We start from the raw sequence: 112,875 nt of genomic DNA, 5'->3' as shown, positions 1-112,875 counted from the left end.
ATAAGTCACAGCAATGATGAAATAGCCAGTATTTCTAGAGAACCTGCCCTTAGCACTGCCCCAGGGTGTCCCCATGTCAAGGGCTTGGTCAGTAGGAGTAGGATGTTATGCAGAGGTGCAGAAGAAGGAGCCCTAAAGAGATTCTTATTAAGCCACTGCATTTTGGAAATTGGCCGCTGCTCTGGGCTAAGGCTGAAGCTCGACCTTCGACTGACTATTTCTCTGCAACATTTTGTTTCCGCCATGTCACAGAGGTCTGCAAGTTCTTTGTTCACAGGAATGACCTAGAGGGGGAAATCACTACAGGTAAGCAAGTATATGGTATGATTTACCTTCCTTCAGACAAAATTTATCGCAACATATTCTAGGCTCTCCCAACCCACACGCAAAATTCTGACACAAGCTTGTGAAATCTGGGGCTATTAGCAAACAGTGCCACATTACCAGTAGGAACAAGGTTCAATAAAGAGCAACGTCCTACTCCCAGGGCAAGGAGTAGAAGAGACAAGATGATGAAGTGCAGTTTAAAAGTAACACATGAATCAAAGCAAGACATAGGTTTTCATGCAAACGCCTCACAGCACTACCGAAAGATAGAGTGAGCTGTAGTGGATAAAGGTGGGAAATACCCTGTCCCAAGACAACCCCCACAGAGAAAGTCAGGACAATACCAGAATGGACAGTAAGCTCAGAAGAATGGTCTACAGGAAGAGAAGTTATAACAGCTGGAAAGAAGGAGGTAAAAGGACAGATGCTGAATTACGAGGGAAGCCTCAACACTCTAGGGATTATCTAGTCTCTTTAAGGCTGACATTTGGATTGGTCCTAGCAAAGGGTCAGGAAGGCCAAGATTCATCTGATTAAATGCAGGTGACTGAAGGGAAACTGTCTCCTCTGAGCTCATCATCACAGACTCCCTGTGTAGTCTGTGGTGATATATAGTAGTCAATATAGTCAGCAGAGTTGAGGTGCAATTCTCCCTGTCCTAAAGCTGATCTCTACCCTTAGTTGCGTTAGTTATGCCTTATATATCATTGATTAAATCTCCATCTTCTATGAATAGATCTCATGTAATTACCTCAGATGTAGTTGCTTACATTGTAGATGAGTTAGGCAAATCCCTCCTCAAAAAACAACTAAGTAACTGTCTTCTTTTATTAAGAATTAAAAGTAGTTGCTAACTAGCTGATCACACGGGCATTTACTGGCTACTGGTCTGAGACATAGCCTCTACTTGGCTCAAATTTCAGAATTGATTCTCTTTGGCAGGGCACATGAGATACCTTGTGTTGATGCCTACTTGGTGGCAAAGGGCTGCCTTCTCAGACCTGGCACTGTTCACAAAGGGGGGAGATTTTCTAGTGGAAGTTCTTGCGCCACACAAAGGGTATTTACCTCCATTAGAAACAGGACAGAAATCTTTCTAGAACTATTTGCATCTTCAAAGCAGATAGCCCAAGCTTCTCAGGGAACATTTGAATCCACAGTAGGCCAGATTTCTTCCAGTTCCCAACATCACTGCGCTGTGAGCTGAGCCCTGCCTCCTCCATATTTGGCACACCTTATGGCTGGCCAAAGCCTAAACAATGCTCAGTTTGGGGCGTTCATGCATCTTGGTGTTGCTGCAAACACACAAAGTGGAGCCCGGCCATGTACTGATGTTCCTGTGTTTCCAAGTTGGGGGCCATTCCATCCATATACAGTCCTCACTGGCCTGCAACAATGCCACAGCCAGAATCCCTCTAGCAGCAGTTTGTTATTCGTATACCACCCATTCAACCTCTTCCCTTCCTTCCGGTTTAACACTTACTGGCAAGTCCAGGATCTCTACACTGGTGCCAGAATTTGCCTGTAGAGCTTTGAGGTTTCCAAAGCAGCCTTCACTCTGCATGGAATTTCTGGTCATCTGAAGTCAGGAAAGAAACAACAGGAGAATATGTGACATGTCTTCCTCTTCCTAACATTTCTTCTTTGGCATCATGAAAGTCTGTTCTTGTCTCTTCACACTGGGGACTGTTTAGCAGAAAACCGTTATCCTCCTAAAGCGGCAGTCAACCATCAGCCACACATTAAAACCTCCTAATGACCAAGGGCCAAAAGACATGAACTACCTATCTCGGAGAAGGTAGGCTGTAGGAGTGGTTCATGGCTGGGAGACATGGATATCCTCAGGAGTCTTCACTCAAGCAGTGGGACTAGGCTGTGTGAAGCGGTGTCCCAACGCCCACAGCAATGGTAGCCACAGCTTGCTCACTGACACAGCCAAGGATACGGATTATCCAGGAGTCCCTGCATCAGCACAGCACTGTTGCTGGTCCTGAGACGCAGCCCAACAGAGAAGCCAGGCTTCCACAGATTGCAGGATGCACATGGCCCAAAAGCCACAGTTTGGCCATCCTGAATTAGGAAGATCTCTGGGCTGTGAGACATGCAAGAAGTCTGGTTGACCTGTACTGCATAATAGCACGTTATTATCAGAACTATCTTGTCCACCTTCAGTTCAGCAACTCAGGCCTTTAAGTTTTCTCACACATCCTCTTTCAAGGGAGTTCCTCAGACCCTTTCACCTGCTCCTCCTTTTGTCCTTTCATACATCATCCCTAGCTCTCTTTACATGCATCTGCTACCTGACTCTGATCCCAAATTCTGACAGCACATCTTACCCAAGCAGAATCATTCAACGGACACTGCAGGCATGCAGGTCCCATTGGGCAAAACAGAAGAAGAGCAAACAACATGGAAACTTACTGGGACTCCAAGATTTTTTGTATGATCCTCCCCTTGGTGGTACCAGTGGTCCCCAATGGGTGACAGCTGGGTTTATCTCAAGTGCCAGGAACAGTAGGAAGACAGATGTAAGAGTTAGCTCAGTGGCCAACAAATCTCTGGGAAGATGACTGGCCATGAGCCAGCGCTCCCTCAGAGCTGTCTGAACAGCCAAAAAAGGGAAAGGAGTAGTAGGCCAAGAGCCCTCAAATGGCCATCACAGTGCCTCCTACCACCCCTAGGTGCACATTATTGCTGCAGAAAAAGGATTCTATCCATGCTGAAAGACACGTTAGGCCAGGCAATGATACATACAATGGCAGGGATGCAGAAATCTATCTTCACAGACAAAACCATGCAAGCGCTCAGTATTAATGAGAGCATACTGTAACCAGGAAAGCATGGGAAGAGACCAGCTCAGGTAAGTGGCTCGCTGATCTTGCTCTGGATTTGCTCTAAGAGGTTCCAACCCAGGAAAATATGGGTATCAGTGATATTTAAATATGCATAAGAGGCTCCAATACCTTCCTTGGAAAGTTACCCGCATTAAGGTTTTTCAGAGTCTTGTTTTCTTGCAGGCCTAGTGCAATCATTGCTAAAAATAGATAAAAGATACAGTTCATACACTGTACTGCAGGTTTTAAACTGTTAGGTTTTCTATATTCACACAGCCAGACTGATGCTTCAAAAGATATTGATAGCATAAATTGCTCAGGCAGAGGATATACAGCTTCCTGCCTCACCCAACACTGAAAAACTGTTACCTCCAGACAGAATTTAGGGCAGTTCTTTCCAACTAAATAACTGTATTTGGGATATGGGAAGCTGTTAGGGGTTACCAAATCCGGTAGCCCAAGAGATGCTGCAGCTCCATGTCCCCAGGTCCAACCAGTAGCGAGACTAAGCATGTATTCCCAGTAGGCACAAACACAAACACACATACACACACATCTGTACATATACACGCAGCCAGCCACACAGATCAACAAAGACAGCAACACGCAGCACTCAAGCTAACACAAAGAGCACCGACAGCCTCATCCTACTCCCCTCTCTGGCTGATCAGAATGAAGGTCTGTTGCTGGGAAATACGTACATATATACAATGCGGTTCCCTCCAGTAGCTGGGCTTAGACAATTAGCATATCTAGTAGCTAGCCCTCAATTTCCCCAGCAGCCTGTTTACATGCCTTATCTCTTTATAACTCTGTTTTCCCACACTGTTCCTCCTCAAACCACCTTGATTTCTCCTTTCCCCACTTTTGGTTCCTCTTCTAAACATCCCATAGTAAGTTTTAATCTTGGTCTGGCAAAATGATAACTATCAACTGATCTGGAGGATTTTATACTGTGTGTAGTTTGTCCTGCTCCGCCCTTCCTGCCAGCCCACCCATGCTCTGATCATTCCACATCATTTCTAGCTACAATAATTTTCTCCATAGATGCACTACTCTAAACACAAGCTTGTTCCCTGACTTTTATGACTACCCTCTCTGCCAGCTTTTCTGTTTTTTTTTTGTTGTTTGGGTGATGTTTGGTTTTTTTTTGTTTTTGCTGAGACAGCTATCATGTGTCATATTGACCACCACAAATTGTTGAGATCTGTTTCTCAGCTACCTTGCTTCCCTTGCTGCCTTATACAGAGGTCACTTCTAAGCCTGCCTGCCTGCAGACCATGTTTTGAACAGAGGCAATGGCCCAGTTCTTGCTCCAAACACAGACGAGCTTTTTCTCTCATACTCTAAAGTCTCATTTTTGGAGGTTCTTCCAACCTTGTTTCTCATAATTGATCAAGAACTCACCAGGCCCTTCAACCAGTTACAGCACTTCCTTCTCAATTCATTGTTGCAAATTTTGGCAACTTTGTTCTTCGAGGCTATCTTTTTTCATTTGTCTCAAACTCTTCTACACCAGCTCTCTGGGCTGCCCTGGTCAGAGGGAGTTGGGGCTTTTGTTTCAGGTGGCTCCTGACTGGGTGGGTCAAGCACCCTTGTGAGTCACTGCTAGGCAGAGGCCTATATAAGAGCCAGGCCTAGAGCGCAGCTCCCAGAGCAGAGGCAGTGAACAGATGCAGCAGTTTGCGCAGCAGTGTCTGGGCTCTGCCTGGGCCTTTTGTGGGCCTTGTTGGAAGTTGTGGAGACTTTCTGGGGACCCCCGAGGAACTAGACGGTGCTTGCTGCTAGCAGGAAGGGAGAGCTAGGCAAGGACTCCTGCAGGGGGCTTTGACTTAACTTCTCCTGGGAAGTTCTAGCTAGGTGGGGCTGCTGCTAACGAGCTCTCTGGGCTGCCCTGGTCAGAGGGAGTTGGGGCTTTTGTTTCAGGTGGCTCCTGACTGGGTGGGTCAAGCACCCTTGTGAGTCACTGCTAGGCAGAGGCCTATATAAGAGCCAGGCCTAGAGTGCAGCCCACAGACGCAGAAGTTTGTGCAGCAGTTCACGCAGAAGGGTGCCAGAAGGCAAAGAAGGCACCTCTCCATTTTGCACAGTGGTGTGTCCTTCCCCGGGGCATGGTCATGACATGCTGCAGAGCATGTTCCCCAGTGGCTGCTGGAGGTGCTGCATTGGCTGTGTCTGAGGCTTCAACCCAGACAGACCCTCCGACAGCAGATGCAGCTCTGCAGGTGTCAGGCTGCAGGCAGTGCCTGGGGCCTCTCCGTGAGGCCTGGGCTGACAGTCAGCTCTCCTGTGTGAGGTGTGCTGTTGTTGACCAGTTGCGTCACCATATAAAGGAGTTACGGGAGGAGGTTAGTAGGCTGCGTAGCATCTGAGAGGATGAGCAGGAGATTGACAGGGCGTTCTCGGAGACTGTTCAGCTCCAGGAGTCCCCTGCCCCCACTGCAGTGGAGTTGTCAGAGGGCTCAGCACCGTGTATAAAGGTGCATCATAACCCTGTTGAAGAGGGCTGGAAGCTGGTGACCTCTCGTAGAAGGAGAAAGGCTCTTGCTCCTCCTCAAGAGTTACCCTTGAAGAACAAGTTTAGCGCCCTCCAAGCTGAGGAGGAGCTGGGCATGGCTCCAAGGGAGGCAACTGGCCTGGCAGACCCTGTGCCGTGCAGGAGCCCCCGGAAGAAGCGGCGAGTGATTGTTGTGGGTGACTCCCTGCTGCAGGGGACAGAGGCGCCTATCTGCCGACCTGACCTCTTGTCCGGAGAGGTTTGCTGCCTGCCAGGGGCTCGAATAAGAGATGTCATGGAAAGACTGCCAAGGCTTGTCCATGCATCGGACTACTACCCTCTGCTGATCTTCCATGTGGGTGCTAACGACACGAAAGGCAAATTGGAAACCATCAAACAGGACTTCAGAGCTCTGGGGATGGTGGTGAAGGGTCTGGGAGCCCAGGTCGTTTTCTCCTCAATCTTGCCTGTGAGGGGAAAGGATGGGAGGAGGAGTAGACGTGTTTTCCAAGTTAACAGCTGGCTGTGCCGCTGGTGTTGGCAACAGGGCTTTGGTTTCTAGGACCATGGGACCCTGTTTGAAGATCAACAGCTGATGGGGAGCGATGGGATCCACCTTACCAAGCAGGGCACGCGTGTCTTTGCCAACAGATTGGCCAGCCTGGTAAGGAGGGCTTTAAACTAGGCAAGATGGGGGAAGGGGAGTGGTATAGTGGCAGGAGAGTCAGTAAAACGCTGCTCAAGTCAGGATGCCTCCAGCGGGTGCATACAGCCAGGGGAGACAGCATGGAACACGGCTATGGAGGATCCTCTTGCACCTCTCCTGGGAAGCTTGCATGCTTGATTGGTTCTCTGAAATGCCTGTATACCAATGCGCGCAGCATGGGGAATAAACAGGAAGAGTTAGAGATCTGTGTGCGGTTGCAGGGCCATGATCTCATTGCAGTGACAGAGACATGGTGGGATAGTTCACGGGACTGGGATGCTGTCCTGGATGGCTATGTGCTTTTTAGGAAAGACAGGCCAGGAAGGCGAGGTGGTGGAGTTGCTCTTTATGTGAGGGAGCAGCTAGAACGTATGGAGCTCTGCCTCGGGGTGGATGAAGAGCAAGTTGAGAGCTTATGGATAAGGATTAAAGGGCAGGGTAACATGGGTGACACTGTTGTGGGGGTTTACTACAGGCCACCTGACCAGGAGGAAGTCATCGATGAGGCCTTCTACCGACAGCTGGAAGTAGCCTCACGATCACAGGCCCTGGTTCTCATGGGAGACTTCAACCACCCTGACATCTGTTGGCAAGACAGCACAGCTAGGCACAAACAGTCAAAGAGGTTCCTGCAAAGCATTGATGATAACTTCTTGACTCAGGTGGTGGAGACGCCAACGAGGAGAGTTGCGCTGCTGGACCTTGTCCTAACAAACAAAGAAGGTCTAGTTGGAGATGTGAAGGTTGGGGGCAGCCATGGCTGCAGTGACCGTGAGATGGTGGAGTTCAGGATCCTCCGAGGAGGAAGCAGGGCAAAGAGTAGGATCGCAACGCTGGACTTGAGGAGAGCTAACTTTGGCCTCTTGAGGGACCTACTTAGGGGAATCTCGTGGGGTAGGGCCCTACAAGGAAGAGGGGTCCAAGAAAGCTGGTTAATATTCAAGCATCACTTCCTCCAGGCTCAAGATCAGTGCATCCCTCTGAGTAAGAAGGCCAGCAAAGCGGGCAGGAGACCTGCATGGATGAGCAAGGAACTCCTGCCCAAACTCCAGCAGAAGAAGGAAGTCTACAGAATGCGGCAAAGGGGACAGGCCACTTGGGAGGAATATTGGGACATTGTCAGAGTATGCAGGGATGCGACCAGGAAGGCTAAGGCCCAGCTGGAATTAAATCTGGCAAGGGATGTCAAGGACAACAAGAAGGCCTTCTTCAAATACGTCAATAGCAAAAGGAAGACTAGGGACAATGTGGGCCCGCTGCTGAATGGGGCGGGTGCCCTGGTGACGAAGGCTACAGAGAAGGCAGAGTTATTGAATGCTGCCTTTGCTTCCGTCTTCACTGCTAAGGCCAGTCCTCAGGAATTCCAGACCTTGGAGACAAGAGAGGAAGGCTGGAGAAAGGAAGACTCTCCCTTGGTTGAGGAGGATCAGGTTAGAGATCTTTTGTCCCAACCTGACATCCATAAATCCATGGGCCCCGATGGGATGCACCCACGAGTGCTGCAGGAGCTGGCGGATGTTATTGCTAGGCCACTCTCCATCGTCTTGGAAAGGTCCTGGAGATCAGGAGAGGTGCCTGAGGACTGGAAGAAAGCCAGCGTCACTGCAGCCTTCCAAAAGGGCAAGAAGGAGGAGCCAGGGAACTCCAGGCCTGTCAGCCTCCCCTCCATCCCTGGCAAGGTGATGGAACAGCTCCTCCTGGAGGTCATCACTAAGCATGTGGAGGACAGGAAGGTGATCAGGAGTAGTCAGCATGGATTCACCAAAAGGAAATCATGCTTGACCAATCTGATAGCCTTCTCTGATGGGATGACTGGCTGGGTAGATGAGGGCAGAGCAGTGGATGTTGTCTCCCTGGACTTGAGCAAGGCTTTGGACACTGTCTCCCATCACTTCCTGCTAGGTAAGCTCGGGAAGTATGGGCTAGATGAGTGGAGAGTGAGGTGGCTTGAGAACTGGCTGGAGGGCAGAGCTCAGAGGGTTGTGATCAGCGGCACAGAGTCTACTTGGAGGCCTGTAGCTAAGTGGTGTCCCCCAGGGGGCAGTCCTGGCTCCAGTCTTGCTCAACGTATTCCTCAATGACCTGGAGGAAGGCACAGAGTGCACCCTCAGCAAGTTGGCTGCCGATACTAAACTGGGGGGAGAGGTTAACACACCAGAAGGCTGTGCTGCCATTCCGAGGGACCTGGACAGGCTGGAGAGCTGGGCGGAGAGGAACCTCCTGAAGTTCAACAAAGGCAAGTGCTGCAGGGTCGTGCACCTGGGGAGGACTAACCCCCTGCACCAGGACAGGCTGGGGGCTGACCTGCTGGAAAGTAGCTCTGCAGAGAAGGACCTGGGAGTCGTGGTGGACAAAAGTTACAACAAGTTAAACATGAGGCAGCAGTGTGCCCTTGTGGCCAAGAAGGCCAATGGTCTCCTGGGGTGCATCAGGCAGAGTGTTGCCAGCAGGTGGAGGGAGGTGATCCTGCCCCTCTCCTCAGCCCTGGGGAGGCCTCACCTGGAGTACTGTGTCCAGTTCTGGGCTCCCCAGTACAAGAGAGACATGGCACTCCTGGAGAGAGTCCAGCGGAGGGCTACCAAGATGACGATGAGGGCTGGAGCACCTCTCCTATGAAGAAAGACTGCAAGAGCTGGGCCTGTTCAGCCTGGAGAAGAGAAGATTGAGAGGCGATCTCATCAATGTGTACAAGTATCTGAAGGGGGAGTGTCAAGAGGATGAGGCCAGCCTCTTCTCCGTGGTGCCCAGCAACAGGACAAGAGGCAACGGGCACAAACTGAACCACAGGAAGTTCCATCTGAACCTGAGGAAAAACTTCTTCACTGTGAGGGTGACAGAGCATTGGAACAGGTTGCCCAGAGAGGTAGTGGAGTCTCCTTCCCTGGAGATATTCAAAACCCGTCTGGATGTGATCCTGGGCAATATGCTCTAGGTGACCCTGCTGGAGCAGGGAGGTTGGACTAGATGATCTCCAGAGGTCCCTTCCAACCTCAACCATTCTGTGATTCTGTGATTACTTCTTTCAGACTGCAAGGATGACACAGAACTGGTGCCATCAAGTATGTAATAGGGGGAATGGCAGCAAGTAACAGGATCAAAAGATGTTATTGCACCCCAGTTTTAAGGAGAGAAACTGTGATTCAGGATGAGACTAGCAGCACTAGTATTTTGTGGCATTCTCTCTCTGCCTTATGCATCAACCACTCTCTGCAGATAGGAGATATAAATGGTTGCTGGGGGCTTTACCCACCACATTTATCTCAATGAGAAATGGGACAAAACATGCAGTGGGACCAGAGCCTGACTCACCTTACGTTGAGCTCTTCCAGTACATTGTTGGTTTTAAGGGCTTCCCCCAAGGCAGTCGCTCTACAGTTGTCAAAGCCCTCGTAGGAGGCATCCAGCACTTTGAGGCATGTGTTTGCCTGTACAGCAACACAAACACATGAAAGGAAGCCTCCTTGTCATTTGGTACAACCTTGAAGAAACATTATTTCTGCAGACTGGGTGAAAAATCCTTTTCATTCCTGCTGGGCTGCTATTTCACAGGCCTGTGAAGACCTTGGCATATAGGAGCCATAGCTGCTGGAGCTCATGCAAGCAGAGATGTGGCAGTGCTAAGACCCATGAACTGAGAAAGAATTAGTCCTTCATTGGTAACTTACCCCAAGGGCCTGCTGAAGATCCTGAAGGATGTGATCTGATCTGCTGAGTCTGAGTCTACATCCACAGTTTTTCTTATCCATGTCTCTCCATGGGCTTGAGTTGTCCTGCAATAACTGGTTGGAGCCATGTATGCCCTTGCCATGTGCAAAGATATTGCTCTGGTATGAGCCCTTTTCCCAACCTATGCCTGAACTTCCTGCTCAAAAAGCTCTTTTCAAGCTAGAACACAGAGGTATGCAACGTGGACGCTGAGGGAATCTGGGCTTATTAGAAGCTGGAGTGCAGAGCACAGATACACCAAAAGGGATTGCCTTTCCTGGGAGCTTCAATGACACGGTGAACTCTAGTCCCACAACAGGAAAAACAAAAGAGATTACAGTCTTGCTGATTGCTTTGAGGATTTGCAGTTGATTGCATTTAGTCACCCTGAGCACAGAGCCAGGCAAGAGAAGGGAAAAAAGTGAGAGAATAACCCAACTCAGAGTTGGGTTACTGCTCCCCATCTCTGATGCCTCAGTGTTTAATAGGCACGACCAGAAAGTCACAACAATAGCACAAAAATGAAGTCACAAAGATTTTCCAAGTGCTGTACTGAGACAGGAGTTGTGGTTTACTTCACCTGTACAGAATATCTACTTTTCAAGGGGAAATAAAGTTATTTCATACAGTCAGAAGCTTAATAAAAACATCCACAGATCTGAATGGTCAGATGAAGAAATATTTGTGGTCATCCATGTAAGATAGGCAAACGTGGCCTGGAGAGTTCTCCAGTTACTTGTGAGCAAGCTTTTCTCAGGGACCAGACAGTTTAGTCTGATTTTTTTCAGGTCTCTGGGTGGGAGCTTGAGCCGGAAAATACTCGGTCTCCCTAAAACTTGCTGTAGATGATCAAGGCCTGGAAGAAGAGCTCAGATTTACATTTGTTTAGGTTTATTTTCTCAAAATGGCCATCTTATTCTCTTTTCCAAGGAGCTCTCCAGAAAAACTAGGGAGGCAAGACATAAGATTTCTAAGATAGTAAAAAATAAGTGTAGCCATTAGTATATCCCTACCAGAATAAAGCAAAATAAAGTTAAGTCCTGGGGGGCCTCACCTTTTTATTACTGGCTTCTCACCTCAACCAATTTGCAAGACGCTCTTTATCAGATGGTAAGAGGAATGCAGGATTATAGTTTTCCTATAAGCTATAAAATCTGATCACTCAAAGCAGTGTGAGAAGGGATGCAGCAACGGAAGAGAAGGCTGCAAATGGAGCCTCACCTCCTCCATATATTCTATGAAAGACGTTTTCAACTGGCTTTTAAACAGCTCAGTTTCTCTCTGGCTGAGCACCAAGGGCAGCTCACATGGCAGCGACATCTACCTCAGCCACTGGGACTGTTTTCTCCCAGACAGTAGGCAGCATGATTTAGTATCTTCTTGAATTCAGCTGCTTTAGTGGGCTCTTGAACAGCCTGCCCTTCACCAGCTAAACAGCAAGCACTGCCAAGGCTTCAGGAGAGTCAGATTTTTTCCCCCTACTCCCTTCAGTGGGTCTTGGATTGGGTTGCAAGTTAATGCTGCCAAAAGGTTTCTGATGCTCTGGAGAGCTTTATGGCTAGAAGCAGAGAGCTTTCAAATGCACTGACTCAGCACACAGGGATCTAAAGTGAATTTTAATGTGTGAAAAGGGGCCAAACCCTGAGTACCTGTATATTGCCTAGGAGTTAGAAGATAACTGAGGACTTCTGGGACTCTGCTGAGGGTGTAACTAGGGAAGATCTCCTTCACAGACAGCTTTGACAATCTTGCAAAAACTTCTGGATGAAAGGCTGGTAGTAAGTGCAATTTCAGTCTCAGCACAAGACAAACCAGTTTTCATCAGACGTCTTCTCATGGAGGATCTGTCCTCGCTAACTTCCACTTCCATTCTAGGGTTACTTTAAAATATATTGTGCATCTAATTCTGTTTTTGTAAAGTTGGGAAAAAAGACCCTTATTCTTGTGCTCAACATCTCAGTTTGGGCTTTTGAAGCAACAGATTCCTTTGGATACAGCCAATGCAAGGCCATTGGCCATTATGCACTGGGAAGGGTGAGGAAATGGAGATGACAAGGTAAAGATCATATAAGTGTGCTCTTGAGAACATGGTGAAGGGGTGCAATCTGAAATCCTGGTGGAATGAATCCTGGAACATACACAGATGGATCAGTTAGTGTTAGGAGCTGCATTAAGGCAGAGGGTAGCAGAGTGAGGGGCTTGAGCAAAAAAAGATGCAGCCATCAAGAAGAAAGTAAGAGTGTGGAGCTTCTTAGCTTCCAGAACTAACTGAGATGATGTAAAGAAAAAAAAAATCAGTCTACACATCTAGGACTTGTTTTTGTTGCAGCTGAATTAATACAGTATCATCCCTTTTCCATAGAGGAACAAGAGTGCCTCTTTTGAACCCCAAACAGTCTTCATTTTTACTTCCTGTCAGTTTCCCTTGCCAAGTTTGCCTTGATGCTCTGGGAAACATTAGTGCAAAACAACCCCCTGACCATTTGAGAACTGAAAGGTAATTTTCCAAAAGTTAAAAGGTGGATAGGTTGAAAGAGTGAATGTTCTTAGCATCTGGAATTGCCATCAAAATCCTGATTATAAAGCCCATATCCTTTCCTCCCAAAAGGGGTTCTTCAGATAGGACACAGTCACTTAGAAGCTGTAGGTCTGCAAGAAACCTGCTACAGTTCAAAAAGCAATTGTGAGTTTGCTGCACAAGTCCTTGGATGGCATGTGTGATTTGCATTATATAAGAGGTGAAATTAGATGACTTTAATGGCCCCTTTCAGCCTAAAAAGCCAGAAAAAAATATATTTTAATGGGAAATTACATTCTTTAGTAGAGTGAAAACTGTATATGGAATATAAAACAACATTCTGAATCAGAAGTGAAACGAAGCAATTTAAAGTAAGTCATTATAGTAATTTAGATCTATAAAGGAAAGAACTAGAAACAGAGAAATGAAAACATATTCTCATCTTCACTCCCTTAGTTCCAAGGTGTGTATGCTCTCAGATCACAAATGGTTGCCAGACAGGCAGCCACTTAAGGCAAACAGCACATCATGACATCCATGCCCATTTGAACAGATTGAACTTCATGTGAGTTTCCAGAATTTAGAAACAGGATTAAAATCATTTCCTACCCCCAAGCCTTTGGCTAAAGCAGCTGCCCCTTGGCTACAGAAACGGTTCCAGCTGATTTTAAGTTCCTTTAATCCAATGTGTTCTGCTATTGCCATTCCAAGAACTTCACCTTGAGAAGTAAAACATTTTAAAAGAGTCAGCTGCTCTGCAAAGCTGGAAGATCAGGTTAGTTTAGGTATTTCTCTGCAATTCTCTGCATTACCTCTAGGCAAGCAATTAAAAAAAATATATAAAATTTTCTTTTGTATCTCCTTCATCATACACAGAAAACAGAAACTGCCAGAAAACAAAGTGTATTTGTCCTCTGACCACAGATCGCACATGTAGCAAAGAGGGAGAGAAAATTCAGTAATCACAGGATGAAACCAGGGTTTGCTGCTCCTGCCTGAAGAGCTGTCTGCACAGGCTCATTCTCTGGCCCAATGTGAATTTAAAGATTGACAACAAGCAACAGGTAACTTCCCACAGTCTCTTACCCTTCCTGAGTGCTGGCCTCCAGCCAACTTGGGTCTGCTCATGGCAGAGAAGCCAGGTCTACTCTCTCTTTAACCACTCCAACAGCTACTGTGCTATTATGAAATCTGAAGAGGTTTTCTCAGCAAATGTTCTATAAATTTCCAATGGGGCAGGAAGGAAATGAGGTGAGCTAGTCAGCACAGGAGTAGAAGAAGTCATAGTCCCACTCGGAGACCAGAAGACAGAGAAGAGCATTTTGACTGTTAAGGGCAGCAGGAGGTCAGCAGGAGACCTGCTGCGGGATGGAGAGAAAAGCAGCCTTTGCAGCCTTCAAAGGTAATAACAAGAAAACATTCAGAACAAAATTGGGAAGGAGCCAAATGAAGGACCTGGTGCGTTCCCAGTGGCCAGAAGAGATAAGGATTATGGTTGCTTCTTCTCTTGTAAGCTAAAGAAACCCTCTGGGGACATGGAGGATGAGGCTATAGCAGCTAAGATATGTGATGATTAAGGTTGGAAAGCGGTGGATGGAGAGAAGATGGTGGATTTTTCCTGAAAGACAGTGTCAGATTTAGAGAGGAAGAATGTAAATCTGACAGGAGGCATGGGATATGGCAAGTGCGAGGAGAAATTCAGTATGACCTTTTGGAGTGTGTATTCATCATAGACCATATTGCAGGTGAGGGAGTTTGGAGCACAGTTGCAGAATGAGACCAATAATAGGGAGAAGATTTGTGAACCTTCAGCCTAGAGATAATAGCAGAACACATGGCTGGGATCACCCAAGGACAGCCAGAGAAAGAGAAGATGAAGCACACGCCAGCAAGGTGCAAAAAGCAGATGAACAGAAAGGGTGAAAAGCAGTGACAACATAAGGAATGTTTGGTGCAAGTGGACTGTTAGGAAGAAAGGATGGATAATTTCAGCCCAGCAAAGTGAGCTTAGCAAAACCAGTACAGACTAAGGCCTAGAAAGCAATAACCGGATTGCAGAGCATCACAAGAACACTCTGAATGCAAGGATGCAGTGATTACAATTAAATAACTGTATGCTTAGAAATTAGGAGCCAAAGAAAAGGAGCAGAATGCATTAAAATAAGGTCAAGGGAGGGGCATGTTCATTGGAGACCAAAAAGCACATGGAAAAGAAACACACAAAGTCATTAAACAAAGGAAATCTCCAAACCACAAACGGTCAGAGGTGGTACAGTTTGGGGAAGTATGACTGTCTGCTTGTTCTACTCTTACATCCTTCCCTTGGCATCTGTAATCACCTCTCAGCAACAGGGTGCTAGGCTAGGTCTGTTGGACAAACTCACTTCCGCTATTTTTTCTGTTCATATTAAGCATTTTACACATCCATGAAAGTGAGACTGAAATAATCATCAAGAAAAAAGCAAATGATAGTCCAGTGTAACAAAGAGCATCAGAACTTGGGAACTAGGAAGAAAGGGAGAAAAGAAATTGAAGAGGTAAAACTTGAACGCTATAAGAAAAGAATGAGAGTGAACATGCAGGAGACAAATCATTGCAGCTGACACTGGTTTTGCCTACAAACCCCAAAAATACTTTTCAGGAAACTGAAAGTATTAACCATCCCTGCTGTGCAAAGGTCTGAAGCAATCAGAGCACTAATGAAGCTCTTTAAGCTGCATTGCTAAGTTCTGCATGACTCCTTTATGCAGGGTATACAGACAGCAGCCCCTTACCTGCTTTGTCACTGAGCATGTTGTAACCCAGATCCAGAATTTCCACTTTACTGTTTGCTGAGGGCATCTGTTAAGTACTTAGCTGCATGGTCATCAAATTCATTTCCTGAGAGCTGAAGGGACATAATTGCAGTATTTTCTAGAAGCATAGTAGAAAAGGCCTTGGCTCCTTCGGCTCCTAGTTTGTTGTCAGATTAATTAACAGTTGAGAAAGGAAAAAAAAAAAAACATTGTCAGGTCATCAAATCATATAATCATTTAGCCAAGGGAAGTGTCTGGTTTCTATGCTGCAATGGCAGAAGTACTTCCAGGCTCAGAAAATAAGCATAGTGAAACTGGTCTAATATAATATCTTTTTCTTTTAATAAAAATAATAAAAAAAAATGTAATGAATTTGATTTTTGAATTCATAGCCTGTCTTTAAGATGTAGCCCTCATTCAAGTTCTGCCATAAGCATATGGGACATGAGACAAAAGTGCTTCTTGTGCATCTGTGCTTCCCAGTCCGGACACAGCCTACACCCAGCAAAGTTATTGCAGGTTTCTCAGTTCCTCATCATGGCTTGAAAACAGAGTGTAGACTGGTAGAAAGAGATAGCAAAGCTAGGTGTAACAATATGAATGGATGTGAAAACAGGCCCTGAGATTCCACCTATAAAAGCATGAACCTCTCTGCCCACCTACATACAGAATGAATTTTCCCAGCACTGAAGTAACACAACTGTAAGCCTCGAGCACTGAGTCCAATCATTAGAGAACAGAAATAAGGAAATCCCACGTTAGCAGGTGTTTGATAGCACCAAACCTGACGCTTTCATCTGAAAAGACTCTCCGGCAAAGCATATAAGCATTGACTTGGTTACATTAGGGAGCTAGGTCCTAGTCTCAGCTGTCTAAAACTGACCTTGTTCTCTGTGAATAAAATATATCCTTCAGTGTAGCAACTGAAGAGTTTGATTTTTTTGCAAGAGTCTGACTGTATCCTAGAAGAGGCCTGGGAGATTCAGACAGTGGAACACAAGGGTAATGCAAGTACTGGAAGGCATAACGCAGAGACATGACAGAGCCTCCATGCAGATGCATGTTAGATCTCTGCTCCACATTCTCCACAGAAACACAGTAGAGGGAAACAGCAAAGGGACTCCTGAACTCTCTCTGTATGTAACAACCTCAGATTTGGCAGAGGGCTTCTTAGCGCAGCTGCTTCCGGTGTGAGCTGGCATAGAAAACAGTATCTCAGTTAACAGCCCTCGCTGCACATCAGCTCTGCAGAGCCAGCATGGGTCCCTCTCTCCCCATGTCATGTGCAATCCAGAACCAGGTAAACTTTCCATGTATAACTGGGAGATGCTACTTAAGTTACGAAAGTCAGAAATACTGACCCTGGAGAAGCAGGGACTAAAACCATGATCTCTAGACCCGACACTGCCTGAGACTTAAATATCAGGAATCACTGCTCTGCTTCTGTTCCCAGATTACTACAGAAATATTAGACATGTGAAACGTCCTTGGGAATAGCAGACAAGTATTGCCTCTAGAGTAGATGCTTGCTGACTCACTGGAGATGGGGTTCAGTTCCACCCAATCCAGTTTAGAAGCTCAGTTTTCCTAGATGCCAGTCCTGCAAATTCAACCTACAAAGCGTTATCTGGCATGCAGCGCAGGAAGTGGGAGATGGGGGTCGCGCTGTACTGCTGGCAAGCAGCCAGGTACCAGCTCTCTCCCGGGGGGCCTTCGGGTTCCTACTCGTCTACAGGTGAAAAGAGCGTTCGGAAATATTTGACTGAGGATTCAAAGCAAGAATGCTGAACCAAGTGCCCCAGAGACTCGAAGAGCTCGCAGGGAAGGCGAGAGGCCTGCAGCGCCATTGCCCGCCGCCGCCGCCCCCCGCACGCCTCAGCGCTGGCAGAGCGCCGGGCCGGGCCGGGCCGGGGGCGGGCCCGCCTCCGCCTCTCCCTGGCGAGCCCCAACCATCCGCCGCAGAGGCCGGGCCTGGGCCAGCCCCAGCTAGCGGGCCTAGGCGTTGCCCGGCGCGGCCCCCGCCCGGGCCCGCCGCGCCGCCGCTTTCCGTGTCCGTGCCGCTGCCACCGGCTGCCGCGCCGCTGCTGGCCTGGCGACGGCCGCGGCGAGGGGGGCCGGGAGGACGGCCCTAGGCACGGTCCGCCCGCTGCCGCAGAGCCGCGCCGCGCCGCGCCGCCATGGGGGCGGCCGTGGGGGCCGCCTGCCGCGGCTTGCTCGACTACAAGACGGAGAAGTTCGCGCTGACGCGGAACCGGCGGGTCGGGCTGCTGCACCGTCTCCTCCAGCTCAGCGTCCTGGGCTACCTGCTGGGGTAGGGACGGCCCCGCGGCCGCCGTTGTGCCGGGCCCCGGGCTCGCTTCGCGCAGGGCGTCGGGAGGCCGGGGCCGCCCCGCGGCGCCTCCCGCGGGCCTCGCGGCCCCTCCCCTGCCCTCCCGCTCCGGTCACGGTGTCTCGGCGGGCCCCAAGCAGAAACGCGGCAGGGCTGGCTCTAATGCGGGCGCCCCAAAGCTGGATCCTGCCTGCGCCGCCTGGCTCCGTCCTCCCCGTCAGTGTCCCTTGCCTCCTGTGCTGTCTCCAGGTGGGTATTCCTAGTAAAGAAGGGGTACCAGGAAACCGATTCTGCCCCCCACTTCTCAGTGATTACCAAACTCAAGGGGATTTCAGTCACCGAAGTCAAGGACGCTGGAAACAGGCTGTGGGATGTGGCAGATTATGTGAAGCCTTCTCAGGTACGTGCACCCTGCTTGCAGCTGTGCATGCCAAAGGCCTGGCTTCCTCACGGTAGACCCCCAGACTGAGGGCTGTCCAAAATGCACAGCAGAGAGACTGATTTAGCTCCCTTTAACAGGTGGGACTGGTCCTAGTGGCAGTGGGAGGTAGCTAGATGTTCAGAAGGGCGTGAGCAAAAGTGTGCATTTCCTGCAAGCCCGTCAGGGTCAGAGTGTGTGTCCCACAGTGGACCAGTCTTGTCCCAGAAGCATGATGAGAACGGAGCTGCTTGGACTGGAGACGGAGTGACCAAGTGTGTTTTTGGCTCCTCGGGTGTGTTCTCTCCAACAACAGCACACTGCCTGTTTCACATACCAGCATATCTTGTAACAGCCCTGGTGCCAGTCACAGAGTTGCTGGCATGCCTTCACCATCTTTCAAATGGCTAACCCCAAACTTTGAAAGCTGTCAAGCTGTCTCCCTGCTTTGTACTCTCCAGAGGGCTTTTTACCTCCATATGTCCCTGGCCTCTACCTGCCCACCCACACACAGCCTTAACCTTGCTTCACCAAAAGATCCTCTATGGCCCACCATAGAGATCTTCTGCATCACTTTACGTGGGGACCTCCAAGCTTCTGTCCACCCCCATAAGCTTGTCTTTGCCTTGGACGGATCTTCCCAGCACTGCCTCTGTGTCCTCTGACACCAAGTCATGTGGTTGCTATGGGAGGGTCCTGTTGCTCTTCACTCTGTGTCTTCTGGCTCTGTTTGGCAGCTCAGGGGATCAACAGGTGTCCTAAAATAGGCCTTGATTACAGAGAAGTAAGGGGTCACTTGTGCCTGTCTCATCTCCTGCTGAGCCTAGAAGGGATGGGGGGAGGTAGGCATCCTTTATGGGGGTGCCCAGATACACAAGATAAGAGGAGCATCAGAGCAGCATGAAAAGTCTCACATGTGAGGAGTTGCAGAACACCCTCCTGGAGAGAGGGATGGTGTTGGGGTACTTGATTGCTGCAGCAGTTGATATTCCCTTTGTGCTGGTGCCATGTAGGCTAAGGCCCATGTTTCTGTGATGGCCTGGATGCCTGGCATGGCCTGATAGCTTTGATCCGGTGTAGCCAGAATACAGAGTTCCTGAGGCATCAGCATGGCTTTCCTTCCAGCGAGTACTGTGCCTACCTCTGGCCTGCTGCCCTGCTCCCAGCCTTGCTCTGTCTCCTGTTGCCACTATCCCACTTGTAAATACAGAGGGGCTGCTTCAAAGCACTGAAATCAATGAGAGTCTCTTAGTACCCTTGTGACTTGAGCCAGAACTGTGGAAGCTGGGGTTAGAAGGTGATGCTAAAAAAGTGTTGCTGGTTTCCTCCTTTGATTTCAGTGAGGCTGGACTATAGCCAAATTGGGCTGTGTTTTCTCCTGTTCTCTAGTGCTGTTAATGGTTCAGCTGCTTGTCCTTCTGCAAGGGAAGGTTTTCACAGATGCTATTTGCTGTTTAATCCAAGCTTCAGTCAGTGGAATGGCAGGTTCTGTAGTAAACAAGTAAAATTGCTTATAACATTTTATACAAGGAAATGTGACTGGTTCATTAGCTCTACTGCCAAAAAAATAAATAATATAAATTTGAAAGCAAAAGGAAATGCAAATTGGGATTGAAGTTGGGTTTGTTCTGCTTCTGGAAAAAATGTTACAGTGTAAATTAAATGCTGAAGAAGTTTTCTTGCCTCCTAGGGAGAAAATACGTTTTTTCTGGTGACCAATTTCATTACTACAACAAAGCAGGCCCAAGGTACCTGTCCTGAGGTAAATAATGCTGTGGTGTTTGTTAGCTCAGTGTTGTGATGAGATTCAATTTTTGAAGCCTACCAATGTTGCTATTTTGCAGAAGAAGAGCAACTCTGCAGCAAAACTCGATGCAAGACCAGATAGAAGGGAGAGGAGTTTTTTATTCTCCCCCCCCCCCCCCAAAAAAAAAAAAACCCTGATTTCCCTCATTCTTATTGCTTCATAGAATTCACTTACACATTCTCACTTACTCTGTCATACTTGCATGTGCCAAGGCACATGTATCCAAGCAGACTGGCCATGGTAGCCTGAAGGACAAGGGACATTAGCTATTGGCTTCTCCTCAAGTCTCTGGAGTTCTTGAGGGATGATAACACTGCATAATCTTTGCTACCTTTCTGCTATTTTTGGACAAAGGTTGAGTTGTATTGCCCCATTGTCCATGTTGTGGCCCTGGTGCCATCAGCACTCCCATATCTTCAGCACCTGCTAATGCCTTTCTGTTACCTATATACTTCCTTGGTTTTCATAACTGTTCTTGATCTCTCAACTTACTGCACCATTCTCTGACCTCTGCCAATTTTTATGATGCTTTTCCAAACACACGGTCTCACTCACACTGCATGGACATCTGTGTCATGTTTCCTTTATATGTCTTTTGTGCAGGACTAAGTATCCCATCCATCTTAGCGTCTTCTTTTAGGAGGAATGGAGCATAATGTCTAGGTGGCCTTCTACTGAGCAGACACTTAGTATATATGTTCTCTGAGGGAAATCTTCCAACTGAGGCTGGGGATTCAGGCCAACTTCTTGACTGAACTCTTCCAAACTGAATGCTATTTGGAAGACAAAAGCAAATAGGTTTTAAGCTAAGCCAGTATTGGCCCCTTCTGCCTGAGCCAAGCACTGTTTGTCCTAATGGTCCCTTCGGCTTTCAGTGTGGTGTGCTGTGCTGTGCCCAGCATGATCCTGCCTCCTAGCTTGCTGTTGTGCTGCAGGTTCCCAGACTGGGCTGCTCTCTGAATACAGCCTGCAGCTTGTGGAAGGGAAGGAGGAACACCATTTTCAGCTCTGAAAAAATGATACTAGTGGTCCCTCGTGGTTTTAAAATATTGAGAATTCCTAAACCACTGGTACCTGCAAAAACATTCCTAGAAGAAGAAATGTCCCATAGAACATTTCAGGGCTGTGACACAGGCTGTTCCTGGCATCTCTGTATGATTGTTTTTCCACAAGGCAAGCCAAGGAGACTGAGAGACCGAAGTATTTCATCCCATTATAATGCTGTTGTGTATCTCATTGCCTGCCAGGGCCTTCACCCAGTGCTGCCCTCCAGTAGCTGCTCAGTTCCTGATTCTCAGGCTCTAGCTGAAATCAGTGTTTGGAAAGTTTTGAAGATTTAGCAGTGGCAGTTTTAACTTTGCAGGAAGTTTTGATGTTCGCAATTACCAAAGCGTTCTGTGCTGAGGAGACCAAAGAGCAAGTCTACCTGGGTGTAGGGTAAGTTAATACAAAGATATGTTCTGATTCAGCCATAAGCATTTGGCTACATATACACATTACTGTTGGCATAAGTTGGCACTGTCTAAGCTCTAAGACCAAAGGGGACTTCTTAGGGTACTGGCTCTGGCCTGAGCATAACACAAGCTAGGTTATTTTACCAGCTGATATCTGCTTTGAGCATAGATCTGTGGCAAAGCTATGATACACCTCTTAGAAAGACATTCAGTCTTGATTTTGAAGACTTTTAATAACTGGAAATCCACTGGGTATATTCAGAAGGTGCTTTGAAGGTGAATGGAAATGATCAAAATAGACTTAAAAGCTAGAAAGCATTAGTCAGCCAATGAGGCCTAAGTGAACATTTCACATAATTCATTGCCATTAGCACATCCAGCTGTGCTCTTTCAGGACCAAATTCTGCTGATGGATGCGCATATGTCACTGGTCTCAGCCCCAAGCAGTGCAATACCATGTCCTTGAGGAATGGGGGCGGGGGGGTTAGATCTTGGGAGAAGCCTCATCCCTCTTTGTTCACATTATGATGCTATTGATGTTTCTCTCCAAGCAGGTTTGCTTTGCTTTCTGGCCCCTCTGACAGATGTTGGGAGCAAATGAAATGGCTGAGGCTGTACAGCTGTTGAGAGCTTAGAATCAGCAATTGTTTCTGATAAAGGTTCAGAATAAAGTCATCCTCTAAACACATAGGTTTACTCTTCTGCAGTCACAAGTAAACCTTTGAGTCCTGAAGTTTCAGGAGATTATGCACAGAAGAACACAGTTCTCCACACAAGCGCTTCTTTGCTGCCCCTGTCTGAAATCATACTTGTCCCAGGAATACAAATGCTATGAACCCTGAGCAGCTGAGCTGTCACAGAGAAGCTGAGCCCTTCCTCTAGGTTGAGGAAGAACTTCAGCCAGGTGCTATGAGCATTTCAGAGGATGTCTCCTGAAAATGTGTAGTAGTTCACCAGCTTGTCGAGAAATTTGTTCTAAATGCCAGGGGACTCATAAATTTCAGTCTTGTCCCAAATTTGCAATTCTTGGGTAGGCTCCTAGAAAAAAATGCTGCTCCTAGTTTTCCCTAGCTATTTTACCCTTTCACAATGAAGATTTAGCTGGGGTTTAGAGAGCTTTAGAAGCACAGATCCAGCGCCCCATGATGCCTTTTAACTGAGTCTAATCTCTTTGTTTCTCTCACAGTGGACTCATGGCTTGTGTAACCTAGCTCCGATCATGCCTGTGGAGAATGTCAGCACAGGCAGATTTTCGAGGCTTGTTTCCACTAAGAGGTAGTAGGGCAGGGGTGTTGAAACCATCTTGGCTGTGCTTTAGGCTTTCTCTGGCACTGTCATAGGGTTCCAAACAAGAATTTCTACTAAGGTTTGCAGCTTGCATGACCTGAACACCCGGAAGTGTCTGTGTCTGACAAGCAGCACTGTTATTCAGCATGTTTCTTATTATCTGCGCTTGGGAAGGGACTGCTGCACTCATCTGCAAATGTCTGTTTTCTGGGTCCTTCTGAAGGCTGAATCCTTGACATCTGAATATGATACAGGAAGAGGAACTGCTGTCATGAATAAGTGTTTCTTACAGCCCTGCTGTGGGTCCTGCCAGCTATGCATGGCCCACAGAGTAAGGGTGAAGTTTTCAGTTTCTCCTTTAAAGCTTGTGTTATGCTGTATCCAGTGACTTTTCAGCCCTTCGTCAGGGGAACTGTGGTGGTGCTTTACAAGGTGTGATGGGCTTTGCCCATTAAGGTCCTCCAGAACCCAACCACATTTGTTGCCAGCTGAAAGGTTTGATCTTAGCTAGCTGCTGAGGCTTTCTTTGCTGCTGACAGACTGGAGGTGAGCACTCCAGAAAGACTGGAGACATGTGAAAGGGACTGCCCTTTGGAGATGCCTCTCTGCAACTGACTGGAAGTTGCCCAAGGTGCTATTTTGAACATGATGGGTGCCTAATGTAAGGGACTGGGACATGCATGGAGAGATAGGAGCAAGAGCACAGAAATGTGGGTAAATGACCTAATGGCCTTTAAGCTGTTATGCAGCAGAGTAACAGCACTTCTCTCTCTCTCTGTCTCCTCCCCATGCCCCCCTGCTCCCTCTGTCCCTTGCTCTCTCTTTTCTCTCTGTTAGAGCCCCTCTGTTTTAGATGGGATTTGCAGAGAAGATGCAGACTGTCCCATAGGAGACCCAGTGGTTCATGGCAATGGTACTGGATGTTTTACTAAAAAAAAAATCATTTTGTGTCCACATGCTTGCTAGCAAACAGATACACAGAGATGCCTAAACTGACAGAGTTCAGTATATTTATAAGTGCGCGCTGAAGTGCTCTCTAGAGATTATTCTTGACAAAAACTTAAAGCAACCTGTCACTGCAGGGAAAGCTGGTACTGATGGCAAAAGGTGCTGTCAGCAGCAAATAAAGAGGTTGGCCATTTTTGATGTCGGTTGCTGAAATCCAACCAATGTGCTTTGCAGTTGACAGGTTTTCCTTTTTTAATAAAACCTAGAGATATTTCACACTGATTAATATTAGAAACTCATGTAAGTTTAGCTGGAGAAGGATATTTAAGCTTTAGAAGGTCAGTTGCCAAAGCTTGGTATGTCAGATTCCCCCAGCTTGTTATATTTCCGATCAGGGAGTAGGTGGCTTCAGCAGCCACCAGCCAGGAGTGGCTGTGCTGGACAGACAGGTGCTGAGCCATCTGAGAGACCATAGCCACAAGTAGCTTCTTGTCTTTGTAAAACAGCTACGTTGTTTGGCCTCAGGGGAGAGTTTCCCAGAGTAGTTTTTTTTTTGGGGGGGGGGAAGGGAACTAAAGATGATCCCAGGGTCGTCCTTGTGCTTTCTGAGAAGGCCAGAGCAGCAGGACCATGGCCAGGGCATTATCCCAGGAGGGGAGCTAGAGGGAAGACATTCAGAAGGTAAAAGGAGTAAATGAGATGCATTGTCTCTTTTCCAGGGATAAAAACTGGGAAATGTGTGATGTTCAATACTACCCATTCTACCTGTGAGATCTACAGCTGGTGTCCTGTGGAGAATGACACCGTACCCAGGTATTGCATAGGGTCAGAGGACAGCAGGCATCCAAGCAGGCTCTGAACGGCGGTGGAGTTGTTGGTTCACTTTGTGTTTTTTGTAATCGATGTCCTGATTCTACTTGCTGGTGGGGGGCAGCCAGACTCAGGGAGATCTTTGACTTTGACGTTAACCTACCAGTCAGTTAAGCCCACAGAACTTCAGGTAAGAGCATTCTTGCAACTGTCCACAGTAGTTTAAGTCCTAGAGTCATGGAAAAGATTGCAGAGCAGGGGAATGGGCTATACCTTGGCCACTGTACAAATATTTTAATTCATCAGTGGTTGTTTTCCAGGAAACCTCTTCTGGCTGAGGCGGAGAATTTTACTCTTTTTATAAAAAATACTGTGAACTTCACCAAATTTAACTTCTCCAAGTAAGTATGAAGCTTCTCCTGCTGGAACTCTATGTGCAGCCTAGCCCAGCATCTGTGCTGAGCTTGTCTACTTAGATGCTGAGTAGCCTAGACATGCAAGAAGCAGTATCCCATCAAGGAGAGCCAGTGGCTGTCAGTTAAGATTCCAGATGATGCATTCACGGAGAACATGGTCTCTTTGGCTGTGTTTGTAGGTGTAACAGCGACAGCACTGTGGAATTCCCAGAGAGAGTGATTTCTGTGTTCCCACCTGTCTAGAGTACTACAAACAGAGCAGGACAAAGCCAGTGATTCCCAAGGCTTCATTTTACCCTGTAGATTTCTGCATCTTTTTACATGTCCTTGTGTTGCTGAGGGAGCCTTGAAGAGTGTGATTTTACAAGTTATCTGAATGTGAGGATTTAGCCTGGCTTGAGTATAGCCTGAGGTACTGTACTCTTCACCATCTCTAGCAGTGCACTGTATAGCTTACCCCCTTGGTGGCACAGCAGCTCTTCCTTGGGGCAAAGGCCCCAAGAAGATTTTGGAGGTAGAGAGAGTTGGTGCCTGGAGTGGGGTGCAAGTAGAAAGGAGGGAGGGAAGGGGTGCAAACATTTTCACAGAGGGCAAGTAAAGGGCTACCCTGCTGTCGTGGCCCCAGGCATGCTGACTGAGCTGCCTTTCTCTGGCAGGAGACAGGACCTAGGGAACCTGAACTCCTCCTGCTGTCTCCCCTAGAGCAGTAACTTTAGAGCTGGGTCATTATGTCTCACAGCAGCGACTGATGCTGTGGGAAGGAGATGCAGGCAGAAGAAAGATGAAGCACAAAGGCAGAGGAACTGGGAGAGAAAGGAGCGTGGCAGGCTGTACTGGTAGGTGCTGAAAAGGTTGATGACTCCATTTGTGATTTTTCTGGACTAACTTCCATCCTCATACAGCCTGAGGACCAGAGGACAGTTGTACTAAATGCATGTCCTTGGGTTGCTGGGTGTCCTGGAGGAAAGGTAGATCTGGAAGGCAGAGCAACGGAGCCTGGGAAAGAAGGGATAGTCCAAGCCCTGATGCAGCCAGGTCTAGAAGAAGATGACCAGATGTTGACACAGGCCTGTGTAGCTCTGCACCCCATGTGGTCCCGTTCCGTAGGGACAATAGGAGAGACAATGACTGTCTCTTCTCAGCAGGAGCAATAGTGGCCCTACTGCTTGGGGATCATGGGAGTAGCGGGAGGGTATCCTTTTCAGTCATGCAGTAGGGTCCAGTGACCTCCCATGTCCTCCAGTACTTGTGACAGCTCGCTCTCTCCTGTTTCAGGTGCAACACTTTGCAAACCAGTGACCCCACCTATTTCAAGAGCTGCACGTACGATCCATTTTTCAACCCATCCTGCCCAGTCTTCCGTATCCATGACATGGTGGAGGCAACTGGAGAGACCTTTGGGAATCTTGCATTGCTGGTATATGCTTTTCCTTTTGAAGTATGAAAGGTGACTGCAACTTCCCATAGGGCATGGACAGGGACAGGGTGGGATTGTCCCCTGAAATACTAAGGGAAAGGCCCAATCTATCCAAGTCAGTAGCTGTGAACACTTGAACAATGAAGAACCCAACAAATCTCCAATCCAGTGTTTCTCCTCCAATAAAATGTATGTTAATGTGCTGCAGGGGGGGAGCATTGCAGTTTACATCAAGTGGGACTGTGACCTGGATCACCCTGCTGCCCAGTGCCAGCCTCAGTACTCCTTCAGCCTGCAGGACAGGAACTACAATTTCAGGTACGGACACCAGCGATGCTGGGACAGTAGCCACACAGGTCCGTGGGATAGGCACTCACAGAGATCATTTGAGATCTCAGTTCTCCTAAATGAAATATGATGCTCTGAAAGGAGCAGCAGGGCCAATAGGACATGGTAACTCTGATGTGGAGTCTCTCAGTACCCAGATGCCATGGTAGCTCCAGCACCTTGTAACTCTGCTCTCTTTGGAGTTGTGCAGGGTGTTACGTGCATGAGGGCAGGGATGTGTGGCTGGCCATGCCCATCCTCATCCTGAACTGGATGCACTGGGGGCTGCATGCAGAGCCTCTTACCCTGGCCTTTGCTGCTGAGCAGCTCCTGAGGCCCTGCTGCTGGTACCCAGCTAGTGAGTTGTGGCAGCATGTGCATCCTCCACATCCCTGCCTACTGGAAGAAATGAAGTGTGCACAGCCATCTGGTATCCCCAGCAGTCATATTTCCCTGGCAGGCCTTCTTCAGGCTGTTAGCCTTCCCAGGCCCTTGTCCCTCACCCTGCCTGCACAGAGCTGCAGCATGTTTTTGAGTCTTGTCCTTTGTGTCTCCCTTAGAACTGCCTCCTACTACTGGGATCCCCAAAAAAGGCACTACCGGAGCCTGCTGAAGCTCTACGGCATCCGCTTTGACATCTCTGTGCATGGCCAGGTACTGTCTTCTATGAAGACCCTGCATGCACAGTCCTGTCCCTCTTGTTATCAGAACTTGTTCCTCACACCTGCTCACTGCTGTGCTATCTCCTGAGGTCAGTCTCATCGCCTTTCTCTGGCATCTTTTTTCCTTACCCTGATGAACTCCTCACCTCTTTCCAGAGTTTTGCTTTCCTCAGAGCAGATCAAGGGCACCAAAGAGAACAGGAAGAAATGGTCTCTCCCATTTGAAATGAAAGCCCTGAGCTTGTTTGTTGAGCATCGGACATGGTCGGGTATTATGCGATGCTAGACCCTGGAAGTAAAGTGAGCTAAGCTAGTCCAGTCAGAGGGGCTTAGGGCATCTCTGAGGGAAGCCTATGATGGCTGGGAACATGCTGAAGAAGATCAACCTGAACTTTTCTGAACTTGAACAATTAATCCCTTCTTGATTAATTGTACCTTTGAGGAGAAAGGCATGGACATGATCATGGCTGGTGCTACTGTGTGCAGCATCACTGATGAACTGTGCAAGATCGGGCCTGCACTGAGAGGACTTGTCACCCCCAGAGGTGTTCCATAGCTAGTCCACCAGTGGCCTTTTCACATGAAGAGAGATGAGCATGGAGTGCAAGACAGGGTGCACGCTTCTGGGTGGTAAGATGAGGGGGAAGATATGAAGCAGGAGAGAGTAGCAGGAGAGAGCCAGGAAACCAGATGTCTCTCTTCTTTCACACCAGACTCATTTGGGTAGTGAGGAAGCATATCACACCAGAGAGGGATATGTTTGCTCTTCTGTAGATTGTAGTTCTATGGTTGGCAACTCCTGGAGCCTTGAGGTGAGACAGAGTCTCCAGATGTGCCTGTAGGAATAGGAAGGTTGCATGTGGCCTCAGCTGTCACTGAGCTGTGAGCTGCCTGAATTCCTTCTTTGAAGGATAAAGGCAGTAGCAGTCAAGCACCTAAAACTGAGCACAAAGAAATGACCCTTGTTTCATCCAGCACCTCCCCTTTGCCCATGACAGCAGGCTTTAAACATGCTGCCCAGCAGGGCTTTTGTCACAACCCTCTCACTGCTACCTGCCCGCTATCTCTCCCCTTCACCCACTGTTTTTCAGCAGGCTGGGAAGTTCAGTATAATTCCTGCTGCCGTGAGCCTCGGCGCCAGCATCGCGCTCCTTGGTGCTGTGAGTACTCTGGATGTGTTCTTTTCCTCTGATCTATGGATTGGGACTTGCCACTCATAAAGCATTTCCCCTTACTGGCCTGCTGTGCAAGGCTTCTTTTTTCACAGCCAATTGGGTACCTGCCAGCCCAGGAGAGGAGATTGTTTGGCAAGAGTGTTAGCTCCCGTTTGTGATCATTAGCAGTAACGGCACTACCAGTACAGGGATCTCAAGAACTGTCGGGGACACATATCATGCAGGCCAGGTGTCTATGTTGACCCTTTGGTTGCCATGCATTTGCTGTATAGTCAGGGGAGACAAGTGAGCACTGTCAGGGTGCTGCTGGTTGGTCTGCTTCCACTGTGTCCCCCAGCAGGAGAAGACATGTCCTCTAATTGCCTTTTTCTCCCCTGACTCTAAAGGGAGCCAGTGACTGGCTCCAGCATGGACACTGGCATTGCAATCATTGAGAAGGGTGAGTCCCTTCTAAAGCACCTGTCTCGCACACTGTCATGTCCCTTCTCCTTCTGCAGAATGACGGGGGTTGCTTGGGCTCCACCATCTGCCACCTCTTTCCTACCAGACGTGGCATCCCATACAACTGCTTGTTCCCCTCCCTTGTGTGGCTGTGGCAGTGGCACTCCACTACACCAGCCTGGACCTTTAGTCCATGCGTTGCAGCTCAGATGTTCGTGTCTAACATCTCATGCTAGACATGCGGCTACTGGGAGGGCCTGGTGGGGCTGCCTGGGGGGCCCAGGCTGGCAAGAAAAGGTAGAAAGCTCCTCCCTTGCAGTGACCAGATGATGGAGTTTGGTCCCAGGATGGAGTGAACTTGAGATGGCAGGCTGAACAGGTTGGATGGGTGATGTGAACAGAGATCCTGGCTCTCATGCACTGAGTCTCACCACTGCCTGAGTTTACTCCTGACTGCCATGTTGCGTTTGTCCATCTCTAGGCCACAGTGGTCTGTGACCTGGTTCTGCTGTACCTGGATTCAAAGGCGGACTTCTATCGGAAGGAGAAGTTTGAGGAGGTAAGGACAACTGCAAGACCAGTTTAGAAAGCTGAGGTTGAAGTGAAGTTTTGTGAGGTGATTTGATTATTCTGCCTTTTGTTTAAAACTCAGTTCCCAAGAGCTCTCATCTGAGAAAACGCAGGTGGACTGGTACTGAATCTCTCCTCCCTCTAACGTTTTGGACTCAGTAGCTAGGTTAATTGAACCTGACATAGAGATTAAACTCTTACAAGCTTAATGACAACAGATGAGTGAGTGGAAGAGAGAGACCTAGATGTGGTCCAGTTTAAGGAAAAAGCTGCAGGATCTCAATTACTTTTATGCAACAGGGAGTCCACATGGTCATAGCCCCTTGAGCTCTAACTGAAAGGGAACAAGGCTTCCCTGAGTCTCCTGCGCAGGGGTAACTCACTATTTTGAAACTGTTTCTTGCCTGTACCAGCTTTTCAATAAAATTCACCCTCTTAGGACTGAATCTGACTGAACTCTGGGTCAAAAAACAGCAACCGTTTAAGACTACATACTGGAGCTTTGTCAGTGTTCCCATTCTAGTTCAGCATCATGTTCTGCTGGCATATGCGATGCTTGCTTTGGTACTGCCCAGCCCAGGTGAATTGCAGAATTATAGAAGTGTGCATTGGAAGGCCCTTTCAGAGGTCTGTCATGCAACCTCCCCTGTCAGAGCAGGACTACTGCCAACCGTAGCTTACCTTCGGCTTTATCTAGTCAAGTTTTAGAAACCTCCAAGGACAGAGATCCCTGGTGACCTATCCCAGGGCTCCACCATGATATTAGGGAAGAAAGTTTCTTCTGATGTACTGCCTGAATCTCAAATCACAAATCAATTCAGAGGCTCAAGCAATAGACCTATTTGCATGGGACTGAGCAGAGCCGAACAGGCTGTACCACAGTGTGCAGATACTGCCTTGTCATCACGGACCGTCCGACCAAGCCATCCACTAGTCTCTAGTATGCTGAACAGACTAACCAATGCCCGTGTTCACTTTGCAGGCAAAACCCCCAAAAGGTAAGGCAGAGGCCGCAGCATAGCCACGATGGTTTGGCCAGGACATCGGGAATTTTCATCAACAAACACCGTTCCATCTAGAGTTGACCTCCAAATAGATGTGATGGGAGCACAGCTGAGGCCCAGGTGGAGGTGACTGCTAGATCTCCTGGCCTGATCAGGTGTGCACTGCTGGCGTTGAGATCTGCCCTTCCTTGAGAAATACTTGTATCAGCAGTTCTTGGCAAATGGAGCACAAAACCATCCCACTTGGAAAGCCCTCACCTGTCATCCCCTAGCACAACCCAAAGCCCTGCAGCTCCCAGAACAGACTGGCCAGTGCCCGAGTGCAGCCATGCTGCAGAGCTGCTGTATGAGCTGGAGTTTGCTGTAAAGTGGCTTGTCCATGTTCAACAAAAAAGGCTTGAAGTGCTTTGTGCTTCTTCACTTTCTAGATTGCCCTGGGGATTTGATTTCACATGAAAAAGAGCAATGAAATGAAATAAAGCTGCTCAGAGAGGGGGAGGTAGCTGTGCTCTGTCTCCAGTCTTGCAGGTGGCTGTTTGAAGGTTTTGCGGCACTGCTCTTTCCTTTGGGTCCCCACGTCCTTTGTCTAGTAGCATACAGAAAGGACACTCAATACCAAGAGTCCAGAAAGCAATGGGCTGCCCTCGCCACCTTGTACCGTCCTGCTGCTCCAGTCCCTACAGGCTCTGCTCTCTGCTAAATCCTCTCCGTGCTTGTCCCTAACGTGCAGACGTTCAGTGTGGCCTGAGCTAGGCAGAAACATGTTTAACCATGCAGCACCATGCACGTGGCAGTCCACAGCTTCCAGTTGGATAGCACATTGCAGAGCTTCATGTGAGCCACCAAGCTGCTTGGGAGCTCCCTGGGCAGCACAGCCTGAGCCCTTGTAGCCTTTCATAGACCACTAAGGCCGGGAACATCCCTGAGACAATTCAAAGCATTTGCCCCCACCCCAGCAGGCAGGGCCAGGTACTCCATGGCATCACGGGTGCTGGGGTGCAGCAACTGGCATTGTTAGTTCAGCTAGTGTGTCTCTAGCTGGCTGTATGGTGGATATTTCCCTTGCTTGGATTGCAACAGCACTTGCAATCTTTGCTTTTGATTTTAACTCCATGTGCTCAGGCATGCCCCCTGCCCCCAACAGCCTCTGGGTCTGATCCCATGCTCTGCTCAGACTGGGTTTGAGAGCTGAGCTTCAGGTAGTGGCCCTGGGCTGGTACTTCTTTGCAGCAAGGCGCCTAGTGCCTCCTACCCTGGCTTGGTTCCTACATCCTGCCAGGATCCCTGCTCATTGAGGACAAGCACAGCCCCCAGGAGAGCTTGAGCACCTCAGAGGCTCTTAACTACCTGTACTCACTGGCACTTGCCACAGCAGCGGGTGTCCTGCTGTGGAAGAATGGCTCGGCTCCCCCTGCATACTGAGCACCCAGGCTGATCTGCCCCCACAGACATATGTGGGCATCAAATCAGCAACTCAGGGTGCTGAGCACCCTGGTACAAAGCAGGACAGGAACAAGCCAGGTCAGAGCTTGCACTTGTGATTTTCAGCCTGTGTTCAGGGAAACCCACACGTCCCAGAGCTGCCCTGTTGGAAAAGACAGTACATGGAAACGCTCCAGAGATCACAGAACACCGTTTAATGATCCTTGCTCCTGAAAGGTCCCTGAGCTGCTGAGGCTGCCTTAGCAGGGAGACTCTGCCTTGTCCTACAGAAGGACTGTTCCTGGAGTATCATCCTTGACCTCCTGGCCTCCTCCTCCTTTCTGCCTCGGATGTTGTGGCCTGTCTCCATCCTTGAACTGCTGCAGATAGAACTGTGTTGCAAGCTGCTTGGTCATTGCCTTCAGCGCAAAGAAGGATGCTGGGATCTCTGAGACCAGGAATGCTAGGTAAAGGATGTGGACAGCTGTCTCCAGGGGCAGTCGGATGATATTGTTGTCCATGAGCAGGAAAAGCAGGAGGGGGAGCTGGATTAGGAACGAGAGAAGGAGGAACCCAGCGAGCTCAGGCACCTGTGTAAGCAGAGGTTGCTGAAGGGAGGCCCCAAACGCCCTCCATTTGGGCACCACCCCAGGAACCCTGGCTCAGGAAATGAAAGGGTGAGGCAGGGTACTGAGCACTGTCTGGAAAATGGGACATGGGCCTGGCAGCAGAGGCTACCTGGGCTGGCTTCAGCTGCTCTGCCAAGGCCCTCGCTCTGCTGCTGAGAGGCAGCAAGGCCTGCATAAGTGGCCAGCACCTGCTCACTGTGGAGTCTAGTCTGTCTGATGTGCTTTGCAATGTAACCAAGCCCTGCTCCACCTGTGTAGGGCTGAGCCCCTCTTGAGGTCTGTTTTCCAACCCAATGAGCCAGGAAACTGTCCCACATATTGGCTATGCAGTGGAGTATCCAGCAACATATTGTCCCTGCTACAGATGCCAGACTGGGAGGCAAAGCGGGAGCTCCTCTGTATGGGGGCTGTGGTAGAGACAGGAAGGGGCTAGTAGCCCCAGGAATACCCTGCTGCAGTCCCTGGATGAGATGTTCTGCCAGACTCAGCATCCATCCCAGGGCTGTCCACCCTCACCTAGGAGCTATGCTCCAGCGAGGTCAGGTGCTGCAAAGCCCAGCACTGGAGGGTGGTGCACTCAGAGCATAGGGAGAGGTAAAGCAGAAGGGTGAGCTGGTCCCCTTTATCCACTGCCTCCAGGTCCTGAGAGCATCTGTGTTTCCCTCCTTGGAGACCTCCAGGCAGGTCCCAAGGAGGGACTGAAGGTGACAGTAGCATAAGCCCAGGCAAAGGGTACCTACAGAGCAGCCACAGCTTCTCCCCCAGCACGGCTATCCTGTGCTGGCCATCACCCATCGCACTGAGCCCAGGGAACGGCCTGGATCAGCATGGAACTGACTCTTACCTTCTCCTGTAGGTTCCCTGTATAGCCCAGATAGAGGCGGAAGCCCTCAGCCAATGAGAGGATGAGGAAAGCAGCAACCAGGAGCAGCTGGTAGTACTGGGGCAGCAGGCTGTACTGCAACAGGGAGACAAATGAGAGAGCACAACCTTGTCCCAGCCAGCCCCAACTGCTGCATCCTGTGCTCTGCACTCCCATGCTACTGCTTTGTGTTAGTGCCCAGCCCTGAAGGCTCTGCTCTGCCCTGGCCTCCCAGTTTAACTTTCCCTGCATGGAAAGTTGAAAGAGGTTGTTCCTGTGTGCAGGGATTTCCATTTCTCTGAGTGGGCGGTCTTCTATGTTATGGAAAATGGGCTACTTTGGTCATGATTTTAAGTGTGCATATGGGAACTTGTTACTTTTGAAAAATGGTCTCCCACTCCCCTGTTTAATGTGGCCCTTTTGGTCCAGCCCCTCTGCACTGCCCTGCAAGGTAGAGGAGGAGGAGGCTTGCCTGTCCTGCCCCAGCAGGACTCTCCCCACCCCGAGCCCCACAAAATGTACCTTCATTTGGAGCATCGTCCCCTCAGCCAGGCACCAGAACGGGAAGTAGCAGACATTAAAGTACAGCATCATCTGGAGGGGCAGGCTGGCCAGCATCTCGCGGGCTAGGCAGGGGGAAGGCAGGGGTGGGCAGATCTCCCCGGCACTGCCCAAGGCCTCACTCTCCACAGGGAGACCCTGCCTTGCAGCTTGCCAGGGGAAGAGAGATGGCCCCAGCCATGCTGGCAAGGCTGCAGCAGCTCTGGAGGAGCTTTGGCTGAAGGGCAGCCTGGCAGGGCCCAAAGCCAGCACAGGGGACACCTGGGGAAGTCCTTGCAACTTGCAAGAACTGCTATTATTTGCAGCAAATGCATTTATTTTTTGCTCTCACCCATCACTGGGTGGGTGCAGGGAACCCATCTCCCATGGCTTGGAGGCACCTGGCTGCTTTTTTGAGCCAAGCAGGCTTGCAGTGATGAAGCAACAGCAAAAAAATAAATAGTCCCCTGCAGCCAAACCTTCTTCTGCCACTATACCTGGATGGTAGATCCGGGCAGATCCACTGTCTTGGGTCTTGTTGTTGATGAACAGGGAGCTGCTGAAAGTCATCAAGCCCCGGCGGATGTTGGTGGGCAGAGGAGTGTGTGCAGCCATGGTTAGCAGCTGAGCCCTGCTCACTCCCAGTCTGGCTCAGATGGGATTAGCCAGAAGGTAATTAATTAAATGACAAGATGGGCTAATGCGTGGGGCCACCCAGCCATTGGCTCCTAACAGATAAGACTCTGTGAAGTGGGAGGAACATGCAGGGGCTGGGAAGCCTTTGGCAACAGACATTCCCCCCCTTCACCCCTTTGTGGCTGTTGGCTTTGGGCACCGCAAATCTGTGGGGACAGGTCTGGCAAGGCTGGAACACAAAGTTCATGCTGCCAGCACACATATGGCTGCTTTTGGGCACCCAGTGTCCATCCCAGACATCCTTCTCTTGCCAGCTGATTTAACTGCCACAGGCAGAGCTAGCCCTGTGGTGACCAGCCCGTCTGTGCTATGGTGGCTGGTGCTAGAAGGAATGGGGTGTGTGTGCTGCGCTGATGTGACTGCCCCGAGCAAGGACAGCCCAAGGGAACTTTTGCAGCATCTCTCAGGGGTTTATTCCTTAATGACCACAGCCCATAACCTTCCACAGACCAGGTGTCCATAGAAAAGTGCTCAAGCTGAATTCCTACTGTTCCCTATCCAGAGTGGCCTCCAGGCCAAAAGGTAATATGGATAACAGCTAATAAATTTGGTTAGGGGTTGTTGAGATTTATGCACCTGACAGGCTAGAGCGGGAAGCAGTTGGAGTGAGGAGGCCCTAGCAGTACTGCCACTAAGGCTAGTGCGTGGAACTGGCATGTGCTGCCCCTATAACCTCACAAATCCTTCAAGGGCATTGTTTAACCAGCTAACAAATAAGTTCATTGGTTTTCCTGGTGCCTCTGATGATGAAGAGGGAAAAGGTCCCTCTTTTCTAACATCTCTGCCAGATGCTAACTTGTTCCCCCAAAAGCATTGTCTCTATGGGATGTGCTAGTCATTGAGTTGCTGTCTGTGCAAGATGGCAGGTTTCTGATGTGAGGATTCTTGCAGGCAGCCCCAGATGCTGGGGCTGATATACAAAAACTGATTGTTTAACTCTAGTGGTTCAATCCAGTATTCTTTGCCTTCTGCTTGCAGTGCCTTATGATGGCGACATCACACCTAACCTTGCCCTGCATTGTAGCGGGCTACTGTGTCCCTCACTGAATGGGTTTTGGCTGAGAACACCTTTGTGCAAGATCCAGTCTGATCCCCAACCCCTCTGGCAGGAAAACAGTGGGACACAGAGTTTGGGCAAGGGACCAAGCAGGGAAATAAAGTGCAGCACTGCCAGGTTGGATAAGTGGCCTTTATTTCCAAGGCGAGAGCTCCCATTCACCCATGTAGGAGCTATGAGGATACGCAGAGTATCTGCTGCATAGGGAGGGAGTGTAGCCTGTTGCACCAGCTCCTCCATCACTGTGATGGAGACAGGGCAGTTACCCTCCCTGCGTGCCCTCTGAAACAGCAATCAGCTCCTTGCGCATTCTCTCCCGCTGCACTACACCCTGTGCTCCATCAGGGGTACAAGGCTGCATTTTAATCTGTGTAATTATTGCTTACTTAAAAATCCCTGACTGGACTGTGGGGACGCCTGCGGAGGGGACAGCACGTGCCAGGGCCCCAGAGTGTATGCATGCCATGTGTCAAGCCCCTCTCTCATGCCCTCCACCCTGCTACCTCCCCTGCAGAAGCCACTTTCAGGGTGAGCAAGCAGGGAAGCGCTGGGGTGCTGGATCATGCAGGGGGGGTAGGTCAGTAGCTGTGCAAATCATCCTGGGGAATGCAGGAGTCTGGTTTGACCTGCAAGGCTGATGCTGGCCTGGCCTGAAGTGGCAGAAGGGCAGGAGAAGCAGGAGGGAGGGATTTGCTGTGCCGCGCTGAACCAGCACCGGGGCACATGCAGCCCATGAGGGAGGGAGCGCACCCAGCTGCGTCTCCCTCTGGCACCCACCTCCCTGCTGTGCTCACTGGCAGGCCTGCCAGCTCTCTCCCTGGGGACCTGGGCGGATTATGATCCTCAGACTCCTACTCTGCCCAGAAAAGGTCTCAGACAGACCAGCTGCTGAAGTAGCCTGTGTCTGGGTAGTCTACAGCAAATACTGAGAAAGAATATTTTAAATGTGGTCCTTAAGGGCCTGGGACTGTCAAGTGACATGAAAACACAATAGAAAGAAGATTCTTCTTCTTTTTTTAATAAAAGCCAAAATTAAGCTGTGGAGCTCATTGCCACAGGATGCTGAGAAGTTAAAGGGACTCAAAACATGATTAGAGCAATTCATGACAGGGAGAAGTCCATCAGGGGCTTCTAAGCACAAAGACACAATCTGTATCTCAAGACAGGTCCTAAGCTGTGAGTACAGCCCAGGATAATGCATATGTGGCCTGTTTCTCAGACTCTTCCCTGAGTATCTGTGACTGGCGAGCACTGAAGATACCATAGCGTGGCCCTGTGCCCCATCTCAGGCCAGCCTTTCTCCTGTTCTTACCTTATCAGTGGGAAAAAAAAATCTATGCTAAGCAGATTTCACAAGAAATCTAATCAGATATGGAAAAAAAAAATGCATCCTGCGGTAAGTGTTGCACTCTGTTATTGGCTAAGGATGGAAGGATGGTGAGCTAATCAAGGATGATGAACTAGCAGAAAGGTCTACACATCTGTATTTGGGAATGTCTGGACTAAGCATCCAGAGATTGCATTGGCAAGGAAATAATCTCTACTGCATTAGGGAAGATATTCAACAACAACTAGCAATCCTAACTGCCTCAAGTTACCTTAGAACTGGCACCAAAAAGACTGGTCTGGAGACTATTGGTCACAAATGTCCAGTAAACTCCAATGCATTAAAAAGCAGTGCTCACACAAGCAGCTTGCTTGTAACAAAACTGAAAGCACAATTAGACATTTATGGACAAAGGGTCCAAGTCATACTTAAAGTCTGGGAAAACACCCCCTGAGAAGCAATGATTTTTAACAACAGCTTAAGGCATTAGGGAACTAAAATAAATATATTGTGTAGTGCAATGCCATAGCTCGAAGTCTAGAAGGATTCTTGGATGTAAAGGAAGGAAACCTGTGTTGAGAGCAAGGGGAGCACAATGGGCGCTGCTGTATGGGTCCAGCTAGTTCACCGGTTGAGGTGCAGACAGAAAGCCAAGGCATGAACAAAACAGAGTTTTGTTCCTGCTGAGCAGGACCTGGTGGAGAACTCAGGGGGTTGCGTAAAGCTCAGGGCCTGCAGGCACCACATCTTGTGTGTGAACAGAGGGGGCATCTACAGGAGACGAACAACCCAGAAAATACCTGGGCACCTTGGCAAAAGCTATATATGATGGGCAAAACACCTGGGGAAGTTTGTTTCTCAGGGAATGAAGCATTTTTGAAGGTCTGGCCACAGGCTGGGGATGAACTCAGAACACAAATGCATGGCAGAACAACTGGCAAATGGAGGAGGTTCTCTAATAAGCTGTATGTGCATCAAAAGTGTTCAGCCCGAGGCTAATGTTGCTCATTCCTAACAGGAACAAGCAGTTTCATAAAATGATTTAGAAACTTTCTGGGCTGGTGCAGGAGGTTACAAGAAGTGCCTGGAGATGTCAATAAAATGAGATAGGAAATCCTGTGCTTTGCTGTGGCCAGCTTTGCCTCACTGTAGCAGGACACTCCAGCAGGACACACATAACCGCTTGTCCATGACTTGGACAGGGGTCCCAAGTCCAACACAGCCCCATGCCAGGCAGGGGACAGTGGAGGCCCATGGAAAGTGACTGATCAGTGTTAGGAGCTCTGTGAAGTAGCTCTGGCCATGATTTGGCATGTATCTTTAGGAAAGCTGGAGGTGATGTCTTGGGTTTCTCTTATCACAGGGTGATATTCCTAGCTCTGTCAGAAACAGTTCATCTGTAAAAAGGGGGAATGGGACACTCCCCTGACTGTGGGCCATAAGCCCCAGCCTGAGGCCCTTTCTCAACCCTTGCACAGCCTTCAGCACGAAGAACATGAGGGCAATGCCTGCCATATGCTGTCTCATGTCACACACTGAAGATGAGGCCCCAGCAGAGGTGGAGGACTCAAAGGAGACATTCCTGAAACAAAATATCTGGCCTTGCTCATCTGTCTACAAAGACTCTTGCAAAGGATGCTAAGTCTTTGGGTGGCCAGGACATTAGAGGTATTGCAAAAGCTCAGCAAAGCTCCCATCCCTTGCAGGTGCTGCCTGGGAGGGCTGGGGTAGTGCATAGTGATTTAAGACTGCCAGCCTTATTCAGAGCAGAAGAAATGCTGGACCTACAGAAAAAAAAAAATCACAAAGCAGAACCAGGAGTGCTGCACTGTGGCACAGTCATGCCTTCCTCATCCACTTTAATTAGTCAAGGGTATAATAAAAAACATGGAATAACACTTCAGGTAGGTATGAGATAACTGGCATTTCAAAGAGCTTTGTACAGAACCCGCAACATAAAGCTATGGAAGACACTAACTTGTCACAGATTGAGCAGCAACTCATGATAGACAATAAAGAGAAGACAAAATCATAAGCTTTTATCTGTCTCATGTAAAAAGGTAAAGAGCAGATGTAGCAGGCTGTGCTAGGGCCACTGCCAGAACACAGGTTTGGGAAGGCAGGAACAGAGCAATTGGAGATGGTTAAGAATAACATCAAATGCTGCTGGCTGACCAACAGTGGAGAAACCTAAGAGGGGCTCAGAAGGATTTAAGCAGCATGATGGCAAATGGAAGCTGGTGCTGACAAGTCAGAGGAACAAATTACTCAAACGATACTTGCAGGCTCTCCCTGAGCCAAGAAAATGCCTGCCTTTGTGCTAACCAGAGGATGTGCGTGGGTGCCCTTGACTGCAATGGTCCTCACATTCCTCCACAGCCTGGGCAGCCTTCCCAGCAGGCAGTTCTCCTCTGTTCCGGCGACAAGAAGCTAAAGCTATAGCAGGAGCTCCAGGTGGTAACACTGCATCGTGTCCCTGCTGTCCCCAGAGAACAAACAAGCACAGCCAGGTATCTTAGAGAGCAGCTTCTGATTGAGGAGCTGCCAAAGCAGAATCTGACCATCCCACCCCCACAAGACACATGCAGGACATGAACCCACAGCTCCCCAAAGTATGTGCAAAGAGTAGGGAAGAAGGCCGGATGGCTGCCTCCCCACTGGACTGCGTGCACGGCCATGGTTCCTCCCATGAGGTTGCTTTGGTGGCCTCAGCCCTGCTGCCCTGCAGCATTAGGATGGACATCACACAGCCAACTTACAGAACTCCTTGCCAAAAGGCATTACTGATGTCATACTGCAGGTAAAAAATTAACTGACAAAGAACAAACATCTGGGAAAAGAACATCGGAAACTGTTCCAGGTGGGGGTCTCCTACCACTCCCAGACCCTGCTGGGCTGGCCGAGACAGGGGTCAGGACTGGCCAGACCCACTTCTGAGCTAGCGGCAAGGCCTTTCTTCCAGGAAGGGACAGAAAATGTGACAGCAGAGCACTGACGTGGAAAGCTGAGATGAGAAATGCAGGCTTGTCAGTAGCTGACAGAAAGAATAAATGGCAAATGACAGAAGACAGTCAGAAATACTCCTCCAGTCACTACTCTGCTATTTTTCCTGAGCAACATTTTAGCTGCATGGTTAACTCTTCAGTAATCTTTTAGGAAGAGAGCAATTATGAGGCTGATTTGAAGGGCAGACACCAATCCCATGAGCAGCAGTCTTGCAGTGTGGGCTGGTAACACCTCTCCTTGGGCGCTGCACAGAGCACTGCCTCTGCATCCCAAGGCCTGACTATGATGCCTGAAATCCCAGGGTTCTTGCAGGGCTGCTTTGCTGTCAAAAGCAGCAAAATTAAAGCTGGAAATGCACAAGCATAAATGAGGTCAGGCTGGGGCCAGAGAGAACTGAGCGAGACTGACAATTGCTGGTGTGCTTAAGTAGAGTGAGATGGCGTGGCTGGATGATGAAGCCCCTGGAGTGGGCTCTGGGATGGTGATACAGAGCCATGAAGAGGCCACATGATGAACTGCTGGAGTCAGCTTAGGCAGGGACTCGTTTGCACTGGGAAATGATGGGAGCTAGATGGTAAGAGTAGCCCAGAGCATCTCAGGGCCTTTCCATCAGATCCCTCCAAAAACCTGGCAAAGTCTCTACAAATCTTGGGAAGGAACTGCAGAGCATGTCGGCATGAAGCATGGTGGGATGTACTGGAGCCACATGTGAGGGAGCATAGGTGCAAGGAAATATAAACATGGGCTTTACAAAGGCTGGGGTCATCTGACCGGCTGCACATCCCTCCTACCACCCCAGTATGCTCCTAGCTTTGAGGGCTGGGTGGGAGGCTATGGGGTGCCCTGGCATGAGGAGAGCTGCATGAGTGTGACTGCTGCAGGCAATGCAACGTGCAGAAAGGGTCAGGATGCCCTGACGGCATGCTCCACAGGGATGTGCTTGGAGCACAGTGGCAGGGTGACTTTAGCTGGGAGCAAGGAGGATTTGGGAAGGAGATAATGTGCTTGAGAGCATGGAGTGGTCACATGGAGCGATGAAAGGCACTAGTGCTGTTTATGGGAAAAACCAGATGTGCTTGGGGTAGACGATCTCATCATGCCACGCAGAATAACTACTCTGCCTGGTTTCATAAATCATTCCCAGGCAGAACAGCATGGAAGTAGACAGCCGCCTGCTCCCCTGGTGTCCCACAGGCAGAAGAGGTCACAGTGACACCTCGCCAGTCATGCTGCACACATGCTTGCTGCGAATGTCAAAGCCCATGTCTCTATGGTCCTGCTTTCTTGCGTTCCCACAGGAACTTAAAATGCAGAATCCCAGTACAGGCAGCCGCTGGGATGCAGGAGTTAGCAGCTGTTTGCATGCAGATAGGAATTGCTGGGAAGGTAACTGCTCAGTGAAAGACACTGGGTTCATCCAAGTCTGAGAAGAGAAATAACTCAGCTGCGTTATTTGCATTTCACCATGGAACATCAGGTGATCTCCATCTCCTCAAGGGCGAGTGCAGCATCAGGAGAGAGCAGCTATATCCAGCATTAGGAGCCTTTTCCAGTTAGCCAAGACATATCTCCAGTTCTAACAAAAAGACAAAAACAGAACTACTGTGAGATGTTTCCTAGCTTCATTAGAGTGGGCTTAACGAACTCTACTCAGCGTGCTTTATGATCTGCCACCATCACAAGTCAGGGTGCTGTTCTGCTGCAGTGCTACCCTGCAGAACTGCAGCCAGTGCAGGGCAGTACCAAGTTCAGAGAGACAAGGTAGCAGCTCCTTCCTCTGCCTTAGCTTACAACGTGTTACTAAAATGGGCAAAAACATATGTGCAGACTCTTGATTCCATTTAAAACTCAGTTCAAATAGTATTCATTTAACTTAAATCAACACCTCCTGGCCCTCAGCTCAAAATTTATGAAAAGCCATTGAACAGCAGGCATCTGCATGGGTTAAGTGAACTGAGCTGAAAGGCAGGAGCATATTCCTGGCACATCTATGCATAAGGACTCTGCAATGAGACATAACACCCACGCCCTCCCAGGCACAAGACTCCTCTGGTGCTGCTCCGTGCCAGCGGAGCCACCCCCAGTCCCACCACGCACTCCTCACCACAGCACTATCACCTATGGGTGAGGGGCTTCTCCAGTTCATAAAACAAACACGCAAATAGAGTCAGTGATTCCATGCAGGAATTAGAGACATTGCCCAAATGGGGGGGGGGGGGGGGAGGCTGATTCTCCCTGCAATCCTATCCTACCAACACGTCCAGAACCCAAAATGGAACATACTTGCCGTGACGGACAAACAGCCTAAAAGATGTGAATGCAGCAGGAAATAGAGAACGAAAAGACAGTTAGGATTAGGTGGCCTTCCTCTGGGCTTGCCAAATCCTGAAGACCCCTTTCCTGGGCTCACAGTGGACTGATTGGACCCCAGCAGCATGAGCCCCATCACAAAGTGCCAGCAACTCTCTGCATTTGCGAGGCTCCCCACAAGAAAAGGCAACCTCCCTCCCAACCACAAATCCCTCCCATGCAGGGGCAGCCAGAACCATTTAATGAGTTATACGGGGGCAATAGGGGCAGGCCTCCCCCAGCCACCCTGTGTATGATAAGCCAGTGGCTAGGCATGTTTCCTGAATGTAGCAGACCAGGCTTTAAGTTCCTGGTACTTCTCCCAGGTGGTACAGGTGTGTCTGAGCTGGGTTCATGGCTACCTGGGGCCTGGGAGTGCATCTCTCCCAGGATTTTCGAAAAAGTTCTAATTTTCCTCCAAATGCAAAACAGACCTATTTTTAACCTGTGAAAATTCTTTTGGGACAAGAACCCACATTCTTTCCACAGCTCTAATTTCCACTCAAAAGGCTCCTTCCAGGATATTATAACTTCCCCAGTGTTTACCTTTCAACACAACATTTTCTGCACTTGATCTCTGCACATGGAGGCACATTCTTTTCTGTGAGAAGTCTTAAAAACAGGGCAAATGAAAAAAAATTCACTTTTCCTATGAACTCCCCCTCCCTAAATACACTATTTTGTAAATGTCTGGTTCAGGAGCGGATGTTATCCTAGGAAATAGGAGGTCCTAGGGGACTGTCTTTTATGGGTTTCATGTATCAGTGGGACTTTGGCATTACACAGGCAGCATGTGGAGCCTGTTTGATATAGGAGCTTGTAACAGCACAGAGGCCCTGAATGTGTGCATGCCAACCCCAGCCCCACTGTGCCAGAGCTGTCTAGGAAAGCGTAACAGGAAAAATCTCTGTTGCAATAGCTTATAAACCAAACAGAAAGACAGAGAAGGTTCAGAAGAAATGAGGGCTTATTACCTCCATTTAGAAGGAAGGCAGAGGCATCCAGGGCAGGATCCCCTGAACTGTGAGCTTTCCAGGCTCTGTTCTAGCTGAGATGTGCAAGTCTGGTGCAAAGACTGCAAATCTGGCACTTCCTCTGTGTCTTACCCTTGGGTGTCCAAGTACCTACCTGAGGCCTACCATGGGGCTCTCAGCATTAGGTGATACTGGTGGCAGTGAGCACAAGGCAAGTCCAGGAGGCAACCGTCCCATTTTGGCCTCCAGATCTGTGCAATTCTCCCCCCTTCTCCATTCAGATCTGCGCAATGTTCAGTCTCATAGAGCTCCTGCCAAACTCTGCTGGGAGTTGGGGAGTCAATATGGTTTTTTGTGCTCATTTGTCACCTTGCTTTCACAAGACTGGAAGTATCATATAGAATAGCTGGAAGAGGAACTCACTGTTATCCACCTGAATCTTTGCATCCAGACCTGTACATCTATCTATCAGGAGCCCAAAGTTAAGGCCTAGAGTTGACCTCTAAACTCCTACTACCAGGCTTTTTACACCTACAAACCATATCTGCCCTCATGGCACGGAGCAGGTTGCCATGCACAGGACTCTGGGCAGCTGGAGGGGCCTGCACAGAGCGCAGAGGACAGGAGCGATCTGGATCCCAACCTCGGTGTTAAAGACATCTCTTTGTAAATTCTGTGTGTAAATGCAAGAGACGGAAAACCAGGAAGGGGTTGGGAGATAGCGAATGGGGTGGAGGAGTGAGCAGGGCAGGCAGTGGGGCAGGAAGGGAGATGAGAGCACAGCGCAGAATGGGGAGTGGCAGGAAGGAGCTGCCCAGGGCCCTGCAGGATCCTGGCCCAAGGTGCTCAGCCTTGCCCTGCAACTGGTGGTTGGGCCCAGTCCCCAGTTTCAGCACTGTTGGCTCCCCACAGCATGCCTACTTACTCTACGTCACGCTTTCGGATGGTCCTGCCAGCAGCCAGGACCTCAGCCACCTTGGACACGATGGGATCGTAGTTCATGCTGGCCACAGCCACCACCTCATCGCTCCTAGGGCCAGGCAAAGCAGAGTGGTTAGAGCAGCCCCAGGCAGCTACTTCTCCATTACCCAAAAAGCAACAAGCTGGAGAGAAGCGGGAAGCACAGAGAAAGGACCACTGCTCCAGGGCCAGGACCCATCCAGAGGCATGAGCACTGCTGTGATTACACTAGTGGCATGGGACAAGGGATGGGAGAGGGCCCTGAGCCATCATTCTAGACTGGTTCTGTTGTGTTCTCACTGGTGCTCACGTGCCAGCACAGGGCAGTGAGATGGAGACAGCTCTGAGCACTCTGATACCTGCAGGCAAACAGCAGCAAGAGTGGATTGGGTGGCAGATAAAAGCACGGATGTTAGGAGGGATGCTCAGTGGTTACTGCCATTTGTGCAAGCAGTCCCTGCATGGCTCTGGTGCCCTGTGCTAAGGGAGCAGATAAACAGGCATTAGGAATTTCCCTGTGCGACACTCAGTTGTGTCGCTCCACTGCCCTTTCCGGATCCACTCCTCCGAAACAGGCCTCTTTGCAGAGTGCCCACCTCTGAGCCTGTGTCCACAAACAGTAACAATTGCATGTGGGGTCCTGCATTCCAGATAGTGTGGGACTTCTAGCCAGACAGTTTCTGAAGCCACCACAACAGCTGGGGTGGCTGACAGCAGGGCCTTGCCAGCTTTAGTGATGAAATCCCCGGATTGTACAACAGATGTACAGTAGTGAGTCCCAGTCCAGCTCACCATCATCCTCCAGGATCCCAGTGCTGATGGCATAATAAAAGCTCAAAGGCCAAATGGGAAACAAGTGTAGAGGAAGGGAATAAGATGTAAAAATGCTAGAGGAGCTTTGGAAAAAGGCACAAGGCAAAATAAGAAGGGCACCTCCACTTTGAGCTTGTTCCTACACAGTAACAACAGGGAGCATGAAACTGTGCCATTTTAGCACAGCTTTCCCTGGAAGTACATTTAGATCCAAGTGTGTCTGCAGAAAATAAACACCTCTCACAGCTGGTAAACTCTGGGGGCAGATGTTGTGATGGTTTCCTGTGACATGCCTTAAATCTGTGAAGCTAGGGGACTTGCAAACTGAGACACATTGCATAAGTCAACTTGAGCATAACTCTTCAAAGACTGAACTTATGAGATGACTCATAATTAGATAACTGAATAGATAAACATTTTAAAGATCAGAAAAAGTGTGTTGGTAAGATAGTAAATACTGATGATATTGTTGAGTAAGCTGATGAGTGGAGGCACTCACTAATGAGAACAAATTACTATCTGCTATTCAATATCTGCTCCCAAAGTGTCCTGTGACAAATGCATTAAAGAGCTGCAGGGAGAAACAAGTGTCTGATTCCCAAGGGGGTAAGAGCAGAAGCCACGTCTTAGAGAAAACTTAATCTTCACTGGGGCCACATCAGTTGTGAAGTCATGTCTCTCAGCTGTCCCACAAAAACACAGAGTAATAACATCACAGGCTACTTATTTATGAAGTCTTATATTCTTAAATAAGTCCACTACAAATAAATTAGAGCAAGTCTGAAATAGAGTGCCAATCTGTCTTCCCTGACCCAAAGGGCAGCACAGGAGTGTCATGAAGACCCCAGAACCTGGCATTCCTGAATCTGTGCATCTAGCCTTGCTTGCAAGTTTCTTCTAGCTCTGCTTTCTACAATACAGTGATGGGAAGACATGAGGTACCTCCATCCCATAATGCCTAGTGTTTGTGCTCTTGATGCAGTGGGTCATGGCCTGAGTGAGGACATACTGCTTCTCTGAAGATACTACAGTTCTTCCAGAACTTAGTCAGAACCAACCAGGACAGTGTGTTCCTGGAGATGGACCAACACCAGGCACATTCCTCCAGAGGCTGGACCTGCAGGACCTGCTCTAACACAGGAGAGTCCTTTGGAGCCTGCAGTGGGTGCTGCTTCGTGGGGCTGGCACTCCAGTGGGGATGAAGGGAGAGCCACTGCATTAACAGGCATTCTGTAGAGAAACTTTGATGATGTTGAAAATCCCAGCCTCAATCTAGCGCACTCAGAGACGTGCAATTACAACAGGGGGAGATTTTTGACAGCATGAAGCTTTTCCATAGGATAGCAAAGGTGAGAATAGGAAGTAATGGATAGAAGCTGATGAGCAAATCATTCACACTGGAAAATGGTTGTCCATGTCAGGCAGCAAGGATAATTAACCATCAGAAGAGACAACCTTCACCAGAAGAGATAACCAAGAATGTGCATTTTCAGTTGAATTGCCTGCTGGGTTGCCCTGTTTGAGACCTTTTGCTGTGATTTAGACGAGCTCTCCACTTTCTGAGCCTGCACCTTTTCTGTTGTGATGCTTGATGTCCTCTTTTTAACATAAATAAGATCCTTCACCTCTCCCCAGGAAAACAACCTTCCCTAAGGACTCTAATTCTGTGTCCAGAGACTCAGAGTTTTCCTTACAGAAGGTAGCAAGGTAAGTCATAATGGCAAGCTGCCTTTTGCCCATCTGCAAGTTGCCTTTTCCTCTAAGAGACTTGCTTGCAGTATTTGCACTATACTGTAGATTCCCTCTTACCCTAATTCAGAAACATAAACTGCCAGTGAGAACACTGTCCCTATCATGAATCATTGTCTGGTGTTCCCAGAGACACTACAGGCTTTCCAGGTTGTATACCTATTCCATAGGGCCTCAGTCATGGTTAATTCACCATTGCCTGACATCTTCAGTGTTCACTACACAATAGGGAGATGAGAGTTCAGGACTTCTGCACTAGGTCCACCCTACAACACACATTCTCGAAGCTTCAGTAATTTCCTTTATGTGCTTTCATGTGTAATTTCCTGCATGTACCTTCTCTATGGGCACTAGTGTTGTGAACTGACCTGCTAACTCTTCCTTCTTTCCTCCTCCTTTTGTCCTTCTTTCCTCCAAACATCATTTGTGCCAGGATACAGGAGGCAAGCTGCGCAGGGAATAGTGACAGCACTTTACCCAACTGAGTAGCCTTAGTTTATCAGTTAATACATGAACGTAGGTAGCACATAATGGCTGGAATGTGCAAGGAGAATCTGAGCCCTCACATCTAGCCTAGATGCTACTTTCTGTCCCCTGTGCAACCATGTGTGAAAATTATTGATGCCCAACACACTCAATCAGCCCCCAGAAAGAGCATCCTGGCTGCTGGGGATGGCAGATGAAACACTACAAACTTGATCACTATTGAATCTTGCACAGATAATTAATCTCAGGAGATTCTCTCATATGAAATGTTGTTTCATACCTAAGCAGACAACCACTGCTTAGGTATGAAATCACTGTCTGCTGATCAGACACAGAGTTTTCAAAGTCTTACACTTCCTGAGTGCAAAGAGCTCCCAGTCATACTGCTGGAGAAAGGAGAATGAAAGGTGAGGCTTTCTGTTCCCAAATGGGAAGCACAAAGCGGTGAGAGAGAAACCTATCAAAACCAAGGAAAGATGTACTATTCTGAGGAAAGGCATAAACTAGGTGTACAAGAGAGAGAAAAGGAAGACATAATCTCACCAGCTACCCAGATATGAAGCCTGCCATGGATTCGGCCTCAGACCCAGCCAGGATGGCTCATACGGCCTAAACACTTTTTCACTTGAACACATCAGCAAGGCAAGGGACAGTTGGTCCTTTTGTGGAATAACTCGCAGCGCACTGATAAGCAGGAGCATCCCACATCACCAATGGCTTGTGAACATCTTGTCTGACAGAGAGAAGCTTGGGGGAATACCTCTTAAAAGAGACAACGAGGGGTACCATTTCTAAAACTGGGATTTGGGGCAATCAGAAGTCTTTGCCCAAAGATGTAGGGTATCTGTCTTTCCTCTGCAGGGCTAAACGCAATGGGAGTGGGCAGCTTTAAAAAAGCAACCACAACAATCCACTGGATCTCCCAATATCTCTAAGGTCTTAGGGACTGGGATGACATTGGTCTGTTCTGAGCTGATGAAGTGAACTCCCACAGGGACAACTGCAAGGAGCACCCTATCCTGTACACCTCCTCGCATATGGCATTTTGCTGACCCCTCAATAGCTCACATCTGGCTCTGAATGGGGATAAGTTAACAGCTTTCTTCTCCAAACTCTGGGAAAAAGAGTTTTATTGTGAAAGTGAATGCTAAGAGCAGGGTCCAGGAATGAGAACCCCCAGCATTTCATGCGGCAACTGAGACAGTACACATCAGAAGAAAAAGAGGCCCTTTCAAACCAGTTGGGCATGGCATCCGCAGTGGCCGAGGAAGGCAGAAGAAGACGGCCAATTTGGGACAGTGTTCTCAGTCCAAAAGCATTCAGATCAAACAGTAGAATTATCATCAAAATCGAAAGGAAGAAATGTTCCCAGTTGCCTCTCAGAGATGCAGAGATGCAAAGATTGGTCCTTGATTGCAACTGCAAAGCAGGAGGAGAGAGGGCAACTTGAATACTCAGCCACAGTCCCTGAGAGCCAGTGCTTCTCAACTTTACCTTAGGGTCTCTACGCAGGATGTCATCCTATTACACAAAAGCCATCTCCTGGAGCCCCTCCTGGGTGGCAGAACAACACACCACCTAGTAGCAGACCCCTGCTACCTGGGTGCCAGGGAGTCGCTACCTGCTAACATTGGCTTTCATGTGTGCCAGTAGGCTCTGCTCAAGCAGCCCTCACCCCTATGAAATTCACTGCCAGCAAACCTGGGCCATCGCTTTGCTGAGCAGTGCACTCAGTGTGAGGCATTGCTCATCCCAATATGCAACGAATTATTCACATTACTCAGAGCTTTCACTTTGAAAGGGCTCTACAGATGTTTAATTAAAATGATTTGATATTTCCTTTCTAATTAGGATTGAGATAAATAACTAAATCTGTTCTGCTCTTCTACTGGAAGGGAAGAATAGAAGACGTTTCAAAGAAGATTTTATGCTAGAAAAAAATGTGGGCCAGTGCAGCTCTTGCACACCCAGCCCCATAATGCTGCATTTGCTGCAAGCAGCTGACTGCCAGAGAATCCAGAGGACCTGAGGAAGAGCAACACAACGGCTGCAGAGCAATTTAGAAGGGGTATGTGGGACAGGCATTGAAGCAGTGGCTAAAGTATATGTAACTCTGCAAACCACTGAAACAAAACTGCTAAAAATGGTTTTTAGTCTTCCTCTGACTCATGCTCACTGAGAAAACAACTGCTTATTTTAAAATATTACTTCTGCAGTTATGCGATTTAAATATACTTCAGAATGTCAGGTGGGGATCACAGCCTCATGGCTATGTCTACAGAATGGCAAATGTCCGTATGCATCAGCTCGCCCATCCACAGGCTTATGTCTTAGCATAAACCCACCCTTTTGGGCAGTTTTGGTCAATGCTCGAGAGAGCTTAGAGGGGTGCCTAAATTTAAGGGACTCCTGGTGCTAGGTGCTGCAACTGGAGCTGCAAAGTCTGCAGGTCCAACAGAAAATTTTGCTTGAGAATGTCAAAAATGCCAGGAGCAGGAGGGTGAGTCCCTAGGACCTGGCTGGCTTGTGCTTACGAGGTGACAGACCCAGCTGGCTTGTGGGGTGATAACACGAGCCCCATGGCTTTTTGAGCCTGATGAGCCTAAGAACTGCAAGACCTTGCCCTGAATTGATGTGGATAAGAGGCCACCCTTGAAGAGAGGGACATGGAGGGGAGGCAATCAGAGATGTCAGGCAGGGGACAGAGTGTTAAGACAATATCTTCACAGGGTAGGAGCTGGCTCCAGCCAAGAGCTCCTTCATGATGTTTGTGCTGGCAGTTTCCCAAACATTGATGCCAGTTAGTCATATTTCTGAGCCAGGCACCATAAGCCTCTTCCTCTGTCTTCCCCTGTTTTCCCTGGTTTCACTCTTTCCATTTCTAATATCATAAAGCACTTGAAAAAACCGCCCACCCTCCCCAGATACTAGAAGGCTCTCTGACTTTGATTACAGATCAGAGTAGAACAAAGACAACAAAAGAATATATAACAACAAATATTCTGGAAATGAATACATGCTGTGTAGTCTTTTCAGTTTGAACAGCCAGGTGGGATCAAGAATAGCCAAAGCACCACATACTAGCTTTCAGCAGATCTCAGGAAAAGCATGTCCAACTTGACTCCTACCCTTAGGGGAGAGCTTTTTCACTACATGTGTAACAAAAACTCCTGAACTCTTGCTAACCTTCATAACTTGTTAATGGACAGAAGAGTTTGCAGAGCTTAGGTTGTCAAACCAGAAACAGAAAGAATGATGCCTGACCTAACAGTTCAGCCCTAGTCACAACTCATTAACAGAGAGACCAGTTGGGAAGGAAATCTTTGATGAGAATCGCAAGCAACAGCTTAATAGAAGCCATTATTTGCTCTCAGACAATAAATGAACAAAGTGCTTACATCTGGCAGAGATATTAGGTCCAAAAAACAGTTTAACTTGCTTTACATCCTTTCCCTTCTATTCTTTTCCCCTTCCTTCTTGCATTCAAATATTACCCGATTTAATGATTATTAAATGAATGAAAGCATTTAAAATATTTTTCTGGAGCTCCTTCAATAATTTATGGTAGAGAACCATATCATCAAACCATCATCATTACCTGTAAGCACAGCAAGGTTATTTCCCACCAATAGGGAGCAAGAGCTGAGACAGCTTATGCAAGGGTGTATAGGGCTTTTCCCCATGCCACACAGCACCCCACTCTGTGCATCCACACAGGCCTGGGTGCTCTGTTTAGTCACCATGGGAACAGAGAAGAGCACTCTGCACTGTGCTGAGTGGAGGATGGAGACAAAATGTGGGGTTAACCTCCTGTGCCCAAATTCACTTAAAGAGTCTGACCTCTCCATCATGCAGTAGGCACACGAGCCCCAAACACACTCTGCCTAGAGCAGGCTGTGCCTACTGCACTAATGCACTTTTATGTGCACTTTTATTAACATCGAGCAACCTCAATGTCCGGATAGGAATAAAACGGACTGAAAGAAGTTCTAGCAGAAATGTTTTCCAGTCTAGCAGTACAAACCTAGATGAATGCATAATTAGGGACTCGGAGAAGAGAAAAACTTACTTGGTATAAAACGCCACAAACTTCAGTTCATCTAAATCTCCTTGAATGATGACATCATCGAATCCTTCTCCATGGCCTGAAAGACAGAAAGCCAAGAAATGGCGGAGACATATTCCTGCCATGTTAGCCTTTACTGAGCAAGCTCAGGCATGTGTATGCACTTACACGCCTCCATGCACACACAGAGCAGGTGAACTTGTTTGCACCCTCATCTGTAGTCCCACAATTGTTATTCTGGACTGCTCATATTTCAGGTTCAAACTCAGACCTTTCAGCTGGTGCTCCGCAACCTGTCTCCTTTCCATCTGTGCCATCATAAGGTAAAATCTCCAGCCTGCTTCATGGCAACCCCATATGAAAAGACTAGGATACAAAACCTGTAATAGCCTCAATTTCAGCATGGGGGAAAGGGAAAAGGGATGAATTCACATGATTACAAAGAAATTGCAAAGAAAATTCTAATTTCCATAGCAAATATCTTGTTCTCATTACATATATACTTATGATTTAGTCTGTGCAAGGAAAAAGAGCATGGGTTCATTTCTTTGCCTCAGATTCCACTCTAGCCTAAAGAGTGTCTTGTACTGCTCCCCAGTACAAGAGAGGCACGGCACTACTGGAGAGAGTCCAGCGGAGGCCTACGAAGATGATGAGGGGACTGGAGCACCTCTCCTCTGAAGAAAGGCTGACAGAGCTGGGCCTGTTTCAGCCTGGAGAAGAGAAGACTGAGAGGGGATCTCATCAATGTGTACAAGTATCTAAAGGGGGAATGTCAAGAGGATGGGGCCAGACTCTTCTCCGTGGTGCTCGGTGACAGGACAACGGGCACAAACTGAAACACAGGAAGATCCATTCTGAACACGAGGAAAAACTTCTTTCCTGTGAGGGTGACGGAGCACTGGAAGAGGCTGCCCAGAGAGGTTGTGGAGTCTCCTTCCCTGGAGCTATTCAAAACCCGCCTGGACGCGATCCTGGGCAAAGTGTTCTAGAGGACCCTGCTTGAGCAGGGGGGTTGGATTGGATGATCTCCAGAGGTCCCTTCCAACCTCAACCATTCTGTGATTCTGTGACTGGATCCTGGCAGATCATTCAAGGTAAGGAGAGTGGGTGTTACCCTGCAGGTGACCTCATGGACACCTAAAGAACCGCACCATAGATACTCATGAGTGTGGTCTCATAATATGTTTTTTTCAAAGGGAAGCTGGCTTAAGAAACTGTTGCACTGGTGTCACAACATTCACTCCTTCTCCCTCAGCAGTCCCAAAAACAGAGGTTGTGGATGATGCTGCAGTCAAGTCATTAAAATAATCCAGGTCAAAAAAATCCAAACAAGTTTTTTTTTTTTCTTCAAAATACCCATTTTTGCTCAAGGAAACATAAGTACAGGGAGATGTTCTTTGTCTACACTGGGCCAAACTCAATGACCATCGTGGTCTTTCTCACTTTATGAGACAAGAAAGGTATTTTCAAGGTCTTTCTGGGCCATCTGATGTGGGTAGAACAAGAGGCACTGAAAAGTTGACCCATGCCTGTGAGCAGAAGAGTCTCATAGGAGATACCAAAACCATCAAGTGCTAGCAAGGAAAGCAGATTTGAGACAAAGGTTGGTTCAGACAGGTCACAGCAGAGATGGCTACGACATCTATATCCCAGGACAACATCTCCACCAGCACAAACTCTACAGTAGCCTTGGGGAGACCCTACTCCACACTACAGCCCTCAATTGCCTCTTCCCTTGCTGAGGATGGTGAGAGCAGAAGGAGCCTCCCCGAGGTCATTTGCGCTCCCAGTTAAGTCTGGGTCCCCTTCCTCCTCCATCTCTCACTGGGGTCATGGGTAGTCCCCATGTCAGTCCTTCCACTTAGCTTGGTGCCAATCCCTCCCCCAGACCCCAGCCCTCCCACTGCATTTCAAGTCCCATCTTCTCCTCCTGCAAGGTGAAGTTTAATCCTCACTGCTCTCACTGTTTGAGTAGAGCCAACCCCTCTTCAACTTCTAGGCTCATCTGTCCTTCTGTTCCCTGCGTTATTTGGGCATCTCATTCTACACACAGTGCACTGGCTCTCTCAGCAAGGCTTGGGAGGGAGCTGTCAGAGTGCAAGTGACTGTAAGGTCCTCTCTGGTTCAAAATGCCACTTGCTCTTACAGCTCACATGATCCTTCTCTTACCTGCATATCGAATGCTCTTTCCAAACATAGCAGTCCACAGGTATGGGACCGTGCTGATTTCCATGCCATGGGCCAGCATGTTCAGAGCTGCTATACGGCCTGGAAGTCAGAAGAAACAGAACGAGTGAGGAAGCCCTGAGCAACCACTATGTCCTGCACTGCAGACTCAGAACAGCTCAGGCCTCTTGTTATCAATTTCTCTAGTCCCAGTGTACATGGAAAACAATAAGCATCTCTGAAAAGGAAATGTGTCTCATCTTCCAAGGCTGGGCTTAGAGAAAAGCAGTGCAGCGCTTACTGACTTGTTATCTTAATTTACAAGAAACCTTCATTAGCAAGAAAAACTTTTTAATGCGCCCATCTCAACATAGCATCTGCAATAGTGACAGTGCTACAGCTTGCTGAGCTCCTACCACAAAGTGGGATGGATAAGCCTCTTTGGGGCATGGAAACCATTATGATACAGAGTCATTGCTACCCCAGATTGGTACATGGTGAACCACTACATAAGCAGATAGCGTGACTCCCAGAAGGTTGTGGGAATGAGCTCTTATTTGGAGTCTTCATAGGTATTGTTATAGCATTTTGCTGTTCTAGTCATAAACGCACAGTTAGACCAGTATTAAGCTGCATACTGCGTTTGAAGGGCAGGTTAACTTTGGAGGTGCAATTCCAAAAATTCTCACCCGGGGCACCTGCTGGAAGGCTACCAGCACCACAGTGTTGTAGACTCAGAAAGCTTAAGGGCAGCCAGCCACATTAGGGCTTCCAGGCTTGCTGGTGTGAAACAGAGAAAGGTCTTGAGTCAGCTGCAACAGGCTCTTCGGTCAGCCCACAATTCCGGGCATTCCAGGTCCCCAGCCCTGAGCAGTCCACCTGGTGATGTGGGCCTGCAGCTACGGACCCTGCGAGCTGCCAGGGGGGCGGAACAAAAATGCTATTGACTGTCATGAGACAAGAACTTAAACTTCCTGCACTGGATGCAGAATGTCAGGAAGCACACTGTGCTTGGGAAAGTTGTGTCTGCGGGCACCTGAGTGTCTCTAGTAAGTGATCATGTACACCAATGCACGCAGCATGGGGAATAAGCAGGAAGACTTAGAGATCTGTGTGCGGTCGCAGGGCCACGATCTCATTGCAGTGACAGAGACATGGTGGGATAGCTCACATGACTGGGATGCTGTCCTGGATGGCTACGTGCTTAAGTCTCACAATCACAGGCCCTGGTTCTCATGGGAGACTTCAACCACCCTGACATCTGTTGGCAAGACAGCACAGCTAGGCACAAACAGTCGAGGAGGTTCCTGCAGAGCACTGAGGATAACTTTTTGACACAGGTGGTGGAGACGCCAACAAGGAGAGGTGCGCGGCTGGACCTTGTCCTAACAAACAAAGAAGGTCTGGCTGGAGACGTGAAGGTTGGGGGCAGCCTTGGCTGCAGTGACCATGAGATGGTGGAGTTCAGGATCCTGCGAGGAAGAAGCAGGGCAATAAGTAGGATCGCAACGCTGGACTTGAGGAGAGCTAACTTTGGCCTCTTGAGGGACCTACTTAGGGGAATCTCGTGGGGTAGGGCCCTACAAGGAAGAGGGGGTCCAGGAGAGCTTCACTTCCTCCAGACTCAAGACAGGTGCATCCCTCTGAGTAAGAAGGCCAGCAAAGCGGGCAGGAGACCTGCCTGGATGAGCAAGGAACTCCTGGCAAAACTCCAGCAGAAGAAGGAAGTACACAGAATGGGGCAAAGAGGACAGGCCCCTTGGGAGGAATAGAGGGACATTGTCAGAGTATGCAGGGATGCGACCAGGAAGGCTAAGGCCCAGCTGGAATTAAATCTGGCAAGGGATGTCAAGGACAACAAGAAGGCCTTCTTCAAATACGTCAATAGCAAAAGGAAGCCTAGGGAAAACGAGGGCCCGCTGCTGAATGGGGCGGGTGCCCTGGTGACGAAGGCTACAGAGAAGGCAGAGTTATTGAATGCTGCCTTTGCTTCCGTCTTCACTGCTAAGGCCAGTCCTCAGGAATTCCAGACCTTGGAGACAAGAGAGGAAGGCTGGAGAAAGGAAGACTCTCCCTTGGTTGAGGAGGATCAGGTTAGAGATCTTTTGTCCAAACCTGACATCCATAAATCCATGGGCCCCGATGGGATGCACCCACGAGTGCTGCGGGAGCTGGCGGATGTTATCGCTAGGCCACTCTCCATCGTCTTGGAAAGGTCCTGGAGATCAGGAGAGGTGCCTGAGGACTGGAAGAAAGCCAGCGTCACTGCAGCCTTCCAAAAGGGCAAGAAGGAGGAGCCAGGGAACTACAGGCCTGTCAGCCTCCCCTCCATCCCTGGAAAGGTGATGGAACAGCTCCTCCTGGAGGTCATCACTAAGCATGTGGAGGACAGGAAGGTGATCAGGAGTAGCCAGCACAAACTCACCAAAGGGAAATCATGCTTGACCAATCTGATAGCCTTCTCTGCTGGAAGGACTGGCTGGGTAGATGGGGGCAGAGCAGTGGATGTTGTCTCCCTGGACTTGAGCAAGGCTTTGGACACTGTCTCCCATCACACCCTCATAGGGAAACTCAGGAAGTGTGGGTTGGATGAGTGGACAGTGAGGTGGATTGAGAACCTGCGGGATGGCAGAGCTCCGAGGGTTGTGATCAGCGGCACAGAGTCTACTTGGAGGCCTGTAGCTAAGTGGTGTCCCCCAGGGGGCAGTCCTGGCTCCAGTCTTGCTCAACGTATTCCTCAATGACCTGGAGGAAGGCACAGAGTGCACTCAGAGTGCACGTTTGCCGATGATACCAAACTGGGGGGAGTGGCTGACACACCAGAAGGCTGTGCTGCCATTCCAAGGGACCTGGCCAGGCTGGAGAGCTGGGCGGAGAGGAACCTCCTGAAGTTCAACAAAGGCAAGTGCTGCAGGGTCCTGCACCTGGGGAGGACTAACCCCCTGCACCAGGACAGGCTGGGGGTTGACCTGCTGGAAAGTAGCTCTGCAGAGAAGGACCTGGGAGTGCTGGTGGACAACAAGTTAAACATGAGCCAGCAGTGTGCCCTTGTGGCCAAGAAGGCCAATGGTATCCCGGGTTGCATCAGGCAGAGTGTTGCCAGCAGGTGGAGGGAGGTGATCCTGCCCCTCTCCTCAGCCCTGGGGAGGCCTCACCCGGAGTACTGCGTCCAATTCTGGGCTGCTCCCCAGTACAAGAGAGGCACGGCACTACTGGAGAGAGTCCAGCGGAGGCCTACGAAGATGATGAGGGGACTGGAGCACCTCTCCTCTGAAGAAAGGCTGACAGAGCTGGGCCTGTTTCAGCCTGGAGAAGAGAAGACTGAGAGGGGATCTCATCAATGTATACAAATATCTAAAGGGGGAATGTCAAGAGGATGGGGCCAGACTCTTCTCCGTGGTGCTCGGTGACAGGACAACGGGCACAAACTGAAACACAGGAAGATCCATTCTGAACACGAGGAAAAACTTCTTTCCTGTGAGGGTGACGGAGCACTGGAAGAGGCTGCCCAGAGAGGTTGTGGAGTCTCCTTCCCTGGAGCTATTCAAAACCCGCCTGGACGCGATCCTGGGCAAAGTGCTCTAGAGGACCCTGCTTGAGCAGGGGGGTTGGACTGGATGATCTCCAGAGGTCCCAACCTCAACCTTCCAACCTCAACCATTCTGTGATTCTGTGATCTTTAGTCAATTTGCAAAGGCTTTGCACATCAAGAAGTCTGACAAGTGAAGGGATAATGGACAGGATAAAATATATGTTTCAAAATGTTTTGTACAAGTCCCCAGTTTCTCTTTTCTCAACTGTCTCGTTCTCTTGTTAAAGAGGCTTCTAATTTCCTGAGGCTGTGGAAAAGGCTCTTGCTCCTAAGCAATTTGCTGCTGTAAATTGAAGGGACAGAAAAGCACGTACCATGCATATGGGCCATCTGCCAGTGAGGGACATTCACTTTCTTATTATTCCGAAGGGCCAACGGGAATGTAACAGCATCACCTGCTGCGAAGACTCCTGGGATGTTGGTTTGCATCATCTGAAGGAGGGAAGCACAAGTGTACATTGGTGGGGTTCATGCTGCACTGAGCTCTACAACAACAGTGTACGGTTTGACTGCCCTAGACCTAACAACTTCCCCACAGACAGCTGGCACATGCAAATGGATAAGCTGCTACTCAGGTGCAGGAGCCCCTGGGCATGCTCTTATCCCATGGTATACGCAATAAAGTTCTATATACCTTCTTCTTATATACCCCACCTCATGTGTAGTGGACGTATGTGAAGGTAACATGTCTATCTCAGAGCATGTCAGTGTAAGTTCACCACAGAAGAACTACTGTGATGGCCTAATGAGCAGCTCTCTGAGAGCAAAAGAAAATCACGCACTAAACCATAGTATCTGCTCTTACAGCATCTGGACAGGGACACACATGAATGTTACCCAAATGCCTGAACTGTGGGTGATCTGTGAATTGAAAAGGGATTAGTTAAAACTGAGTTAAAAAATAGTGTGGGCGCTTCTCAGCAGACGTAAAGTGGGAATGATATGATTTAGGATTCCTCACTTTCAAAGTAGATTACCACATTAGGGTCTACAGCACTCCATTTGCCAGTAGCTTACCTCATAAAGGGAGACACACACTGATATCCTGGATCCTTCCCCTTAATTAGAAGATTAGGGTCCTGATGGTGTTTACAGAGAAAGCATTGCTTCCACTTAGCTTATTGTATGCATGAGTCCAAACTGCCAAACAGCCCTAACATAGGAACTGGTGGCAATGAGCTCCTTGCACCAGGGGTAACCCGGTTCTGATACATTCCTCACTTATGGCATACCACCTGTTAGTGCTTGTGTGACCTGAGCCAAAAACCACTACTGCCAATAGCATTCCTCATTGGCATTCATTGCAGCAGAGTAGTTGCTGGCAAAGATTTTGGGGATCCCTGCTGTGGACTACAGGATTTGGTGCTGGAGAGGCTCCATCTCTATTTCTTTCCCACAGAACTATATACACAACTTTTCAAGTCATTCTAGGACTGCTTAGAGCAGGAGCTCAAATCTCAGCATCCAGTGATCTGCCAAAGGGGCTGAGAACAGCGTTAGGGCTCCATTGCTTTGAAAATCCATCACTTGGAGGACAGAGGGCTGGCCCATACATTCCTACTTTGCGCTCCTCGTGTCTTAGCATCTCTGAAGATGAACTGCCCATGCTTCAGTAGTTTAGACACAATGAAAGTTTAGCTCTAAAGAGCATCTTTGACAGCTTTAGCTGTGAAATTCCTCCTGAATGTCCTCATTCTGGCCAACATCTGGCCCCAGAGGGAGGCTGCCTGCAGCTCTAGACAAACCACCAAGCTCACCTTGTTGACAATGACAAAGCCTTTGGAGTCAATGTTGATGCCACTCTGCTTGAGAAACCCTGTCGCAGGGACTGCACCTGCAGGAAAACACAAAGGGGATGGTGTACATGATAGCTCCGAATGCCAGCACTGTGGTCTTTATCAGACTGGATTATAGCAGGACAAGGAGCTGCCTCTAAGCCCACAAAGATCTCTCTTCTGCCAGTATGATCCTGCTTTGGAAAGCAAAATGCAAAGGTCTGCTCTTTTCACAATTGCTGCTCTGGATCTAAGGAAGTGATCCTGCCAATTGGAAGGAGAGCACAGCCAGAACTTGGGCAGACACTAGCACATGCTGTGCCACTCCAGCCAGGCTCCCAAAAGGCACATGCAAGCTGGGCAGCTGGGGCACGCAGGCAGTGCTGCTCTCTGGGGGCACCTAGTAGAGCCCATCAGCCCAGCAGCTGATTAGGGATAGATTCGTTCATCCTAGAGGGATGAACCATTACTGCCAAGTCTCTGCCAATTTTTTTTTTCTTTTTTTTTACTACTAGGTTTGGAGGCAAAGTAAAGCAGCCATCAGTAGTCCTGCCCTAGCTGGTAATTAGTGTCCCATTTCCCCCCAGCCCAACCGCACCACTAGTCTGATTGGCTCAGCACCCTGTGGTGAGGTCCCCTTACCTATACCAACGACACACACGTCTGCACGCAGAACCTTCCCACTCTTCAGTACAACCTCCTTCAGCTTTATGGGAGAGAGGCGAAAATTACGGGTATTTTAGGGACAAAAAAAAAAAGAAAAACCCTTAGCAGCAGCCAGCCAAGCTGGATTCTTCCTTCATTTTTGACATACAAGTCAAAGAAGACCAAAAGATCATAATTTCCTGTAACGTCAATAGCAGGAATTTCAGAACTCTCCTAGGTGGTCCTGCAGGCATTTTCTAGGGACATTGTTAAAACATGACCTGTGTGCTGCTGTCCCCCTCTCCCCAGCTCTGTAGCTATCCTCCATGCTCTCTCTGCTCCTCCAGCTTAACTCCTGACTGCTGAACTGAAAGTTCCTCAAAGCAATGAAACCAGTCCCAAACACAGTGGCTGGAACATGTTTCCTCCATGGGGCTAAACACAGGGATATGAATTTCAAAGACTAGAAGAGAGACGAGGCAAAAAAAAAAAAAAAAGAAAGGAATGAATCCCAGCATTGCTGCACCCTCCTGCCCCACTGCTGCGGCATGGCAGGCACGCTGACTGGCCAAAGGCACATTGGGATTAGCCAGTGTGGGCCTCTGGCTGATGCAGCCACCTGTGCCATCTCTTGACCGCTCCTACTGCAGGCTCACTAAGAGCAGAAAGCCTCTGCTTCACCCTCTTCACCAGAGAGGACTGATCTTTACAACCAGCTCACTGCACAGGCTGTTGCATAGCAGGGCATGTTCTAGGCTGGGCTGTGGCTGCCTCTGTGCTTCCACCAACAGGTTATTGGGACCAGTCACGAGCTCTGCCCTGGTGCTGGTGCCATACCTTGCCCTCCTGCTCCCGCAGCTCTGACACTTCCGTCTGCATGTAGAACTTCACCCTGTTGTTCTCGAACATCTGGGTGAGGGGATAGAGGAGAGGACATCACAGACAAAACCACCTGACTTGGTGTCTCTGACCTGCCCCCTGACCTCCGCAATGGCCACTCCCACCCTTCAGATTCATTTCAACACACATTGGAAACAGGTTTTCAAGCATCTCTGTCCCACACACAGAAAGAGGAATGTTATTTACAGCAAGCAGGCCACGAGAGGGAAGACACAGCCCATCCTTTCTTTCTAGTGACAATTATTGTGGAGCACCTTCACAGCTTTGTTAATAAATCAACTCATGCAAAAACCACACAGCCTCTTATCTGTCACCAAAACAATCCCTGGAATAGGAAAGCAAAGTTACCTTCATGACAGCACGGCCAACCCTCTCCCCAAAGAACTTCTTGAAGGGCACTTCCTCCAGCTCAACCACAGACACAGAATGGGCCCTCTCTGTGAGATAGGCAGCCACCTCCATCCCTGGGAAACAGAAGTATGTCTGAGTGGCCACATGCCTCTCCCAGCACCGCCCCAGGGACTGCAGATCTGGTGAGTGCCACAGCCAGTAACAGGAGAACATCCCTTTGTCCCCTCTCAACCTGGGAAGCTGGAGGTGCTCTATTTGGACATCTAGGGTGTAACTAGAGTGAAGAGAAACCAAACTCATGGTCACAGAGAGCCACACCTTTTTATTTGAGATTTATGGTGATCTGTTCTTAGAGACAGGAGCCACAGAAAGGCCTAAAGACTGAAGCAAGGAACCTGTCAAAATGAATTCTCAAAGTGCCTTAGAAAACTGTAGCATTTGTAATAAAAGAACTCAGCTGTGGGAGAGAGAAACATACCTCTAATGGCTGAGACGGTACTTACTTTCTTAACACAGGTAATGTGTTACTGGCTGAAAATAGCCCTTGGCAATTTAGATTGCCCAATCTGGTGCTGGTAATTACATGGAAACCTTCACCAACACATTTATCCATGGGCTTTTTGGAAACTATTCTTTTTGTCTATCAGCAGTTCTTAACTGATCTCCAAAATCAAGTGTTTCTTCTGTTTGCAGATTGTTCTTTTAAAATATGAAACTGAAAAAAATGAGAAACAAATCCTGAACATTTTAGAATAAATTCTCTGACTAATAGTCATTTATGCCTATAGACTGGCAGGACCCACAATTTTGTTATACACATAACCAAGCAAAAAGAAGAAACACCAAAGCAACTGCTAGATTTTTGACAGGTATAAAAAAAATTTCACAAGTCTGATAACAAATAGCAGAGAAATAAAACCAGAGGCTCTCACCTACCAACAAGAATTTCCTGATTTAACCCAAATCTATACTTACGGACTCATTTTGAAACCGCTCAATGGACAGGAATGGACTCACCATATGCTCTTCAGAATGGGATAGCAATGCTCTTTGATTACGTTTCCCACAGGCCAGGAGGCTAAACTGTCCATTCTCTTAGCGTAAGTAAAATTACCTTTTTTTCAGAAAGGATATGTCCTTATGAACCTGCTTGGAGCAGGAGGTTGGGCTAGATGACCTCTTGAGGTCCCTTTCAACTAGAACTATCCTATGGTTCTTATCATTCAGAGAATATGGTTTCCATTGGCAAGGGCAGTGCAGTTCACACATACAAGATGGCTGAAGACCATACTCTGGATAGCAACAGCTCAGAAGAGAACATGGGAATGCTGTAGAAACCAACAGAACGTGAGGTCCTTGTGCTCTGCTCTACTCTGCATAGCTTAATCTCAAGGTGTTCCAAAAGGAGAAAATGGTATAGGAGCAATACAACGAGATTTACAGTGCAGACAGCATTAGAAAGACCTTGCTGGACACTGTGTCCGGTTTTGAGGTGCCAGCTTCAAACAGAGTAATGTCAAATTGGGAGTGGCTCTGGGAAAATTTGCAAGAATATGTGGAAATCTGGAAAATTTGCCTCAGAATGGAAGACCACAGGAGCGATAAAAATGAGGATTTAAATTGTCTAGGCTCATATTCCAGCAACTTTGTCACATCCAGAAGAACTCTGCCCACTTTCCACATACTAGGGGTGAGATGCATCTGAGCAAACACAAGCATCCCAACAGGAGATGCTTTGGGAGCACAGATCAGATTATCATCAGTTTGTGTCTAATCTACGCCCCAGAAGTGCCCATTTCCCCTCAATGACCAGAAAATGACCCAGCGTAACTGCATCTGGGGACATCTACGCTACACACAGCTAAGATCAGAAGAGAGAGAATACTTGAATAATCTTTTAAACGTCACTCAGATAAACTGCATATGTCAAGTATGTGACATGAAGACATGCCAAAATGAATCATTATCGCAGATATCTCCAATGCCCACTCTGTGGTCCTTCACTCCCACTAGAACGGACAACGTAATATCACTGTAATTGTTTCTCTTGACATTTTTCTGATCATTTCTTAATTTTAAAATCTTTTTAGAGGAGTAGATGCTAGAAGGAGACTAAGATATCAGAGGTGATTTTACTAGTGCCTTAGGTAGAAGTAATATTAGGTCTGTTCCTTTTTCAGCGTACCTTTGATTATAACAACTATGTCTGAAGCTATGGTGCAGTATGTGGTTGCTACTTCTGAAATCCGTCTTCTTTCACCATGATTAAGAATCATTGATATTCAGAAGCTAGTACACAACCAGACAGGATAAAATACTACTGATACTTTTCCATTTAAAGGAAATCATATTGTATCATCAAAAGAAAGAGAATCACAAATATTCCTTGGATTTGTGACCTTGCAGTGCATTAGAATGACCTACAGCTGATTACTCTGATCAAACTCAAGATCAGGTCACAGGGCAAGACATGATGAACAAATTTTATATTCCACACCAATTGTTGCAGTCTGCTCTGGCCCCTTGAATGCTGCAGGGAACTGAAAGACAGATTCCCATAATTTCTGTTTGAGCTTGGGTAGATCTTGTGGAGATATGTTTGAAGCAGAATTCACTTCCCATGACTGTATCTGTCTGAAGTGTCTGATCTGAGCTAAACACATAGACTCCCTCATGAGCCAATAGCCTCTGCTGTGTCATTCACATGAGCTGGTGAGGTTTCTAGGGCAGGGGGATGAGCCACCCTCTGGAGTCACTGATCCCTTGTTGGAGAGGACAAAGCCCAGCTGACTAGCTCAGGCTACATGCCTACCTTGGCTACAATTGCTTGTACAATTGCTACAATAGGCCAAGGTGATTTCTACCCAGTCGGAGTTAGAGGGAGGGGGACCTGCTGCATCCTTAGGTAAAGTTTCAAACTATGCTAACCATGGAACGATAAAGAAAACTATCCTGACAAGTCTGAAAAGACAGCCATGCTTGAAGGACCTGTCTGGGATGCAGGCAGAACCAAGCCAGAATGAAAGCTCACCAAGGAATGAGGCTCCCACTATAACTACGTTCTTGCTAGTGGCGAGTTTCACTACACGGTTAGCATCTTCAGGAGTTCGGATGTTAAACACATTTTCCACTTCTTTGCCTTTACAGCTGAGAGCCTTCAGCCTGAAAAACACAAATTGAAGGAAACATAGGTTCAGTTTCTGTTTCCCTTACCCAAATTCCTTCTTTGAGTCAGCCGCTGCTGCAAGCTCTGCACATGGTTCCTACACAGCAGCACACATGGTGCTGCCTCACCAACTGCCTCTGATGGGCCACAGCCAGCAGTTCGCAGTGGCCATGGCCAAAGGGTGGTGTGCTCATCTTTGGGATTGGCTGCTATTCTTAAGCAGGAGGCTGGGCTCTTTCGAGGATCTTTTTTCTCTGTCTTTCAGCAGAAGTTTTGGAGCCAGATTTTCAAAGAGAGATATATATATAGGCCTCTGAAGATGCAGGTTCCACTGTACATTTCTAGATCCACTTGGCTTTAATGTTCACTATAATACTTTAATCTTGTTTTCCCTATGCATTTACTGGTGCCTATCTATCTTTAAATATATGGTCACTCCATACCTGACTCACATCTGAAAAAGCTCCTCAAATAATTTAGGTACCCTAAGAACATTTACCCAGTGTTTCTGGAGCTTGTGCATAAGGATTTTGAGAGTATTTCCAAAGGTTTAGTCCTCTTTTGAATCCTATTACGTAGCTGGTATAGATAGCATTTTGCTGCAGCGTTCCATATCCCCAGGCACTAGCCTTGAACATATGATGGTGCTATTGCTGTTGATGATGCGTTGTGTAACGAGTATCTGCTCTAATCATCTTGCAAGGCAGTCCCAAGCTTCTGCACATTTTGTCTAATTAATTCAGGTATCAGTTCCAAAAATGAAGCAGCACAGAACATTCAAAAGGACTGCTCAGTCATTTGCATCTCTTTGTAATAATGACCTTGGGGAAACTATCTACAGGAAAACAATAAAAATCTAGAGAACCCAGTCTTAGTGTCCATGTGCCTGCCCAGTTGTGCCCAGGCATGGGCTGGAGAGCGCCTGTCCTCCAGTATGACTGTCACAGTGGCTCTGCCAGGAAGTTATAAGCTGGATACAGCGCTCTCAGGGTGCATTACCTGATCTGAATGAAACAGGGGGGCTGATCTGAGAATGGAAGCATCCCTTCTGCTCTTCACAGCTCTGAGTTTCTAATAACACTATTTGGGCTGTGTTGCTGTTTCTTGGTGACGAGAAGCATGCAAGAGAACTGTGGTATATTTAACGCTGCTTCACTCTTCTGCTTTTCCACCCTGGCTAGAGCTGCAGCTCCCTGCTTAGCTGGTTTCTAAGGATCCCCTCCCCAGACGATCAATTTTGCAGAGGCTGGATCCGGCCTACATAATTTTGTGCATTTGTCTTAGGAGCACAAGGAAAGAGGCAGGCAAACTGGGGGCGGGTAACAAGATCTGTGGTCTGGATCTGATCTCAGCAGCCTCCTTCTCCAAAGTACAGCTGCTCAGAGCTGGAACTGGGAGAGATTCAGACACTTGCATTTGTTCCAAAACAGGGCAAAAATTGAAATAGTGAAAACATTCAAAGGGCAGCTGTAGAAATGCCCAGTCATATCTAAAATATTTGACATTTTCTATGCAAATGTAATATTCAGAGTTGACTGTTTGGAATATTTTCATTAAAAAAGATCAGGAGCTGTCATGAATGCCAACATTTTCCCATTAAAATGGCAATTTTGACAAATCCCCTATTAAAAAGAAACTAACAAACCAACCAACTATTTTCAGGACAGTAAGAATGATGCTAATCTCAAAAAGCTGAACTGAAATGGAAGTACTTATCATCCAGGAAGCAGCAGCAGCAGCAGCAGCTTGTAGAGAGCTGGATAGATAAATCACTCCATCTTAAGAGACAGGAATCCTGTTCTTCAGCTGTTTTATCTGAAAGACTGTTACTGCTTTCTTTGTAAGATTTGCAGCTATTTCCTGACAGAGAAAGGTTAAATTAGTTCAACTCATTTGAATTTGAACTACTGAGGATTTGGGATTTTGTTGTTGTTTTTTTTTTTTAGTTTCCAGAGGACACACACAGCACCTTGTCCCTACAGATTGCCATGAGGCCAAAGTGCTTTTATTCTTTCGCTTGTCCATTTATATTTTTCTCAAAAAACACCATGAAGTGCACTCTGTGCAAGAGATGTGCATACAGTTGCCTGGAAAACTTCTGCTATTTTTTGTCTCTGAATCGGGTTTTAGTTTTTTTGAAAACTTCACTCTTGTGAGTAAATCTCACAAAAAGGATTCTGTTGTGTTGCATCAATAGCAACACCTAAATTAAGGCTGCAACAGGGAAGCATTAAACTTTCATTTTCAAGAAAGAACTTAAGGCTGACAAGAAATGAAAGATGGAGATTTAAATGGATGTATTATTTGACTTTCACAGTTGTTTATTATTGAGGGGTGAACATAACAACAATATGCCAAAAATGACCACTAAAAATATTCAGGCTATCTAATTTTGGAGGCTTTTGTTTAAAATATATATTTTCAAGGTTCTGGGCAATTATCTTTCCTCTCCCTATATTCTAAATAGGCTTCAAGGACAATGAAATTACAGAGCTATCACTTTTTTTGCATTCTAAAAAGAAGATCTCAATGGGAATTTTCCCAGTGTCCCCCTGGATTCCCAAGTTGGCCCACAAGGAGACAGCATTAGGGTACTTCCTGGCAAATTATTCTACCTTTTGGAATTTCGTTTTTCCACCAATTTCTTTAGCATCAAACAACTCACAAAACCAAACTGTTCCAGGTAAGCTGTTCTAGGTAAAGTTTGTTAACACTGTTTTGACCTTCGCACTGATCATGAAATACAGAGGGTATCAATTCCTTCATTAGTCCTCCCAAACTGAGCTAGCCCCTCATGTCTATTGGTTACCTCCTTTCTGGGTGACTCTTGGGTAGTACAAAGGTTTTTCAGCTTTGGCTGAACAAATATATCCAGCACAGCTGTGCAGACATATCCACCTGTGCTCCTTGCTTTTTCTGCTAACATTCTTGCAAACAAAAAGTTCTTGCTCCAAATTCAGTTGCTGTGTTTGATCCCTTATCCCTAGGCACAAGCTCCTTATTTTCTAAGATAAAATAGTTTCTCTGGATCTTTAACATGTTTGTTTGTAGCTTACGTGTTTCCAGTCGCTATCAGCAGTTTGTTATACTCCATCTTAAATCCATCCTTGAACACAGCTATCTTGTTCTTGATATCCACAGCCGCAACCTGAAATCATTTCTAAATAACGTTAAGGGATGAAATCTCAGATGCGTATTGAGATACCATACAATGAGCCAGAGGCTGACTACCTCAAAAGGCATAGGCACTATACAGCCCATCTCAGAACACTCCAGGTTTCTCCTCTTGGCTTCCACACCCTGGCTTGCTAATTAGTGTAGTGCATGCAGACCCTTTGTTATTATTTTCTAACTGTGAATTGTTTTCTTACTAATTAAAATCAGGGGATGATTAGCACCAACTAATCAGGTGAGGGGCCTCCGAGTGGCTTTTGTACACAGGCTTAGAAGGGAAGAGGTCTGTATGGTCCCATGGCACCTCTGACATGGGTACCTGCAGCATTATTCAGAGCTGAGTCCACTGTGAAATGTGCAATTACAAGCTGAGCACTTGGTATGTTACTCATTTTAGAGCTTAAAAGAAATTGAAAGCCAGGACTGTGACCACCTGTCATTCCTAAACAAACAATCATTGCCCCCATGCTAAGGATGAAATTTTCTAAAGTCTGAAAAGGGTGTCCCCTGCCTGCATTGCCAATGGGCACATCAAGAGCCATGTTCCCTAGGCCATCATTCCTCCTTCTTGCCCATGATGGCTGCTTTCCCTATAGCACCTAAATGTCCTAGAGTCAGGAGAGACACACGCAGATGATCATATTCATGCATCCTACCATAAATGTTCCTCTGTCCTCGCTTATTTACTTTTTACGGTAAAGACAAGGACAAGTCCACCATCTGCCCTACTGTCGATATTTCTCTCATGTCACCCACAACAGCACACCTTGGCTGGCTGTGAGAAAGGCACTCGTGGTGATCCTCTTTCAAGCTAGTTCCAGATTTTCTATGCACGCCTTCCTCCTCCTCCTTCTCTTCCCACTCTGCCTCTCAGTGACATCAGGTTGACAAACCTGACTGTTTACACATGACAAGGACTGACTGGTCTTGAAAGGAGACTGGTGCTTTCACATGTGCATGCAACTGCAAGAACCTGTCCATCTCCTGGCACATCTGCCCTGGTGGTGGCAGCTGGAACGATGAGGTACTGATATCAGGCAGCTATGGACCCAAAAGAGCCTCATCAGGGCATGGCAGGACTTCATGCAATGGCAACCTCCTTCTGACAGTACACTTGCCTTTAAGCCTGTTCCAGGACTCACACACACTCACATAGCCACCTCCTTCCTGCAACAGGAGAAATCCACATTTGAGGCAGGAAATCAAATAACTAGGGCATGAACTTCCTTAGATTGCCCTTACCACAAGCAGAATCCATATGCCTGAGCGGAGACAACTGGACATCTCAGAGGGTCCTGCACCCAAACTCTGCTTTACTGATGAGGTGTACAAGCCTCATCTTTAAGCATGCTGCAAAATATTAGCAGACCTTTGCCTTGAACAGCATAGAGTGACAAACAGAAACTGCTGACCTGAGAGTCCACAGTGCATAACTGCTGGGTGAGAACTGAGATGTGAGCTTTCTGTGGCAGGCACTGTCTGCATCTTTTACCTCCTCCTTGCATAGCCCCTGCAAAGTGGGATTGCAGCAGCAGGGTAGAGACTCTCAGTGCCTCTGCCTTGCATGCTAATATTAATAATAGCACTATCAGCCCACAGCAGACACAACACATGGGGTTCATCTCACCTGTCTTTAGATGTCAGTATTTCCCCTCATGCTCCTTCCATAGTCAGTGGAAAGAAAGACACTTCTAGGGCCTAATCCATCTGCCATACTTCAGCCATCTGCCACAGGAGGAGAGCATTTTGCCTTGGGCTCCACTGACTGCAAAGTCCAACTCTTTGTAACCTATAAAGGGAGCTAAGAGCCATTCCTCAGATGACAAGGTCTGCATTTAATCAAAGGGATCCCATCCTGTTTGCCTGTGAGATAATGAAGGACTGAGTTGCCATGTTATGAAAAAAGCAAGATTTGATTGCTCCTGGGACGGGTCAAGGATCTGGTATTACCATGACCCCTGACTACTATTTTATGGCAGATTCTGCCCTCTTACAGTGAAAAGTGGCCCAGATCCACATGCGACTTAAATCTGACTTTCCTCCACTGTCTCTCCTACCCACCACTTCCAGCCCTATCCTTGGCCCTACATGCTGTTCTGTATGAATGTGCAAAGGTGGGAAAGGAGATCAGAATGGAGAGGAAAGAAGGATTCTATAAAAGTAACAGATAAAAAGCAAGCAAATGAATACCAAGGAAAAGCTAGCGATTGCAGATTGCTCAGCAGGAACACTCATGTCCCAGTGTCTCAGGCAACAGAAAAGAACTCATTACACCAAAGAGTGAGACAATCACAGATGGTAATGAGGAGGCTTTGTACACCCTCAGTGACTGAGGGTCAGTGAGTGGGGTCATGCTCTGCAGCCAACAGGCTATGGCAGGACCTAGTTGTTGACTTTGGAAAGCTTCAAAACTTGAATTCCAATTTCCAAATGGCACTGCCAGCTGGGAGAAGGACTCTTCTCCCACATAACAGTGGGAGTAATACCGTTAGCATGCCAGAGCTCAACCCTTCATACAAGAAGCGGTTCCCATTCCCAGAACCTCCTCCTTTTCCAGGAGCACCTCAGGGTTGTACATGCCTCCATGGTGATGCACTTGAGTGAGCACTTGTCCTGCTCCCACAGCTTTGGGGAACCGGCCACCAAACCACCGCACCTGTTGGCACTATGCTGAGTGCCCACAGGCTGTGACAAAGCTCATCTGGACAGATGCGGGCACAGAGGGAAGGAAACACCCTTGCCAAGGAGGATAAACAAACATAAGCAAAAGGAGATGGAGCCTGGTAAAAAGTAATGAGTCAACTGGGAAGCTGCAAGAAGAAACCAAAAAAATATTTGAGGAGGCATAAATGAAAGCAAAGGACAGGGGCAACAGATGACACCTGATTTCACCAAGAGGGACAGATGTCTCATGGGGAAGTATGTCAGCCAAGTACAGTCTTTTATCATCAAAGACTTTGGGACAAGCTCTGAATTCACCTCCTAAAGGGATCCTGTCCTCAGGGTTCAAGGGGTTCAGGACTGGGTCTGGTTACATGTCCTGCACAGAGTGGTCACATGCCATTTGTTTTGGAGCACTGTAACTGTCTGCTCCTGTCTCTCCCTGTTGGTCCCCTCCACAGATGATAGCATTTCTGAGTTTATCCTCTCCTTCAGCTTTATGTCCATTTGGTGGTTTTGTCACGGTTTATAAATAACTTATGCTATATTTGTTGTGTCTTTCTTTCACTAGAAAACACCCCAAATCTCTTGGTCTGCCAGACTAGCAGCAGGTTTGAGTATTCCTCATAGCACTCTCTGGGATTTCATGCCTAAGTCTGGCTTCTGCAAGCAGCTGTATTTCTGCAGCCACCTCGCACACTCCAGTCTTGGGACCCCTTTTGTATGAATAACCTTTTATCTTGGTGAAGCTCTCTTCTATTTCACCTCAGATAAGCCAGTTTCTCTAACAGACAGCTCTCTGTGGAAACGATGACACTCTGCTGGCCTACACAGACTATCACACTAACTTCCACTCTCTTTTTCTACAGAGGTCTCTTCCTCCACTGCTCTGTTCCTTCCACAAAAATGCTTTTAATTTTTTAAGTCTGAAGTAATTTATTTGTTTCGAAGGTTTTAGTCTCCTTGGTTCCTGTCCACATTTCAGCCAATCCACACCTTTAATTTCTTACTTGCCATTTCACAAATCCTTGAAGATCTCCCAGTATAAAGCAAATAATGGGGAGAGATGTTTAAACAAACACTGCTTGCACTGCTTCCAGACAGAATATCTGGATAAGAGGCCAGCTGGTCAATCCAAATCCACATGAGAATGCTCAACAAATGGAAGGCAAGAAATCACCATCACAATGGAGTTTGCATAGGATGTTCTTCCTGCCACAGGTGTGATTGTATTTGTAGTTTTGAATAAACATAGGCAACCTAAGCGCCTGAGCATAAAAGAACATTGGTATTGAGGGAGATTTTTTTTTTAACATTTCTGCAAAGGGAACCAGTATGCCAAGAACAATGACAACTGCTATATTTTCTAAACGCAAAGTCTTTGTGAGCTAGCACTCGCAAAATGTATTCTGCAGGCACACTGATAAGACTGCACCACATGAATGGTACTCTCTTTACCTGCATTTCAGTCAAGACTTCAATGTCATATGCGCGGAAGAATTCTTTAGGGCGCAAGGCAATCTGCTCAGGGTGGGAATCCATCGACTGCAGAAAAAGTAATTTTCCCATTAACAGTTGAAACAGTTGAAAAGGGAAATGGAGAAACGCCTGTTACCAACACATGCTAGTGACAACCTGAAATCAGTCCTTACAGCACTTGTTAAGAGATTTTTCTCTGCAGATATTAGAATGAAAGCTTGTTCAAGTCAAAGTCCTCATCAGAAATTGGACTGGGTCCAATTCCTTTTCTGTTAACTCAGTACAGCAGTGGCACTGACCAGCTAAAGCAAAACAGAAGTGAAAGCTACTGAAAAACTGTAAAGGAGAAGCTTTAAAGTTAGCTTCTCATAACATGCAGAAGTTCAAAAGAGCAAAATAAAAGCCTAATTATTTGGAAAATAACCAGTTACTTGCAGAAATGGAAGCTAAAATAGTATAGTGAATTATTATCATAATTATAACAAAAACTCAAGAGCAGTAATTTCAAAAAGACGCAAGTCCCTATCTGCAATGTGGAGGGGACAGGCATGGCCATACACACTCCGTTGTCAAGTGCTGCAACATATCACATAGGCCTTGCAGCAGGATCATCTACCTACACAGGCATGACATTTGGATTTGGCCCATAAAGGACAGGGCCTCCAACTTCCCTTGGAATCAGCCACATACCTACACCTGGAGATGGCTTGGTCAGGGGCTAGGGTGAGTGGGGGTCATAGCAGTGCATTACCCTTAATGTAACTTCAGATAACACTGTATTATCTTAGGACTTGAGGCAGGTTTTAGTTGGTGCAGGCTTATAGGGGTTTTACTGCAAATTCTTTCAACACTCAATGTTTATCAAGATAGGAACTTTCAACCCCCACGACTCTGGAGCAGTGGTTCCGATGCTGGTGTGCAGTGATGGCAGCACAGAGAAATACACAACTACTAGGAGTTTCACTGCATTCCACTGCTCCTGCCATGGGAACAAAGAAGTCAGTGCACCAGGGAGCAGATCATGGTCCAAAGTGCTCAAAGAGGAACACAGTCTTGAGGGAGCTTGGGATGAACTGATGTTCAGCAAAACAGAGGAAGGGCAATGCTGCAGTCGTCTGGCTGGGACCATGACTGCAGCCTTCTCAGAGTTCACCTGCACAACTTCTGTGAACCCTGGATTCAGACTGAATCAGCTATTCCTCACCCCAAGTATATCTCGTCCATGCATAGCAACGGTTTGAATGCTCTCAAAAAGCCATGTGCATATTTGCATTCCTTTGGCAATTACTTTGCCTTGAGGCTTAAAGTGGAGTTAAATGCTCTGAGTGTAGAGTACCAGTCCTATAGATAAGCATCCCTGCGGTAAGGGGGAATACACATACAACCTGTTCTTGTTATTTCCATGCTTCAAGACCAAATACTGCTGTTCAACCAGAGTTATTGTCTGATATCAGATAAGGCCCAGAAATCAGCAGGAAAAATGCTATTAGAAGATCATTCTGTCTCTGCAAATTGGCATGCGAAAAGGGATGTATGCCAGAGAAAGTGACCTGTGTAATGCAGTCAAGACATCATGATAACCAGCAGTGTGGATACTTATAACATGGAGCATCACTGGGCAGCAAGAACCTTGTGCTAATAAAAACCTGGGTAGACAATACAATTCTTTTTGTTTACGAAACAAAGATTTACAAGTCCCATTTCATTGCCCTAAAGATTCTGTTCTAGAAACATAAGAAAGAATTAAAGTTAACAGATCCATCCAGGCATGAGCTGGCTGAGTTAGGTGTTATTGGACCTACATAGAATGCCTTTGATTCTGCACTAGTAAACTCTCAGTTAAGACTTTGTACAATTCCTCTTTTGAGTTTCATCTTTCAGTCACTAACAGAAAAGAAAATTCAAGGAAAAAGAGAGATGAGATGAATGAAGAAGAAATATGTTGGTACAATGAATAATGGTGGTATAAGGTCCTAGGGTAAATTTTAAAAATCAGGAGGAAAGTGACATACTCAAGGTGATACAAACCTTACTGAGCTTTGGTCTGTCATAAGGCAAGTGTCTGTCCATCGTGCACATTACAATCCTGTCTGAGAAACCCTCCTGGCGCAAGGTCTCCGCACAGACTAACCCAGCTGCACCTAAGAGAAGACAACGAGTATTAGCTATATATCTGTTGTAGTTGACAGATGAAAATACTCAAGGGCTAAGAACAGTGATCCTGAAACTGTTCCCCAACAGCAAGTGAAAGATGTCATTCTGGGTTTGAAACAGAACTTGATCAGTTTAGAAAACAGAGGATATGGCATTGCACCTGCAAGGGCAGAGGCTTGGAGTTAGCAATGCGGCCAGACCTATGTCCTGTGTGTCCGTGAACCCTTTGCACCCTAAACCTGGCATCCCACACAGAGGCTGATTCTAAAATCACTGCCTCCATTAAGTCTTGACCTTACTTTACGGCACCTCCTAAGTCAAATGGCATATGGCCCCTTCTAAAAAAAGGATACAGCCATTTGCATGGGAAAGACTGTCTATATTTCCATGCCCAAGGCAGGAAGAGGGATACTTTGTCCATGTGAACGTTACTATGGGACTTCTTGAGCACTTGTTCAATCATATACATTCCCCTAGTTTGAAAAGAGTCATTCACTTGCAGCCTTTCCCTCTGCACCCTAGCAGTCCTTGTCTCTCAGCTTGAACATACAGCTGCAGCTCTACAATGTGGCAGAACCAAGATACCAAACAAAACGGTCTCTAGCTTTTCCAACTTTTTTTCCAAAAATCATTTGTTGACCAAGTTTCTAATGAGTTTATACCCAAATACCAGAGCAAGAAGTTCTCCAAGAGCCTCAGTGGCAAAGGGCCAGTAGGTTACTGCTGGTAGTTTCTGCACATGTATGCCTGCCACTAAAATGGGCCCAGATCCTCCATCACAGTGTGCCTCCACGCAGGCCAAAGTGCTGGTCACACGCTTCATTGCAGAGGATTTTGTACCTAATTTCTTGACAGGAAGGTGGGAAGGGGGTAAACATAGAAAAAAGGTGAGATGCGAGCCTAATCTCTAACATTGCTCCCTGAACGAGAGGCTTGAGATAGAGGATGATAATGTAAGGGCCCCACTCAAATAAGTTGCTACCTGAGAGTGTGCTATCCCACCTGCAACCAAGCAGCCTGATATGGCACAGCCCTTCTTACCTGGCCAAACAGATGAGCTATGAAATGCCAAGTCAGAAATCCTGAGTCTCTTTTCAGCCTAGGAAGCCTTGTTCCATAACAAAGATTGTAAGAGCCACAGTTTCAGTAATACTAATGAAGAGAAGATGAACCTGGACACTCTATCATGTTTCGGTTTGTCAACACCATGCTCCTACTGATGAAGCCAGGGAATGGTGGAAGAAGAGGAAGCAGGGTGCTCGTCTTGTTTGTGTTGCCTGGAGAACATGCTGAGCAAGGATTGACTCTGCGCTGATTCCAGTACTGCAACTCTAATGAGCCCTCCTTGAAAATTCAAATATTTGACAGTAAAAAACTCATCCAAATCTAAATGGATTTCAACATGGATAACGGAAGAGGACATTTCTGAATGAAGTACTGTAGCAATGCAATTGATAGCTTTGAGCAACTTAAATCAATGGGCTGCTGTTGCCTGCCCTCAGCTCTTTTAAGCATGGCTACATGTCACTCCTTGACACAGCGTTGGATAGGCAGTCCTTTCTCATCACTTCTTCATGCATCAGGGTTTGAAATCTGCTTTCCTGTTGACCAGAATTAGATCTTGATCTTTAAAAGAGCTGAAACTTTTAGCTGTTCAAGCCTGAGAAATCTCTCTCAGTAACTGCTAACATTATCTGCTGGATAACTTAGGATTCTAATTGGCTTGGTTCATTTAGCCACATCTCACTCCCAAGACAGGCCCACTGACCTCAGAATGCATGAGTGTTAGACTTCAGCTTTTATTCAACAAAGAGAAGGATCACAAGGAAGATAAAAATGTTGCCCAGCAGCAAGGGAAGAGCAGGCCAGACTGGTTATTCTGGCCTCTACTCAGCTGCGGGCTGTGACTTAGCTGGAGTGGCAGATCACAATGTGCTCTGCATTTCTACAGTTTGGATTTGGTGGCTTGGGGGCTGTAATCTATTGAGAATAAACCACATGCCCAGAGCAGCTGTTTTCTCCCAGTCCCAGGTCTATCACAGAATAGCTTGTTTCCTCCCAGCCCCTTCCATTTCACCAAGCGCCATTTCACTAAAGGATATGATCTAGCCTAGTGTTCAACCAGCTCCAGAAACAGGCAAACTCTAAATGGGATTCTCTCCATAAGTCTATCCACAAGAACTGCATTGTGTAGTGCTGCCAGGTTGCATGGAATTATTTCCAGTTTTAGAAACAAGTGTCAACTCCTATGCAGCTGGGACCAGTTGTCACACATTGCAATTGCAGAGTTGTCAGGGAATCTGCACATCTTTGCATAAAATCTGCATGACAGATGCACTTGAGATGGCAGTCCCACATTGACTCTCAGGTCCCTGGACAAAAACTCCCAGAATTTGCTCACTACACATTGGTTCAATATCCTGGTCTGCAACCTGTGTACTTTGCAAAATACATACCACGTTACCACAAGTACACGGTGTCCCTCCAGCCTCCCTTCTTCCAAGCTCCTCTCTCAAATTTGGAGCTCTAGATTTGGTTACATGAGGAGGACTCTATGAAATATTTCCATTATTAACATCATCTCATTGCTTTGGATAGTATTTGTTAAATGGAAACTCCAGTTCCAAGGAGCTGATGTAAGCACAGAGTTGGTGGTACAAGCTCTCAGCAGAGGAGAAGGACAGAGTACTTCCAAGGAATACAGAAGACTGAAGCTCCCAGAGCCTGGTCCCCCAGCTCCATGAACTCCAATTGCACCAAACTGGTGAAAGAGTCCTGTTTTATTAACCGTGCATTGGGACAGTATGACTGCGATTCGAAAAGGAGCTGGGACAAGGGATGGAAAAAGATGGCCTGGCAGCTTTGCTATTCTGTGCAGGGATTTGATGTTTACTGGGAAGATGGAAGAAGTTCTCTTCAGAGAAGCAGCTTGATGTGATAGCTTTGGAGTAGGCACATACAGTGGAATTAGACAGAGGTGTGCAGGCCCCAAAAGGGAAATGTATATTCACATCACAGGAACATTTGAGAGGACTTTAAATGAATTATTTGTGGAAATCAGGGGTTAGTAATGCATCTAGGGAGTGTGCAGAGGGAACAGGGCTAAGTGTGTCCACAATGAAGGACTGTGACGGGGAACTATAAAGTTCCACAGACCAGGAGCACAGCAACACTGTTAAAGGACTATCAGTATCCGGGTCAGAAAGCCCCAGGAAGATGCTCTGGTCTGATCTTTTGCATAAGCCAGGCCAGGAAGGAAGGGAGAAGGTGAACGGCACACAGATACCAGGACAGATACCATGTTCTCTGCACACCCTTTCTGAGAGAGGGACACACACTGGTCTTTCGGTACATGCCACTCGATACCTGCACCGACGATCAGCACGTTGGTACTGCTCAGGTTATAGTTGCTCAAGGAGATGCACTTTGCCATCATCTTTGTCCTCCTCTGTATCTGAAGAGCCTGTGCCATAATCAGTGAGAACAGTCATTAACCATTCACAGCTTTAACCTGTGTAGCCAGGTAGGAATGGGGACAACTACCAATGTTGTTATAAAAAAGCTTGGATAGAAAGGGAACAACCACATTCTTGATGCCTAGCAAGGTCTCCAAGCCCACGCCCAGCCAAATACCTTTTCATTACTCAGTGCGCTATCCCCTTCCCAGGTACAAAATAAAAATAAATCCACTATCTTCTGTAAATTTATCCAGGGACAAAGCACTGGGAAAGAATACAAGAAAAGCAGCAGAGGTGTGTCACTGGGTAATTCTGCAATCAATGGGTAAAACGAAAATGCAGAAGTTCCATCAGGAACTATATTCTTCACTTGAGTAGGGCTGATATACCTCTGACATTCAAAGAAACTTACGTAAGGCAGAATTATGGACTCATCCAACCTACCTCATTCCTCCATGCACCTGTATCAGCTGGGACAGAAGCGTTACCACACCAGTCACCTCTCTGGACCTAACCCCATAAAGTGATGCTATGGATCAGATTAGGCCATAGTTCTAAGCTGCTAGATTTACACACATATAAATGCAAATGTAAATCAGTATTAGATTCTTTACAGAAAGGGAGACGAGGACACTGGCCTGACCGTGCTTCATTCTGGATCATAGCTGAGAGCACGAGAGCCCTCACCTGACCCTACACTGGGTTCCTCTCTAGCAAACAGAGCTGTTGTCTGTGCTCAGGAAGGGCACAGATGACCTCTGTCATCACTGTGCTTCATTCATATCCAATAGACCAGGCCAAAAAGATGATAGGAGAGGCTCATTTCCATGGGCTAACTAAACTAAAAGTTGCTACAAGCTCAAGTGAAGACAGGACAAGCTCATGAAAGAAATCTCCATTAAAACTTCCTGAATTCACAGATACCACATATGGCTCAGGAGTTCCAGAGCTACAGTGTTTGGAGGCTGGGAAGGTGCAGGCAGCAGGAGGGGAAGAATATCATGCGTGCCTGCCCTGTTCTCAAGCTCTCATCTCCGTATGAACTTTGGGCCTTTGTGTGAGACAGTATACTGGGCTAGGTGGACCATTCGTTTACCTAGTTTGGATGCTCTCACGTCCTTCTGTTTAGGCACTTCTTTGCCTGTCAGAGGGCTCAAAGGAAAGCATCCACCCCAACATGCACACAGAACAAGCCACAGGCCTTGTGTTTGGGATACCAATGGCTGCTCTGCCTCTCACCTGCTTGCTTGCTCGGATGTATACCTTCTCCTTCTCAATCTTCACCTGAGGGTGACAGAATAGCAGCAGTTTGTAGGACAGTGAGTATCTTTGGTTTGAAGAGGGTTATTTTTCCTTCTGTGCAAAAACTATTGAAAAGAGCAGTGGTCTCATCAGCCCAGCTTCACTGCATGCCTTGTGTGAGAGCTGGAGAGGCCATCACAGGACTTGTCACAGCTCAAGGCATTTCCTGTCTAATAATATCAACCATGCAATGTTGCTCAATGTAGAATACACCTTTCTTTACCTGATGTCTATCTCGGGTTTACAGCTGGTTTCTCAGCACCACTGTATTCCCACATAAGAAACCTCCTAGACTGTGAACTTCCACCCTCAGCTTCCCAGGAAGTGTCTGGTGCCCATGGATGGATGCAAGCAGAATGGCAATGGGAGCTGTAGGGACAAAGCAGGGGTGGACAATATGCTCACCATTTGCCATCCCACCATGTGCTTGGGAAATGTTTGCTCCACACCTTCAAAAACTGTTTACCCCAATGCAAAGAGTCATTTCATTTGCTGCAAGAATGAAGCTCTCACCTGGAATCTGGGTAAGCTGTCCAAGCCAGGAAAGTCCTCTATATCACCTGTGCTGATGTTGAAGCAAGCCCCATGCCAGGGACAGCGGACTCTTCCTTTAGACAAAACCCCTGTATGAAACGTGGCAGAACAGAGTTAGCACTTCCCTGTACCTGCTTCCTTCCCTCCCTAGAACCCTGCTGAGATCTAGCTGCTGTGATCTGGCCAGGCCATGGGAGGTAGAGGTCAGGTCTCTCCCCTGCTATTTCAGTGCTGAAGTGCTCCTAGGCATCTTCACAAACTGAGTGCAACTGCTGAGCTAGTCTGACCACTCGAAAGTCAGAGGCTGCTACCCAGGGCTTCCTGCAGCAGCAGGAGCTATGCTACTCAACACAGAGTAGTTTCAAAGTCCAGATTTTACAGTCAAGTCTCTGTGACGCTCCTCTCTTTATCCAGAAGTGTCTTCTGTCCTGCAGGACCCACAGCAGTGCTCCTATTTGGATCTGGATCAAGACAGTCAACTGCATCTTGGCTACTTGATGTGGGCTTCTCTAACTTGCACATGGTACTGGTCCAGCAATTTGGGATAGAGGGTGAACATAGTTACCAACTTGGATCCTTATGAGGGATTCCTTTTAAAATCCCCTCACTGACAGACCTCTTCTGGTGTCTCTGAGCACAGCTTCACAAACTGTCTATTTGGTTCAGAACATAATCTCACCCTCTGGCAGGGCCTTGGGCTGCCATCTCCCGGGACTTCTAGTCACCTCTACAGGCCTCAGTACCACCATCCACTTCAGGAACAATGGTATCACCCTGAGCAAACAGCTGCCTCAAGTAAAGTATCATTTAACTAGAATAAGCATATTTCAGAACAGATCCCGACATAGCAGAGTCTGTACCCTACCAAGAAAGCACAGGTGATGTTCAAAGCAAAGAGTTTTGCTCATTGTGAGTGCCTCCAAGTGTTTGCTCAGAAGCTGCTACTTTAGACTTTGGAATTTGTGCCTGAAAGATCTCGCCGGCAGAGTGAACTGCTACAGTCCTGCTATGCTGGGCATGTCCTGAGTTTGTGCCTTTGTTTGCTGAGATACAGCATTGCCAAGCCTCTTCATTCAACATACATGCGGATGTGGAGAAAGCCCCTGTACTTACTTTTGCAGCATTTCCTAGACTCCCCGGGGAGAGATTCCTGTACAAGTGGCACTGTTTCAGGGATCAATCTGCAGGACTCAGGCGGGGAGGCAGGCTCTCACCTCCTTTTGCCACAGGAAAAGAAGTAGTGTGGGGATCTTCTATCCTGGTCAGCAGGTTGCTAACCCCAGACAGAGATGCCTAAACAAGTCTGAGAGCAAGACAGCCTGCATGCAGCATTCCCAGCATTCCCTCCAGCTGGGAGAGCTGTGCAAGGAGGGGATTCAGAAGGATACATAGGTCTGTAACATGATCCACTTGTCCTTACTCAATAGGGGATGTGCACAAATCAAGAGAGAAGTACTCCCTTCTGAGACGCTGAGGGCCTTGTCCTGTAATTCCTCTCCAGAGGAGAAAGCCACTCACTGTGTAACAGTAGCCTTTACTGCATCTCAGATCCTATTTCTGTGAGACAGCTTGGCCAGCTTGGATATGCTCTGGACCTGGCTGAACGTACCGGTACCTACAGTTGCCAGCACCAGTAGCTCTTGCTTCACACAGATGAGAAACTCTTCAACCAGCAGATCAGATTCCCAAAGAACAAGCTCCTTCCTCAGACCAGCAAGCAGGCTGTTCCACTGGCATGCATGCAGCAGACTGAAGAGCTTCTCTGCTAAATTAACTAGGCATCTTCCCCAAGATCTACCCTTCAGCAAAATACCACAATTTTAGTGAAGTACTACTCATGCACGCAGCAAGGTTGGCACTACCTGCTGCTGTTACTCAGGGTTTTGGTTAGTGGCCTATTTGGCCTGAAGCCCATGTTGTGGGAAAGTGCCACGATGCATATTCTTAAGTGCCAAGATGGCAAACCATTGTACACCATCCCACTCCAGTCAGTAAACCAGACATATTTCTTCTTGTTACTGAAAGTATCCAGTCAATCCAAAGAGTTTCCCCCTTCCAGGATTTGTTTTATAGCAAGTTGTGGGTTTGTGTTTAACACTGAGCAGCCTGAAAAATTATAAAACTCAGAAGGTGATTCTTATTCTTTCAAAGCAAATTTTTAACTCCTCTGTGGCAAGGAACCAATAAACAGAACAATATGAAAATCCTTGTAAAACCAAGCTTTGCTTGGAGACAATGACTTAGGGCTGTGAAACAGTCAAAAAAAGGGTCAGCTCCCAACTGAAGAACAAAACAAACGTCAACTTTAATGATATTGTGCAGTTCTGTTCTTCAAAGCCACCCAAAGAAACTTCAGCCCTGCTATTGAGGAGTGACTATTTGGTGTTATCAGCAAATCAAGCTTGAGGTAAAGTGCCTGCAGGAGGCTTCTGCACTCTCACCTTTTTTTTCCCCTTTCACCAAAGGGAAATCATGCTTGACCAATCTGATAGCCTTCTATGACGGAATGACTGGCTGGGTAGATGGGGGCAGAGCAGTGGATGTTGCCTCCCTGGACTTCAGCAAGGCTTTGGACACCGTCTCCCATCACACCCTCATAGGGAAACTCAGGAAGTGTGGGTTGGATGAGTGGAGAGTGAGGTGGCTTGAGAACCTGCGGGATGGCAGAGCTCCGAGGGTTGTGATCAGCGGCACAGAGTCTACTTGGAGGCCTGTAGCTAAGTGGTGTCCCCCAGGGGGCAGTCCTGGCTCCAGTCTTGCTCAACGTATTCCTCAATGACCTGGAGGAAGGCACAGAGTGCACTCAGAGTGCACGTTTGCCGATGATACCAAACTGGGGGGAGTGGCTGACACACCAGAAGGCTGTGCTGCCATTCCAAGGGACCTGGACAGGCTGGAGAGCTGGGCGGAGAGGAACCTCCTGAAGTTCAACAAAGGCAAGTGCTACAGGGTCCTGCACCTGGGGAGGACTAACCCCCTGCACCAGGACAGGCTGGGGGCTGACCTGCTGGAAAGTAGCTCTGCAGAGAAGGACCTGGGAGTCGTGGTGGACAACAAGATGAGCATGAGGCAGCAGTGTGCCCTTGTGGCCAAGAAGGCCAATGGTATCCCGGGTTGCATCAGGCAGAGTGTTGCCAGCAGGTGGAGGGAGGTGATCCTGCCCCTCTCCTCAGCCCTGGGGAGGCCTCACCCGGAGTACTGCGTCCAATTCTGGGCTGCTCCCCAGTACAAGAGAGGCACGGCACTCCTGGAGAGAGTCCAGCGGAGGCCTACGAAGATGATGAGGGGACTGGAGCACCTCTCCTCTGAAGAAAGGCTGACAGAGCTGGGCCTGTTTCAGCCTGGAGAAGAGAAGACTGAGAGGGGATCTCATCAATGTATACAAATATCTAAAGGGGGAATGTCAAGAGGATGGGGCCAGACTCTTCTCCGTGGTGCTCGGTGACAGGACAACGGGCACAAACTGAAACACAGGAAGATCCATTCTGAACACGAGGAAAAACTTCTTTCCTGTGAGGGTGACGGAGCACTGGAAGAGGCTGCCCAGAGAGGTTGTGGAGTCTCCTTCCCTGGAGCTATTCAAAACCCACCTGGACGCGATCCTGGGCAAAGTGCTCTAGAGGACCCTGCTTGAGCAGGGGGGTTGGACTGGATGATCTCCAGAGGTCCCTTCCAACCTCAACCATTCTGTGATTCTGTGTAATATGTGTTTCCCTCACCAAGAAGATGCCTGTACAAAGCTGGCCATGAGGCACTGCACTGGCCCAGGCCCAGGCAGCTCAGCTGGATGAATGCAGGGTTGTCTTTTGCAGATACTTTGATTCCTGTTCTTAATGTCATATCAAGTGACACAGACTGACCTTTCACCAGCGGGGCCCCATAGTGAGGGCATTTGTGTCCCATTGCATAGAATTCACTGTTCTCCTTTATCAGTAGAGCCTTCCCACAGCCCAAGTCCACTTCTCGCATCCTAAGAAGAAAGAGCAAGGAAAGCATATGCAATGGCACGCACCTGGATCGTTCATCTCACTACATACTTTCACTTTTACATACGTTCACTGCTCTGGCCAGCTCCCGCTTCCCTTTAACTCACTTACTGGTGTCAGTCGCTCCTGTTACATAGCTGATTCTGGAAGTCGCTCTGGGCTGCTCACAGCCTGGGCCTGAGCCAAAGCTGGCTTACTGAGTGGCAGCTTCTCCATCTTACCGGCAGTATGGTTTTTCCCCTCAGCACTCTCCCTAGGAGGTAGCTCCAGAGCCCCTACTTAGTTGGTTAGAAAGCAGCTGCTGGGTTCCACAGGAGTCATGGGAGCTAGAAACCAAACTGTTTTTAGTGTGGCATTACATCTCTTCCTGGTGCCTGCAGAGCAGGGAATGGGCTGCAGCTCAGCAAATCCTTATCAGGCCTCCATTCACCCAGACAGTCAAAGTAAAGACAGCATTTCTGAAATCAGAAAATCAGGTAGTGCCCAGAAGAGGAATCTCTGGTTGTTTTCTGTACTTTGGCCCTTGGGTATGTCAGTGCCTCACTCTTCTTATTCTTCTGTGCACTGGCAAAGCATGGGCTGCCCCACTAACACACAGAAAGAGATGTCAAGTCAAAAGGACAAGATTAGTCATCAAGCATTGCTGAAATCTTAGCTTTAACAAGTCGTGCTCTGTTGAGCAAAGGTGACTCTGGTTCTGTCACAGTGTCAAAAATGGGAGTCACATTTTTCTGTTAAAAACCTCAGGACAGCAAATACCCACACTTGACCCCATTGCTGATTTCCTCTGCAATTTTTGCTCATGAGAACTCACAAACCAACTCCTTTCCTGCTCTTGGATTTGTTAGCCCTTACTCTGCATTACAGATGGGACTTTCTTTCCCTGCTGATGCCTGCATCCAGAGCCACATTTGCATATGAGCCATTTTAATCACCACACAGTTCTCCAGCAGCCAGTCAGGTGCTCTTTGAAAGCCAGCAACTGCAACTGTTTGCAGTGATACCCTAAATGTTATCATCTAGACTTAAAAGTGATTAGCACAGCAGGAACTCCTTATACACAAAATTCGCATTTTTCAGGCCTTCTGAGTCCCACCCCCAACACACACTCTGGAGTGTATTCACTCAGCTCTTTCTCTACAAGCCAAACCGGGCTGAAGCTCTGGACACCACTGTCCGGGTCAAAAGTGTGACTTTGCCAATCACGCATCCTATCTGTAAGGACAGAAAAAGCTACTGCAGCATCCTCACCTCCTGAATTAGTGATTAATAATGTCATTAGTCCTGGAAAGTAGCCTTTTAGAAAAGCCTTTTTTCCTCACTTGGCTTGAGTGAGACAGTGGGAATTGATCTGTAATTCACAATTAGAGGACACCATTTAACATAAATCAATTCCTGATCAACTTCCAAGAAACCTCCTGCGGTTCCTTTCTCTCTTCTCTGTTTGCCTCATACGACGGTAGTAGAGAATGATGCCTGGAATAGACTGGTGTTTCATTTCCAGTATGTCCAGCATACAAATGAACCAAAGTCCCAGCAGCTGAAGGGAAATAGCTTTGTAGGCTTTGCTGGAACTATCCTCCAGTTTGCAACACTCAGGCTCTGCAGGGCTGTGTTGATTGATACACACCTCTGTACAGTGAGCAGTTTGGGTGCAGTATTTCAGAACAGCTGGTGCATTTGCTCACACTAGCCTGCTGCTCAGAGCTCTCTCTGGGAAAGGCATGCCCTCTCCCCAGTGCTTGGGGACCACAAGCTGTTGCCCCTCAGTGGGGCCCAGTTTTGCTCCTTCACTGTGCTTGCTTCAGGCTGGCTGGGCATATGTTTTCTGATGCAGCTAGAACAATTACTCTTATTTGCAAGCATTTCCAGTCCCTACACATCATACATAGAAATGCCATAGAATAGGGTTGCGTTCAGGCAGTTGTGATACAAATGTAATCAAAGAAGAATTTCTCATACCTAAACAGCCCCTAACTATGACACTGGGCAGTTTCACCACCCAGTGAAATATATGACTTGAAACTGTATCAGCAGATCATGTACAGGAGGCTGCCCATTGCTCTTCTCTCTGTAAGTATGGAGCTCGGGATGGAGAAGGCTTTAGTGCCCAAGGGCTCTGTTGCACACCCCCACTTCTTCTGCCCAGGAACAGTATATTTTTGTTAGGGGATTTCTAGAGATTTCTAGCCACAGGGGCAGTGCAGGCTACACAAGGATTGTTAGATGAGACTGACTTTGCCCAGGACTGAACAGCAGTTTACTCCAGCTCTCTGCTCTCTCACTATGCCTCCATTAGACCTTCATTCCAACCTGTCCTATCCTCACCGCCTTTTCTCCCTATGCGGCTACTCCCTTTCCAACAAACAGCCCACAACACCCAATACACCCTGCCTGCCAGTGCAGTCCCCAGACCTGTGTGAGGTGCTGAATCTCTTCCCAATCTGATTATCAGAAGCTGTTTCCCTAAGGTAGAGTCTTTCAGCTAATAGTCAAGGAACGCAGAGGAGAGACAAGGAGTGAGCCCTGCTCTTGTAGGGAGCTGGGCATAGAGCTAACACAGATCTGCTTTTCCCTGCCTGGAAGAGAGGAGGACATCTCCTCTCTTCTACCCAGAAATCTTATCCCAGCAGAATCTGATGTTTATCTGGAAATCATGACTGTTCCCATTGGACTAAGTGGACCATCAGCACAGCAAGCCTAGCATATATGATGTACTGTATACATCGCTGGTGTATGCACAGCAAATTTTGTACTCAGGAAATCTACTGGCCGTGTGCAAGCCACGAGTGCTGTACATACATGTTAGGTCTCTAGGTCTCAGACAAATTGGACTCACTTTGCTTGTGCACATTTGCTTATTTCTGTTTGGGTAACATGATGACTCTGTCTTGTCATCTCGACTCTATCTTGACTCTATCTGCATCCAGGCTACAGAGGACCCTCCACCCACTGTCTTCTGCACCACCATGGAGGTGAGACCAGTGCTTAGCCTATGAGCCCACCTGAAACACCCAAACGTACCTTGAGCAAGTCTTCAAGCATGTGCCTGCTTCACCTACATGAATTGTCCCCGTAGAGTAAAGCTAAACGCTTAAGTTCCTTGCTACCTCAGGCCAAAAGAGCAGCACAGTTCATCAGACTTGCCCTTTGGAGCCATTTTGTTCAAGTAAATTGCCCTGGAACCCCTATTCCTGAGCAATGCAGCTCTGTTCTCTCTCTGTCTAGGATACTTGGCACTTAGACATCCTTCAGTCAGCACAATGTGAATAAACCAGTACAAGTCCTACTGCATTCCTCAGCTGTGCAGTATTTCAGATAAAACCTGTGGTTCTCGTTAAATGACAACCACAACCTTACAGAAAGATTAGATAAGTGAAAGAGTTTACAACTTACCTAAGGAACTGCATGATCTGAGAGAGTCAAAAACAAGACCTGGCACCTTGAAGGCAATACAAAGCCATCTGCAAGACACCTCATGACATGTCAATTCCAAAAGTGAGTGAGACAGTGATTTATACTGAAGTGTTCCCAGCTGAGCTATTTATTCACTTGGGAAACCGTCCTGTTGTCCTACTCCGTTGTCTACCTGGGAAGCACTAGCTAAAACTCAGCTATAACCTGTGAAGGACCTTTGCAAATGAAGTGAGGGAGTACTATACTTTCTTTGTGTATCTGAACCCAAAACACCCACACTGTGTTCTCTCCATCCCTTTCCCTGTTAGCCTACTTGGAGACTGCTTGGGTACAGCAGTGGCAAGAGTTTTCATTCCAGAATCTTTTACTAGTTCCACTGAGACCATCTTGGTGCCAAAAAGTTAGAAAGGGTGGGCAGAAAGAGTACCTTGTGCTTGCAACTCCACTAGCACAACTTAGAGATGTATAAAACTATATACGGGGCTGCCCTGCACAACTGCTGCGCTCTGTACAAACCTGTGCTTCATTCAACATAGTCCTTAAAAGAAGCATCCCAGAAAATCTGAATTACAGAACAAGAAAGGACTGGTACTCCTCCACCGCTGCCCACTGCTTACACAAGCCACAGAATCTTCTTGCAGTTACCTCTCTTTTGAACTAGACTGAATCTGTTAGAAAAAGAGACAATCTCAATTTAGAAATGCCCAGTGATGGAAAATCTACTGCAGTACTTGGCAAATTTTTCAATGGTTAACTGCATACATGATTACAGTGTGAACCCATTTTCCAGACTGACTCCAACTTCTAGCCCTTGCTTTAGCTTTTGCCTGCTAGACTGAGATGCTTTCTATTATAGCCTTCTGTAGGTATGTACTTACATATTACAATCAAATCATTCATCTTCTCTGTGAGTAGCAGAATTGAACAGGCTCTTTTAATCTTTTAATCTACTATACCGTATGCTTTCCAGTCCATTAATGACTCAATGTATTTATCTAAGTCCTAATTTTCCAATATCCTTCTTGCACAGGGGTAACAAAGCAGACCACACTCTTTTAGGAATCAGGTCCAGACACAAAGTCAGCAGAACCTGCCCCCAAGAAAACTTGGTACCTCCTCATTCCAATGAGCCACAGGAGCCATTTGGCTATATCCTGATGCTGGAAACTCAGTAGGGCAGATTAACCATCAGGACCTGCATTATGCAATTAATATTTCTGAGGATAGTCTCCCCTTTTTGCTTCATTCCAGCTATGAGGTAATCCCAGTAAGTGCCTGTCGTCTTCCGGAGGTAACGTTCCCCTGCCTTGGTATTGCTGCTCATGTGAGTGGGAAATGGAGGGTTACCTGTCATTTCCCTTCCACAGCCCTGCATCCACTATGTTTTCTTTAAAGTCCACTGCATCTTTACTGACTCCTCACCCCAACCTCTCACCCAGAGACTGTCATTTATCAATGCCAGCTGGACCACCATCACTTCTCTCTGAGCTGCAGTAGAGATTGCAGAAAGTCAGTCAAATCTCATTTGAAGATTTAAACCAACAGAGAATCCAACACATCCCTTTGCAGAACATTCTAATGCTTAAATTCCCATCACAACTAAAAATCATAGTTTATTCCTGGGTAAATTTATCTAACAAGAATAATTTATAGCCCCTAAAGCTCCTTAAATTTAGCACAAAGTAGCTTGTATTCTATGGAGGATTCTAGAATACAGTTAAATGTAATAGTTTAATTTAAAGCAAATAGCTCCCAGAATCCTACTATTTCCCACATATCTGACATCAGTCAAAACTCTTTGGAGCAAAAGGTTATTTCAAACTACGTTTGATTTCATGCAGTGATAGAGCCTGCTTGGATGTTAGATTAGATCAACGGAACTTGCCGTAGAAAAGGCACATCTATCTCAAGCAAAAAAACACTTGCCTGTAAAGCATAGTGACTGAGATATTAAAGCATAGTGACTGAGATATACATTTCTTAGACTTAAGAGAACACTTAAATCAGGGCAGTGAAATTGTACACAGCTGTATGTGTGATTCCATTAGCAAAAGAATTGCAAAATTCCATTCTTGATGAACAGATAAGTTGAAAGAAATGAGTTCAGCTAGAAAAACAAGGCACTGCGGAAGTACTCCACTGCAGTACACGATCTACTCCATCAGCTCAATGCATGGTTGTTCTGTTTATGCTGTTTTGTAAAGACACTAAGTCTAGAACACTAGATTTAAAAACAATCAACACGATTGTCTAAAGCAAGCTAAACAGACAGGGTCTGTTGAGAAGTCATGCTGCAGACCATGAAGTCTTTCTAAGAAGAGTCCCAGGGCAGACTGGGCAGTCTGCAAAAGAATTGTAGTCATTCTGGTATGAAATAGAAGTTGTCACTCATCCATCATGTTATTTTATTAATATGAGAAAAAGAACAAAAATCATTTTACTAAATTAAATTATCATTCGCAGAAGTTGTGAAGAACAAGATAATGGATTCAGTTTGGGTTATAAGGCCCCCAGAGTTTTTATAAATTATCTGTAAAGATTGTAGGCACTTACTGTCCATTCTCAAGGTCCTTCACATGGCACACAGATGCTTCCACCACATCCTTTGGATTGTGGTAAGGGTTGCTGGCAATGGGATGTTCCTCAAGATGATAATGCCAGGCAGTCCCATTGACTTTGTAAACAAGTGGACTGGCTTTCCCATTGGGTGACATCTCTTCCCTGCTTCTATCCTTCTCAGGTATCACAACTTCAATTTTCACTTCAACTGCAGGAACAAACAGAAACTTTAATTAAAATGAAGCAGGAGGTTTTACTCTTCTCAACATGTCAGATCTGGCTTCCCGCCCCAACACAGACAATCTGTGCAGTAAGGAAGGAAATAGGTTAGAGATGGAAACCAGAGCCAGTAGGTCTCTGCCCTCTCACAGATCCATTGTCATGCTGCTTTGCTACATGTTGTGTCCAAGCTGAGCAACAATTAGGGAGTCAGCGATGAAGCAATGTGGCCTCTTCAAATGCCCTGCCCTTCTCCACTGCCACCACTACATTCATGCTCATAAACATATGCTGCACTGTAGATTCTTCTCCTGGCCTTCAGCCTTCTGACCTAAGCCGAGACTGTGAGGGGAAGGCACAGGGGCTGTTCCAGGCACACAGAATAAAGGCACACAGAAACAGTTCCTCTGTCTGGGAAGTAAGTCAATACTTGCAAAGTAGTCACAGAGTAACAAACATGAAGGCACTTGAACTTGTGTAATATAAAGTAGGGGAATTTCAGCTACAGCAAGGGCAACTACATAAAGATCCTCAGGAGGTGAGAAATGCAAATTAATGGAATTCACCTGAGTATGCTGGACACAAGAACATGGGGCGGGCTGAAGGGAGAAGATGGGGAAATGTCCAGGATGGAGCTGGGGGATCAGGCCTTGATGGCAGAGGATTTGGACAGTGAGTCCAGTCAAAATCCTGCTTTACAGGGACATGTGGATTGGAGAGAGGACCCCCTATTGCGATGGGGTGAGCTGGGGCAGAAAGGGGTAAGGTTGGAAGGGAAGCGCTGAACAGTCTGGGTTTGCTGGAGCATGCTTCCCTTTCCTGGCAAGAGAATTGTTGTGAAGGCATCTCAGCCAGGGCTGCGGCAGGCAGCAGGGCAGGTTGTTGGGGAGCCTTACTGAGGTTGCAGCATAGAGAGGGGCACCAAGTACAGGAGGAGAAGTGAGGTCCTGTGCACCATGGACAGGACAGCCATGGCAGGAGAGCAGCAGCCACAGGTACAGGCAGGCTGGATGCTGGTGAAAGTCTAGGGGGAATGAGATAGCTGAGCAACTCTTAGGGAGAACAAATCTGAGGCAGTGACAAGTTTGGGGACTAGATCCTCGTGTTCACAGAAGAAAGGGATAGTTAGTGAATCCAAATGGATTTCCATCTATGTGGAAACAAAACTGAGGATGATAGTCATGTATTCACCTTGGGATGCAGGGAGTGGTGGCACCAACAAGTGACCTGTGTGGTTTCCTCCTCCATGATAGGACCATGCAGGGCCAGATCAGACTGACTGCCCTCAACAGGAGTGAAAAATGCAGGACTTTAGCAGGGAGATGACTGAGGAGGGGAGAATACAACCCAAGGGAACACAGCATGGCAATGGGCAGCCAGGAAAGTCTTCCATGCCTAAATGCCCTTGCAGGCACTAATGCTACATACAAGGCATACATACATACACACACACACAGAGCCATATGCATATATGTAGCCATGCTACATCTATGGCCATGGTCATCAAAAGGCGCAGGCAAGATAAGGCTTGTAGCCAAGGTGGTTTCTTCCACTAGATCAGCTAGTGTAATTGAAATCATCAGACCTGCCTTGGAGCACAGAAGCCTTCCTCAGTCAGGTCCAAAGACTGTATAGCTCTTCCAGCTATTCCAGTTGGTGTAATAAAAGATATTATGTCTACCTACGAAACCTGTCTCAGATGGAGATAGAGTGAAAGCATCCACCAATACTGGAAGAAACTGCTCTTCCAATCTAACCTCTGTCTTTCTGCTTAAGGGTCTGTAGCTGGTTAGCCCTTTCTTCCCTTTAAATTCAATGTTTCCATCCTGAAGGCAGCATATTTTTCTGACAATTTGGTGGGAGCACCTGATTTTCCTGTTTCACTTCAGCCCACAGCACGTCGCCTGGCTGTGGAATGTGCTGCCATGAGAGGTCAGACCCTCATGCTGTAATTTGCTTTAAAAACAGATTTTGCTTGACAATAACATTTTTAATCATGCTTGATTAGACTGAATGAATCAAACCTCCTGGGCATATATTAATCCTGTAGGGTCACAGAAGTGACTTCCATCCCCTTGACAGCCTGGCAACATGTGAGAAGGGTCTGCTTTTTGCTGAAGTACCAAATCCTAGCAATCAAGCAGAGGCAGGCTACAGCCTAGATGGTCCGATGAATGGATCCAGTAAAGCAGTTTGCTGGGTACCCATCCCTAACCAATGGAAGAGACAGAAAATGTAAATTTATGTTGCATTATTTTAACTGACAGCTGCAGGAATTACTGCAAACAAGTATGACCAGCTCTACACGTTTAAAAAAATACTTGCACCAAGCAAATTTCTTCCTAGAGCTCTACAGAAGCTTCAGTGGTACAACACAGCTTTCAGCAGGTGACCAGCAAAGAGACTGTTTTTCATAAGCAACGTTTTCCTAAAACATTTGGAAAAGTAGACATGGATTTTCCAGGACAGAATTATGAAATATAATCAATACCAATTTATGTCATTTCCAGTCAAAGAAACATGCGAATCATTTGATATGATTACATGTTTGATCGGTGAACTATCTGAAGAAAGTGCAGTTGCACTTCCTTAAGGCTAAAAACTGATCAAAGGCATACTGCATAACAGGTGAGACTGGGGTTGCTAAAAATCCAGCATCAAAACAATACATCTTGGTTTGCATGAAAATGAAGTGCCCTTGAGCAGTGCCTTCATCTGCAGTTGCCCAGAGCAACAAGATGTCATGGAGTCAGGTGGTGGAATCCTGTTACAGGAAATTACTGCACTGGAAGACACCAGGCTGGGACTGGCAAATCTGGTGACTACAAGCCCTAGAAATGACGTTAAATTCATTGGTGCATGGAAGAAACACTCAAACCTGTCACTTGGACTGTTTTCTCAACAGTTTTCAAACTGCACTTGAATCAGGTGAGCAGAGCACCCAGATACACCCATGGGTGCATGATCCTCCATGGACAAAGATGGAAGTTTCCCCTCAGAAGAATATATGCAAGAAAGCAACACCCGTCTGGACACACGGTATGTTACAGCATTCCCAGCACTGATTCATTACTCAGTGAGAGTGATGACTGACATACCACTCAGCTTTGAAATAAAAGTCCCTCAGAAAAGAAAAAAAAAGGATGAAGTCTTATCCCCCACCTCCCATTTCAGGACCCATATTTCACCCCTTGTCTCTACGCATGGCAGCTCCTATTCCCCTCTCCCTGACTCTTTATTGCCTCTGAGGCCCCTGCCTTCACTCAGTAACTTCTCATCTCCATGCCACCAGCACCTCCCTCCCCAGTGCTGCCCTGCCTCTTCCTCCTCCTCCTGCCCAGTTCAGGCTGCAGCCCAGCGTGGGGTAGCTCTCTGGCCAAAGACCTGCATTCCCATGTGCTGATCCCTTCTGGAATCCAGGGTTCAGTGGTACCTGAGTTTATCCAGGAAACTGGCTCTGTTTTGATCAGAGAAAATGACATTTACATGAAAGATATTTATAAAAACAAGTTTAACTTTTGAAGTCAATTGGCATTATGCAAATACATTCAACCTGCTCCATCCTTCTGTCAGTAATTTTAAAACCTGCTAAAAGAGGTTCCATAGCTTAAAGTGAACTGTTTGGAAAGTGTTACGCACATGCATATAAATCTATTGCTGTCTGTGTGGTTGCTGACTCCTCCTGGACTAGCCATAGGCAACGCTGTAACACAGCTTGAGATTCTTGGAAGTGGGAATGAAGATGATCGTTATCTCTCAGGGCAGAGCAAATGCTATTCTGCATGTATATATGTGTGTGTGTATGTATATGTGTATATATATGTATACATGTATGTATTTATGTGTGTGTGTGTGCATATGTGTGCATTTAGGTATAAACATATATATGAAACACCTTAGCAGCAGGCCAGGGCTGGAAGTATTTTATAAGAATATACAAAAAAGTAGCTGGACAGGTTGAGTTATTTTATTTGCAGATGCTAATACTGCATATCAACAGATATCGCATGTTACTCCCACGTTTTAAGTCTTTAGGCCTGAGAGCACTACTGAGACACCTTTGCGTATGTCCAGAAACCTCATCCCAGCACTGGGCAGCTCCTTTCATATCACAATTGACTGTTCTTTAGTTTCACACTGTAAACATGATGTTTTCATGTGTTTTCTCCTACAGCCAGTAGTCATTAAAACCTGGGAGCTGGTCACTACTACTCCATTATACTTCAAGTAAATTAATTCATTCTTAAACATTATTCCTATCAATCTCTTGCCTGGGACAACTGAAAACCTCTTTGCCCACTTTTAGCCAGGTACCTGAGCCATAAGGTTGCAAGCTGCAATAAACTAGTGAGTGGGAGAAGCTGTGAGTGACCACCCGCTGTGATAGCAGGATGGGGAGCCTGATGCTCTAGTCTAGTGGTTAGGGATGTTCACTGAGAGAAAGGCATCTCTGTGCCCAGCCCTACTCTAGGGACTTTCATGCTTTGTATTTAAGAACTGTTCCAGGTGAAATTCACAGCTCTAGCCCTAGGAAGCATCCAGTCTAGAAAAAAGTTAATACTGGAAGGAGCTGCAGAAAAACCAACAAGCAATCACAGCAGCTAACACAGAATAGTCTTCTGTGTGGGTGTTGGTGCACCATGATCCTCTTTATCTATCATCTTGGCTTGTGATGCCTCTCCTGTTGGAGTGGGAGCTGAGATCTCACACAGATTGCCAGATGGCAATGTGAAGTTCATTATGTATGCATCATGCACCCTGACAAAAATGGAAAAAAATTATGCAGATTGAGAATGAGGCCTTCAGAATAGTGCCTGGAGTTATGTGATTGCATCACCAGAGAGAATAAAAGATGACTCCAGTACTTAAACATAAGCTTTTAACTAAACACTTAAATATCAGGATAGGGTTGGGTTCTGCAGCAATAGTCACACTTGTACTGGTTGTCTGTTCAGCAAAAGGTCCTTCTGGAATACAGTAATATGTGTGTAATTTCAAGGTTATCTTGAGAAATGCTGAGGGTATTCAGAAGGACTGAGGGTCTCTTGGATATAACAAGATGGGAGCAGATAAGAACCTCACATACGTCTTTCAAAAGTATCTAAATAAATTAAATCCCATTGACTTCAGGATAGTATCTAAAATATTCCCTTCATGTCAAAACATTATTGATAGAGAAGACAGCTTCATTTTGTCCCCTGCCCGGCCTGCTTCTCATTTGTACAGGGGATGGATGGATTTTTAGAAATAGGAATGTCTACCAGTTAGCCATACAGTTCACTGTTCCTGCAAGAAACGTGAAAGGCAAGTATTTTTAAAAAGTTGTGAAACCTCTTGGCCAGAACAGTCAGTAGCTGCAAATGTATCTCTGTTTATCTTATTGCATTTGGAGGTTTTATAATCACTGAGATGAAGCACTTCCAGTCAGTGGTGTGCAAACAAGGGGCTAGGGAAAGGCTTGTCAAAAGCTTTTGAAAAGTGCTAATCAAAAACAGACTTACAGAAAGAGTGTTACATTACAGTAGGGCATTTTCGATCATTTGCCCTGCTATGCAAATACAGCTCTGCATGAAAATATGCACTACAAGAAATATGCCTGCAGAGCTTTTATTCCTGTATTGGTCTAAGATAAAACAGAATTTTGCTGATGGTATACAAAATAAAAAGGAACTGCCAGCAGCTTGTTACAGGTTTAGTCAGTGACGACATTTATTCCTGGATGTGTTTTCACTCCTTAGAGATTTCAAGGACATGAAACAGTGTGGCTTTTCCACAAAGGAAAACCGATGAATCTGAAAACAGATATTTAATCATAGTATCCAATACTATAGTTTCTGGGCACTATAATGACCAGTAACATAATCACAGTATAGGTGAATCCCAGAAGCCAAACTTTATTTTTCTCTTTGCCTCTCAGAAACCACCCACTGCAGTCTCAAAGACAGCTTGCATGCCAGTGCCTTGCAGAGCAGTGGAACAGAGGACTCCATTTAGTGGATACTTGGTGGCTTGCAAACCTGACCTGTATTGCACCACCAAACTTTCTGAATCTTTCAGCCTGATGTCCCCACTTTCTGAGATAATGAAAACAAACTGCCAACAAAAGGCCCCCAAAAGATATTTTCTACCCACCAAAGCTACTGATTGATCAGACAGATGAGTGCTATTATCTCCTCCAATTTCACTTGTGCTTGGACATAAGCAGTTAACAAGGACAGAGCAGCAAGCACCCTCACAAGTGCTCACAGCAAGTCCTTCTCAGGTGGCTAAAATGAGCCAAAGAAAGAGAGCTCTCCTCAGAGGCAGCTGAGGTAATGCCAGATGCAACAACTTCCCTTGGAAGAGACCCAAGTCCCCAGCTCCAGTACCTTCTGCCTCTAGGTATCAGTGCTAGGGCTTTCTTCTTGCTGCTGCATATGAGGACCTACTAAAAATTAGCGCTCATACTTGGGCTCCAGAGAGGTTTCATGATGCCTGTTCATGCCCACACTCTAGCTAGGCACTCAGAAAAAGGCTTAAAAGGAGTCTTTGCTCTTTTTACACTAGACCTCCCTTGACCAGCCAGTTTTGCTTATATGGCCTACACTTTAGCCATTTTCTCTCTTACATATCCCCACCTTTGCCAGACACTGAGAAAATAAAACACTCCAAATCTGAATTTGGCAAAAGGAGATACTGAGCTAAGCATCCCGCACATGGCAGCCCTGTGGCTGTCCCTCAGCTCCCAGGCACACCTCCTGAGAGGACAATCAGAACAGGAGCAGGGAGCCCACACAGCAGAGCTGCAGAAGGAGAACGTCCAAAGTATACTTCAGGAGTTTGCAGAAACAGAGAAAGTATCCTCGAGATCCAGGTGCCTAAGGCTGATTTACATGCCAGAGGTAACATGCATGGTATTTCCTGTGTACTGCTGCTAAAGAAAATAAAATTCACATAACAGAGCACTATCTAGGAAATGGCTTAGGCTACTGTGACTGTGAAAACAATAAGAAATCAAGAAGTAGATGGTCTTACTCTCTTCCAGCAGAGGCAAAATTCAGGGCTTGCCAGTGACTAGCAAAGTCACAGCATCAAGAAAGGTTCTTGTGAAAGAGTCACAAGTATCTGTACTAGGACTGGTATCACACAAACTCATCCTGGGGCATGAAGGAACCAGTTCCGTCCCCATGAATTGCAGGGAGGCAGAAAGCAGCACCCAAAAGGAAGCACAGAAGCAGGAAAGGTCATTAAGTGGATTGAGACACAGGCCAGGAGCTGCACAAGAGGTAGAGGAGGCTCAGGCATGGCACGCTACTTGCTTGGATGGAGTTACAAAGCAGTTGAAAAGCAGCTCATGGGAATCACAGCAGATGAGACAGTTGAGGACAAATTAAGTGGGAAATATTCCTATAATTTTTGATTTGTCTTTGAGCTCAGAACAGCTTTGGACAGAATGCTTGCCCTTGACTCATACCATGACTGACTCCCCTGCTCAGCTCTCTTTCCTCCCATCACTTGCTGTGACTCCATTTCACTATATCTCAGAGCTTCCCCCAAAAGCACTGCTAAAGCCTTTGCACAATTCCTTGCATGCAAGTGAAAGTGCAAAGGAATTCTGAAGGGATTAACAGGTCCATAATCCTCCCCACAGGAGCAGAGAATTAACATTCTCCAAAGCCTGCTCCTATGGAGACCACTGCATGGCTGACCTACTTTAATCTGCAGCTGCAGAGGCTGCTGTGTGACAGTAGCAGAGTGCTGAAGAGCAGTCACCTGGTTTGGGCTTGGAGAAGCATCCTCCTCCCATGGTGAGCCAAGCAGCCAGAGCAGCGCACCGGGAACAAGAGGTGAGGCAAAGAAAGGCGGCAGCCCACACGCTGGCCAGATGTGTGCGGCACGGGCTGAGCGAGCAGGTCAGCAAGGGTGCTGGCACATCCTCTCATGACAAACTGCCTGCTCATATCATCCTGGGCTTCAGTCTTCCTTTACAACCTGTAGGGGATAGAAAAGCTCCATGAGAATTCAATAAATCTGTGTATTACACAGAAGGGAAACAAACCCAGCAACCCAGCTGTTGTTTCTCCAAACAGCTGCACAGATGAGCTTAGGAATAAAAGCATTTAAGATGCAGCAAACTCAGGGGCAAGTTATACTGAACTCAGTGTCACAGAATAGTTGGGGTTGACAGAGACCTCTAGAGATCATGTGGTCTAACTCCCCTGCTCTAGCAGGTTAGCTAGAACAGGTTGTCCAGAATCATGTCCAGTCAGATTTTGAATATCTCCAAGGATGGAGACTCCACAACTTCAGGACTCCCAGGTCCTTCTCTGCAAAGCTGCTTACCAGCTGGTTGGCCTCCAGCATGTACTGGTGCCTGAGGTTATTCTTCCCCAGGTGAGGAACTTTGCACTTCCCTTTGCTGAACTGCATGAGATTCTTCCCTGCCTATTTCCCCAGCCTGTTGAGGTCCCTCTGAATAGCAGCACAACCATCTGGTGTATCAGCCACTCCTCCTCAAATGTCTCCAACTCAAAGTCTACAAATATCAGGCACCTGTTTGCAAATTACTTAATTCACTGGGACCTAGAGTCCTCAATTTCAAGAGAAGTGATCATTCTCACACTATGGAATTAGTTTCTCTCATACAATTTCTGCCTGTATCTGTCCCACAGTCTGACACTAGCCTGAGATATGGTTCCAAGTGATCATACCCCAGCAGCTAAAGCCTCATGGTATGTTTTTCAAAGGAGCCTGGGGGAGGCATCACCCTTGCTTTCCAGGAGAGGTAGGTTTCAAACTGCCCAGGCAATTCGGAACATGCTTTTTGGAGCAACTTTTCTAGATACAACTAGGGCAGCAGCTTTCTTGTGAACTGGCCAGAGAAACAGTATCTAACTTTACTTTAGAAAATACTTTCACAGAATCAAACAATCATAGAATGGTTGAGGTTGGAAGGGACCTCTGGCCATCACCTAGTCCAACTCTCCTGCTCAAGCAGAGTCACCTAAAGCAGGCAGCTCAGGACCGTGTCCAAACAACTTCATCCCCAGGGATGGAGACTTCACAGCCTCTCTGGGCAACCTGTTCCAGTGTTCAACTACCGTCACAGCAAAGAAGTGTTTTCTTGTGTTCAAGTGGAATTTCCTGTGCTTCAGGTTTTTCTTGTGTTTCAGTTTGTGCCAATTGCCTTTCATCCTGTCACTGGGCATCACTGAGAAAAGTCTGGCCTCATCCTCTTTACATCCTCCCTTCAGATATTTAAACGCATTGATAAGATTCCCTCCCCCCCCCCCCGAGCCCCTTTCCTGTGTTGTCTTAACATGACTCTAGCAAGTTCCAATTCATTATCATTTATGACAGTATGCTAGAGGCCCACAATGGCATGCACATTTAAGAAATGGTTCCCATTCAGAACAGACAATGTCAGAGCACAGGATGGAGGAAGGTGCGCAATAGATCAAAAGGTGACTTGAGTGACAACTGGAAAACATGATGCCAAGGTCACAGTTCATAGAGTTGCTGATAAATACAATTATAATTCTAAATGTTTAAAATTACAAAACTCATATCATTTATGTTCAGACTTTAATAACATTCCACAGCCCTGCCTTTGGAAGTTAAATCTTTAAGCACTTAGGCCTCAGCCCAAATACAATGATTGAACTATAAATACATTTCAGTCAGTTTCTTTTTTGTTAGTATTAGGTGATGGGAAAAAGCTACTTCACTGCTTGGTCCTGAAAGTTCTTACTCCTTCCAATAACACCTACTCCTGCAGAAATCTCATTCATTTTGGAATGCTTGCTCATTCGAAAAAAGGTTTTCAACATCAGGCCATTTGCATTGAAAAACAGTATTTCATATTATTAAGTCAAGATCTTTTAATTTTAAGTAGGATGGGCAAACAGGCCACATCAAATTATATTCATCTCATTAACTTTGAACAATATTGCTCTCAGATTTTGGTACAAACTAAGATCTACAACAACCCTGAAAATAGCAAAGATTTCTGCTGATGCATGCAAAAAATAGATAATTTAGTAAGTCTTCCTACATTACAAAAAGGAGAAGATTCTACCCATTTACACCTGCACTTGAACTGGTTTACTGTGGTTTTGCCATATATTTTTCACAAAGGCTTCCAGTCTGGATAGGAAGGTAAAACTGCTTTTCAAGGAACATCTTTGCACAGGTACATTATACTTCTCTTTAACTTTGATCTTAGAAGTGTCTAAATACCTTTCAAATAAGAAGAAAATAAAGAAAAATAAAAATTGTATTGCAATTTCTCCCCAAAGAATGAATACTTTGCAAAGTTATGGAAAAAAAATCAATAATTTGCCAGAGATAGGCCTATCTGTGATAAGGAAGGCTCCTGAGATCAACAAATGCTAACCACTCATGTTTAGCTAATCTTTGAATAGGTGACACGTCAGATAGAAATGCCCTTCATTATCACCAAGCTAAGCACTTCATGCATGTTTATCTTTACAAGATAAGACAATAAAATATTATTCTGCAGAACACACCCTGCCAGAGAGGTTAGCAGTTACATCATCACTCAGTTTAGTTAAATAGTGGGAGTTTAAAAAAAAAACCTCCAGGCAATTCTGCCCACTTCCAAGCTTATCCAGCCAGCAGCTTCAGCACACCGCCGGAGTCAGCTGGCTAAAAGCACAGGGGAAGAAGCAGTGTCTCAAGTAAACTTTTTATGGCATGAAATAGGGCTGCTTGCAGCTTCTCTAGAAGATCTGCTGCATTCTCAGGAGGCACAGTCACCACTGCTGCATCGTATCTCCACATAACCCACAACCACACACATACCCCAGTTGCTTTGCCTATAGAGCATTTCCAGAGCACATACGTCTTCCTCAAAACTGCCTCAAAACATCGCAAATGTATCCTTTAGTTAAGCAGTGACACAAAATAACAGATATAGCTTTTCTGTTTAAGCTATATCCCTCCAAAACATACACTCTCATCCCTGCATACTTACAAACTGGCCTCTGCACTCAAGAAAGCCCAGAGGAAGCAATACAACTACCAGGACAAGCCGTGTGCTGCATGGGAGAACTGTGGGTCCCATACGTGCCTCACTGCAATAAGCCCAGCTCCTCTCCAGTAGGACTGCCATGGGACTCATTTCCAGCTGGTCTGGTTGGTTTTATGAGGGATTCTGCAGGTGCTGCCTGAGCTCCTGCCCATCAGCCATTTGTCTAACATGACTTGCTCTTGTTCGGTCTTCAGAGATGGCCATATAAAGTAATATCCTCAAGTCCACTTCACCTTCTAATTCCCCCACCAACGGTCCCATCAAGCCCTTTAGAGGTGTCCTGGCCGACTGGGCTGAGGCACACATGCAGTGCTCAGGCTGGCTGGCCAGCCAGACACTATCTCTTGGAGCAGGCAATAGCAGAGCAGAGCACACACTTTTGGGTCTCTCTCCTCTGCCCAGCCACTCATCTTCACAAAACTTGCAGGAACTTAAAGGCCAACAGGCTAAAACGTACAGGAGACTGACAGAAAAGCAGAAAGAGAGCACAACCACAAACACTTAATTCCTGTAGGCTATAAAAAGGCATCAGTGTAGAAGTCACTTCACACACAAGTTAAATATGGAGAAGGGAAACCACAGAGGCTGAGGGCAAGCCACATATATCTAATCAGTTTAAACAAAACAGATGTTCATTTCCAGAGTGCTGGCGTTAACCAGGCAAAAGCAAAATGATTCTTGGTAGGATACCAGCTAGAGGTACCAGATAAGAAAACATTTAGCTCTCCACAGCCTCAGTCCCAGCAAGCACATATAAATGTTTCAGAAAGTCGCTTGAGACTCAGCTTGTTGTGGACACATTTCAGCCTGCTACACAAGACCAACTAACAAGACGTGCTGGAATCATGCCACCACTAGTAGCATTCAGAGGTACAGATCTGGAATCAGCACGACACAGTCCTGCAGGAAATCATGGCCAAAACCTCCTCTCTGTTAGGAAAAAGGGAAATAAACTGATATAAAACAAGATGGAATTGTAACTCACTACAAGACCATCCATGAAACCATGATAACTTTTGAAGGGCAATGAACTGACCTAGAGAAGGTAAGGCAAGAGATCTTCATGCCTCAATAAACCACTTTTTAATCTACTCCCTGAAAAAAACCACCTTCTGTGCTATACACATGAACAGGAACACCTCAAGCATCTGCTACAAAAGGGCAACAAGGACATGGTTACCAAAAAATATAAGGCAACTACTGTGGTACTGAGGAACATACTATCCCATCTCAAAATATTTCTGTGTGAACAGAGAATCAGCCTTGCAATATGTTGTCCATGAAACGAGTCTCCAGCATCATCCAACAAGAAAGTATATTACCAGAAGAACTATGATGCTCCTAAACAGAAGAAGAAATGTTGAAAAGTAGTCAGTGTTACTAACCCTAAGCACTTTCAGCACACAGTAGCTTAAATGTAATATTGCAACATTCAGTTTTTACTGCAAGAAAGGGATATAAAAACAAAAGAATTACTGTCCAGGCCAGCCCAAATGTCCATCTTTACCCTCTTTGACAGTGGCAAACAGCACTTACAGGTCACAAGCATGCAAGAACAAGGCAGACATACAATGATACTTCAACCTGCCTTTCTTGACAGGTTCAGGCAATCTATGCCTAGAGTTTAGGAGCCAGAGGTTGCACCATTTTTGAGAGAAGGAACTAGTACTGCCAATGGTATTATTAGCATCATATTTACCTCTCTGATTGCTGCTGAGCCCCAGGCCACTATTTTAATTGAACACTCTTCTGTGACTCCAAAATCTTTTCCAAGCAGTAAGTTCATATGTATATATTATACATTGTAGGTATAATTAGGATTTTTCCCCTGAGCGTTAGTTTGTGTTTACTGAAATTGAATGTCATTTTATCATCTAGTCACTCCGTATCATGATATCCCATTGCAACATTTCACAGTCAGCATCTGTTTATGACTAACCATATCGCCTGCCTAGAAATCTCAGATGTCTGCTTCAATCAGTGTCGGAGTGCTGACTTCACTGTGCTTAATGACATGGGCATCTCCAAGACATACTGGTTTGTAATCCAAGCTAATACCACAACCCACTGGGGATATCAGTTGGAGACCTCTCCCCCGAGCACTGGACATGGACACATTCATAACAGAGTTCATGGGGTCCCCTGATTCTTGATTCATCTGTTGTGAAAGAGGATCCTGATGCACAAGTACACTAAGCAATTCTTGGCCCCTCTCCAGAATCCTCCAAAATCCCTTGCTGAGGTTCTGGCTGCCCTTCTCCCATCACCTTTTTATGACATCATCCCCACCCAAGACTCCATCAAGACATATGCTGTTCAGACAACAATTTCTTTCCATACTGACTTTCGTGACCACAGATAAAAGCACTCAACAAACCTTAAGAAGCTGCTAAGGAAGGATATGGTCTGGTTCTGCGGGGTACAGGTACCTTTTTCCCAGGATTAACTGTCCAGGCTTCTCCTCTAACAGGCATAAACAGTTGCGAAGACTTTGCCAGCCTCGATCTGCCTTCCCAGCTTGGATTCCTGAGGAACTTTGCAGAGATGCTACCAAGCCTCTCATGGGTAAATCTCAGCGTCCCTTACTCATCTGCTTTGACCAGGGCACTGCAAGAACTGAGAATACTGCCAGCTGGACACCATAAGGTATTTCCCCAGGCGTTCCTGAGAAGCTGTATGTCTACGGCATTTGGCTATACTGGGCACAGTTGTAAGCCTCTCCATTTGGAGACTGAAGACGGGTAAGACACTTCTGCTCAGGATTGGCTTTGAAAAGTAATATTCTGGAAGGCATCTTGCTCCCGTTTTTGGCAGGTCTTGTTCAGGCTTCACTGGAGGAAGCTTCTTGTGCCAGTTTGTCTAGCCATCATGTGTTCTTCCAGAGCACTTCCCTGCTGAGTGACCCACAGGGGATGGATGTGCTTTTAACTTCCTAGGGAAAGCTGTAATCCACCATTGTTCTGAAGAGGGCAATGATCCCCTAACATCCACTTCAGAGAGATAAGATCTATTTTATTGTTTTCCTAGCCATTTCCTGGCAAGGAATCCCATCACTGCAATACAAATTCCAGTGCACAGGAATCTGCTGTCAAATTGCAGGACTAAATCCACTAGCAGGAATCAGCAATGGGTATGATGCTAAGTGTAGTGACGGCTCTTGATGCTAGTGGCATGTGGCCACAACCTGGTCTGTGGCCAAGTACCCTGGTGCAGTACACTTCCCCGGCATGCTGATCAAAGTGGCCCTCAATGTTGGACCTCTGACAGCAGAGATGTTTCTTCTAACTAGTCCCAGGGAATGGCTGTTCATCAGTATAATGAGGATATTGTCATTGCCTCCCTCGGGCAAGGTCTGCTTGAGTGGCTGATGGAAATCAGAGGTCAGAGCTCCCTGGCAAAGCCTCATAGAGCCATTGTAACTGGGAAGCTGGCAGACCCTCCCCATCACGTCACCAATGTTCCCCCTGAGGATATGGGACTCTCAGAAGTGCCAGTTCTCCTCACCTGTGCTTGATGTCTCAGGTCACTCTATATCAGGTGGTGATACAGATTGACCTGAGATTCCTGCCACAGATTCCTGGCTGTGGCAGCATGGGGATGTTCCCTGCTGATTTTTGCATTATTTCTGCAGAGGAAGTACTTCCAATGTAATAAGATGAAATCCTTTGCCAGGAAGGGCTTTTGTTGGGTACCACGTACTTGGAGGGAGACAGTCCTGCTGCAGTGCCCAGCACCTGCTCTAACATTGGGCCTCTGGGTTGTCTGAGCCTCAGAAAGACCACTGATCCTGTTCCTCTTCTGCCTGGCCCTCCTCCAAAGACACAGACAGCAATAGCACGTGACAGCAAGGACAGTGTTTTCACTCTCAAAAAAGCAGAGGAAGGTCAGCATCTTCCAACTCCAGGTCTCTTCTAAGCCCCATCAGCTGAGCCGACCCAAAGAGGCCAAAGTAAGCAGGCTTGAAGGGAGATTGTTCCTGTACTAGCACTGCACTGCTGGCCTGTGTATGCCTACTATGGGAGATGAAGATAACCCCTCCCCTCACTCCACTGGGAGTAGAGACTGTGCCCAGGCATTTCCTGACGGGAAGGCAATGAATCTCATACCTGAGAGCACCACAAAAGAGTGTTATTGTGTAGCCATAGGATCACGGATGAATTTAGGTTGGAAGAAACTTCTGGAGATCATCTGGTCCAATTTCTAATCCAAGAAGGGTGAGGTTCAAAGCTGGATCTGGCTTAAATCCCGCTTTAGGCTTTGGAGAACAGATCCAATGCCTTGGTGAGATGAGAAGACCCCACACACACCTGGAGGTCCCAAAAGCTACCAAGCCTTTTCACGCAGCTATCAGTGGAAAAAGTTGAGATTCAGTAGCCTGCAAAGAACAAGCAAATCCATTTTCAGCAGTATGAGACTTATCCATATCTTCTCCAGGGCCAAATGCAGTACCCATAAGAAATGGGATGTGAAGATGTTCAAAATGTTATCAGTGTCATACTGCTTACCGAACACTTGGGAGCACCTAGTGGTCTCCTGCAGGCCCAGGAAGGATTTTTTTTTCCTCAGGTATATCAGGTTTGTGTTTTTCTGCCATTCTCTGAAGCCCCTAAGGTGGCTCCAGGTTGAAAGAGGAAAGGGGTCAGGCAGTGCTGGTGTCCCCAGTGGGCATGAGAACTCACACAAGGCTGGCTGGGAAGCAGGTTTTGCTCACATGTGCAGAGAATAGCCAATTGCCAGGTTTGGGGGTCAGGAAGGAATTTTCCCCTGGGGCAGATTGGCACTGGTCTCTGGGGGTTTTTCAACTTCCTCTGTAGCACTGAGCAAGGCTTACTCCTGAGGCTCCTCTCGGCCATTTCAGGTCAGTGATTCCCTGCTGCTGCAGAACCAAGAATCCAGCTGTGCCCTTGATCTCTCTCTCTTCCCTGTGGCACTTTTATTTTTTTAGCTTTCAGTCATTTGTAGCATAGGTCTTCTAGTGAATGTCCTAGAGTTGCATGCTCAATAGGAGCTGCTATTTTTAACTGCCCCTGCATATAATTAAATTTTCTTTTTATCATAGCTTGGTTCCATTGTTTGTGTTATGTATACACTTATTTCACTCTCTGTAACTTTGTCCCTCAGAAGAAGGATCAGTGACTGCACATAATTTTCAGATTCATGGTGATGTTACCATCTGAAGAACTCAGCACCTTCTTCTAGGGGTATCCTTCTTGGATGTTTCTGAAGAGTCCAAGTCAGAAGTTGTCAGAGCCATTTCCTTCCTGCTCAGCATAAGCATGTCTAAAATAGGTCTCATCAACACAGTCTGCTCCACACACTTAGATCTTATTAGTCACGTTGGCTCTCTGGGTACCTATTCTTGGAGTTACAACACACCATGCTGCTCTAGGCCTGAAAGAAGATCCTGTGCTTGGGAGAAAAAGTCAACGGAGGTACCTTTATCCCAGGAATATCTTCCCAACAGATACCTAGAGTTTTAGGAAGGTCCCAGATATCTATCAATAATGGCTTTTTTTCTACTGCACTCACTGTTCATATAAGAGATGCTGGTCTTCAAGAAACATCTTGTAGCTGGGAGTTGAGGGCAGGCCAACAAGAAGAAAACAGATCGATCCTGGACAGTCAAGACAGTGCTCAATGTATGATGTTGTTTTGCTCCCAGCTCTCACACAGATGCTCTAGCTAAGCCTACATCTTAGAGCTAGAATGTCTCAAAATTGACTTTGTGAGACAGGAGAACAAAGGTAAAAGGATGAACCCAAGATGCTGGCCCTTCTCCAAATGAGTATGTATGCACTCCTGTTCTACAGTTCTCCTCCTACCTTCCCTCTTAAGGCCCACCGAATGGTTCATGCAGCAACTACCACAGACTACATCATCTCTTGGCCAGGTCTTTCATATAGCTGTGGTGCCTTCAGTTGTGTCTACTCAGTCACCCAGCAGTCTGGGCTTTCTGAAGTCATACAGTACATTATGACACACATACCTGTTTTCCATCTAAACTCTTCATTCAGAACAGAAACTATATGCAAAAATAAGGTAACACAACTTTCTTATTTATAATCCTGAATACATGTTGCCCTGTGCTCCTCAGTTCCTCCTCTACCAGCACACAATGCCACACTCATCAGTCACATAAAGGAACTGAGGATGCACAGTAGCTCCACATTTCCTAGAAGCCTTGCTCCACTACAAACAGCCTTTGCAGTTTTAATGATTGTCCTATATACATCTGTCAGCTCAAGCCTTAGTGTCTGTCCTTCCTGGATGGGCAGTGCCTCCGGAATGGTTTCTCTTTCCCTTTCAGAAGCTGGGAATTCAATGCTGGTCCGACTTGTCTCCCAAAAACCTCATCTGTTCTGAAGAGGAAAGGTAAACCTGTGCATCAGAGCAGCTGTCTAGTAAGAAACCGAGATACAGCTTTGAAGCTTAAGCTCTTGAGCAGAAAAGCAAGAGGAGTGGGATTCTTCAGGCTCAAAAGCATCTGACTGCATTCTGGTGGCAGTGTTTGTATAAGCAGGAAAGTGCTGGCTCTGACTCTGGCTCCTGCTGTGGAAAAAAATAACCCTTGATCCTAAACCATACCATATCTACCGCAGAGTTACCTCTCTGCCAATTCTCTGTACACACACAATATTGTCTTTAAAACAAAACACAGTGGGAATCGCTGAGCAGTTTCAGCAAGAGACCCATTTTAGGCACACCCTACAAACAAATCTAAGCAAAAACTGCATAGCCAGTACAAGGGTCTCTCTGTGGAGCTCTCCTGAAATCGCTCAGTGTGTTCCACAGTGCAGCCTGAACTCTCTCCTCCATGGCAGACTAGCTCTGATACCTATTGACTGAGCTCAAACTAGGCTGTGCTGTGGTACGCCTAATGCAAACACAGTGTAGGAAAGAGGAGGGCATCCCTCCTCCCAAGGCTGACAGCTGGCCCAGGGCCCAGGCATTGGGCTTCCACATGAATCCTGAGACCTCTTTCTTTGGTGTCAGGCCCAGGATAGTCCCCAGACACTATATCAATCTACTGCTAACCTCAGGCCTACCGGCACCTCACTTAGCCCCTTCGAGTCCAGAATTTCACTGGGATTCACAGCCCAATTCGCTTCGATTTCCTCATCTCATAATACTGCAACCCAGTAGTGATCCCAGACTCCTAGTCCCACGATTGCACCATGCACTGCCCAGCACTGGGTGGCCAGGCACACACCCACCTTAATTCACTAGGCCAGATATCTGCTCCACCAGCAGCCAGTCCCCACCACAAGACTTAGCATACCAGAAGGCCTTGTCTAGAACTACAACAAACCCTCTCCAATTTTCTTCCTAAATATACCCCCCTTCCCTTTGCCAATACTGTCCTTTACCCTCAACAGTTCTTTTCCTCCCTTGGTGTTTATCCCAATGTATTCACTCATAGCAATCAGATCTGCACCCAGGCACCATTTTGCATAAGCCAGTCTTCCTGGTGTCCTCTTAAGACAAGGGCTGTCCATTTCTTTTATTTTACTGGGGACCTTCTCTGAGCCTGCTCAAGTTTGACTTAAATAGAGGTTACCAAAGCTGTACGGTGGGCCACCACTTTCCACAATGTCAAACCATGCCTGGCACAGCAATATTAACACTCCTATCTGCTGGATCATTTGATGGTGGTGACTCCATGACATCCTGTCACTGATGAGTACACACAGATTTTTCCTCCTCTATCACTTTCTTAAGAGGAGCTCCTGTTTTGCAGCTGAAATTCTAGATGTTGGACCCTCAGTGCATAGCCTTGTGCTCCATTTTGTTGAGCTCCATTTCTGTTCCTCCATCTCTCTGTTCTGTGGGACAATTCCAGCCCTCTCCTGCACCAGTGATGCAGATGGTGGCGGGACTGCGCTCAAACTCCAACTCTTGCTGTGGCTCTGTCAGTTTGTTAGTCCAAGCACAGCTGAACCTAGTACCACATACACTACAACCGCCTTCCTACTGTCTGCACGTGTTCATGCTGCCCAGCAAAGAGGGACTCCACTAAAACCAAGCCAGCTGTTGGCACAAAGTCCTGCTAACATCCTAAGCTGCTTGCAGCCTCCCTTTCTGCTAGCCCAGGAGTCTGTCCTCTGCCCGGTGTACCATCCAGAGCATTGCCAAGCTGCCAACACTCACAACCACTCAGAAACACGGGGATAAAACAGGAGTGTCAGAAGCTCCAGGTCACGTTCCCTGGAATGTCTGACTCCACTGAGTCAAGCTGCTCCCCAGGCCTGGCTTTTGGCTCTGTCTCCAGAAAAACACAGGCTCTGCTGCCAAGGAAAGCACATCTCTCCTCTGGACGTGGGAGTCTAAACGCAGCACAGGTGTGGCTAGAGCATCAGAGGTTGAGAGGCTCTTTTCAGTGCCCTGGGGATCATACTGCACGCCCTGTGTTAGCAAGAAAATGTGCAACAGACCATGCACTGACCCTGGGAAGGTGCACAGAGTCTGCCTGCCATAGGAAAAGCATGGAAAGAACCATTGAGAAAGCAATCAAATTACACAAAGCAGCATGAAAGAGGACTCCATTTTTAGAGCAGGTTGAACTTGTATTTTTAAAATTAATTTGGGGGTGAAAACAGATGGGGCTCGATACTGAAACTTAGGTATCATTGATTTCAGGAACTGTACTACAAAGGATACATAGAGGGCCCCTACAAACCTCCAAAGGCTCCAGGCTCCCAGCACTTATACAAATCAGCCTCCCAGTGCAGGGTGCATGACTGGTAAAGGAAAACGCCCTTGTTTGTATAACTGGATCCTGCCTCTCCATCCCGAGGATGCTGCACTCATGATATAATCACACTTTTTGCACAGAAGGGTCATGTACCAGCCTAGCATTGCACAGTGGCTGGCCCAACAGGCCCCCCTGCCTTGCACTGCAGATGAGTGGGAGTTAAAGGGGGCTGACGGGCAGAAGCCAGGTGGGGGAAACTTACTTTCTCTCATCTCTGCCTGAGTCCCAGGCACCCTGGCCTTCCTGTGCTCAGAATCCCACACCTGTCTCTGCTTTAGCTCCCCAAGTCATTACCTCCCTCTTTCTACCACTGCTTAGCCCTGATTCCTGACAGCTCTCCAGCCAACTCCCCTTCCCCACTGTCATAACCCTCTCACTCCCAGTTTCCTTGCATTTTCCTTCCTGTCCCTCAGACCCGGGGAACCCATCTTCTCCTACCTGTTTCCAGCTCCTAGGGCTTCATAGTCCCTACAGTCCAGCAAGGCCTGCGTGGCTTACTCTGTCTCAGTGTGCAGACACCATCAGATCCTCACCATTCCCTTCCGTTCCCTCCTGCTCTCTTACTAACTTGCCTTCCAGGGAACCCGTGGTAGGTGCCCTCTTTCCCCTCTCCTTAGCATACCCTCCTCTCCAAGCCTTTAATTCCCCAGCTGCTTCTTGCGCTCTCCCAGAAAGTAGTCTGGTGCACACAGAGAGATTTGCTTTGCACTGGCCTACAGAAAACAAGTGGATCCAGGTTTGCCAGATAATTGCTTTCCAATGTCCACAAGAAACAGAAGCAAATCTTGTGTTGCAATACACTGAGTATATCTCATGAAGCCAAATAGCCCTGTCAATGAGCTGAAAAGGCCCAAAGTGCGAGAGATTTGCCTGGATTTCTGTCTCTGCTGGTGAGAATTGGGAAGGCCATGTCCTAGTGCACTTCATCTTGTCACTGGAAGGAGGTTTTGTCAGTCAGGTTATATATATAGCTACAAAGCTGCCATTTAACATGTCTGACGGCTCTTGAAGAAGTGCAGCAGGAAAACTGTGTCAGACTACAATTAGCTAAAATTGTTTTACTGGCTGCTGCTTCAGCAATTCATATGCTCCAGGTTAAAGGCTCATTCAGCAGCGCTCTGAGTGTCACAACTCTAATATGTCCTTTGCAAGCTGGATTGGAAATGTTCTGAAATTAATAATTAAACAAGACATTTGGTTCAGATCTCAAAGGTACACCAATAAATACTGAAATGCTCAAAAGTCTCCCAGGTACAGACTGCTCCATGCAAAATCAAAGCATTTCACAATACAAAAGCATTTCAATTCTTCTTGCTTTCTACTGTTAGCATTTTACTATGGCACAAGAGAAAAAGATGCTTCTTAGAGAATCTGCAAACAGTGCAAAAGAAGTTTATCATGGTAACGTTTTCCAAGACTAGCAACTAAGCACAACATCACAGAATTTCTTCCTCAATCCACCATGCTCAGAATTTCATGTTAACCTTCAGAAAGAGGAGAACATGCAGTTATCCACACTTTTGCCAGTATAGTTTCCCCACCCACTCATGCAAAGGCAGATTTGTGTCTGCAAGTACATGAGTGGATCATATGCATTTCACCAGTCTTCCAGATGCTGGCCTATGAAACTATGGCTGTTTGCCCAGATGGGATTATGGTCTCCCAAACAGGGGACAAACAAACTCAGTGCACACAGAGCATTAGGCTATTTCACAAAGGGCAGCTTAGGATGAACCACTGTTAATAAGCCATGAAGCTTGTCTCTGTAAGCAATCATAGTCCATTTTCTTGGTGTTTTGATTTCTCAAGCAATTGCTGTATTTTAAGATAGATAATAAAACACCAGCAGTATTTCTGTATTGCTGAGGCAGGCACAAGGCTGCTCCTCCCCTGGTCTCGTCCTTGCAGAGTGCTCCCTGCAAAGAGGGGCATCAGGGTCGCACATAGAGCACCCAATGAGTGCGGAGGTGCACAGCTTCTGCACGCCCGTTATTTCCACGCGTGGAGGATAACAGAGGGTCACGCCAGGACATCCCGCCCGACTGGAGGCACGGTGCTCAGCCCAGGACAGCTGGATGCGATCCCAGTCGGGCCCCAGGAGCGGAAGGCAGCGCCTCCCGCACTGGAAGCGGGGTCCCCCTCCGAGCAGGGCACCGCGGCGCGGAGCCAGGGCCGCTCAGGCTCCGCCACGCCGAGCGGCTGCGGGAGCGGCCGCGGTGCTGGCGCCTCGGCTCCCTGCGCTACCGGCTCGCCGCGGCTCCCCCGGTCGCGGCTCCGCGCAGCCCGCTCTTACCTGAGCAGCAAGCGGCGGCCCCGACGTGCGAGTGAAGGGCATCGCGGCAGGCGCGGCGGCCCGGGCCGCGCCGGAGCGGGGGGCGCGCGGCCGCCCCCGGGCGGGCGGGCCGGGGCGGGCCGGGGCGGGGCGGCTGCCCGGGCCCCGCCGCAGCAGCTACCTGGCCGGCACTGCGGCCGCGGCCAGGGCCAGAGGGATGGCAGCGCGGCTCCGCACAGCGCAGCGCTCCCGCCGCGCGAGGCACCATGGCACGGCGGGCGCCGCCGTCGCGCTGCGCACCGGGCGCGAGGGCTGGGGTAGCGCGCATGCACCGGCGCAGCGGCGAGCTCGGGCAGCGGGGGGAATAGGGGGTCTGCCAGGAGCGCAGCTGCGGTGTCTGTGCGGACCCCGAGTGCAAGGCTCCGGGTCTCCGTGCTGTTCCTGGGTGCAGGCGTGCACGTTTCTGTGACATCCCTGGGCACAGGGTGCGGGTGTCTGTGCACGTGCTGGCGCCGAGCTGCAAGTGTCTCTGCCATCCCTAGGCACAGGCTGAAGGCGTCTGTGCAGGTCCTGGCACAGAGGAGCGGGCATCTAGGCCATCCCTGGGCACAGAGTGCCGGTGTCTCCGCAGATCCCAGCACCCTGGTGCCTGTGCTTGTGCCATCCCCGGGCACAAGCACATGGAGTTCTGTGCCATCCCCAGTCCAGGAAATGTGGGCATCCATGCAGGTCCAGGTACTGTCTGTGCCATCCCCAGGCACAGGGTGCAGGTGTCTGTACAGGCACCCAGCACTGAGGTATGGATGGCTGTGCCATCCCTGGGCAAAGGGTGCGGGTGTCTTTGTGGGTCCCAGCACTGAGCTGCTGATGTCTGTGCCATCCCTGGGCACTGGGTGTGGATCACAGAATCACAGAACAGTTGAAGTTGGAAGGGACCTCTGGAGATCATCCAGTCCAACCCCCCTGCTCAAGCAGGGTCCTCTAGAGCACTTTGCCCAGGATCGCGTCCAGGCGGGTTTTGAATAGCTCCAGGGAAGGAGACTCCACAACCTCTCTGGGCAACCTCTTCCAGTGCTCCGTCACCCTCACAGGAAAGAAGTTTTTCCTCGTGTTCAGAATGGATCTTCCTGTGTTTCAGTTTGTGCCCGTTGTCCTGTCACCGAGCACCACGGAGAAGAGTCTGGCCCCATCCTCTTGACATTCCCCCTTTAGATATTTGTATACATTGATGAGATCCCCTCTCAGTCTTCTCTTCTCCAGGCTGAAACAGGCCCAGCTCTGTCAGCCTTTCTTCAGAGGAGAGGTGCTCCAGTCCCCTCATCATCTTCGTAGGCCTCCGCTGGACTCTCTCCAGGAGTGCCGTGCCTCTCTTGTACTGGGGAGCAGCCCAGAATTGGACGCAGTACTCCGGGTGAGGCCTCCCCAGGGCTGAGGAGAGGGGCAGGATCACCTCCCTCCACCTGCTGGCAACACTCTGCCTGATGCAACCCGGGATACCATTGGCCTTCTTGGCCACAAGGGCACACTGCTGCCTCATGCTCATCTTGTTGTCCACCACGACTCCCAGGTCCTTCTCTGCAGAGCTACTTTCCAGCAGGTCAGCCCCCAGCCTGTCCTGGTGCAGGGGGTTAGTCCTCCCCAGGTGCAGGACCCTGTAGCACTTGCCTTTGTTGAACTTCAGGAGGTTCCTCTCCGCCCAGCTCTCCAGCCTGTCCAGGTCCCTTGGAATGGCAGCACAGCCTTCTGGTGTGTCAGCCACTCCCCCCAGTTTGGTATCATCGGCAAACGTGCACTCTGAGTGCACTCTGTGCCTTCCTCCAGGTCATTGAGGAATACGTTGAGCAAGACTGGAGCCAGGACTGCCCCCTGGGGGACACCACTTAGCTACAGGCCTC

General features: G+C 47.4%; 3 protein-coding genes across 10 annotated transcripts; 1 reads left to right on the top strand and 2 right to left on the bottom strand.

Moving 5' to 3' along the window:
• The first annotated feature begins 17,486 nt into the window (after positions 1 to 17,486).
• Positions 17,487 to 30,945, top strand: P2RX6 (purinergic receptor P2X 6). 5 transcript variants are annotated; one of them, XM_068910646.1, is made up of 12 exons: positions 17,488 to 17,693; positions 17,961 to 18,111; positions 19,820 to 19,891; positions 23,515 to 23,590; positions 24,345 to 24,438; positions 24,756 to 24,836; positions 26,127 to 26,268; positions 26,477 to 26,586; positions 27,156 to 27,249; positions 28,349 to 28,417; positions 29,355 to 29,432; positions 30,426 to 30,945. In XM_068910646.1, the coding sequence occupies exons 1-12, from the start codon at positions 17,560 to 17,562 to the stop codon at positions 30,462 to 30,464; spliced, it is 1,140 nt and encodes a 379-aa protein (XP_068766747.1). In that variant the 5' UTR covers positions 17,488 to 17,559; the 3' UTR covers positions 30,465 to 30,945. The 5 variants fall into 5 exon arrangements, with proteins under 5 accessions (XP_068766749.1, XP_068766747.1, XP_068766748.1 ...); XM_068910647.1 differs by having other exon boundaries at positions 17,491 to 17,693; positions 28,352 to 28,417; XM_068910648.1 differs by lacking the exon at positions 23,515 to 23,590 and having other exon boundaries at positions 17,487 to 17,693; positions 19,820 to 19,877.
• Positions 30,946 to 32,063: 1,118 nt separating this feature from the next.
• On the bottom strand, positions 32,064 to 35,659 carry LOC104142160 (transmembrane protein 17A-like). Its single transcript, XM_009671959.2, has 3 exons — positions 33,883 to 35,659; positions 33,343 to 33,456; positions 32,064 to 32,459 (listed from the first exon to the last, which is right to left on the bottom strand). Exons 1-3 carry the CDS (start codon positions 33,976 to 33,978, stop codon positions 32,154 to 32,156), a joined length of 516 nt encoding a protein of 171 aa, XP_009670254.2. The 5' UTR covers positions 33,979 to 35,659; the 3' UTR covers positions 32,064 to 32,153.
• A 108-nt stretch (positions 35,660 to 35,767) lies between these two features.
• AIFM3 (AIF family member 3) lies at positions 35,768 to 111,099 on the bottom strand. Of its 4 annotated transcripts, XM_068910643.1 has the most exons (21): positions 111,002 to 111,099; positions 96,677 to 96,895; positions 88,700 to 88,913; positions 82,604 to 82,713; positions 78,723 to 78,832; positions 78,147 to 78,191; positions 76,816 to 76,912; positions 73,324 to 73,436; positions 71,275 to 71,361; positions 67,038 to 67,129; positions 63,847 to 63,977; positions 60,813 to 60,928; positions 60,402 to 60,473; positions 59,562 to 59,625; positions 58,902 to 58,978; positions 57,459 to 57,576; positions 53,556 to 53,654; positions 51,387 to 51,462; positions 44,235 to 44,339; positions 42,270 to 42,290; positions 35,768 to 41,562 (listed from the first exon to the last, which is right to left on the bottom strand). In XM_068910643.1, exons 2-21 carry the CDS (start codon positions 96,708 to 96,710, stop codon positions 41,523 to 41,525), a joined length of 1,821 nt encoding a protein of 606 aa, XP_068766744.1. In that variant the 5' UTR covers positions 96,711 to 96,895; positions 111,002 to 111,099; the 3' UTR covers positions 35,768 to 41,522. The 4 variants fall into 4 exon arrangements, with proteins under 4 accessions (XP_068766744.1, XP_068766745.1, XP_009670252.2 ...); XM_068910644.1 differs by lacking the exon at positions 42,270 to 42,290; XM_068910645.1 differs by lacking the exons at positions 35,768 to 41,562; positions 42,270 to 42,290; positions 44,235 to 44,339 and adding an exon at positions 47,137 to 47,279.
• Between the last annotated feature and the right edge of the window lie 1,776 nt (positions 111,100 to 112,875).

The sequence above is a fragment of the Struthio camelus genome, chromosome 17 (assembly GCF_040807025.1).
Source record: "Struthio camelus isolate bStrCam1 chromosome 17, bStrCam1.hap1, whole genome shotgun sequence".
In the NCBI taxonomy this organism is placed as follows: domain Eukaryota; kingdom Metazoa; phylum Chordata; class Aves; order Struthioniformes; family Struthionidae; genus Struthio; species Struthio camelus.
The sequence above is the reverse complement of the archived record's forward strand: the minus strand, read 5'-3'. Positions and strand labels throughout refer to the sequence as shown.

Excerpts from the sequence above, each read along its gene's own strand:
- P2RX6 (XM_068910646.1), top strand. The coding sequence starts at position 17,560 with ATGGGGGCGGCCGTGGGGGCCGCCTGCCGCGGCTTGCTCGACTACAAG. Across the intron at positions 24,439-24,755 it reads GAGAATGACACCGTACCCAG|GAAACCTCTTCTGGCTGAGG; the intron begins GTATTGCATAGG and ends GTTGTTTTCCAG. Across the intron at positions 27,250-28,348 it reads ACATCTCTGTGCATGGCCAG|CAGGCTGGGAAGTTCAGTAT; the intron begins GTACTGTCTTCT and ends ACTGTTTTTCAG.
- LOC104142160 (XM_009671959.2), bottom strand. The coding sequence starts at position 33,978 with ATGCTGGCCAGCCTGCCCCTCCAGATGATGCTGTACTTTAATGTCTGC. Across the intron at positions 33,457-33,882 it reads GGACGATGCTCCAAATGAAG|TACAGCCTGCTGCCCCAGTA; the intron begins GTACATTTTGTG and ends TCCCTGTTGCAG. Across the intron at positions 32,460-33,342 it reads CAGGGAACCTACAGGAGAAG|GTGCCTGAGCTCGCTGGGTT; the intron begins GTAAGAGTCAGT and ends CTGCTTACACAG.
- AIFM3 (XM_068910643.1), bottom strand. The coding sequence starts at position 96,710 with ATGGGAGGAGGATGCTTCTCCAAGCCCAAACCAG. Across the intron at positions 71,362-73,323 it reads ACAGACCAAAGCTCAGTAAG|TCGATGGATTCCCACCCTGA; the intron begins GTTTGTATCACC and ends CTTTTTCTGCAG. Across the intron at positions 41,563-42,269 it reads CTGTTTGTCCGTCACGGCAA|AACTGGAGATATGTCTTGGC; the intron begins GTATGTTCCATT and ends TCTTTTTGTTAG.